Genomic DNA, 144,179 nt, shown 5'->3' with positions numbered 1-144,179 from the left:
AGGGGTGTGCCACCACACTTAGCGTTTTTCTATAGAGATAGGGTTTCAGGAAATTTTTTGCCTAGGCTGCCCTGGAACTATGATCCATCTCAGCCTTTCAAGTTCCTAGGATTACAAGCATGAAGCACCAGTGCCTGGATGAAAACAATTAATTTATATTAGACACTTTCTACAAATTTATAATCATTGTAAAAGATACAAATTTAATCTCAATATATTCAGTGTTTGATGAGTTACATTAAGAATGAATGCAGTTTTAATTTTTTAGGGAAAAACCCCCAAAACAAAAAACTAAGAAAGAAATGCTGTTTCAGATTAAATGATTATTACAATTCAAAGAATTATGCATCTAGATTTCATTCCCATTGATTTTAGGGATAACTCTTAATATTTTCTCAACTTCATTCTATGTTGTGGGGAGAAATATGACTAAGAGAGTGAGAGGAAGAAACATTGGAGAGTCCAAAAATTTCTAATGGAATACAAACTTGAAAGTTTATGTAAAGTACCAGAGTCATGCAAACTTTTAAAGATCTGATGTTCCCAAGTACAGAATTGAACAATATTTGTAAAAATCAATATATCAGGCATTGGGTAACTTCAAAAACTTACAATATCAGAAAAATTTAGAAGCCCACACCCATAGCTAAAAGGCCAATACATGAATATCATTTCAATAAATTCACTTGAATGTACTGTAAGAGTTAATGGTGTTACCTAAAACCCACTTTAAGTTCAGAACACCTTTGTACATAACCAGAATCTGATTCAATGTGAAAGGAGGCAGGTTCACAGCATTTCCTTAACATAAATGGTCACAGACACATATAGACACGCACACACATACACACACACATATTTTAGATGATGAACTGAGGTACATAAAGGAATTTCATCCTTAGATAAGTGGCAATTTTCATGGCAGAGCCCATGCTATAGTGGGACTTTTTATTAAAAGTATATTGGAGGTCTGGATTTGGGGGTCTTGCCAATATATTTTCATTTGCTGGCTTTTACATCGGTGCTTTATTGTTGTAATGACAGATATATTTATTCCTTTATATTATGCAATTTTTAAAACAATCTTTGAGCATAAGTTATTAAATTTAGTTATTGTCTCAGGAATTTTAATATCTTTGAAGAAAAATATTCTAATTTAACCAAAATTACAGAAAAATTAGCAAGTCATAATTAAAATAGAAAGTACCAACTTTTGGGCTGAGATATTTATGTAAAGGTACAAATCAAGGACATTAAGTCATAAAATTGGTATTTGTCTTGATCTTGTTGAACAAATTATAAAATGAGATTAGCATGTGCCTTTTCTTGATCAAGAACTGGTCTTTGTCACATTCTGTTTTGCATTGTGTGCCATTAGGTGCCATTCCTACAAATTTTAAACCGGAAAAGATTCCAAATGTAGTTTTGTCTTTTGAAAAGCAAACTACGCAACCTCATTAATGCTTAACTCTAAGGGAGAGTTTTAAAACACAGTTGGCAGGATTTGAAAAATGCCGGAGCTGCACTTTAAAACCATGGTTTTGAAACCACCATATAAATACATATAAACTTTATACTCATCATTTCCTGTTTACTAACTATACAGAAAGGGAGTGTTTAAAATCCCACTAATTCTCATATTGCAGTTTCAGATCCTACATTTCTCCAAGGGTAAACAGATATAATAAGGTAATTATTGTTTGGGTCTTCTGGCAGCAAAGTACATGCAATGGATGTTTAAAGTGATGTTTGAAAATGCATGATTTTGGTAAATGGATGGAATTGGAGAACATCATTCTCAGTGAGGTTAGCCTGGCTCAAAAAACCAAAAATCGTATGTTCTCCCTCATATGTGGACATTAGATCAAGGGCAAACACAACAAGGGGATTGGACTATGAGCACATGATAAAAGTGAGAGCACACAAGGAGGGGGTGAGGATAGGTAAGACACCTAAAAAACTAGCTAGCATTTGTTGCCCTTAACGCAGAGAAACTAAAGCAGATACCTTAAAGCAACTGAGGCCAATAGGAAAAGGGGAACAGGTACTAGAGAAAAGGTTAGATCAAAAAGAATTAACCTAGAAGGTAACACCCACGCACAGGAAATCAATGTGAGTCAATGCCCTGTATAGCTATCCTTATCTCAACCAGCAAAACCCCTTGTTCCTTCCTATTATTGCTTATACTCTCTCTACAACAAAATTAGAGATAAGGGCAAAATAGTTTCTGCTGGGTATTGAGGGGGGGGAGCGGGAGGGGGTGGAGTGGGTGGTAAGGGAGGGGGTGGGGGCAGGGGGGAGAAATGAACCAAGCCTTGTATGCACATATGAATAATAAAAGAAAAATGAAAAAAAAAAAGAAAATGCATGATTTTACCTGAGCCACAGTTTCATAAGGAAAGAGAAAATATCTGCAGCAAGATTTTTACAAGACTGAAGCAACCTTTCTTGCCCATGAAAATAGTTTCACCACTGAAAAGCTGAGTCATTGTTTTTCTAACCGTTCTTTCTCACTAAGCAAAAGAAAACTATATAATTTTTTTCCAGGAGCCAATACATGAGGCTTATTAATTAGTGTCCATGGGTGGCATTTGAGACTCTACCAGGTCAAACATACTACACGTGGGTAAGGTATGGAATTAACTCCAGGGAAAAGCCTCCTATGGGTTGCTGCATGTCAGCAACACCCCCAGCCCATTTTGGATTGCAGAATGAGGAATTTGAAGGACTATTAAACACTCTGTAAAATGCTCACAACAGATCAGCATAAAGCCACATAGTGCAGGTGTTTCTGTAATTGGAAAAATGCTCTGTGTTCAATGGCCCCTCAAATTCACCTACTTCTGGAGCACTCCTTTGGGTTTTACAAAGCAGTTTAGGAAACCTAAATACTGACTGAACTTTTCTACAAATTTAGACCTCTATATTTTGTGTAAAGTCAAGAGGAGGAGAAGTGGCTTTTGCTTAGAAAATGCCTCAACATTGAAGGAGTCTCCACTAGGGAAGAGCTGATAGTCCCCAAATTACTCATTTGCTTTAGTGCAAGCTTAGGATTCACAATAATAAAAAGTACAGAACAGAACACTCAGACATTAGTGCACATGATAGAAGATCCATTGCAAATCTTCCCAAGTTTCCTTTCTAGAGATTAGAGAACAAAATCTGAGAACATGCTTCTGATTTTGTCATGCAGATAATCAAGTATAAATGGTGGAAGAATTGGAAGTTAGTTTAGCTTAAAAATGTAAATGAAAATAATTTTTAAGTATATCACTCATATAACTAAAATAGATATTTCTGAGAAAATGGACAATTAGATCATTTACATTTAATGGAACGAAAACTAGACAAGGCCCCTTATGAACACCTTGAATTTTCTTTATAAGTTGTTAAATGTGATAAATATGGTGAGGAAAGATGGTGTGATATTTGATCTTGATAATGAAGCTCTCATCAGTTGTTTTTATAGAGAATTAATGTATGATCACAAACTCTCCAGTATTTTCTATTTCACTAGTCAATGTAGTCCAAATTGTTAAATTAAAATGCCTAAAATAGTATTCAAAACTAGTAACATCCATAGGAAGGGTCTGCCTTGATTTTTTTATCCTTTATACATCACTTCATGCATTGCTCATTTTAAAATTTTGTATGTGTAATTCAATATATTGTATAGCACCAATGATCATACTGCAGTTAATATTAAAATATATCAAACTTTACAGGATAATATAATTTAAAATAATAGGTTTTCTTAGAGTAGCAATTTTTAAAAATCATAATTGAGATAAGATTTTCTAAAAGAGAAATTAAAGGATCATAAGAGTTGTCTCACATTATACTTGCGACTCAGTATGCTTCATTTGGCACAGTGGTTGGATTCTTGCCTAGCTGTTTCTTATATTTTCTGGCAAATAATTCATAAGTTAAATAACTGAGGGAAGCTTGTTAATTGAAAGAATCTCATATTATCATGTGCTGCATAACACCATCAACAACATATAAGACAGTGATCCCATAAGTTATATCATCTAGCGATGTCAGTTGTAGCTACTTTAGTTTGTGTAACTACATGGTATTATGTTCGTGCAAAAATAAAATCACCTAGAAACTCATTTCTCAGAACTAATCCTTGCCTGTAAGAGATGCATGACCATATATGGATGATTTGTGTTGGTGAAAAACCTCAACAAAATGATAGGCAAGACTCTGGTCACTTAAGTAACATGATAATCACAATTGCACAAAGATCTATGTCATCCAAGGCAAGTATAGTATTCATTATTAACTTTCACAGGACCAAGTGTCGAATGTATTTATATTTTACAAACTCTTTTACCCTACTTTTAGTTGTTGATAATAAGATAAAGATTTTGAAAACTAAAAGCAATTATAAGCTGGACAGACATAAACACATAATTTAAGAAGCTGCTGGAAATAGTGAGGTTCAAGATACACAGAGGATTAGGGGCTTTAATAATAAAACTAATTCTATTGCTTATTATTTCAAAAACATTTGTCCTGTTATATGTACATGTACATATAAATACAGATAAAATATATGATAGGTACTGAAATGTATTACACATGGTTCTTTCAAAGAAAAAAGAAACAAACAAAAAAACCACTGGTTGAGACCAGCAATACTTAGTGTGTGTCCACAGGCTGTAACAGGGTAGAAGAGACATCAAGCAGCCCAATGAGTAGCAAAGGATTGTGCTGCTTATGAAGGGGTACAGTAGCTTTTTTGCAGACTCTCTCCTGTATTCAATGTGCCTATTTAGAAAAGCTGTTTTTCTCATTCATAAAAGGAAGCTATAACCAGACTTCAATGATAAAGCAAGGGAGGAGCATCCATAGTGTCTTGTACTCTTTTCACCTAAATATTACTGATGTAATATTGCCCCTATACAGTCCCAAATGCAGGGTTAGTCATCCATCTTCTGCTGGAATTTGCTGTGCAGAGCCACACGCTTCCTATTTTTTAGCATCAGCGAGGCCAGCAGGAATGGACCAGGACCTTGTCTCCCACGGATACAGGTATTATCCCAGGGATAATACCTCAGACATTGACTGTCTGTGTGAACCGCCTGTTTGCTATTGTCAGAGTTGTTTAGAGTTTTAACTAAATGCAAATTCTCCCCTCCCTAATCCCAGAAAATGAAAAATAATTCTTTTGACATTGTTTCTAGAATTTTAAAGTAAAAATAATGGTTCTATCCAAAATTCTTTTATTTCTGAACATGACAATAGATTCCTTTAACAAAGACTCAAGATCAAAACATCTTACCCTCTAAATTTAGATAGACTGTTGACTTCAAGATTTTTGCTCAATACCATCAGAAACTTTTCTATTTGACATGCTCTACAGTTGGTTGTATGGGAGTGTTTGGTGCACACCCGTGCATGCACACTCAGTGTTCAACAGAATCAGTGCCTGCCTAAAAGAATTGCATTCCTGGCTCTGTGGAAGGAGAAAGGTATAGAAAGCAGCATGAAACAGTAGCCCTCATTTTGTTATAATTACAGACTAATGTTAATTGTTCTCAGAACTGGATTTTATTCTCAAAATTAAAACAATTCTCTTTTGGATTTAATGAAATATTGACAGTTGAAGTCAATGTCACATGTAAGAGATGTCAGACTAATGAAAGGTGTACAGCCTGATTTAAAACCAAACCCTGAACCCTTTTAAAGAACATTAAACATATTTTAGATGAAAAAAAGAACAAATGATTCTCTCTTATGCATGAGAATCAGAGACAAACCTGCATGTTATAAGTTTCCTACTTTCTTTAATATGTCTCTCTTCCATTGTCGATATGAAACTTTGTTGAAATTTTATAGTAACATGAGTATTATAATCTTAAAACAATACACAGACACACAGAAGTGTCGCTATAAGATAACAGAACATATTAGGAAGACTAAAAATGTTGATGCATCCAAAAAATTCAGGGAAGTAGGAGCAGAATAAAAAATAAATGGAAAAATAGAGAAAACATATGCTAAGATGGTAAAGTTAATACAGTATCATCAATTTTTGCATTATTTAAAAAGAAGAAATAATGTAAAAATTGGTTAATGAGTTAACTTGTTGTTAAAAAATACTTGATCCAGCAATATGATACTTAAAGAAACACACTTTAACTATAGAGAAAGAAACAGACAAGTGGAATGTACACAGGAAAGAAAATGCACACCAAGAAATCATTAAACAAAGGAAAACTGGTATGGCTACATTACTATTTTTTTTTAAATGTATACTTCCAAGACAATCAGAATAACCAAAAGTAAAGATTAAAATATCATAATAAAAGTCTGCTTAACAGAAAGCCACGAACAATCTTAAATACGTTTAATAACACTGCTTTAGTGATGTGAGGAAAAAAGTTGCAGAAATATGGACAGGAATAGATAAGTAGATATTTTAATGCCTCTCAGTAACCGGTAGGAAAGCAGAAGAAAAGTAATAATATAGAAGATTTGAAAAACACCATCAATCAAACTGGCTTAATTGATATTTCTAGACAATACCACAACTTCAGCATACACATTTTTCAAGAGAACATGGAATGTTTATCAAGATAGAAAATATTTTATCAATAAATCAAATCTTAATATCCTTTAAGGGACCAAATCACTAAAAAGCACATGTTCTATTTCTCTTATACTACAGAAGTATTAAGGTAGGTATTGAAAATAATGAATAGTTTAAAAATGCCAAATATTAAACAATGAAATTCTGGATCTGGATAAATCAAAGAAGAAAACACAGAAGAAATTAAATATTTTATGTTATTTTCAAATGTATCTTAGAAGAGGGGTCTATAATGAATTATCTAAGCATATATCTTAAAAAGCTACAAAAGAGCAAATTAAACACAAAAGAGGTAGAAGAAGGGACCTAATAAAAATCAAAGTTGAAATCGACAATGGAGAAAATCAACAAAGACAAAGCTAATGCATTGAGAAGATTAATAAAATGGATTAACACTTAGCAAGATTGATCAAGCAATGAGCAACAAAATAATTTACCAATGTAAGGAATGAAAGAAGGGACATTTTATATATACATAAACACTTATTTATGTATATATAAATACTCATGTTTTTATGTATATATAAACACTTATGTTTATATGTATATCATATAAACACTAAAATATTTGTGCCAACAAGTTCAGCAAATTAGACAAAGTTAAAAAATTCCTTTGAGACACAAATTACTAAAACTGACACATCAAGATACAGAACAAAATATGTGTGCAGATTGAATTCAAAATTAAAAACAGGTATAAATGACTACATTGATAAATTCTATCAATTATTTCATGAAGAACTAACACCACACTGGTCATGGTGGTGCATGCTTGTAACCAGTAATCCCAACACTCCAAAGGAGTGTTTAAGGCCTTAAATACTGAGGCAGGAGGATTAAGGCCAGTCTGCACTGTGTATCAAGACCCTCTAAGAAAGAAAAGAAAAAAAAAGAAACAGAGGAAGGAAAGAAGGTAGAATAACAACTCTTTCAGAACATAGTAAAGGTAGAAAATAAATATAATTTAACTAATCCAGCCACCAACCAACTAATATCATAGCCTGAAAAAAGTACTAGAAGGAAAAAAATTTATAAATAAATATCTGTCCTGAATAGAGACTAGAAAATATTAAAAACATATAAGGAACTAGAGTCTAGCCATACATCAAAAGCAAAGGGCAAAATGAGTTTAGAATATTGGTAAGATTAGATAAACAGTAAAATAGCAATTGGTGTAAATCAGCTCATTAATAAGACAAATAATCAAACCATCCTATCAAATGTTGCTGAAAAATATTTTCTAAAAATTATTCAGACCATTAAAAATAAAAATGAAATTTCTTGATCTGATGAAAGTTATTTAAGAAAACCTTAAAATTATAGTGCTAAATTGATATATCTGAATACTTAAATGTTATGCTATTTCTTTTATGTAGATTAAACATAAGAATATGACCAGTCAAATGTTTAAATGTTTTGTGTGCTTTGGAATAGTTATAGTTGCCAGTTATGCAATATAGGTTTTTATATATCTATTGTTAGGATTATTAATTGTGTCACTTAAACCACCTATATCTTTATAATTGTTTTCAATAACAAATACAACATTTACCAAGAGATATTTTATATCTCCTTACTTTTTCTTATTATGCCAGCATTTCCTATATTTGTTTTAAGGCTGAGTTATTAAAGGCTTTGTTCTAGGTTATAAAAGTGGCCACATATTTTTGCCATTCCTGAATTCTCACCTTTACAATGTGGCGTTTCAGGTCCTCTTGTCTATTGAGAGTTGGAATCTTTTGCTCCATCTCTTGAATTTATCCATGTACTAGTTTTGACAAGTGGGGTATTAGGGAAAATAACAAAAACAGAAAGTTGAACATCACTGATGTATTGGTTCTCTCCTTTTTCACTACTCTTGGCAACTTTGTCAGTAGTGTTATGTGAAGAAGCCATTGGCTAATGAGAGACGGGTGACACAGTCACTCTGTCACCAGTCTAAGAATATAATCACAAAAATGGCCCCAGACCAAGCTTTCAACCCAGTGAAATGTGAGCTAAATAGGTAATTGTTACAAGCCAGTGTTTCTGGGTATTTTATTATGTAGCAGCATTTGCTGATATAGACATGAGTTAAAAAACAGTAATAACCCCTTCTTAAATGGAATATTTCTTAATTGCTTACTAATCCATCTTAATGATTCTCTCACTTAATATTAATATGGTTACCACTTCTTTATTGTGGTTGAAATAATTTTTATTTTCACTTCTTCTCATTTCTCTTAGTGCATTTCTTATGAATAAAATATAACTGAACACATTTCTTACCTCTGACCTTACAAAAGATGAATTTTATCCTGTAAGTTAAATATTAATTTCCAGTTGGGATAAGTCCCCCAAAAGCCTATGTGTAAGATGCTTGATAACCAGTTTGTGGTGCTAGTGGGTGGTGTGGAATCTTTAAGTGGTGTTGTGGGGAAAGGTCTTCCAGTCATTGGGGGCATGCTCTTGAAGGGTATGATAGATCCCCAGCCTCTTCTTCCACTCTTTTGTTAATGCCATAAAGGAGCAGTTTGTCTTCCACATGTTTCCTGCCATGATGTATTACTTCATCACAAGTTCAAAAGCAGCAGGGCAAATACTTCATAGACTGAAAGTTCCAAAAGTGTGAGCCAAAATAAGTCTTTTCTGCTTATAAGTAGATGATCTCAGGAGTCTCGTTACAGCAATGGAAAGCTGACTCTGTTCATTTATATTTATTGTGGTACTAACATATCGATTGTGCCTTTTCCTTGCTGCTAATCTTTTTGTTTTCTATCTATCATTTTTTTCTATTTTCCCCCTCTATATGTTTTCTAATTTTGTTTTCAAAATAAAAGTGATACAGAAATCATGACCTTGACACTAAACTGGACTTACAGAAGTCATATTCTCCTTACTACATGCAAACAGTAATATGATAAAAGAATGTTTTATTTGATTGTGTACTTTATGAACAAATGAAATTATTAATTATTGAATCTCAATTCCTAAGTACATGGTTTTTCCCTTGAATTTCATTTTTAGTTGTAACAACTTAAATTTTTGTTTTACTTTAAAATATGCTATAAATAGATATAACCCACACAAATAAAACATTATGGAGTCCTCAGTAATTTCTAAGAAAAATCATTGAGTCCTAACACCAAAAATTTGAGAATTTGTTAAATTAATCTAATCCAAAGTAAATGAAATTTAGACAATATTATTTTTATTCTGTCTATTTACCACCTTGCAGGGAAATCAGTACAACTTTCTCAAATTGTTTTCTGCCTCACTACTCCCTTTAGTTGTATCTAATTTGTTTTTTTATCTTTCCATTCAGTTTTAAGTGTCAATCATTTTCCACACGAAGGCAATTTAGATTTTGTGACTAATAGCATCCTTAGTGTTACATGTTTTAACAGTCCTTAATTCTTCATATATTTGCTTCCTTTCTTTTTTTTAACTGCTGATCCCATGTGTCCAAACTTAATTCTTAGGACCCTTGGGGCCCTCCATTGAGAATACTAGTTAATAAAGGGGTATTTCTCTACCTCCAGCAGGAACCAGGATTTGTTATTCACCTGGGGTCTCCTTAAGCTAATGTGTAGGGGTGAGATTTCCCTGGTGTTCAGGAAACATAAATTTAATCCCCAGACCATATGAGAAAAGGCTTAACAGTCCTCAGAGAAAAGAGTTAATAACATCATTTTCTACTTTTCAAGTGGATCTGCATACATAGACTTTTCTGGGTGGATTCCATTTATTCCCAGTAGGAAGCTCTTAGCCTGAAACTGTTACAGAGATTCTGACACCTTCATGTGTCCTGCATTGTGCAGAACTCTAAGACTGCTTTCCTTTCTTTCAGGTGTGTGGTCTGGAGATTGGACACAGAACTTCATACACATTAGGCTAGTGTGGTATCACTAAGCTACACCCCAAACCAAGCATATGCAGATTTAAATTCTCCTCTTTACCAGGCCCAAATTCTAGTGTTCTGTTCTTCCCAAAATTCACCATTTCTGCCAGAACCACTTACATCCAAGAAAGCCCCAATCTCATATTTATTAACCATTCTAGTATCAACTTACTCTTTGGGGGATAAAGAGGCCCAAATGGATCTCCATTGTTTTCTTGTAAAGTCAGAAAAGCCTTTGAAAGTTTATAGTTGTAACTTATTCAGCATCTATATGTTTTAATCCAGAAGGAGATTTCAGGATGTTTACACTATCATTTTGATATAACTATAAATCTAAACCCTACAGCATTTCTTATTTCCTAAAATAATTTCTTAAATATTATATAATAGCATACTTACAATGCTAAAAGTCGGCATATATCTAAGTCATGGACTATACACCTATATTTGCAACTTTGACATTTTAATCCAAAGGTCTGAGTTAACCAACATTGCATTATTTAAATAGTTATTTCAGCAATCTTGAAAGCTGCTAGGTTTAGGGCTACCAGAGAAGATGGGAAAAGCAATGTTTCAGGAATTTGGGCTCCAGGAAATATGGCTCACTGTGTACCTGCTTTGCAGAAAAGAATAAATTTATACAGCTGTGAACAATACCACTATAATTTTCAAAATGCCTTCATTTGCTAGAGTATTTCTAAGTCTTTATTTTGCTCTGAGTCATATGGCTCATCAGAACAAAACAAATATTCAAGTTCTCCCCTACTGTATTTTAAAATACATGATTTGCTGGAAATTATAGTGCTGACAGCCTGATAGGATTAGAATGCTGACACATGGATAATCCAACTGTTTCTTTTAGCTCATTCAGCTCATGTGGTTTGCTGTAAACACTGTAATATCACCTGCCTCTTTCTGCATGCCTATTAAAAAATACAAATAAATCCAGGTTAACTTTGACTTTAATGGTTATGGTGTTTGCATTTTGCACTATCTTAGCTCTGCTCTAATTCTATTCAGACTATGGCTTACTGAAAACTTTAACTTTCTTTAACTTTTTTTTCCCAGTGCACAACTAGGGAGTTTATCTGGTTTCAGCCAATGTGCATGATCCATCTACAGCATGCATTGATTTTATGATTTGTGATGAAGGAATAATGAGGCAATTTGAAGTCAGAGTATTCTCTTTAAATTACTATTAGCATAAGCAAACCCTGGAAGTTTGAGGTTTCCTTTATAAGGTTATGCTTCCAATGAAATTTGATGAGCTAAAAAATAGCACTTTTTATTAACACAAATAATAGAATAAACAAAATATGCAGAATAATGTGGGTCACTAAAATAAAAAGATTTGTTCCATCAGTTAAATATTTATGTTTCATATTTAATCTAGTACATAAATAGCTCAAAGATGTTTTCCAAATGAGGACATATGTCATTCTGTATGACTGTTTGATTAGAAGGGTGGCTCAAATCAATGTTGCAATTTTATGCTTGCATATGAGAGGAGAGTCCCTGAACACCAGAATAAATCACTGAAGATGCCATTTGTGCTCCCAGGAGCAAGAGAGTCTCTCCCCAGTCTCCCCAGGCTCTAAGCTAGATCTGCTACAGGGGTCTTTAGAGATCTTTAGCACCTTTTCTTGAGGACTCAACAAGGCATTTACATGTTTATGGTTGCAATTTATCCAGGATCTGGGTGTTTTTTGGCAGAAGAGTATTTCAAAATTAATGTTCCTTCATTCTGATGGAAACTAGTTTGAACCACATTATGTTTAGGTGTTTTTCCATAATAATTTCTTAAATGCAACTTAAGGGTACTCATACGTTGATGAAACCATGCATGTTATCTTTTCTGTTCACAAGACTTAGTACTTCATGCAATGTTGTATGGTAAAGCTCTAATCCCCACTGTATTTGCAAACAGGTCCTTTAAAGAGGTAATTAAGGTCAAAAGAGATCATGAGATGGGACCCTAATTCGATAGGAGTTGTGTCCTTCTAAAGAAGAGAAAGAGACAACCAGAAATCGGTATGCAGGTAGAGAGAATACCAAGTGAGGGCACAGTGAGTGGGCAGATATCTGAAAGCCAAGGAGAAAAGCCTAAGTAGAACCCAACCTTGTCAGAACCTTGATCTTAGACTTCGAGCCTCCAGAATTGTGAGATAAACTTCTTTTGTTTAAACCACACATTTGTTACATGTTACTAGCGCAGTCCTAGTCAACTAAAAAAAGGTGTTACTCCAGAATAGATAGTTACAGAGCACAATGATATTTTCCAGTCATCTATCCTAGTTTTTCTCGACCTGAGGGGTATGAATAACAAACAGGTTCAGATGATTTACCTCATTACTAAACGATAACATACAAAATGACTCCTAAAATATATTGTGCTCCAATATAAATTTATGATGAGGAAGGATGTCAGTGGAGTTACCGCTAACAATGATAGCAGTAATAATGATATATAATAAGTATTTAATAACAGTATAAATGTGTGATTTTGGGCCTAATATTGTAACTAGCATTTTTTATAGTATTTCTTCTATGCTAAATGCTGTACTCATTTCATGTTTCTGTCATTAAAAATAAAAACATTATCCCTATTTACTGATGAGCAAATTGAAGCTCAGAGAAACTAATTAACCTGCAAATGGTCACAAAGTTAATAAATACCCTCAAAATGCAGCACATTCTTGGAACCACCTTGAGAGTAGCTCACGGAGGAATATGCATCATCCATCAAGCATTTTAAGGCAGAATAAAAATTATACAAAGACATGAACTTGGACTCAACCTACCATTGGCAGATGAGCAAGCTATGTGCCAAGAAAGTTAAGAAATAAATTCAAAATTAGATTTCTAATAAGAATTAAAATCAAAACTATAACCTACACCAACTGAAAAATTATCAAAATCTCTTTCCCCCTTTCACTATGAAATGCCATATATTTAAAAGTGCCATTAAAATAAATATCATGTATGATACTGATGATTATAATGTCCAATCAAAACAAAAACTAGATATATTAACATTAATATTAATAATATACAAATTTGTGACTCACCTTATTTCCAATTCTGGTATAGTTACATTTCATACAAACATAATTAAGAACATTTTCATTACCACCTGCACTTCATTAAAGTAAACTTTGTCATTTGAGACATGATGTTGAGAAGATTTAGGATTCTAGAAACAAATTTAAAAATAAGCAAATTAAAACCTTCTCATCACACTTCGCAAAATATTGGGAGATACTGGTTATTAAATGAAGATTATTTTATCACAAGGAGGCAGGAGGGGAAAGAGAAAAAAGGAATGGAAGAGGGGGATATGAAACAACAGAGGGGGTCAGTATGATCAAATCATATTATATTCATGCATGGATATCATGATTAACCCCCATTTTATAAAAATATATTCTAATAAAATGTGAAAAAATTCAATTCTAAATTTTTATTTGGATATTTAAACCTCTTCAAATATCCTAAACACCAGAGAATTGTCTCATCTGTTCTTTAACCACATTATCTGATTCACATAAGGTTTAAGAGAGATAAATTATAGAAAATAAATACAGTTGGAATATTCAAGAACTGTCCTAAGGAAAACCTTACTGGAATTTTTAAATCTTATTTAGAAAGCCAAATTTGAAAAGAAAATAAAATATTTTGACAGAAACAGTCTTTACTCTTTTGATTGTGGAAAGTTTCCTAGATATATAATGGTTCCCAGACAAAAAAAGTTTTCTATATGAGTTAAGTCTTATTAGACAAATGTTGAGTCGGCATCTCCTACTCCTGGGGCCACTTCAACTGGGAATGCCATGTGGAATCTATCAAGCAGCTCTCTGAAGAACGTCAAGCAGAAGAATGTGAATTCATCTATTTTTATACACATCAAATGAAGTCAAATATTTGAAGTCTAGTAAGTCATAACTAAAAATCAAATTTAGTCATGTTATCTTTGTACAATATTCTTTGTATATGTATAAAATAGATAAAAGTATTACTATACTTGTCGATAAATATGAACTAATAGTTCCCAAAAAATCACTTGGAATATGGTTTCTAAAGATACATTTTTTTTCAAGTAGATATATTCAGTTTCTGAAAATGTATTATCAATTTACATAAATAGCTCATTAGCTAACCACTCACTAAAACATTACTATGACTAATGTGAAAAACAGCATTGTATAATATGGGTAGAACGTATTTAGAAATATAAATTGTATAGGCAAAATAGTTACACTTAAACTTTTTACACCATTTATTTTTTACTTCACTCACAAATATCTTTACTGTGTGCATGACAATGCTTACTTGAAGCAAAAATAGCATGCACTTTGACGCTATACTTTGTCTATTCAATTGTTTAAGTTATCACCAAACTCGACTGTAATATAATTTGATTGATATTGTTGCATTAGAAGAATCCAAAATTGTCAGACATCAAATGGCCCACTCATCTTACGCTAAAATTAGAGTGCAACAAATGACCAATTTGTACAAAATAATCACCCTAAGGACTTAAGAATTGACTTTACCTATCATCAATAACTGTGGAGTTACCTTTATCAAGAGTCAAACAGTAAATTTAATTATGCCAAATGTTATATCACTCCATGAAGTCAATGAGCTGCATATCAAAGTGAAGAGAGGCAGGCAGGTTTGACTAAACACTCTGATTTTAGTGTTTTAATAAGCAATGACTTAAGAGCATTAGAAACATTCAGTGCTACTGCTGAAGTCCTTTAATTATGGATTCTTTTCATTGCTTGTAAATCTGAAAATAATGAGCAACTGATTGGTTTTATGTGAAATGATTTTGTTTCTAAAGAAACCAAAGAAAACTTCTATAGACATGCTCTAGATTGCATTTATCCAAGGTACTAAATACTGTAAAAATCATGAGCACTGATTTCAGAAAAACCTTCCTTCTTAGAGATGAATCACATGTATAAGCACAATAGAAGTTCTTAATAAATGCAGGTCCATGGAGTAGAAAGAATACATAGCTGTGGGTATTAAACTTTTTCTTCTTTAAAGAAGCTAATATGTTTCCCATACAGGCATTGTGTAAAGAAATATATGTTAATGTACACTGTTCTGTGACCATTTGTCATTCATCAAAAATAGATTTTTTAAACAATTTCATAAGTCACTGATTTTTCAGTTAGTTTTGTAGAAAGAGCTTTTATCCGTGATAATAAATGATTTAGAGAACAAGTGCAGGATCTTTAAAAAGAATGTTTAAATATTAAGTAAATTTAGCTTTACATGAATCTCTATGCAGATAGACTAAAAGTCACTATTAAAGCATATCATAGAGAAACATGGAAGTGGAAAACAAGAAAGATTTATCTGAAGATGTTAACTTCTGTCTTGCATTTTCAAATAATTCCATTTATATCATGCTGGGAGTTCTAAATTGTGAGTTGATTCTTTTGAGAGGTAGAATTATGTTTGGAAATCAATTATAAGCTCAGATACAACTATGTTAGATGAAACTTTGTGTGATTCTGCCTTAATTAACTCTCTTTTATATTCACTTTTCCCCTGGGATGGAAGCATCATGTCATAAAATATCAGATCATTGGGAACCAACAGATAACAAGCTCCACCATTATCTCTTGTATCCCTAGTTTATCTCATTTAACTTTTCCACCAGTACTTTCCCAAGTGTTAGTTGTAATTTTTGTTATAGGATGATATACATTATGCTCCTCTCCATATACTTACTCACACATGATACTTGATTATAAGAATGTTGAGATCAAACACACCATTTGAATCCACTTTCTTTCATGGCTTAGCTACTTCTAATTTCCTACATTTTCTGTATTTATACTTTATTTGTGATCTTCAGTATTATATCCTCTAAATCAGTGTATTCCAAATTTATTTCATCAATAATTATAAATTTTTTTATATTTGGAGAAGGGCCTAAAATTGTTGTAAAAGCATTTAGTAACCAAGCAACTGTAGAAACACTATAGTACTTGAATGCTGTCTTCTCACTGACCAGAAAGGGATGCCTAGGGATTACGGAATGTTAAGGCCTTGTGGATCACATTGGCCTGGACTGACTGGAGCCTATTTGAAAAATTCTTTTTCAAACAATTAAAATAAATAACTTCAATTACATTGTCTAGTCTGAGTATATTATCTTTAGTCATGAGTATAATGAAATTTCCCATAATGTTTTAGAGACAATTGGGGAGAATCTCCCTTGTGGCATGCTAAGTCTCAGAAATCACGAGTTAATGCTGGATAAAGCAATCAAGCTGGCAAACACTGGCAACAGCTTTAATTTTCTAGTTAGAATTCTTTGTGTGTGGGCAGGTCAATCATTGCCACTTAAATCCTCACACCTGTGCATCTTCACAGTTTGGATCAATGACAAATTTAAAAACAAAGGAAAACAAGCTTTACTTCCAGAAAAACACAACCCTTGAAATGATGAGTGACAAATCCTACAAAGGCAAGTGCTGCTTGTGGTGTTCTTATTTTTTCATTTTTAAAAGAGAGATTTGTGTTTACCATAGGCAGGTGCACGTGTCTTCGCATACTGATGAGTTCTCAGGTGCAGTGTCATTGAACTTGAGAAAGCAAAGCTTGCAAAATGGAGGAAAGCAGTTAAGTAAGACTGTTGCAGATTGCAACCACCTGCTTTCACTTAGTTCAGTAAGTGCTGAGAGTGCACTGCCAACTTCTTAGGAAACAGATCCACCACCACTCTTACTCTCACAGAACAGCCATGAGTGAATTGTTTCTAATTTAAATTGTTTCCAAATTAACCCAAACTTCATTATCAATAGTTCTCATGAGAGCAAGTTGGAGTGATAATCTATTGTAAGATACTAGGATGGGGGCAGCATCAGTGGAATCACTCAGATAATTGCTAAAGTTACAAATTGTATTAATGACTCTTTTTAAGGAACATATACTGAAAAGAGCCAGGTGATACTTCACAGTTGTAGTCCCAGCTTCTCAGGAAGCATTTTTGGAACTATTTTTAAAACACAATTTATTTTTTCTGATTGAAAATGGTATTTCACTCCCTAGAAACCACACCCCCAAGTCTAAGATAGAAATACCAGTTAGAAATATCCTTTAGCAACATGTGTCTACATTAGGTGGTATGAAAGTATTTCTTATTAAATTCACCCTCCATAGCACACATTTAATCTTTCTGTGGTTTATCTGGAGCTTCTTTCCTTCCAAAACATTTTAATTATGAGAATCACCACTAGAATACCTAGAGGGCTTGTTAAAATGCAGATTGATGGGTTCAACCACTAGACTTTCTGATTCAATACAAACGGGCACTAGGAATTTTAGTTCTAATAAGTTCCCAAGTGAGGATGCTGCTCAAATCCTGAAAATGATACTTTTGGCTGATATTATATCTAATTGTGTGCATGCTCCTATTTGCATCATAATTTTTGTCATCTAGTTTTGTTTTCCATAATTCTCCTCCAATTATTTTGATAATTAGATTTGGTTGCATAGGCCAATACCAATAACTATATTTCTAATTTGAAAATACTATTTGTTGTTATTAATCCCTATAATTATTTTTCTAATTTGAAAGTACTATTTGTTGTTGTTAATCCCTAAAGTGTATGAACAGAACAATTATATCAACCACTGTCCAAATCAAGGATATTTTTAACTTTTAAAAATTTCTAGCAGATGCAGTGACTCACACCTATTCAGCAGGCATCATGTTTCAAGTCCAGCCTGGCCAAAAAGTTCTCAGGAGCCCATCTAAATCAACAAAAAGCTCATCATGGTGGCATGCATCTGTCATCCCACTTCATGGGACGCACAAATAGGAGGACCATGGTCCAAGCAGGAATAAATGAAAGACCCTCCCTATCTCAAAAGTGACCAAAGCAAAACATGGTCTGGAGACAAGACTCAGGTGATGAGGCTCTGACTTCAAACCTAGTACTGCCAAAAACACCAAATTCTGCCTTGGAAAAAATTAAACATATATAAATGAACAGAATATTATATGAAAACTCTTGTATCCATTAGCCAGCTTCAGTATTATGAAACCACAGATGCTTCTTGACTTAGAACCAGGTCACATCTGAATAAACTTATGATAATTGGAAATATCATTAAGGCAAAAATGCATTTGGTACACCTAATCTGCATAATTTAGCAACACAGTGTACCGTCGTTGGGTATAGGATGTTGACCTTTATGATTTGTGGCTAACTGAAAGCTGGGGCTCCCTGCCACTGTCCAGATACACTAAGTAGTATTCTACCTCATATTGCTAGCCTGGGATAATCAGAATTCAAAATTCAAAGTATGGTTTCCATTGACTGTGCATCACATTAGCACCATCCCAAAGTCAAAAAATCTTAAGTCAAACTATCAGAAATTGGGGACTTTCTGTGTAGCCATTCTTATTTCATCTACATAGCCTCTTCTTTCCCTACCCCCTGCACTATTTTAAAATATGTTCCTGAGAGGTTATAACTCCCCTGCAAACATCGCATGTGATTTATTTTTTGAAAGAACTGTTCTTGTTTCTTTGTCTTGTAGGATTTTCTCCTAATAGGTATTATTATTATTGTAGATATTATTCCAGTGATGTTATTGACTGTGTTCTTTGTTCCTTTTTTCCCTATAAATTGTTATTAAAATCTAGAGGCTTGATTAAATTTGGATTTAATATTTTCAAACGAATGGTGTTGTGAGGTTCTATCTGGGGGCAAATGTGTGAATGGCTCCTATGTGGTGTTACCAGCCATTGATAATTACTGCCTAAACTAGTATTGTATTAGGAATTGCAAAGTAATAACTTTCCTAACTCTGTCATTCTTCTGGTAATTAGTAAGAATGTGTCCATAAAGATAAATATCCCTTCGTCATCTGTGTGGCTATCTTGAAGAGTGATTTCTATAGGAAAGGCAGGATGTGAGTGCCTGATTATTGCAAACTGGAACATTTTTGAGATGCAAGGAAACAGTATTAAAAATTAGCCAAGCAAAAGTGTAAACTTGGTACATTCTGGTTAAGCTAGAACATATGGCCACGGTATGAATAATGCATTGTTAACTTGTATCAAAATTGCACTTTTAAAATTGTTCTTCCCACAGCACATATATGATTTGCACAATAAATATTCAATTGTAGCTATTACATGGACCCTGCCTTTATGAAGATTTCTGAGAGACACACAAAGACAGAAGTATGAGTTAATGATTATAATACTAATAAGAAAATTAGACTAACCCAGAATTTTAGGAACCACAAAACATATGGAAAGTAGAAAATTTCTGTGCCCACATTCTCTTGGTCAGAATTCTGTCATCTGTGCCATTCCCCTAACCAAGGGAGGCTGGAAAATAATCTGGCTACTTGTCCAGAAGTAAGTCATAATAGGATAAAAAACTAGGCAAAATATACAACAAAAATGAGATTTGAATATCTGGAGCTTATTATAACATATATATGCATATGTGCGTGTAAGTTTGTGATAATATTAATTTCAGTGCCTTTGGAGCAGAATTTAGGCATGCTATTTCTATTTCTTTCTTTTCTCTTTTTTATAATTTAGGTGATCCTGAGAACATGAATCTAAACCTTCACACATGCTAGAGCTACAACCACAGCCCCATGGTTTCTTTCTAAAGTTTAATTACATAGCCTCATTTTCAATAGGGTAGGACTACGATAGCAATTAGGAATATTATCTTCATAAAGTGACAGTTTCATATATGAATTCTAATTAAAAATTGTAGTAATTTGATAATTGAGAGACAAGCTGAAAATGAAGCAAAAACATTGTTGTTAACTTGAAATAACCCAATTTTCCATTTTAGTTTTTTGAAATGGACAATTTCTCTTTTTTTTATTGTTTTATTATTCATATGTGCATACAAGGCTTGGGTCATTTCTCCCCCCTGCCCCCACCCCTCCTTTACCACCCACTCCGCCCCCTCCCTCTCCCCCCCCTCAATACCCAGCAGAAACTATTTTGCCCATATCTCTAATTTTGTTGAAGAGAGAGAATAAGCAATAATAGGAAGGAACAAGTGTTTTTGCTGGTTGAGGTAAGGATAGCTATACAGGGCATTGACTCACATTGAGTGAGTGCGTGGGTGTTACCTTCTAAGTTAATTCTTTTTGATCTAACCTTTTCTCTAGTTCCTGGTCCCCTTTTCCTATTGGCCTCAGTTGCATTTAAGGTATCTGCTTTAGTTTCTCTGCATTAAGGGCAACAAATGCTAGCTAATTTTTAGGTGTCTTACCTATCCTCACCCCTCCCTTCTGTGCTCTCGCTTTTATCATGTGCTCAAAGTCCAATCCCCTTGTTGTGTTTGCCCTTGATCCAATGTCCACATCTGAGAGAGAACATATGATTTTTGGTCTTTTGGGCCAGGCTAACCTCACTGAGAATGATGTTCTCCAATTCCATCCATTTAGCAGCGAATGATAATATTTCGTTCTTCTTCATGGCTGCATAAAATTCCATTGTGTATAGATACCACATTTTCTTAATCCATTCATCAGTAGTGGGGCATCTTGGCTGTTTCCATAACTTGGCTATTGTGAATAGTGCCGCAATAAACATGGGTGTGCAGGTGCCTCTGGAGTAACCTGTGTCACAGTCTTTCGGGTATATTCCCAAGAGTGGTATTGCTGGATCAAATGGTAGATCAATGTTTAGCTTTTTAAGTAGCCTCCAAATTTTTTTCCAGAGTGGTTGTACTAATTTACATTCCCACCAACAGTGTAAGAGGGTTCCTTTTTCCCCGCATCCTCGCCAACACCTGTTGTTGGTGGTGTTGCTATTGATGGCTATTCTAACAGGGGTGAGGTGGAATCTTAGTGTGGTTTTAATTTGCATGAAATGGACAATTTCTTTTTTGTGTGTGTTTGTCTGGTTTTTGTTTTTTAATAGTGTAATTTTCTTTTATACATTTAAACATATGCTCACCAATTTCAAAATCTTATCTCTTTACTGAAAGTATTACACGATTGAACTTCAGTCAGAATTAGTATGTAATGTACTAACTAATGATGTATTTAACCACTTCATTATTCAATTTGATTCAATGCAGTAGAAGATGGGCATGTTCTATTTTCATTTTAGCTAAATCATTTGATAAATCACTTGTCTTATTTGAAGTTAGATCTATGTAGTGTAGTTATTATAAGTATTTTCTATGAACATGATTTCATCTTCTGTAAAGTTTTATCAAGAAATGGGTAGGTTTGATGCAAATCAATGTCAGAGAAAAAGATGTTGATTGCTGAGTACTTGAAGTCTCACTACCTAGGACTTATTGTGTCTCGTGATCATGAGAGTCTACCAGCTGCTACATTTCAGTTTTCAAAAACATGATTATGGCCTGGGGATCTTTCCCAGCTCAAAGTAAAATGATATTTGACTGTATGTGGGGACAGCAATAAATCATGCTAGATCAAAAGGTCTACAAGTCAATAACTAAAAAGGGATTGGAATATCATCTTTCATTTTAGACTAAACTCTCTCTGGAGTATATGTTGGGTAATACAAGTAGGCAACTTTGTCCATATACAAATTGCTTCATGTTTTACATCCAGACTTTGAAACCCCCGCTCAACATTATCCTTCAAGTCTAATTCATAAGCCTGACATTTATATATTTAAGAATCAAATTGCAGAACATTTTAAGTTATATGTATAATCTAAATTGTGAATTCACAATGATTGAGACTTGCAGTGAGCTCACACGTTTTTCACACTGGAGAAAATAAGTGTAAGCCTTTGCACTTGATTCATAGGACATAAAATATTACAGGTTTGACTTAAAGATGCAAACTGATTTCACTGGATATTCCTATTTTCACCCATTCATAAAGACTTTAATTTGTTAGGTGATATAATTCACAGTATTTTAAATGTTTCCTTAAAAAATGCCCACATGCAATTTGCTGCCTGTACTATTTCAGAAAATGGTTTTGTTTTGGCTATATTTCACTCACAAGGAAGAGATAAAAACCAATAACCATAATTTAATCAAGTAAAAATCATAATTTTTTCAGTTCCCCATGTCCCTCTGTTCTTGTAGACAGACATTGACTGGAAGGACTATAGAAAAATATTATCATTGTACTTTCAAAGGAGAAAAACATTATTCACATTGCTCAAAATTTGAAAACGCAGTCCAAATATTTCTAGATAAACTGATGACATGGACTGTTTTAAGTAATTCCATAAAATATTGATATTTTAAAATTATCAAATCTAATTATGCTTGAGGCTTTAAATAAACCAAGGGTCAAGTATCAGACTGTCTCTAGGGCAGAGGATATCAAGGGTAGAGGATAAAAAGTTATTTGCCTGCAGTATTTTTCTAATTTCAAATTATGGACATCTGAGTAATTTTTTCTAATCATTTAAGCAGATCATGCCTAATTTTATGGTTCTGAACCCAAAATATGTTAAGAAAAAAACCCTATCTGCCAGAGAGTTGGTAAGTGGACAAGAAAACTATATCCTGCAGGACTAATGTCCCTAAAAGATGTTAGCTAAACTTGAGTGTTGGTAAAGTGCACTAAAGAATAAAATAAGAATGGAAAGGTAATTTGGATCATTTCTCATGTTTGGGTTTTTCCAACATAGTCTGACATTTCTTAATGCAGTTATTTATTTTAAATTTTTTATGCATTTATAATACAGAGGCAGAATTTGGATAATGAATAGAATGGAATAGTCCATTCACCAAGGAAGTAATTGTGTGTTAAAACCAAATCAGGCATTTTTAGAGTACATTGCAACCATGGTTATTGGATCCCTTTGTTGCTGTATAGCTATCCTTATGTCAAGCTAGCAAAAATGTTATGTCTTTCTTATTATTGCTTATGTCTTCTCTTCAACAAAATTGGAGAAGAGGGTACAACAGGTTCTGCCTGGAAGTGACGGGGGTGGGAGGAAGAGGGAGGGGACAGGGGAGGGGATGGGTGACAAGGGGAAGAAGTGTCCCAAACTATGTATACACATATGAATAAATAAATACAAATTTTAAAAGTTCTATAATACCACTTACAGTTTCCTGAATTTGTCTTTAAGAAGAAAGAGCACTGAATTTTGGCTTTGCTCTTTATAAAATTTATTTCATGTCTCTGAAAAAAAAAAGAAGAAAGAGCAATTATAGATACTTAAGAAACAGGATGATATATGGTGAGAGCAGAAGATTAATCTGTCAGCTATATGAAAACTGTATTGGAATAGAAAAGACTAGAATCTGTGAGAGCTCTAATCTAGTTTTGCTCATAGTCTAGTGAAGGAATCATTGGCATCGGTCAAGGGAATGAAAAGAATGGAGTAAATGTGAGAAATATAATTAAGAAAGTCTTTTTATACTTTATTTTTATTATTGTCCTGGGCTACACTGTGACATTTACAAATGTTCTTACAATATATCATAGCTGAATTCACCCCCTCCATAATTCTCCTTTACGCCCTTTACCACATTCCTAGAATAGTTCCATCAGGTTTGATTTTTCTACTTACATACATGTGTACACAGTATTTCCAACATACTCACCCTCTGACCCACTTTCCTTGTATCCTCCCTTCTTCCACAGGTATCCTCCCCCAAGACAGAACCTGTTTTTCTTTCCTGTTCTCTGTTTTTGTAAAACAAAATGACATTTTTGTTTGTTTAAAATAGCTATACAGGGTGTTTCATTGTGACATTTCCATGTATATATGTATTATAAACCAAATTGGCTCATTCAATTTAGTGATTTCAATAGGTTTCAAAATTCTATACTCATTTTTATATATGAAGTACATCAACCATATTCACCTGCTTAACTTCCATCTTTTACCCTCCCTCTCTCATACAAAGAAGATTTAATAATTGAGTGGACTTTACATTTTCAGTTGATAATAATAGTTGAGTGGACTTTAAATGCTAATCTGTTGTTAGGAAAAGTATACTGTTGTAAACAGAACTTGTAAATAGTAAAAGATAAGACCACTATAGCTAAATGTGTGGACATTGACAAAAAATTACTTGGTACATATTTTGACTCATCAGTTTACTATTGAGAAATCTTGAGCAAGTTATAAAATCTTACTGAGACACTTTTTTTAAAAGCTTATAAAATGGAATGATAACAGTGCCTACTGTCAGGCTCTTGGGAAGATAATTCATGTAAAGTGCTTGGCACACATGTCTCATAAATAGGAACAGTTATTGCTGTTGTAGTAATTGTGTTTTGGAGATCAGTTGGACAATCCATTAATGGAGAAAGTTGTGTATGATTTAAGTATATTCATCCTACTTAATATTCTAGCAGGCTGCTGAAGATGTATGGTTTTAGTTTATTTAGTTCATAGCTTGAGATATAGAATTGAGAAGTATAATTAGTTAAACTAGGAGTGAAATTTTCTCATTGTGAGATTGAATTCAAACATTCAAGTCTTGGACAGAAGTCTAAAGGTGTATGTGCCAATGTAGCAGATTTCCTTCCTTAAAGGGGTCAAGATATTACCACATTTGGGTTTCCTAAGGAATTTTCTATAGAGCACTAGTTCCATCAGGTATTTAATTTGGAGAGTTTCCAAGAACTGATGTATTTTAGAAATATATTCAAAGCTTTGAAAAGTCCTGCAAAAATAATCTTGTTTACTTTATTTCAACTAGAATTTCCTCTTCTAGCCTATACTATCCTTTAGTTTTTTGAGTAATTTGTGTTCTAAGGGACAGAATCCTGTCAAACTCTTCTGTTCAGTGATAATGATTTTGTTTAGTGCTTTCCACAAACTTAAATGCTTTTGAAATTCCCAAATTTCACTGAATCAAGGATCACAGTTACTGTTGATCCCAGGATATATCTGTTGATCCCTATTGATGTGTTTCTATTTATTCTGGCCAGTTGACTTTTGACCTCAGACCTATCTATTCAGGCCTTCATGGCAAAGCTTCACTGTACGAAACATTCCTCCCGTATTTGTTTCATAGCTGTTGTGTATGTTGTGATACAGAATACAATGGAAAATACTGACCTAAGTGTGAAAAGTGTAAGATACTTATATATTTCAACAGTTTTATATCTCTGATCTAAAAATGAGAGGTGAAGAACACAGCATGAGCTTCTACAAACTGCATACTACTGATTCTACTTACCTTTGTTATAGTTCAAGAAAAGCTATAAAAATGGTCATTCTCTCTGAGAAATGATGACAGCATCCCTTTTCTTCTAAAAGTTTTCCCTTAGACCTTCAAGGGGTCACAATTAGGGCAGTGCAGCCATTGTACTTTAGTACTATGGTGGATGGATTTTCCTTGAATCTAAAGATAAAAACAATATACAGAGAAAATTTCAGAATGAAAGAGAATATCCTACTACCCACTCAGCTCTAATTCAGCTGATGCAGGGAGAAAATATACATGAGAAAGAATATGAAGACAATAGAGATAAGGGGATTTCATATTGCTCAAAACAAATAACCACCTCCAAAACTCTCTAGGTTGCATACTCTACAATTATCCAAAATCTACATTAGGCATATTGTTTCATAAAAAATATAATAAAGTTTTAAGGAGGCATAAAATTGTGCATTACTTTTGAAAGCAAAAAATAATCTGGTACTGCTCACAGTTACCACAACTGCAAGTGATAGTACAAGATAGTGATCAACAATCTTGTGTTTCTACTTACCAGTGAGATTTCAACACAACAAATACATAACATTCTAGATGAGAGAGGTGCATAACCCATAATAAGCAACAAATAAGCAGTAAATATTACCATGAAATTTGTACAAAAAGTTAGAATCATGTAGTTATACAGGGAGATTACTTTGAAAAGATGAAGCTTTGTCCTTATCCAACTTATTATGGAATGGTATCAAGACATTCAACCCTAAGATTTCAAAGAAAACAAAGCAGCTGATTACATCAGAAGTTGAGCTTAGGTGTTGTAAGATGTATTTTGATATCAGACATACAGATTTTTTTCCATTTCTCATTTTTTAATAAACTTTTTTATTAGGATATATTTGTTATATGGGGGGAATTCATAATGACAATTCCAGCTAGGCTTATATGGTACATCAGTTACATCATCTCCTCTTCTTTTCCCCTCAACCTCCTCCCCTCCACATTTAAAGCAATTGCAATAGGTTTCTTTGTTCCATTTCATATAGGTATATGAAGTCTATTAACCATATATTTAGATCAATAGACTGCTTCTTTACATTCAGAACATTTTCAAAGATTGACTACAAGTAATCATATGACTGGAGTTTGAGAAAATGAAAACTCTGACCTTATTTGGTAATCTGACACTCTTTGACACAATAAGGGCTTAAAGGCCTCAAGTAAATCAATTGGAATCATAGAGGAGAGAACCATTTTTTAAAAGATACACTAAGGTGTTTTCTGCCACCATTTATGTGAAACAGCACAAATGGATGACTTTTTAGCAAAAGTGTTATGATTAGATTTGTGAAAATTAATCTGGTGTGGTATAGGAGATAGATTAAAATGGGGGAAAGACAAGGTGTGCCAACCTAAATTAGAAATCCTGTATTGGCTTTATTTAAACAATTTAAAGTAATGAAAACTAACATTATTTATATAAAACTGAAATGTATTTAGAAAGTCCATGGATAAGCCCGTTAATTTGTTTTTAGAAAACATTTTATCAGATAGAAAATATTGGCTGAAAAGATTAAAAAAAAACTCAAATTACTTTTATACTGTAGTAAATCCTGAGTTCATAAAACAATAGGTCCAGAAGTAGGGTAGCTTGTGGCATTATTCTGCCACATTTTTCACTTGACTATAATTCTCTTGGCTCTGTCCTCTTCTATTGATCTCATATTTACAGTAAAAGTAAGCTTGTTGAAATAACTCCAGAATCACATCTAGACACAACAGATACATAAAGGGACCATGCCTTTTAGTATCCTCTTATAACTGAGAAAATTTTTACCTAGACATCTCTTCTGCTGTCTTCCTTAGATTTTCCCCCAAGTTTCATTGGCCAGAAGCCAATCAATGATATACATGTCCATTTCTACATAGGCCACTGACAAAACAATGTATATACATTATTGGTTTTGACTAAAAGGAGTGTTTCCATAAACTGAGGATAGGACAATAGTTATTTAAGTCTGAATAACAGGGGAAATGGGATTTTGGTTAACATAAAAGAAAGGAAGAAGATATATTGAGTAAAAAGCTAATAAATGTCTACTACCTACTGTTAAGAAAAGTCACCTAGTTTGTTATCAAAAGCATCTGTTCTTCACTGGGAAGAACCTTCCCCATTACTGGTTTTGATGGATCCCAGGACTCTACTCTTGATAGTAAAACACCATATTTCTCATCATATCTTCTCTTCTCAATATATGTCATTAATAATACTTAGAATACTTAGGAAACAACCTTTTGTCTCTCTCCATCCACACATATACACACTTTTCTGGTGGTACTGGGGTCTGAACTCAGAGCTGCATAGTTGCTTGGCAGCAACTCTATCATTTGAGCTACTTCTCCAGCCCTCTCTTCCCTTCTTAACATTTCTAAATTCCCTTCATTTTCTTAGGTAATTTTCTTCTAATGCAGCAATGCATCTAGGAAATGGAAAGATCTCCCTTTGGTCAAATGTAGCCATTTTAAAAACACAGAAAGATCGTAAATAAATGACCTAATGCTACATCTCAAACACCTAGAAAAACAAGAAAAAGCTAAACCCAAAACTAGCTGAAGGAAAGAAATAGTAAAAATAAGAGCCAAAATCAATGAAATAGAGACCCTATAAACCATACAAAGAATCAACAAAACGAAAGGCTATTTCTTCAAAAAAATAAAGAAGATTGACAAACCCCTAGCAAATCTGATTAAAACAAGGACAGAACAGCCCCAAAGTACTGCCAGAAATGAAAAAAGGGGAACGACAAACACAAAGGAAATCCAAGAAATCAACAGGGACTACTTTCAGAACCTATATTCAAATAAATTGGAAAATTCATAAGAAGTGGACACATATCTAGATACATATGACCATCCAAAACTGAACCAAGAGGATATTAATCACCTAAACAGATCTATAACAGGCAATGAAATTGAAGCACCAATAAAGAGTCTCCCAAAAAAGAAAATTCTGGGACCTGATGGATTCTCTTCTGAATACTACCAGACCTTTAAAGAAGAACTAATTCTAAAACTCCTTAAATGTTTTCATGAAATAGAAAGGTAAGGAACCCTGCCTACCTCATTTTACAAAGCCAGTATTACACTCATCTCAAAACCAGACAAGGGTACATCTGAAAAAGAGAACTACAGGCAAATCTCCTTAATGAACATAGATGCAAAAATACTCAATAAAATAATGGCAAACTGAATCTAACAACCAGAAAGATCATACACCACAACAAAGTTGGCTTCATCCCAGGGATGCAGGGGTGGGTCAACAGCACAAATCATTAGATGTAATACAGCATATTAACAGAAGCAAAGACAAAAACCACTTGATCATTGCAGTAGATGCAGGAAAAAGCCTTTGATAAAACTCAATACAATTTCATGATAAACACTCTGATGAAACTAATAATACATGTAATGTATCTCAACATTATAAAGGCTATATATGACAAGGCTATAACCACATCATACTAAATGGGGAAGAATTGAAACCATTTCCTCTAAACTCAGGAATGAGACAAAGGTGTCTACTCTCTCCACTCTTATTTAATATAGTCTTGGAATTCCAGCCAGCTCAATGAGACAGGAAGTAGAAATAAAAGAAATACAAATAAGTAAAGAAGAAGTCAAACTATCTCTATTTGCAGATAACGTGATCTTATACCTAAAAGACTTGAAAAACTCCACCAAAAAAAACCTCCTAGACACCATAAACAGCTTCAGCAAAGTAGCAGGATACAAAATCAACTTATAAAAATCAGTAGCCTTTCTATAAACCAACAATGAACACATTGAGAAAGAACATAGGAAAACAATTCCATTTTAGTAGTCTCAGAAAATCAAATACCAAGGAATAAACTTAACGTAAGATGTGAATGACCTCAATAAGGAAAGCTACAAACCACTGAAGAAAGAAATTGAAGAAGACTACAGAAGGTGGAAAGCTCTCCCATGGTCATGGATTGACAGAATCAACATAGTAAAAATGGTTACACTACCAAAAACAGTCTACATGTTCAATGCAATTCCCATCAAAATCCCAATGACATTCATCGCAGAGATTGAAAAACCAACCTTAAAGTTAATTTGGCAACACAAAAGACCACAAAATAGCCAAGGCAATACTGAGCAAAAGGAACAATGCTGGAAGTATCACACTGCCTGACTTCAAACTATACTACAGAGCCATAGCAATAAAAACAGCATGGTGCTGGCCCCAAAATAGATATGAAGACCACTGAAACAGAATAGATGACCTGGATATGAATCCACATGGCTAGATCCACCTAATTTTTGACAAAGTTGCCAAAAACATACAAAGGAGAAAAGATAGCCTCTTCAACAAATGTTGCAAGAAAAACTGGGTATCTGCCTGCAGAAAACTGAAACTAGATCCATGTTTTTCACCTGTACTAGTACCAACTCAAAGTGAATTAAAGATCTAAATATCAGAACTGAAACCTTGAAGCTAGTACAAGAAACAAAGGGGAATATGCTGGAAGCAATAGGCACAGACAAGGACTTCCTTAATAGAACTCAAGCTGCTCAGCAACAAGGAAAAAGGATTGACAAATGGGATTACATGAAATTTAAAAGCTTCTGCACAAGAAAAGAAATGGTCTCTAAATTGAAGAGGCCATCCACAGAATGGGAGAAAGTCTTTACTAGTTATAAATCAGACAAGGGACTGTTAACCAGAATATGCAGGGAGCTCAAAAACTAAGCTTCCTAAAAGTCACAGACCCAAAAAAGAATTGGGCAAATGAACTGAACAGAACTTTTTCAAAGGAAGAAGTCCAAATTGCTAAAAGTACATGAAAAAATTCTCACCATCCCTGGGCATAAAGGAAATGCAAATCAAAACCACACTAAGATTCCACTTCACTCCTGTTAGAATAGCCACCATCAAGAACATTACCAACAATAAATGTTGGCGAGGATGCAGGAAAAAAGGAACCCTCATACACTGTTGGTGAGAATATAAATAGTACAACCACCATGGAAAACAGTATGGAGGCTCTTTAAAAAACTAAAAATAGGTCTGCTACATGGTCCAGCAATACCACTCCTAGGGATATACCAAAAGGAATGTGAGGTTACAACAAAGGCACCTGGACACCCATATTTATTGCAGCACTATTCACATTAGCTGAGCTATGGAAACAGCCAAGATGCCTCACTATTGACAAGAGGATTAAGAAATGTGACATTTGTACACAATGGAATTTTACTAGGCCACAAAGAGGACTGAAATCTTGTTATTCACAGATAAATGGATGAAACAGGAGAATATCATCTTAAGTGAAGTTAGGCTCAGAAGGCCAAAAGCTGAATGTCCTCCCTCATATGCAGATTATTGACTTACAACAAATGCAGTGATATTATGGGACACAGGTCACACTAAGGGAAGGTCGCACATAGGAAGGATAGGTAAAGTAAGGAAACTAAAAACTTGAATGTGGTTGATAGCTCACTGTACAGAAATGAATATAGAAATCTTAAACTGGCCAGGGCCACCATGGGAAAGGTACTAGGGAGAAATGAAGAGGACTAGGAAAGATGAACCAACTGGGGTTGTAACACATATATCTATGGAAACTGCACAAGGAATCTCCCTGTGTAGCTATCTTTATCTCAAACTAGCAGAAACGCCATGCTTCTCTTATTATCTTTTATGTTTTTTTCTTCTACAAAATAGGAAAACAGGATAACAGAACAGATTCAGTCTCAGAGGTTGGGGAGAGCTACCACTGGTGGGAGAGGGAAGGTGGTAGGGAAAAGGGTAGGAGTATGAATACCTGTGAATAATATGTACATATGTATGTAAGCGGAAAAATGATACCTGTTGAAAGTGTTCCGGGAATAGGGGAAGAGAGATGAAAGAGAGCAGTAGAGGGGGTAAATTCAAGTATGATATATTTGATACATTGTAAGAACCTTTGTAAATGCTACAATGTACCCCCACCCAGCAGAACAATAAAAAAAGTATTAAAACAAAAAAAAAAAGAAAAAAAATAGAACTTAGTTGTGTCCAAGTGAGCTCTATCTGAAATTAAAGTCGATTAACCTCTAGTATTTTATGGGGTGTGTGCATGAGTGTGGTTCTGGGGTTTGAACAAATAGCTTCAACTTATTAGGTAGGCACTTGACCCATTCCAACCATTTTTGCTCATGTTATTTTGATATAGCATCTTGCTTTTTTCCCAGGCCATCCTGGACCACAATCATCTTATTTTATGCTGCCTGCCTTCACTGAGATGACAGTATGTACCATTACTCCCAGAATTTTCCCATTTAGATGTGGTCTCACAAAGCTTTTTGCTTGGGCTAGCCTCTAACCACAATCCTCCTGATCTCAGCCTCCCAAGTAGCTAGGATTACAGGCACAAGCCATCTGCACCTCAGTTTCTAGTGATTTTTAAACTTCCTAAATGGAGATTTGTTTTTCTTCCACTGCTTTCTTTGGAATAAATTGTAAACATGTCCCATTAGTGGACAGGAATAAATGATCATAAAATTACTAAGATTTTTTTAAATTGCAAGTAAATATTCAGAAACATTAAGAACACTGATAATCCAAATTAATATCTATAGGGTTATTTTCAGCAATTACAAAAGCTACATTCTTGTTGAATATGCATTAAAAGCATTGTGACACATAAGTGGTTTATTTGACATTTTACCTTTCACCATATAATTATTAAATGAAAAATTAAGATAGTTTGATCTATTAAAATGACAGAACAAAATCTGAATATGACTTTTGTAAGTAGTTCAATTCAGAATATAACAGTATTAAATTGAACAAAATGAACATCAATAACAAAATAAGATTCAGAAAATTACAAGAGAATATAGGAAAGAAAATTGGAGATTAAAAAGACAACAAAACAATGGAAAGAGGAACAGGAAAAGGAGGGAGGGGGAAAATAAATTTAGTTCAGTTAAATATCTGAATTCAATTTGGGAGTTGCCCTAGCATAGCAAGTTTGATAAATTAGGTTTCATTCAATTATTATTCACAAATTTGATTGGCAGAGAATATGAATATATTGTATGCTTAGAATAAATAAAAGACTAAAAGATAGAGTTTTGTATTAGTGCTAATAAAAACATAAGTTGCATCTGATAAAATTATTCATTCCACTCATATTTGTTTATATTCAATGGAAACTACAGACTAGAAGTGACTGACCCTGATATCACAGTGAAAATTTGAATGAGAGGACAGAAGAGAAGATACTCCTGTTAATTGTCAAATAAAATTATAGTGCAAGCAAATGGCTACAAAAAACAAAATTTCTGAGAAATCAAAATGCAAACCTACAACATAATCCCATTATTTATTATTCAATAAATTTAGTTTTTTTATTTTCCTTCTTAGTAATGAATTCTTCTGATAGATTCAATTGTCACTACTCATAGTAAATTGATGTACTATGGGATTTTTGCTAATTTCCAAGACACCTGAGAGGATCAAAGGACCGTTTATAAAGAAGAGTTCATGGAAAGGGCAAACTGTCATGCAAATCCAATATCCACACTTTATAGACCTGTCCGGATCATTGAAAAGGAAGTGTGCAAATTTGTTTCATTTCATCTAATTCTTTCAAAGTAATCCGTATTACAAATGTTGAACACAGATAATAATGTATGATTGATAATATAAATTTTCTGTCTCAATAGAGACCAAGTAAACAAAAAAATATGAAAACTTCCTAAAGAAGACTTTTTCCTTTGTCAGAAATATGATTATCCCTGAAGATGATGGTCTCTGTATTGATGGTCTTCCACAGTGTCATAGGGATGTCAGGAATATGCTTAGTAAAATATCCTGAGGGAAAATTGAAAATTTTGAGCCTGCTTCATTACATCAGAATAATTATCACTCTAAAAAGCAGTGCTACTCAGTTTTGAACACTTAGTGTTCTATTGTGAAAAAGTGTTTTATTTTTTCCTGAGACAGGATAGAAATAGGAAGCACACTAAATGCTGGCTCCCTCTCAGATAATCCCTACTCTGAAATCAAAGAGCATGACCTGGAAAATAAAAATACCTAAAATTCTCTTAATGGAGTAGAGGGCACTCACTGTCCATAGGAAGATTATCTGCATGTGCAAAAAAACAAGGAATAGAAGGGAAAACCCAAATAACACATGAACCTGAGCAATTTTCAATTAGTATGAGGTAAATCAGTAAATACTCTGTGATTTTAGGGTAAAACAAGACTTAGAATTTATTTCCTCATGGACAGAAACCATATTTTTTTATAAGAATTGTACTTTTTTCAAGCAGGCAAGATTTGCTTGAATAGCCACAGAGTCCTCATACTCACTCTCAAGCACAAAATAAATATATATCTGATAGAACATTTCACCTAGGTGAGGTAACCCAGGCACACTTAGCAGGCAATTCTATTTCCACACCATTCATCTTTCTCAGGGCAGTTTGGGGCACAAAGTATATGATGTGCAGTCAGTTAAAGGAGATTAGTGTGGTACTTGAGCAATTATTCAAATCCAAGTAAACCTGAAGCCTTAAAAGCCAAAATAACTCCATCTTTTCTGTTCTGCTTCATCATTCTATTTCAGGTAGAAGAAAGCAACCTTAATTTCACATAGAAAAATGTAAATTGATTTCAATTTTCAAATGAGCTAAGTCATGGCTTTTCTGTGTTATAATTAAATATTCTCTATGTCAGCATGATCATGATACTGATCATCTGTAGAAATTCTTCTCATAAGATTGCAAAATATTTTGCACATTCACAGTAACTATCTTAAGATGGACTGATAATACTTGATAGGACCAGAAAAGTAGGGACCATTCCCCTAAGACTTGGTGATTTCATACACTTAAATTAACTCAAATACATAGTTCAAAAGTCCTCCTCCAAAAGCATGGTAGAGCATATCCAAAGTGAACTCTTAAGTTCTGAAGTATTCACTTTAGTAATGGGCAGTGGAGAATTACTTGATATTTATGAATGTCTACCTCACATCCCTCAAGAGCCAGAAGCAAATGAGCAGAATTTCCTTTTTCAGTACTTTCAACTGTGTCTTTTTTACAATTTTCCAATATCCATTAAGTAGTGCTTTGAGCATTGTGGCCTGAAACATACAATATGGAAAGGAAACTAACAAAGTTGGAACAGGTTCTGTCTGTGAGAGGGCCAAAAGGTATATTATTAAGCTTTGTTAGATAGGGCAACAGAATTTTGTGCCCTGTATATGCAAGAGAAGCACTAAGTTACATGCTTGGCATCATTCACATGAGCAGTTATTGGTTCCACTTGTAAGTGATTGATAAACCCATTCTCCAATAATTTAATGTGGTAAATATGTCGTGGTTAGCATTTTGAAATTAGTCTTCCTGTATAAAGTAAATTACCATTAATTTATAAGTATTTCATAAAATATTCTTTCAAATAGCATTACTTTGTATTCAAAGTTGCATTTATTTAAACTTTTCTAATGGAGGACTTACATATTTATCTTATCATACAGTATAAATCTATGGAAAATTGTATAAACTCATTTTACTCTGAAATTATTATTTTGATATTATATTTTGTAAAACAGTAGCTCAGAAGTTGACATAATTAAAACTCAAGTGGCAGCAGGAACATCCTGACCAGAGGAGGCCAGAGCTAAATTCCAAACATACTCAATTGTAAGAAAAAGGCATAGAGTCCCTTAAATGAAGCAAGACAAGAGGGTGTATTTTAGCATTAGAAGTTATAGGACAGGATTTTTAAGATAGCTCAAAACTGAGAAATAAAAAAATAGTAATAATAATAACAAAGAAGAAGTTGAGAAATCAATTCATAGGGGCAAAATGATAAATAGCATACAAGTCAATGATGACATAATTGATTCTAGGATCCAAGATGTCTGTCTAGGCAGGATAGGTTAATATACAATCAGTAGGGATCAAGAATACAGAACAGTACCCCCACAATGATATCATGAGTATTACCAAGGATCTGTCCTCTAATGTTTGGAATCATCGATAGAAATCTAGTTATTCCTGAAACAGGGTAATTAGAGAAGTCTACATAGTGGGCTATAAGAATTATTGAAACCTGGAATAGAACAAAATAATCAAAAATGGGCATTAAGTGGGATTTTATCATTCTAAGTTTGGAAAAGGACAAGATTAAGTCACTTAAGTGCAAAAATAGAGTAACCACTTGGTAAGTCTCCCATAATTCCTCCTGCTAAATGGTGAGATACAGCTGGGGCAAAATCTTCAGGTTGTGTCATTGTCTCAGGACAGAATATTGATTATCTTCCACTACTAATACAGAGCAACTCAGTTGTGAAAAACCGGGGCAGGGGGTTATATGTGTGCAATACCTCCAAAATTAATTGTTTTCTTTGTCCTATGTACATGCTTGCAAAGATAATACCGACATTTCCCAGTCTCTTGGAATCCATATGCTAATATGGTTAGATGCAAGCTAAGTAGATACAAGAGAAAATGATTTGTAGGAAGTCTAACCTATCTCCAACATAAATCAAACTTCTCTGTCTTCTGATAGAAAAAGATAGAAACAATTCTGAGATAATCAGGCGAGTCCTTGTTTCTAAAAAATGATTATGTTACTTATATAACCAGGAAAAATAATAAAAATAGCAAATAATAAATGAATGTCAAGGGATCTTCTATTTTACTTTATCTAAAGTTTAGAGTTTAACACAAGGCTAGAGCATAGTTTCGGATCACACAGTTTCAATTGCAATTTTCTACCCAAAGCACAAATATCTGCATGTTTCACTAACACAAACTGTTATTAAATAGTTTATTTTATATTTAACTAATGTAAAGGATTATTAAAGAATCTCACTAATCCAAGTTAGAACAGAAAAAAACGTAAGCAGTCATAATAAATGATGAAATAATTTTAAGAAAAATGTTGAAAAACACTCAACTGTACTGACACCTTTTAGATACTATTGACTTCTAAAGCACTGGACTCAATGTGAAAATAAAGTTATCTCCACGTATCCATGGAAAGGTAGTTCTAGCACCTACTGTGGATACCAAAATCTGAAGATGCTCAAGTCCCTTATATAAGCGTTTGCACATTCTCCCTTATATTTTAAATTCTCTACATTACATGTAATACTGAATGCTATGTAAGTAGCTGCTATATTTTACTGTTTAGGAAATAATGACAAGAAAAAGGGCTATGCAAGTACAGTAAGATGAAATATTTTTAAAATATTATCAATCCATGGTTGATGGAATCTGCAGATGAGAGATGCACAGGTACAGGGGGGAGACTGTATATTCATTTCACTCAAAATTATTTCTTGGTTGTCGCTGTGAATTATATGCCCTTCTACTATTTTATCAGTCAGAAATGCATCAATTTTAGAAGAGGTCAATATCGTCACCTTCTAACAAGGGGAAGAAGAAAAAACAAGCACAGTAAATAAGTAAAGTATGATGTGGATTCTAATGTTACCAATACAATAGGTAATTTAGACAGAATCCTGGGACTGAAAGTATAGAGAATGCACACATTGAAAATAATTTAGGAGGTGTACCAGTTTAGGAATCATTGAAATGGCAAAATTTAAGCAAAAGTTGAAAGAATGGAAGACAGCCAGATGGATATCTGGAGCATCTGAGTGGGAGTACTGTCTTAGGAAAAGAAAGTGATTGTGCAAAAGTCTTAAAGTTGGAGCATGTGTGGTGGGTTGCAGGACATAGAGTCAGGTAGCAGGCTTAAATGGGGTAGACAAGGATTAGAGGAGTAGATAAGAATGTAGGCGCACTGGGGACAGGTCATGGAGGCCTGGAAAACCACCATAAGCAATGGCATTTACATTGCAAGAAATGGAAAGTTACTGCAAGTCTAGAGCAGAAAAATGGCATGATCAGATTCATACTCTAAAAGGACTTAACTTTTTTAAAGATTGAGTTTTTGTATTACCTATCTCAAGGAAAAAATTTTAAATTCTTCAGAAAGAATAATTTGCCAGTCAGTCATACTAAAAGAAGCAAAAAATTATACCTCAAAAGTGAGACAAAAGAGAGTATCAGATAAAAAGGTGAAAACAGAAAGAAAAAAACAAATACCTGGACCATTCAGTATATGGGCAAATAGTTTTCAATTTTTCAACATCTACCCAAACAGAACAATAAACATTTAGCCTTTTATTGTAGGATAAAATAACTTTATATGTTTATATGATCCCAAAGCAGTATTCTATTTTACAATATTAAATTAATAGAGAATTTTGATAAGTGACGTGATATAAAATTTTAATAGTTTATAGTTATCAGGTCATCTTTTTGAGGAAGATAAGAAATAAATGTGTGAAATATTAAAATTTTTTAAATTATTCATTTATTTACATGTGCATATGTACATACATTGTTTGGGTCATTTTTCCCCCCTGCCCCCCTCACCTCCACCTCATCCCCCCTCTCCCCTTGCTTCCAAGCAGAACCTGTGCTGCGCTGCTCTCCAGTTCCATTGAAGAATAGAAATAAGCAATAATAAGAAAGATGAAGCGTTTTTGCCAGTTAAGATAAGGATAGCTATACAGAGAGATTCCTAGCATTGCTTTCATGTACAAATGTGTTACAATCCAGGTTGATTCATCTCTAACTGTTCTTTATACTGGTTCCTGATCCTCTTCTCGTGTTGACCTCTGTCACTTTAAGGTTTCTGTATTAGTTCCTCTGGAGTGGGAACATCAAATGCTTTCATGTTTTGGGTTTTCTATCTAACCACGTATATGTTCTCCCCTTGTCATGTAACCCAAGTCCTAAAACATTGCTGTATTTGCCCTAGATCTAAAGACCACATATAAGGGAGAACATAGGATTTTTGGTCTCTGAGTCTGCCAACCTCCCTCAGAAATGAAAGTTTTTAGCATTTATTGGGTAACTTAGTTTTCTTAAAATTTTATTTTGCTTAAAAACTCTAATGGCAAAACATGAATGTGGGGGTTAAAATAGCATCTCTGTGTTGAGTAGTCTACTCCACATGAAGTTTGAACAGAAAGAATAAAAATGATATGAGTTAGATTATTTTATTTTCCTCATAAAATGATGAAGTGGAAAGTCTCTCACCATATTTAAAGTATGAGGAGAGAAAGGAGTAAAACAAAAAGTGGTACTGAATGTACAGGAAGACAGAATTGCATTTCACTTCATGCATCTCTTGTCATTTGAAGTACAAATTTGGTTGATATACAAAACATATCAATAATTCCATATGTGTTCAAACCTCAAGTTACCTTTTCATAAGTATCATATGTTCTTAAATACACTTAATACAAGCAATGTTAATGTCTCTTTTTAGCTTTGACTCAAAGTGCAGTAAACACCAACTCAGCACTCAGAGAAAGCGATTGCATTTTTGCATTCTTACTTGTTGTCTTTCCTTTAAATGCAGCTATTTCTTTGGAGGCTTAGCAACATACCAGACTCGAAATGGTTATGTTCAGTCATTTTAGTTATTGGAGTGTCTATTCCTTCATAATTCAAAAATAACTGAAAAGATTATTTTTTTAGAGATTTCAAAAAGAAACTCCTTGTCACTTAAGATAAAGTGCAGAAAATGTGAATTCTAAAGCCTAAAGGGTTATGAATGTTCAAAGCACCAAAAACACAAGATTATAAAGATAGCTTGAATCCACACATTTTTATCAGACTTGCCACTATAAATACTATACTTAACACCCCATTTTTTCCTGTTATTACTGTTATGTCCAGGCCTACACTGTTTAGACATATATTAAAAAGTCAATTTATAATTTTTTTCTGATAATAATTAGCGAAAAATAAGGGAAAATGACAACATAATCCAAGGGAGGGGCAGGTGGTGAAATAGTATACAAAGTAGACTATATTCATGAAATAATTTACTCTCATTTTATATGTAAATGTCTCTAAATAAATTCAAATGGCATAATGAAATTTCTTTGGGAGACTATTTTGATTGAACTTGAAGGATACTGTTTTTGATAGATGGTACTAAGACAGAAAAAAAAAACCTGTCAAGTATTAGCTATCTCATCTCCAATTAAACATTTTTTCCTATCCATATCAGTCATTATGTAATACTGACAGAAAGAGGGGCCCATCTCAGGGTCAGTAGGTTTCCCTCTAGACAGCTTCAATCTCCTAAAATTTTCAATGTGTGACCTCTTAATAAATACAGACCTTGTCTTGCATAATAGCATCAGCAGGATTTCTGCAATAATTTTGAAATAGTGATATTTGTGTTTTGAGTAATTTCAGTTTTTTTAGGACATATACATCATCAATTTTACACATGCCAGGGAAGAATAGAGTTCCACTGAAGTACATGCCCTTGTAAGGAAGTCTGCCATGTTCTCTCAGTCTGCTCTTCATTCCCCACTAAGATATGTAATTTCACGGTATATTGTGAAATGAACAACTACATGATAAAGACTGTGTTGATCTTATATATGGGCAAGGGAAATGGAAATTATACAAAGAAAGGAAAAAGACCAACTTGTGCTTAAAGGTCACACCATTAACTTATCATGCTATTTGCAACTCAGTTTAATTTAGATTGCTTACAACTCCTAGACCTCCTTAGGTCTAGTAAGTCTAGACCTAATCTGGCTAATATTCAAGGACAATGAACATGATTCTGGTGAATCATGAGTGGAACAGATTATCTACCACAAAGAAATTCTCAAATAACCATTTCCTCAACTAAACCATTGTCTCAACTCGTTTGTTAATTTTCTCACTCATCTACATATTCAAATGTTAACATATAGACTAGGCCAGAGACTGTCGGCAGCATTCTGAAGGGAACAGGATGAGCTAGATATGGCCACTTTGTTGAAGGAACTTGTATCCTCTGAGAGGTAAACAAAAGAAAAAGAGCTGATAATAAGTAAATGGTATTGAGAACAATATAAAATGTTATGATAGCACATATTAAAAGAGTGTATATAGATATACACATACATACACATATATGTATATTAATTCAGGGCCTTGCACTTGCTAAGCAGGTACTCTACCACTCTTAATTTAGAGAGCTTATGAAAACTTACCTGGCAAAATTCCCAATAAAAAACTCTCCTTGGAGTAGAAGACTATAGTTATATTAAGAACCTTAAAAAAAGTAGAAGATTTTGAAAGGATGAAAAGAAGACAACACTCTTTTTTTCTGGACACATTCCATCACTCTTGTATAATTTCAGTCCAGGATATTTTTGGTGTCTTTCTTCTCTTTGAAACTCCAACTCTTCTGTCAGGGAGTGAAAGTATTTTCAAGAAACAAAAAAGAATAAAGAATAAGCTTTTCAGTAATCTTTTCCACACCCTTCTTTTACACCCAGGACACCCAAAACTCAGAACAGTCAACAGCCTTGCTGGGGCCCTCAGCTACGCACTCTCCCAAACCAGATGGCCTCTGTTTCATTACAGCTGCTACATGCTCTGGTTCAGTCACTAAGGCTGTTAACAGTTGCCTCTGCTATCCAGGCATGCATGAACGTGTGCTAACTAATTCTCTTCTCTTTTTACTTACTGAGTGTCAACTTTCCTACTCCCATTTTACACAGAAAAAAGAAGCATCAAGAATCAAAGAACCAAGATTACTATTTCTGTCCTGGCTAAGGTAGGTCTGCATACAGAGCTCCTGTATACAGAAATATATCTCACTTCCATTCCATTATCCCCACTTAGTGAATAGCATATCCTAAATGAATGTGTCCTTGCAGTCTATTAATTTAAAAATAAGCTCTTGCTAATAAAATAATTAAAATATGAAAATAAAATATTGGGCTTGGAAAGTCTCTTAAAAATAATTTAGTTGAAAAAATTTCCTCAAATAGCAATGATGACAGACTCTACTTGTTTGGAGAGAAAGATAATCTCCATTCTATGTAATGAGGGTCCTATCATGTTTGTAGGGTTGGGTTCAGTGTTTTGAAGCCCTGAGCATTAAGGAAAAGCTAATTCTTTGCAATAATTTTTCTACTTTTTAAAAATAATTCTTGTATGTATCAAAAACAGAGTGCAAGAGCCAGGCACCAGTGACTCACGCCTGTAATCCTAGTTATTTGGGAGGCTGAGATCAGGAGGATCGTGGCTTGAGGCCAACCTAGGCAAATAGTTCTCAAGACCTGATCGCCAAAATAGGAAAGGCAAAATGTACTGGAGGTGTGGCTCAAACGATGTATCACTGCTTTGCAAGAGCAAGTCCTGATTTCAAACTCCAGTACCACCAAAAAAACCCAAACCAGGAGTCTTTAAGAACAATACACCTTTCCAAAATTGCATTATGGTAAAATGTAAAACACCATTTGTAAATTACAAAAAGATAACTTATTGTAAATAACTGTATACCGAAATATGATTATATATGAAACATCACTTCTCCTGTCCAGTGTTATTTTTTAATGACCCTGGATTTCCTTCATAAAGCATGCAAGGGAGAAAGTCCCTTATTGTATTAGTCTGTCATATGCATGTCTTGATTTGCTAGAGAAATTATTTATTATATTATCAGTACCTGAAAAATTTAAATTGTCTAATTTGAGTTTTCAGACAATAACCATCCTTCCCTTGGGACCAGAAATTGTTACTAGAATTTTCAATTTCTATGATAGAGGTTCACTACTGTGTTCAAGTCATAAAATATGCTAAAATACCTATAGAGTTTTGGAAACCTATTTACATATTTGATTGATTTACAACAAGTATATGGGCATTCTCAACAAGAGAAAAATCTTGTTGGTTTAATTCTCTTCTCAGAGTGTAATTATTAATGGAGAGTGGTTAATTATTTTAGAATTTGTTGAGGAGCATATTAGAAAAAATTTAAAATAAGACTTGGTCTAAACCAAGGAAACAAGTTTTACTAATGTCTTTAGTCCCAGACAGACAGATTCAAATTGTAGTTATAATGTTCATTTATTGATGTTTTGGGCATACCACTGAACTATTCTGTACCTCTGTAGTAGTAAGTATCTAATTTTTAAAACGTTATTTCAAGAATAAGAAATAATATTTGTGAGTGAAAGAAAGGGAGTTAACAAATGTAAGTATTAGGTGCTTGGGAGTGAGAAATACTACTCATTTAATCACTAAGCTATCTGAATGAGCCGTAGGGACTAAGAGACTGTGCTCATCTTATAAGTCATATCTGTTCTTATTAGCACTTATGGAAACAGATCCAGTTCATCTCTCTCATAATTTTCACTATTAAAATGTGTCTAGATATGTCACCTGACTCTGTAATCAATTAGGACTACTTATAATAAATCAAATTATTTCATAGCAAAACTAATTCAGCATTTATTATCTATTCAATGTCATGTGAGCATGGCTTCAGTTATGTAGAGCCTATATGGCTCTAACTTTCCATGTATAAACTTCTAAGAACAAACATAATAAAAAAAGATTTTAACATCAAACTAAAGTGATAATTCATTTACCTTCATTAATTGCATTGGTGAAAAAATATTATGTAATTAAGCTACAAAAATAAGTTAACTTATAAACTATGCTAGCAGCTTTAGTCCCTTTGTCATTTGCATTTTAGGCAACATTTTAAAGAAATTTTAATATTGTGTTATAATTTATCACCTGTCACTTGAAGAACTATTGTGTTTGGATTAGCATGGTGTTTGTTAGAGCTCTGTAGAAATGTTTTCTGCTTCAGAAAATGTTATAAATGTGCTTATAACTAGTGGTAAGAGAAGAAAATGAATTGGATTTACTTTCCTTACATTTTTACTCATAGTTACTCAGTTTCTCATTGTCCTTTCTGTATGTTTCTGTTTTCATCTGTCTTTTCTATTGCTTAACCATTCCATTAACTATAACGCACATGTCATATGTTCAGAAAATGTAGAATTTAAAAGTATCATGAGAGAATTTGAGTACCGAAACTGTTTGGCTAAGGTCATTCCACAGTGAGATCCAAAGCAATGCATATTAAGAGAAATCATTTAAACCTAAGAATAGGTTTATTAATAAATCAGGAGAAATCAAGTGTGCATGAAAAGACTGAATGTTATATAGTCTGTGTTCTCAGATACAAGGTTTATTACCTGTGTAATTGCTCTACCATGGAGGATATGCATTTGAGTAAATGTTGTAAATTATTACAAATCACATGCAGTGAAACCTCTTCACATTTCCACCCTTGACAGTTTCCCATATGAAGAAAGCCTCTGACTTCCATGATTTCTTACAAAGAAGTGATCCTCTAGGACCAAGCCTCCAATGGAGGACCATAATAATCCTCTCCAGTCATCTGTCAATATTGTATAAGCATCTGTGAGAGGCACATGAGCAATAAGGGTAAAATATGAGCAAGAGGACCTCAAGATGCAAGCAAGTGACAAAAAGGAAAGTAAACAGCACGATGCACTGCTGCTGCCTCTGATAAGGAAATCCACAGGGTGTTGACACATTTCATGCCAAAGACCTGGCTGGCGTGTGTGTGTGTGTATGTGTGTGTGTGTGTGTGTGTGTGTGTGTGTGTGTGTGTATGTGTTTTAACAAACTCTTACCTTTAGTAAAACATAACCCTGAACAGGTTACTTATTGTCTGAGCCTCTGCTGTCTCATCTGTAAAATATGCACACTAGCTATCTCAGGGAATGATTTTAAGGACAAAGTGAGATATATATAGGAGATATTTGATATTATCCCTGGAACAATAGAAGAACTCAATGAACAGGAGTTATTTATTATTCTTATATGCAAGCATAATAACATATTTTTTAAATCTTGACAATCAAGTAGATCACAGCCTAGTAAGTTTTGAAAATGTGCTGGCCTGCTAAAAAAAGGTAATCATACAAGAGGTTATGCTTGATAATCATAAATAAATACCAGGTAATCCATGTTAAAGTTGTTATTTTCATATAGCATTTTTCTCTAAACAGAGTAGAGCTAGCACAACATTCTTGTTCAAAGAGAAATAAAAAGAACATGCTATAACATATTTTTACTTTTGTGATGGTTATTAGACCCATTTCTTTTAACAACTATGTGTCCAATATAGAGATGTCTAAATAGAAATAAAAGCTTTCAAGAGCCATTATCAATGTAATATAAAAGTTAATACTTAATCAGAGATACAGAGGACCAAAATGGCTGAATAAAATATCAAAGATGTTGGTACATGCTTATGTTTTTTCTTTACAACTTTTAAAATACAAGCAGTTATTAAACTTTTCAACCTGGCTGCCAAAATTTTGTCGACAAAATGACTTGAAACCTGTTATCACTGTAACTTTTGTTCCTCACTTCACAGTGATAATAACAATGGCCACTGACAGGACAACTCTGACCTGGACTGACAGTTGATATGACCTGAATGCTTGTTCCGGGCTAATGGACATTGATTGAGCCCATGGGTGTCAGCTGAGTCAGAGGCAATTTTGAACTGATAAACAGGAAATGATCTACTTATTCAATAAACAAGTAAGACACTTGGGGATGGGATGATGGCAGAACATATTACTGACAGGTTATAGTAGAGTCTGAGACAGAAAGGGGGAGGCTGTGGGATTGTTACACTCATGAGCCTATTCTGACCCAAGAAAGTATTCAGAGAAAATAAATAGTATTCCAAAGAGATGCACATATCCTCAAATATTGCGGCATAAAATTCCACTCAAGTGATGGAGAATAATAGCATCAATATTTTAAATGAGGAATTTTCTCCTCAGTTATGACATATACTATATGGGGTGGAAAAATAAATATTATGACTAGACTACTGAAAACATGCATAGCATAAAACTTATACTTTCTTCCCTTTCTCATTTTCATAATATTGCTAAATATCTTGCTTACAAAAACATGAATATGATCCACTGCTTTTCATACCTGTTATATGACCTGCATTTGAATTTTTAAACATATCTGGAACACTACTGAAGTTTATTAATACTTTGGATGCTAAAAATTTTTGGCAAACTACCTTTCTTCCCGTCTTATTTGAGCTGATTGTTTCATCTATTTATATTTTTTTCCTGGTTGGGAGGATTGAAAACAGAATTGATAGAATGGTCTTAATGATAGCAATAGGATAGGAAAAAGCATAAAATTTTGAGAATGTGCAAAGGTAAACAAAAGCATGAATTTTAAGGAAAATGTTTAATGTAGTATCTTAAACAGTAATTATGTAATGAACAAGAGAGCTATAAAATCAGCAGAACTGAAGCTTTCTAAGCCATACTTTTTTTAAATGACATTTTAGCTTCTTTATTGCTTGAAAATATTATTCATTGTTTGGCAGTACTGGAGTTTGAACTCAGGGCATCACACTTCACAAGTAGGCATTCTATCATTGAAAATATTATTCTTAAGGTATTTGTATTGTTAGTATAAAAATAAGACAGTTGTTGCAAGTATTCAGAAAGAATGTAAACAATTATATCAACTTTAAAGATCTGTCAGTTCTGTAAAAATGAGTCACAGATTTCTATATGTTCTACTTAGGGATGTAGGAGGGATACAGTGACATGCCACAAAAGTTAAGGATACAAATTTGTAAGCCCTAAATATAAGCAAAATATGTGAGTGCTTATCAATGTGCTACTAATTAGTATTTTCGAGTCTCCATTAAAGTGTGCACTGTCAGAAAAAATGAGATCACATGCAATGATGCAAAGGTGATGAAATGCAAAAGTCTCTAGAAAGGTACTGACTCAACTGGAGCCTACACCGTAACTATGTACAATTTTATGTGTTTGAGTATTGGTTTAAAATTTTAAACAAATAAATAAAGCAGGAGTTAATTATAAACAACAACAAAGGAAACAAGAAAGTAGAATATAAAGACCTAGTGTCTATTATTGTGTCAAGCATAGTACATGTGGGAAGAGATTTTTACAGACTGGGAAGAAATATTGAATTCTATAATTCAATATTGAGAAAGGACATCAGGGCCCTGTGCAAACATAGTACCATCCAAAATGAGCATCTATATCTTTTAAAATATTTTAAATTTTCCTTTACACAACCATGCAGAGATCATGGGAAAAACTATGACAAGACAATAATCTTGATTACCCAGTATTGGTGCAATGACTTAAGCAAATACTACTGCTTATACAGACATCAGGTTTATCTCTAACAAGCTTTTAACTATAACACATAGTAGGTTCCTAAAGTGACTCATATTTGGTACTATAAAATTAAATATATTGAATTAAAGAATTAAGAATACTGAATTAAAGAATTAAGACAAGAGAAAATAATTTCAAAGTAGCATGCATGTATATATATATAGGTTATCTATTTTCTTTTTACAAAATCCTCCCAATTAGTGGAAAAGAAGAGCAATAATTCTGTGTGTTGTTAATTTAGGTAGTTTTTCTGCTGCTCTACCTTTAATTCACTCTTGTACTTGCAGTCATTTGACAACTTGAGGTAGAGGGTCCAGGGTGGCTTCACTCACCAGTCTGGCCATCTGTGTTGTCTATTGTTTGGGGCACTGTAGTGTCTTCCTATGGTGCACATTCAACTGTCACAGAAAATCAAATGGTCTGCCCTGTATTAAGGAGCTACAGAAATAGACCTAATCTCTTGATTGTAGGAACAGCAACATTCCATTGGATGGATTCAGAAATGCTGCCTTCACTGGAGGCATAATTAATTTCCAGGCCTTTCCCATGGCTTTCTGCTCTAGCACCTCTCATTGTGCCGGGCACCTCAGTTCAACACTTCACTGAGAATGTGCGTAAGATCAAAGGCAGGGAAGCAGAGGCAGGCAGCAGGAGTTACAGTAGTAACTGAAGAATTATTTTTGGTGGTGGTTGTTTAAATTTTTTTAAAAAAATTAAAGTTCATGGATCTGTATTGACTTTCACATAGAACAATATCAGCTAAGTGTGTCAAAGACCCGAAAGAAAATAAACCCTAAAATATATTCCATAAAAAAGGCATATAAGAAAATAAATGCTTACTTTAACTTTAAAATGAGATGGTTGCAATGAAATATATTTATATACAACATGGATTTCACAAATCAATGTTTTGTGAAAACCTTAAAGCACTAGAAATTATTCCTGCAAAAACATTTCCTAATTCTAAATCAAAACTTGTTTGTACTAGAAAAAAATCAAAATATGTTTGTCTGTGATATGATAAAGCAAAGCATCTTTTTCAACTCATTTTAAATAAGGAGCTATGATAAACTTTATTTAAATTGGAAGGAAAATACGAAACAAAGAGAAGCATTAGTAGAATTTCCAAAGAAAAAGAAATATGAGATATAAGAAAACTTCTCAACAGTAGCTAAAAGGAAAATTGATGACAGCTGAGGTTCCCAGGCCCCTGAACAACTTCTACTGCTCTGTCCTTAAATTTCAAACAAAGGAGATGTTGGGCCACTGGGAAATTTTTGCTCAAGAGCCTTCAATGGCTTCCTTTTGGCCAATAAATCAAAATCTTCCTTGTGGAAACACAAGAGTTTCTCCACAGCTCCCATTGGAAAAATCTATGCTGATCTGTCACAACTGCCAGAAGGAGGTCCCATCTCCCTTCTCCCATCTCACTCTGCATCCATCATGCTCACTTCCATTTCCACGTGCTAATGCTATTCTCCCTGGACTACACTATATCTCATTTTTTAATGGTTCTTATTTTACACATCTTTCAAGATCTGCTCACTTCTATCATCCTCTATTAAATTCTATCCATCTATCCCAGGCTATGTTGACCTTCCTGACCCCCATTTCCCTAGGCAATTTTTAGTCTGCAGTGTCCATTTGGTTTGAAAGAATACAATACTAATTATTAGAAAATCAGCAACAGCGGTTCAGTTGGGTGTGTTTAATGTGCCAATACACTGAGTGTGGTTGCACTTTGGCTTCCTAATTCCTTTCTTACTCTTAAATGGTCACCCTGTATTCTGTTCATCAATATTGGCCTCACTGAATATGGTTTTGAATTGAGGAAAAACCCAAGAAAACTGTCTTCCAAAACAAAATCAAAGGATTGTATCTTCTTCTCCTTCGTCCAGAAGCCCTTAGGAGAGGTTCTTTCAAGTGGTACATGAACCTCTAGAATGACTAGAAGGTATTTGTTCCAGTAGTTGTAGTAGTTGGATTATGTTCTCAGAATCCTTTGCAAGTCGTTTCAAGTATATAACTGCTGTTTTGCTTCCTTCTCCCTGCTTCTTATCTTTCTGGAACTTGTTGGCTTTTGGAATCGCTCTGCATAATTTTCCATTAATTCTGTGAGTTCCCTAAAACTTTTTAATAAATTTATTTTCTTCAATTAGCCTGAATGTCTTTCAATTATTTGTTGCCCAGTATCCTGGGCTGGCCAAGCACTATAAGCCTCTATATAACAAGTATAATCTCAGGCCATAGACACAGACCAGAGAAAAGCTACCTATCTGTTCTCTTGTAACTGTACTTACGTTTTTCAGACAGAAGAAAGCAATCTTTGTTAATTAAGGGCAAAGTATAAGTCATTATTTTTAATCCATTAAAAATTTCACAGGACTGCTTCTAGTTTCTAGAACTTATAAAATATGGGTCAGAGGAGGCCTGTCTCTCAGTAGTTCATTGGAATGTCTGCTTTCCTTCCAGATTCATAGCCACTGTTATGCACTGGATTGGTCCTCCCCAAATTCATATATTGAAGTCCTAACCCCCAGAACTTCAGAATCTGACAATACTTGAAGCTAAAGCCTTTAAAGAGACAATGAAATTAAAAATGAGGGTTTTAGTAGGCCTTCTTATAAGGACATCTAGTTGATGTCCTTAAAAGAAGATCAGACTAGGATGTACAGAGAAAGACACAAGTGATGCATATACGCACACACACACACATACACACACATACAGAAGAGAGAAAATAGATAAGACTGTGAGGACATGAAAAGCCCTGCAAGCCAGAGAAAGCTCTCAGATTCTGAAGCCAAATCTGACAACAGTTTGATCTTGGACTTCCAACATCCAGAATCAGGAGAAAATAATTATCTGTTATTTAAGCCATCCAGTCTGTTGTATTTGTTATGGCAGTCTTAGAAATTAATACAGCCATTGACCCATTTTAATTATTGCTTTGTTAACCTCATAGTATTCATAACCTGGTATATCTAAAACTGAATCTCCTTCCTATGACTCTTTAACCTTCTTGGGCAAATATAATTTCCTCTGAAACCTATGCTCTTAAATACTGCTTTAGGTTGTTTCCTGATAAATTATACTGTTATTTGCTTGGTTAATGCATGAACAGAAATTATATCTTCAATGTACAGCATATGAATTTATTGAATAAATATTTAGCTTTGAAATCATATTGATGATTGACATTTTCTAAATTTTGGACCCAACTTATTATTTGTGAAGACTCTTCACTTTGCTTCAGGACTTCTGTCTCCAGCAAACATATCACTTTATGAATTGATGGGATGATTATTAGATGTGGGGCTCACCATATAGTAATAACTATATTATCTAAAAAAATTCAAGTCTAATTCTTCTTTGCCAGTTTGATCTACACAAAATAAAATTTATATAAAAGAACTAAACATATAATAATTTTTATATAAAATATTATTAATTTTTATGGACATGCTTGAATCTTTTATATTACTAGGCTGAGATCAAATTTATATATTATATTAAATAAGTTACTATTTAAATATTTAATAATTGGTACAGAGCATAATTACTACTAATTTATGATTTACTGAAATTAATAATTTGCTACATTTGTGTTTTTTGTTGTTTTAGTTAGAAATGGGGAGTTTTCATGAAGTAAGAAAAAGTGAAAGCTGATTTTCAAGCTGAGAAATGATAAAAATATTACTGGACAGCCAACATCTGGTACCATTTAAGTCTGTTCTGGACAGGAAAAAAATAAAGATTATACCAGAGGGAGCAACCCTGTGCTTGCAAGGAAATGAAGGAGATGACATGGTAGGTTTTCTCAGTGATTAAAAACCTCTATTTTCACATAGCCACATTGCAAATAGAACATTTATCTTTGCTCAGGTTTTGCATTTCATTGTCTAGCTTACAAACTCTAGAGGCAAAAATGTTAGAATCCTATTTTCCCAAAGAATGATGTCAAGTAAAGGTATCTCAACCTTTCCAACTCTTTAGCAAGCTCCCCTCAAAGGCTACAATAGGGAGATCTGGTGATTTTTTTCCTTTTTTAGGAACATATGAAAGAAGTATGTCCTTTCAAGGTCAATGTATATGATTATCAGGAAATCTGGTCAAATTAAATCCACTGGTGTTAGAAGTACAGAGGGTGTAGGTAATATCTTCCATATAAGTCAGTGGTGAACTGAATGTTGCTCATTTGCCTTTCAGCATTATACCAAGGGCCAGAATTTAGTGCATTTGCAATGTAGTCACAGAACCAAGATATATGTACATAAATTTCACACCTGCCTGTTGAAAATAGTTACTTCTCTGGGTCACATAAGCTGAAGGCAAGCAGGATAAAGAACCAAGTTGCTCGGCCTTGCAATATAGAATTATCCAGTTGCTGCACAAAGTTTGATCTGGGATCATCTATATGAATTTTCACTCCATCCATTCTACTTAACTGCCCCTTTGTGCAATTATGATTCTGTTCTTGGTTCTATATGACTCTACTAAAATGCTATGAGTTATAAACTTTATAACATAGTTACAATATTGCTACTAAAATTTAAATGACTGCAGCAAAGCTGGAAGCCTACTGGCTGTAGACATAGTCTATCCATTGGGAAATGCTAGACTATGAGAGTCAAAATGTCAAACATATGTGACAAAAATGATTTTTATTTAGGAAACATATTTCTTATGATCAGTAGCACCCATAATTTAGGATCTGTATTTCTAGGTGACCTCAGATATCCTATGATTAGAATATAGCCTATGATTCAGGCAAGGAGATGCACATGTTAAGACATTGGATGTTTTAGAAATTTATATACATACTTAAGGCTAATAACTATATGCAAATATTAAATGTTTTGCTGGATAATTATGACCCAGACACTCAAAAGTTGTTTCTTCTGTAGGAGAATTAAGTTTTATCTTATAAGTGGTTATGTGTTTCTATATGACAGTCCCAAACAAAAAACAGCCCCTTTCCACTGTATGGACTGAGAACAACCATGTGGGAGTATGTGACTGACGTCTTTCTACCATGTTGGTTTGCTCACAATGAACACAGACCAAGACAAGTCATTTGACCCAGTCCAATATCCCTTCATCTCCCCAAGGAAAGCAATGTCTAAAGAAGCAGGCAAGCCTAGTCCCAACAGATATTCACTTCTCAAAAACAAATGGAAGCTGGTCTCTGGTGGCTCAGACCTATAATCTTAGCTATTCAGGAGGCAGAGATCAGAAGAATTACAGTTTGAAGCCAGCCTGGGCAAATAGTTCATGAAACCCTATCTTGAAAAAACTTATCACAAAAAAGGACTGGTGGAGTGGTTCAAGGTATAGGCCTGTGTTCAAACCTCAGTACCAATAAATAAATAAATAAATAACACCAAGAAAGAGATGGAAGGGCTAAATGAAACTTGCATAGCTTTTTCTAATATTTTAATCAGATCAGCTAGTCCATCTGTCCAGGGATAAAGTGAATAAAGGAACAAATATCATGAGTGGGGCAGAAACTGTTCTGCTTTAGGAGATACAATTAATTGATTTATATTGATTATTAATGTTATAATAATTGTGCAAGTCATTAATATAAACAAAGGTGAATACATTTTCCAATCACTGGGTTTAGGTCAGCCCCTTGCCCTCCTACAGGGCAACCACAGAGACTTCTGAGCGAGTCTTATATCAGAATGGAGCTGATCCATCTGACAAGAGCTGGTAGTTAAAAGACAAAGAGAGAGCACGTGAGAGTGGCAGAGAGAGCATGTCCTCCCCATCTTTAGATCACCAATCCAGAGAACAGCGACAGATACTCAATAAATGTTTATTCAACTAAATTAATATGTGGCACCACTCTAAAAGCAAATTTATAAGGATGCATAAATTGTGTGGCTCTCAAAGATAGCGGTTACAGATGTGATCTTGGGAGTGAGCCAACCTGTGTTCAGATGAGTCCATCATTTGCGGGTTGATGAGTTAGGTGGGTTACTGAGCCTCTTTTGTGTTCTCGTTTCCTCATAAACAAAACATGTCATAGTGTCTGTCCAGGGGAGTTGTTGTATAGAATATATATGAAGTAACACAGACATGACCTGATACCTGGAAGTAGTAGGAGCTAAAATATTTTATAAAATTATAAAATTACTTATGAGCTGCCTATACACTTAACTGAGACTGAATTTTCCTTAAGGAACCTTGCTCAATGGGGAAGTATAAGGAAATATGTAGATGGTAAGGGGATAGGATTTGGGGATACATTGATTTTTACAGAGCCCCCTCTCTTTAAAGCAATCAAATAGTCACTGAGAGTTGTAAATGTATATATATGTATTTGTATTTATATGTGTATATATGCATATATTTTACTGCACTAAATGTGGCCAGTGATTTTAGCTCCTTCACAGAAACCATGACTTATATTAATATGCAGACTAGGTTTATAAAAAAGCCAGAATGGAGATTCAACTAACATAGGCAACACAATATTCACACCATTTGTTGTGTCCAATATTTAAATTTTGGTATTTGGATTTGATGACTAGGGATCATAATCTATAACCCATGTTTCTATGATGAAGAAAATATTTTGCATAGGTAGAAGTTAGTCAGATTTTAAGGATTAGCAACAAGGTTAGAGAAAATAAGTTCTTAACTACAAAAAAAAATGAGTCGAGTAGATTAGGATAATAATCTAGAAAGTGTAGAAAGATTTCCACAGAATGCCCTTTGCATCTGCATCCCCATCTTGCAATAACTAAACACACACCTTATTGAGGGTGGTCTTCAGAATGATCTTTCCCTATTTGCACATTCTCTGTCTGAATCTCCATCAAGTCACTTCATGTCATAGCCCAGATATTAGTTTTTCTTTTCTCATATGTCCGCCAATGACTTCTTGGTGATCTCTTACTTTCACAACAAGGTATAGTAGAGATCCTTGTTTCATAATTAGTGGAAAATCTATTTTTCCTCCATTAATTCTAACAGTTTCTGTGAGGATTTTAGCTGAGACCTGTGATATAAACCACATTTTATTTTCTGATAAATCTTTCCTCATATTATGGTTTTCTGTCCTCACTAAATTATTGGTCTTTATTCTGTTCTATCTCAAATGACTACTGTGGTCATTTGTCCCAACGCACGAAATCTCAGAGTGCTTCATGTCTCCAAAGGCCCACAACCACAAAGATGGAATGCTCACAAGAAATTTTTCCAAAATTTTGATTAATAAGAGCAATTTCAGAATGTCAATCTACCACCCACAATTGAAATTAGAATATACCACTCAAAAGTGAAATTGGAATATGGCAGTACTAAAAGTTTATGGGATATTTACCTGCAAAAGATAAATTATTCTAGTCCTAACTCATCATTAGATTCTTAGATTATCACCATTTAGGGGAGAGTTTTATCTCCTCAGATCCTTTTCCCTTTTGCAGGATCCTTTTCCCTTTTGCAGATCCTTTTCCCTTTTTCCTTTTTCCTCATTTCCATTATTTTTATGTTAAACAATTTGCATTTAACTGTTTACTCTAAATGGATTCCAGTGTATTTGCATAGAGGAAAACAGAAAATGTTCCATTACATAAGCATCTATGCCCAACTTCCAGGCCTTTGTAGTACAATGCACTGGAAAAAAAGGACAATAATACTCTCTTATCTATGATTATCAATTTTTTAGACAGGACCCTCTATCCTACTGGTTTCTGAGCAGAGAAAAGAAACAGAAAAAATATATTTTTATTTGGGTAAAGTAAACCCTGGATATCTTAGCTTTTTGCTATTTTTATTTGTACGTATGACTTACCACCTTCACTTGACCATAAAATCCCTTAGGTCATCATTCAGATTTGATTAACAACTAAATAGACCAGAGTACCTAAACAAATAAGCCAAAGTAACTAAAAAGTAAAAATGTTGTTGTGTTCCTTTTGCCTTCAATAAATATATGCTTAGTGAATGTCAATGTCAATACATGGAAAATGGGAAACTTGTTCTGATATATATGTGCATTTACCCCTAGGTAAATTAAAATAATAAAAATGTTTTTTAAATAGAAAGGACATCAACAGGAATTACCTCAATACATATATATATATATACATATATATATATTTATAGAGAGAGGGAGAGAATATATAAATAAATAAATATATATATATATATATATATATATATATATATATATATACACACTAAGGTGAATATATTGCCAGGTTTTGCTCTTCTTTGAGTAAAATATTCTAATAGTTCTCATGAAGGAATTTCCAAACTGCAGACAAGCATATTTACTTGCCCTTTTGAACCATAACATGGAGAGGATAGTAGAGAACATCATAAATGAATTTTATACATTACTACATAATTACTATGTGTGTGGAGTTCTCTAATAGTATTATTATGTTACTAGTCCTTCTCATTACAGTGATAGTACATCAACTTAGCAGTAAAGACACTGAGGTAGAGAATAAGATGATCTCTATTCGTTGGTATACTGCTATTGAACCATGCTGAGAAATTATATGGTAGCCAAAGGAGAACAGCACTTTCTAATCATTGTAATTGACTCCCAGAGCATTCATTAAAAGGACTTTTTTTAATCTACCCTAAAGTTCATTTGGAAACACAAGAAATTGTGAACAGCCAAGGCAATACTCAGCCAAAAGAGCAATACCGGAGGTATCACAATATCCAACTTCATACTAAACTACAGAGCCATGTCAATAAAAACAGAATGGTACTGGCACAAAAACGGATATGAACACATGTAGAACAGAATAGAGAACCCAGATATAAATCCACACAGCTGTTCCCACCTTATTTTTGAAAAGGGCACCAAAAATATACAACGGAGAATAGACAGCCTCTTCAACAAATGCTGGGAAAAGTGGTTATCTGCCTGCAGAAAACTTAAACTAGACCCATGTCTATCACCCTGTACTAGTATCAACTTAAAGTGGATTAAGGACTTTAATATCAGACTGAAAACTTGAAGTTAGTACAGGAAAGAGCAGGGAATACCCTGGAAGTAATAGGTATAGGCAAGGATTTCCTCAGTAGAACTCCAACAGCCCAGCAACTAAGAGAAAGGATGGACAAATAGGACTACATGAAATTAAAAAGCTTCTGCACAACAAAAAAATGATCTCTAAATTGAAGAGACTACCCACAGAGTGGAAGAAAATATTTGCTGACTATACATCAGACAAAGGACTGATAACCAGAATATACAGGGAGTTCAAAAAACCAAACTTCCCCACAATCAATGAACCAATAAAGAAGTAGGCAACTGAAATAAAGAGAACTTTTTCAAAGGAAGAAGTCCAACTAGCAAAAAAATATGAAAAAATGCTCACCATCTTTGGCCATAAAGGAAATGTAAATCAAAAGCACACTAAGATTCTACCTCTCTCCTGTTAGAATAGCTATCATCAAGACCACCACCAACAACAGGGGAAAAGGATGGTGGGAATGTAAGCTAGTTCAACCACTTTGGAAAACAATATGGAGGCTTCTCAAAAAATTAAAAATAGATCTGCCATGTGATCCAGCAATACCACTCCTAGGGATCTACCCAAAAGAATGTGACTCAGGTTATTCCAGAGGCACCTGCACACCCATGTTTTTTGTAGCATTATTCACAATAGCTAAGCTATGGAAACAACAAAGATGCTCCACAACCAACAAATGGATTAAGAAAATGTGGTATTTATACACAATGGAATTTTATTCAGCACAAAGAAGAATGAAATTTTGTCATTTTCAAGTAAGTGGATGGAACTGGAGAACATCATCTTGGGAGAGATTAGCCTCAGAAGACCTACAATCATATGTTCTCCTTTATATACAGATTATAGATGTAAAACAAATGCAGTAATATTATTGAGCATGGATCACACACTGAGGGGTGCATGGGAGAAATAGGGAAAGGAAAGGAAACCTAAAACTTGAGTGTGGTTGATGTACTCACTGTAGAGGAGTGAGTATAGTAATCTTAAACTGGCAGAGGCCATTATGGGAAGGTGACCGGGAAGTAATGAAGAGGTCTGCTAGAGATGAAACAATTCGGGTTGTAAAACACATGTGCATGGAAGCAATGCCAGGAATCTCTCTGTATAGCTATCTTTTTCTCAATCTAGCAAAAATGTGATGCTTTTATTGTCTCTTATGTTTTCTCTTTAACAAAGTCTGAGAACAATAGGGCAGAACAGCAAAGGGGGTTGGGGTATGGAGGAGAGGGGGGTGGAGTGGGGGGAGAGATGGCCCAAACAATGTATACACATAAGAAAAAATGTAATAACAATAAAAAAAGAAAAAAAAGACTTTTTCTTCTACTTCATGTGACAAAAGGAACAGAATAAAATAATTTTCATTTCCTGCATTTTAAAGTTTCTCCCATGTAACATTTTATAACTGAATGCTGCTTTTTCATATTGTTAGTGATAAGAAAAAAAAGCCATTCACAGAAGCTTACTAGTTCTGAAACTTGAGAAAGAAATCTTTGGGTTATACTATTAAGACAAAATTGAAGGTAGAGAGTGAATGGTGGTCTGCAGACTTGTTCTGAGGGAACTCATGGAATGGTGTTGTCAAGCTGGGTCTGCAGGAAGACTCAGTCTAGTAGTGTCAATGACATTGGAAATTTAAATGATGCACTAGTCTGCTGATGCTACCATAGCAAAGTACCAAAGATGAGATGCCTTAAACAGAAATTTATGTTATCACAGTTCTGGGATGTAGAAGTCCCAATCAAGGTAATGGCATGTTTGATTTCTTCAGAGGCCTCTCTTCTTTACTTGCAGATTGGCCTCTTTCTCCCTGTGTCTCCACATTGTTTTTCTTCTGTCCATGCACAGGTAATAGTATCTAAACTTCTTCTAATAAAAACACCAGTCCTATTGTATTAAATTTAACCCTAAATAATTTATTATAATTTTATTAGCTCTTTAATGATCTCATCTCCAAATAAGGTTATGTTCTGAAGTACTGGGGGTTCATCATATGAATTTGGAGGGAACCCAGTAAACAGATAACAGATGTCATATAGTCAGTTTATGGGAATAGTGGAATTGTATCTTGATCTTTGCCTGTGTGATAAATTTCTAAATCGCACATGTCAGAAGACATTTATTCCAACAAGTCAAAAACTACTCAAAGTTTGGAACTCTATTTTTTTACCCTGGACAGTCCCTAATTCTTCATTGATTTGTAGGAACCCCAAGAGAAGTTTCCTGAAATTATTTGGTAAAACCAAATGTTTTTCTCTAGGAAAAAATGGAATAGTTCTTTAAGGTTATTGCATAATTTTACAAGTACTAAAAACTGGTCCACTTAATAGATCACTTTAAGCAGAGATATAATATTAAATCTGTACAATCTTGTAATTCTGACATCAGATGATAACTTTTTATGCTCTAGGTAGGAATTTGGGAAAAAAGTAAAAGTTGAATTTTCAACTAATATATATAAATTACATTCTAACACTTCATATATAATAGCATAAGAAATGCTATATAAGCTGAAACATTTTAAATTTTAATATGGCTCTAATAAAGACACTTTGTCTCTAAAGATATAATGCAACATGGGGTAACTTCACAAAATGAATTCTACACCCTTGCAAACTTAAAAAAAATTTACTCAAACAAAAATTAAAAATTAAAAATGTTTACAAATATATTTTGTGTAGCAAACAAAATTTTGTTCTATATTTTGAATAAAAGTTATTGTTATAAATTTCAAGCCTTTACAATTTCATTTAATTATAATTTAGCATAATTTAACTTTTAATTTTAAGCCATTTACTAAATCATATGAAGGTTTATCTGACTCTAAAATAACATAAATATTCAATTGTGCAGAGACTATCACCTACCTGAGTGAATTCACTTGATCAAAGTGAAGGTCTACTTCTGAAAGATAGTAGGATTTTTGTTTTGTAGATCTGGCCTTGAGTCATTTTTAAAAACCACTTAAAAAACAAAAGTTATCCCTGTAAAGTGGTATTCAGTTATTTATTTTAAAAAGATTAAAAAAGAAAAGAAATATTTATTATTAATACTGGTAAAACAATGAACTCCTAACATACTTATAACTTAATGTTAGGATTGTTTTTGAGTTGATCATTATGTTTATATCCAACATGTACTAGAACCCAAAACAAAACGAGTTACTATGTATACACTAAAACATAGTATGATACATCATTCTCAAAGAGGTTATAACATTGCCAAAGTCAATAAATTTTACACAATGGTAAATTTTGAAAATATGAATTAATGAAAATAGTACACAAGTAAGATAGTAATGTAAAAATTACGAAAGTGTCAGATGCGATAGGACATGCATGTTATCCCAGCACTTGGAAGGTGGAGGCAGGAAGATAGCAAATTTAAGGTCAGCCTGGGGTATATAGTAAGACCCTTTCTCAAAAATTACAATGTTCAAGAGAGGCAGAGAACTCGTTCTACTGTTAATGTCTTAAAAATCATATGAGAAAATTAAGTAAATATAATTTAAGAAAATGTTTAAAAAGTTAAATTCATTTTATGGGAATAAAAGTAGAGCTGAAGAGTGAATGAATAAACCACAGATGGATGAAACAATACAATGATAATCTTTAGGAAGTTAGTTACGGTCTGATGAATAAATCCAATTTTGTTGAATGGATTCTGTATGTCCTAGGGAATGAAGAAGAATAAATCTGTTTTTGGAAATGTGACCTGAGTTTTTAAATGTAGTCTTCAATGGCACAATATGGCAATGGGCAACATTTGCAAGTTTTTGAATAAGCTAGTACAATACAAAAATATACACTTAGGAGTTGTTTTGAAAGAGTGGATAGTTGAAATGATAGGGTTGTTTATGATGTCTAAACTAAGAAGGAAGGAGGCCTGTCCTTCTAGCACTTTAGATTTTTTATGCATTGTTATAGTGTCCTCTTTCTGTATCAAAAAAAGCCAAGGTCTAGATAATAATTTATATTACCACTCCAAACAGAGAAAGCAGAAACCTAAGAAAATCCTTTTTTAATTGTAATAAATGGAAAACAAGTCCAGAGCAGAGTAATGGAAAAGTGGGTGGACACTGGAAATCTCATGTAGTGTGCATTTGATTAATAGACATACATGGTCACATATTAGTGTATTTAATGCTTTCCACATTTAGTTAGTTCAGTTTCCATAGACATAAGAAATACCCACCCCATAAGTTTTACATTAAGTGTATTTTACTTGGAATTCCATTTCTATCTTTCAGCATTATAGCTTAATTTTCTAATTTTTAAACTGGCTTTAAAATAGCTTATACTCATTAAACTGATACCAACTCAAATTAAAAATTGGTCATGATTGTGATAAACAAACAAGATGATATAGACTAGATATGCAATTTATCAAGTGGACTATGTACATGTGTATAAAAGAGAAGAGTTCACTCATGAAATGAGGATTAGTTTGTACATATTTCTTTTAACATGGTTCTATTTAATTCTTTTTGTGTTTCTAGTAAAATGTCTGTACACTTTAGATAAAAAGCTAGAATTGATTAACTGACTAAGCCATGCCCCATTAGGTGAAGAAAATTGTCATGGGAATAAATATAGCAGTTATTTAAGTCTCACTAGCTGTGCTGTGTTTGCAAGTGTTTTAATGGCAGTGACATCTCCACTGCCAACCTAGCACTATGGTACATCTAGTAAATTTCCTTCACATCAGCACTGCTGGCTCATATGCCTCACCCTTAACATTTTTATTATGTCATATTTTCTCTAGAGATGGTTAATCTCAATGATGAGAGCACTTAGAGAAGAAAGCAAATGCTTTTTTATAGAACTATACTTCTTTATTAAACAGGAGTATTTAGTGAAATCTCAGCTTTTTTAATGCCTATTTGATTTTGCTAAACTGTCCTCTTCGTTTGAAAGGTATGATAAGGATTTATTTGATGGCAACAGATTGCTAAGTTAAAATCATTAATATCACAAACTGCCTGCTGAAATATTGACTTTTCCCTTTTCTCTATGTTTCTTTGTTTTGTATCTAAGGAGATTGTTCATAAGTACCCATATGGACTTTAAGCAAATGAAGATTGTGAAGTTTCTCCTTGTTGCTAAGATTTTAGTTTTTAAGTCCTGTCACAATGTCTTAAATTATTCAAAGTATTCTTATTTTATCCTTGGAATTGTCACTTAGTAAATATCTGATGCAGCTTTGGTGTAGCCTTACAGAAAGTGGCATAGTCTTTAATTAGCTTTGAAAATAAAAAGAAACTCAAAATATTTTCACATTCACCACTTACATCTGAGAAAATAAAATAATTATTTTAGTCTTATAAATATTTTAACTGTGAAATAAAATGTACAGCTGTAGCATTGAACTCAGAATTTTAGACAAAATATACTGTGTCAATTCTGTATTATGATAGTGTTACATCTGAGATCCTTGCTTGGTTTTGTTCACTTGGGTTCTTTTCATCACTATACTTCTACCTAATATTTTATTCCTTACTGCTAAAGGTTAAAACAGAAAATGAAATATTAGGACTGCTCAAAGATTTACTTTACATGCAAAAAATAACTATATTAAGTGTATAGTTTAATGAATTTTGACAAAATATATATTTACATAACCCCTTACAAAACCTCAAAATGTATTCTCATGTCCATAGAGAACTATCTTCTCCCTGTCATTATCATTTTTGTCTATTCTAGAATTTCATTGACATGGAATCCTATAATATAACTTTTTGTGTCTTGCTGCCTTCATCAGAAAAATGTTTTGGGGGATTCATCTCTGTGCTTATAAATAACATGTATATATCAGTTGTCCTTTCTCTTCATTGAATGATAGTATTCCATTGTCTGAATGAAGTTTTTTTTAAAAATATGTTCAGCTATTAATAGACTTTTGAGTTATATACAGTACTGAAATATTATGATTAAAGCTTTGTTAACCCCTGGATACATATTCTTTGTGTATGTGTTTGGGTAAATATGTAGAAGGAAGGTCAAACAGTAGTTGCATGTATAATTTTATACATAACTGCCAGTTTTCCTAGCTGGTTGTACAACCCACCAACAGTATATGGGACTTCTACTCTCTCCCCATCCTTGCCAACCTGCTGGCATGTATTGCCATACTTAGTTTCATCTCAAAGAAAAATGAGCTTTTGCAAACCTATGTGCAATATCTCATTTCTTGAACTATTCTCTGGTCATCTTCTTCATTTTTTTGAAAGTTATAAACTATATAATCACCAGCCTTAGCTTTTTCTAACAACCTCCTTTAGGTATTTTAGGAGATTTCTTCTCCATGATTCAACAAGCCAACATTTTTAAGTTTGCACACCAATTTGCCATTAAACACAATACAAGTTAAGTTTAAAATATCCAATAAAATGTTATAAGACAGTCTCATCATGCTGGCCTTAGCTTCTTGCACTAACAAATGTATTTATGTCCTTGCCTAAAGCATTCTACACAAGAGAAGGACAAAATTTGAATTTTGTAATGATCTCATAGACCAAAAGTAATTAATATAAATTTATTTCAGTTGTAGACAAATGCAGTAGATTCATGCTCAAATAATGTTTTAATAGTAATACATAAATTTAACAACATCTCTGAGTCTCAATTTTTCTATACCTTAAGTGGGGATAAGAATAGTAATAGCCATCACACAACATTCCCAAAGATTAAATGAGCTGACAGTTTAAGAATTCTGCAGCACTTATTGTTGGTGGGAATGCAATTTGACCTATCATTATGGAAAACAGTATTGGGATTCCTTAAAATACTAAAAACAGAACCACATATGATCCATAAATTCTACTAATATACATGCATAATAGTGGTATATTAGATATATATCTCCAAAGGAAATAAAACCAGCATGTCGGATTGCTGTTCAATCAAAAGACTCCATCAACTGTTGAATGGATAAAGAAAATGTATTACATGTGCCCAATAGAATACTATTCAGCCATTAAAATGAAATCTTGTCACTTTTCACAGCATGAATGGAAATGGAGATCACTTTGTTAAGTGATATAAGCCAGGGACAGAACAAACATGTTCCACATGACTTACTCATATGTGGAATCTAAAATATTTGATCTCATAGAAGCTGAGAGTAAAATGGTGGTTACAAAAGACTGAGTAGAGTAGGGTTGGGGATATGCAAAGGTTGAGTAGTTGATATTAAGTTACATGCAAATAGGAACAAGAAGTTCTTTTGTGTTATTGCACAGTGGGGCGATTATGTACTTTTCATTTAAAAAGCTAGAAGGAAGGACTTTGAAAGTATTCATCATAAAGAAATAATAAATGAGGAGATAGGTATGTTTAACCTGATGCAAGCATTATGAAATATATACACTACATGTATATTGAAACATATATTCCATTACTATGTATAGTTTTATGTTTTATGTATTAATTAAAACTTTAAAATGTCAGAAGAATTTATCAGCACTTCTAGCTCCTTAGGAATTGCTCAACGCATTTAAAATGAATAAAGACAGGTAACACAAACCATATATGATGATCAGCATTATCAAACATGTCATCACACAGAAAAAGTCAAAATATTGGATCTTGTAAGCCATATTTTTCAAAATATGTACTGTTTAATAAACTGCACATTTTCAGAGTTTTTGCTTTTGTCCTTTGTTTATTTCTTCCACCAAAAGATTTGTTGCATTGAACTTGCTGTATCTAGTTCCATGAATCTATAATAAGACAGAACCCAGCAAAGAAAAAATGTAATTTTTTCCCAAATAAACTGGTACTTTGATTCATGTTTAAATTCTGGTGATATCTTTAAAAAATGACAAAAAGAACAACTGAATTTGTCTTTCCTATGTACTTCAAAAATTACAGTAACTTCCGCTAAGGGGATTCTGTCTAAGGTATGTCACATTCTATTTTCATTATTACTTGGTGGTTCTAGGGCTTGAAATCAGAGCCTTGTGCTTGCTAGGCAGTTGCTCTACCACTTGATCCACACCCCCAGTCTTTAATTCAGCTTAAAAACTAAAGTGTATGTCAATCAGGCTGTTCATGCCCAGTCTCAGTAGAAGAGTACATGATTTTTAGAGACTAGATTTCCATAAATCTCTGTTTCCCATTCATTTTAAAGAGTTTGTCTGTAAAGTAAACTTGGTTGACTTTAGTGTTAAATTAGTCTGCTTTAGAACTTTTAACAAGCACAAATGAAGAAAACCTGTGTCATCCATCTTTGAATATGCTATTGCTTTACATGTGGTTTGTTTGATTTTTTTTAAACATTTGCCACTTCAATTTCTACAGCTTCCCATACTACAAATTTGAAAATATTTAATGAACATTTGTGTTAGAGAACCATGAAATTAAGTGCTATTAATGTCTGTCCAATGCATACTTCAGAGTATTGTAATTTTTCTAAAGTGCAGATAATTACATGATGGTTTGATCAAGTTATTAATTCACTAGAAATGAATGCAATGTAAAAAGCCTAAGTTTTTGAAAACACTTTTCACAGGAATCAAAGGGGACAGTACGCAATTTTGAGATTTTTTTAAATTCCTATTACTGATGTCTTTTTTGTATCCTTGTTTCTTACATGGTATTCCTCATTAACTGGATTTGAGTTGAAGAAAACAAGTTTTCTCCCATTTACATTGACAAATTCAATGAATTGAGAAAGGTGGTGAACTGGAAAAAACATGAAAATTGACTATGTAAGGATGTTTAATAAAAATAGAGTATTTATAATGTAAATGTGTATTTCAACTCCTAAAATATGTGTATTGTGTGTTTTGTCTACACAGAAATTTTCTTCTCTACCTGTTTTTGGTGTCAGGAAAAATACTTAACACTGGAGTCAGACTTTTAAATCCAAGTTTATGTAAGTCTAAAAGATAAAGGGGAAGAAGTTCATTAGTGGTCATAATTATCAACAAATTACCAAGATTTTAAAGGTTAAAGACACATGACTAGGCAGAGCCAGGATGTGAACTTATTCCAGATCCAGTGTTCTTAATCTTTATGCTGCACTAAAAAATACAAAACAGAAGCAGCAATAACAACATTCACTGAGCATCTTCATTTAGATGTTGCACCTGCTTCTGAAACACCTCATTATTCACCTCTTTCATCAAATAAGATCTATCAGCTGTTACAAACTTCACTAGTATTAACCTTCACAGTTTCTGACTCACCTTTCACATACGTTTGTCAAACATGCTGAGTTTTGTTTTAAACTATTTACCATTTCTTTTCATCTTTCAGTGGTTTTATTTTTTAAAATAGCTAGTGTTTACCCAGTCTGCATATTTATAATACCTGTATCTCCCCCAAATCTTCATTGTTTAGAACACATAAAAATCTACCTATAACAAATGCTATTACCTTTCTGCCGGAGGTAGTCTTCGTAAAATTAAGAAAATTTTAAATTAATTAAGAGACTGGATAATTATTATATTACTAGGAAATCTCTTGGGTTTCTCCCCAATCTAGAAATTATATCATGTTCATTTTATTATCTTATTTGCCAATAACTTTTAAGATAAAAGATTTGTCTACCTATTTTATAACTGAAAACAAAGGTATAAGATCTTTAGTAACTTGATCACAGCTGCTACCTTACAAGAGTTCAAAAGGAAAACAACTCTTTCTTCATACAGGAGTTTGTTTCAATAATTTCTATGGCAATGGGCTACCTGAATTTTCCTTTGGACTGTGGATAAAGTGTTATATTCACAATCACTAATGTACACACCACTAAAAATGTTTAATATGATAAATAAACTCACAGAATTGAGACTGAAAATTATTTTACATCTAGTAAGTATTTTAGTTTTATAATATTTGATAAGCACAGAATTTCTTATCCATTTGGCTTGTTAATGAATAAAAAAAAAAATGGAATGCATTTTCCACTGATGAAAAGCCAACTTTAATGATGTCTACCTTTTTGTTCAAAAAGATTGCTAATGTCTAGATTTCTAATATTGTATTGATTAAGATCAGGATAGTCCTATACATAACAGAAAAATTAAAAACAGTAGTGGTCTAAATACATAAGGCTGTTCTTTCATGTAGAAGAAATCAGGTTTACAGCTCAAAGTTCATACTTATATTCACCCTCTATCCTTAGTATGTAAGTCTCATCAGCAAGATTGTCTCATGGCCCAATATACCTGAAAAAAACTTAGCCAACAATTTGTTTTCCAGCTAACAACAACAGACAAACTGAAATTTATGCTACATGTGTAATTTGGCTAGTTAGGCTACATGAAGCCTTAATTTTTGGTTATGAAATATAAGTCTATGAATAATGCTACAAATAGTGAGGCACAACATAAATATATTTCTAAGAAAGTGAATCCCAAGTAAATCTTCTTTTTTTATTCATTTTTTCACATGTGTATACATTGTTTGAGTCATTTCTCCCCCTTTCCCCCCACCCCACTCTATTCCCTCCCTTCCCACCCCCGCCCCCGCTTCCAGGCAGAACCTGTTGTGCCCTTATCTCTAATTTTGTTGAAAAGAAGATAAGTATAATAAGAAAGACAAAGCATTTTTTCCAATTGAGTTAAGGATAACTATACAGAGAGATTCCTAGTACTGCTTCCATGTACAACCCAAGTTGATTCATCTGTAACTGATCTTTACACTGGTTCCTGATACCCTTCTCATGTTGACCTCTACGCTTTAAGATTTCTGTATTAGTTCCTCTGGAGTGGGGACATCAAACACTTTCATGTTTTGGGTTTCTTACCTATCCCATTACCTCCCTTGTGTGCTCTCCCCTTGTCATGTCCCTCAAGTCCAACCACATTGCTGTATTTGCCCTAGATCTAAAGTCCACATATAAGGGAAAACATATGATTTTTGGTCCATTTACTTGCGAATAATAAGATTTCATTCTTGGATTAAGAAATGTGGTATCTATACACAATGGAATTTTATGCAGCCATGAAGAAGAACGAAATGTTATCATTCGCTGCTAAATGGATGGAATTGGAGAACATCATTCTGGGTGAGGTTAGCCTGGCCCAAAAGACCAAAAATCATATGTTCTCCCTCATATGTGGACATTAGATGAAGGGCAAACACAACAATGGGATTGGACTTTGAGCACATGATAAAAGTGAGAGCACACAAGGGAGGGGTGAGGATAGGTAAGACACCTAAAAAATTAGCTAGCATTTGTTGCTCTTAACCCAGAGAAACTAAAGCAGATACCTTAAAAGCAACTGAGGCCAATAGGAAAAGGGGACCAGGAACTAGAGAAAAGGTTAGATCAAAAAGAATTAACCTAGAAGGTAACACCCATGCACAGGAAATCAATGTGAGTCAATGCCCTGTATAGCTATCCTTATCTCAACCAGCAAAAACCCTTGTTCCTTCTTATTATGGCTTATACTCTCTCTACAACAAAATTAGAAATAGGGCAAAATAGTTTCTGCTGGGTATTGAGGGGGTGGGGGGGAGAGGGAGGGGGCAGAGTGGGAGGTAAGGGAGGGGGTGGGGGCAGGGGGGAGAAATGACCCAAGCCTTGTATGCACATATGAATAATAAAAGAAAAAAAAGATTTCATTCTTCTTCATGACTTAGTAAAATTCCATTGTGTATAAATCCATTCAGTAGTGAAGCATCTTGATTGTTTCCATAACTTGGCTATTGTGAATAGCACTGCAATAAACATTGGTTTGCAGGTGCCTTTGGGGTAACCTGTGTTGAATTCCTTTGGGTGTATCCCCAAAAGTGGGATTGGTGGATCATATGGCAGATCTGTTTAGACTTTTAAGAAGCTTCCAAATTTTTTTCCAGAGTGGGTGCACTAGCTTGCAATCCTACCAGCCATGTAGGAGAGTTCTTTTTTCCCCACATCCTCACCAAAACATGTTGTTGGTGGTGTATTTGATGATGACTATTCTAACAGGGGTAAGGTGGAACCTTAGTGTGGTTTTGATTTGCATTTCCTTTATGGCTAGAGATGGTGAGCGTTAATTCATGTGCTTTGGCCATTTGAATTTCTTCTTTTGAGAAAGTTCTGTTTAGTTCAGTTGCCAATTTCTTTATGGTTCATTAATTTTGGGAGAGTTTAGTTTCTTAAGTTTCCTGTATATTCTGATTTTCAGTCCTTTGTCTGATGTATAGCTAGCAAATATTTTCTCCCACCCTGTGGACGGTCTCTTCAGTTTAGAGACCATTTCTTTTGTTGTGCAGAAGCTTTTGAATTTTATGAAGTCCCATTTGTCCATTCTTTCTCTTAGTTGCTAGGCTGCTGGGGTTCTATTGAGGAAGTCCTTGACTATACCTATTAGTTCCAGAGTGTTTCCTGCTCTTTCCTGTACAAACTTCAGATTTTTGGGTCTGATATTAAGGTCCTTGATGCATTTTGAGCTGATACTTGCACAAGGTGATAAATATGGATCTAGTTTCAGTTTCTGGCAGAGAGATAACCTCTTTTCCCAGCAACATTTGTCAAACAGGCTGTCTTTTCTCCATCTTTAATTGTTAGTACCTTTGGCAAAAATAAGGTGAGAATAGTTGTGTGGATTGATATCCGAATCCTCTATTCTGTTCCACTGGTCTTCATGTCTGTTTTTGTGCCAGTACCATGCTGTTTTTATTGCTATTGCTTTGTAATATAGTTTGAAGTCTGGTATTGTGATACCGCCAGCATTGTTCTTTTTGCTGAGTATTGCCTTGGCTATTTGTGATCCCTTGTGTTTCCAAATGAACTTTAGGGTAGATTTTTCAATCTCTGTGATGAAAGTCATTGGGATTTTGATGGGAATTGTATTAGACATGTAGATTGCTTTTGGTAGTATAGCCATTTTTACTATGTTAATTTTACCAATCCATGAACACGGGAGATCTCTCTACTTTCTATAGTCTTCCTCAATTTCTTTCTTTGGGGATTTTTACTTGTACTTGTAGAGGTCATTCACATCCTTTGTTAAGTTTACTCCTAGGAATTTGATTTTTTTTTGAGACTGTTGAAAATGGAATTGTTTCCATATACTCCTTCTCAGTTTGTTTGTTGTTGGTGTATACAAAAGCTAATGATTTTTGTAAGTTAATTTTGTATCCTGCCATCTTGCTATACCTGTTTATGATGTTTAGGAGTTTTTGGGTAGAGTTTTTTTGGTCTTTAAGGTACAGGATCATATTGTCTGCAAATATGGATATTTTGAGAGTTTCTTTATCTATTTGTATTCCTTTTATTTCTTCTCCTTGCCCAATTGCTCTGGCTATTAAATCCAGTATTATGTTGAATAGAAATGGGGATAGTGGGCATCCTTGTCTCATTCCTGAGGCTTTTTCTGCATCTATTGAGATGATCAGGTGGTTTTTTTCTTTGCTTCTATTAATGTGCTGTATTACATTTATAGATTTGTGTATGTTGAACCACCCCTGTATCCCTGGGATGAAGCCAACTTGGTCATGGTGAATGATCTTCCTGATATGTTGTTGGATTCAGATTACCATTATTTTAATGAGGATTTTTCATCAATGTTCATTAGGAAGTTACCTATAGTTCTCCTTTTTGGAGGTGTCTTTGTCTGGTTTTGGGATGAGAGTACTATTGGCTTCATAAAATTAGTTAGACAGTGCTCCTTACCTTTTTATTTTGTGGAACAGTTTAAGGAGGGTTGGTATTAGTTCTTCTTTAAACGTCTGATAGAATTCAGCAGTGAATCCATCCGGTCCTGGACTTTTCATTTTTGGTAGACTCTTTATTGCTGATTCAATTTCATTTTGTGTTATAGATCTATTCAGGTGATTAATATCCTCTTGGTTCAGTTTTGGATTGTTGTAAGTATCTAGAAATCTGACTTTTCGTCTAGACTTTCAAATTTATTAGAATATAGGTTCTCAAAGTAGTCTCTGGTGATTTCCTGGATTTCCATGGTGTTTGTTGTTATTTCCCCTTTTGCATTTCTGATTTTGTTGACTTCAGTTTTTTTCTCTCCTCATTTTAGTCAGGTTTTCTAGTGGTCTGTCAATCTTATTTATTTTTTCAAAGAACCAGCTTTTTGTTTCATTGATTCTTTATATGTTTTTTGTTTGCTTGTTTGTTTCTACTTCATTGATCAGCTCTTATTTTTATTATTTCTCTCCTTCTGCTTGTTTTGGGATTTGCTTGTTCTTGTTTTTCTAATATATGCACTCATGACTATAAACTTTCTTCTTAGGACTGCCTTTGCTGTGTCCCATAGGTTCCATTATGTCATGTTTTCATTTTCATTAACTTCCAGGAAACTTTTATTTTCCTCTTTTATTTCATCAATGACCCTTTGATCATTGAGCAATGTGTTGTTCAACTTCCAATTGTTTGCGTGTTTTTTACTGTTGTTTTTGTTGTTGATTTCTAGTTTTAATGCATTATGATCAGTTAGAATGCATGAGATTATTTCTATTTTCTTATGTTTATTGTGGCTTGCTTTGTGCTCTAAGATAGTATCAGTTTTGGAGAAGGATCCATGAGCTGCTGAGCAGATTGTATATTGTGAAGAAATTGGACGAAATATTCTGTAGACATCAACTAGATCCATTTGATCTATGGTGTGATTTAGTGATATAGGGGTATTAGTCTCACACTGCCACTGTGTTGGAGTCTATATATGTTTTCAGGTCCTTCAGAGTATGTTTGATGAAATTGGATACATTGATGTTGGGTGCATATAGGTTGATAATTGCTATTTCCTTTTGGTGTATTTCCCCTTTTATTAGTATGGAGTGTCCTTCTTTATCTCATTTGATCAATGTAAGTTTGAAGTCTATTTTGTCTGGGAAAATATTGCTACCCCTGGCTGTTTTTGGGGGCCATTGGTTTGGTAAGTCTTTTTCAAGCCTCTCACCCTCAGCCAGTGCTTGTTTCTGTCGATGAGATGGGTCTTCTGTAGGCAGCAGATTGTTGGATCTTCCTTTTTAATCCAGTTTCCCAAATGGTACCTTTTGATGGAGGAATTAAGTTCATTAACATTCAGTGTTAGCATTGATAGGTATGTGGTGATCCCTGTCATTTGTTGTCTTTGTTGTTTTAAGGTTTGTTTGTGTGCAGCTAATCAATGCTACTCTCTACTTTCTTGCCTTTTCTTCTCCTGTGGTTTGGTACTGCCTTCCCTTTCATGGTTTTGTTTGCTTTCACTTTCTGTGTGCAGAATTCCTTGAAGACTCTTTTGTAGTGGTGGCTTGGTGGTCATATACTGTTTTAGTTTCTGCTTATTGTGGAAGTTTTATTGCTCCATCTATTTTGAATGATAGTTTTGCTGGGTAGAGTATCTTAGGGTTGAAGTTATTTTCATTCAGTGCCTGGAAAACTTCACTCCATGCTCTTCTTGCTTTTAAGGTTTCCATTGAGAAATCTGCTGTGATTTTGATGGGTTTACTTTTGTATGTTATTTGTTTATATCTATTACAGCTTTCAATATTATTTCTTTATTCTCTGTGTTTGTTGCTTTAATGATAATATGTCATTGGTTAGTTTTATTTTGGTCAAGTCTGTTTGTTGTCCTAGGCTCCCTGTACCTGAATGGGCATAGTTTTCTCTAAATGTGGGAAATTTTCTGTTAATATTTTGTTGAATATATTACTAATTCCTTTTGTTGCACATCTTCTTCAATACCCCTGATTCTCAGGTTTGGTCTTTTGATGGAGTCAATGAGTTCTTGAATATTCCTTTCACAGGTCTTGATTTGTCTGACTAATAGTTCTTCAATTTTTCCTTTAATTACCATTTCATCTTCAAGTTCTGATATTCTGCCTTCTGCTTGTTCTAGTTTGCTAGAGTGGCCTTCCATTTTGTTTTGTATTTCTGTTTCATTCTTTTTTCTGAGGTTTTCCATATAATAGGTCACTTCCTCTTTAATATTGTCAATTTTTGCCATTAATTCATTTTTTCTCTCTATTGATGATGCTCTTTGTTTCACTTTGGTGTTTATGTAGGGCTCCTATGATTTCATTTATTTATTTTTGTGTTTTCCCATATTCTTTATTTTTGTTGTCTTGGAATTTCTTGAGTGCCTCCTGTATGTTTTGTTTGACCATGTCTAGTAACATCTCTATGAAATTCTCATTGATTACTTGCAGGATTTCTTCCTTCAGTTTGTTCTTGTGGGCTTCATTGGGTTCCATGGTATAGTTTATCTTTGTTTTGGTGGATTTTGGCTCTGGGTATCCATTTTCTTCATTTCCCTCTGAATCCTGAACTAATTCATTTTGGGGGGGAGAATGGTTTCCACCCCTTTTTCATCTTCCCATCATTCCACTTGGTACTGTTTCTGTCCCTGGTCTATGTGTAATTTAGCTTTAGCTAATTTACACTATTAATACTAACAAAACCAAGAAAGGAGAAAGAAGAACAAGAAAAAGAAAGAGAAAAAAATGGAGACCCAAGGAAATCAAGAGGGTAGACAATCAAACAGTGAAGAAGACAAACAAAGAAATGAAAAAAAAAAAAAAAGAAAAAAGACAAAAAAAAGTCCCCAGTTCAAGAGTATTAGAATTTCAGTCTTAGTAGTTCTGGTGTTACTCCATTAGCATCCAGTCCTGTTTGTATGCATCTCCTAGGCAGGTATGGAGCTGGCATCTGGTGGTGCTGGAGCCCTCCTGTGGCAGGTGGCAGACAGTGTGCTGGCAGGCCAGCAGGCAGCCTCCTAGCAGGCCAGTGGGCAGAGGCCCAGTGGGCCAGTTTGGCTGAGGCACAGCAGCCCAGTGGGCAAGTGGCTAAGGTGGGGGTGTGGCCACCCACCTGTTCTTTCAGTGTATCATGATGTGGAGAAGCAATCCATTGGCTAGGGGTTCAGAGTACCAAAGTTTAGCTCTCCCTGGTGCTTTACCTCAGCCAACTGTGTCTCCAGCATCTAAGCAAGGTCCCCGTTTCCCAGAGCTCACGTAGTCTACATCTGTGTCCAGTCACCATTTTGGATCCCTCCCCAAGTAAATCTTTGAAAGGCTGTGTGCCTCACTAGGGTTCATTTGCAAAATTAAGAAATAAAATCTGTGTTTGAGATCATAGAAGATGCAAAATGGTTCATAAATTATAATTTTATTTGTGCATACATGAGTTTTAAAAGAAACCTCTGATACTATTATTATTTTGTCCAGGATGTCTTAAAATGAATGGGCATCAATACAACTTTCCTGAAGTAATATCTATAGAAATTTAGCAGAGCCAAGGACTAAAATGTTAGTCATATGTTAGGCTCATTTCTGTTACCTATTCAGCCATGATCCAGTATTATCTCATTTCTTGTAGTTGTTTTTATTGTATCTCTTTTTACTTTTCAATTTTTGCATCTAGAGTTTCTCAGCAAGAATGGTTTTTCTCGTATTTAAAATATAAATGGTTCTAGTGAAATTACATGCATATTAGATAAATAAATTGTAGGATAACAAAGTTAGTTGTGGGCTGTTGCTTAATTAGTATTTTTTGAGCTAATGCCAGATTAAATATGAACATTGACTTGTGTAGATGATCAAATGATTGTGTCATGAAAACCAAGGTTTTCATTTTAAAAGCTACCCTATGGTACCATGGCTCTGTAAACATCAGCCTAAGATATTTGGCAATTCTTAAATTATTTAGTCCTTGGAAAACAAGAAGAGTTCAACACTGAGGTGCAGTCCTTGGCTGTCCATCAGTGGAATGAACAATTCCTTTGTTCATTTCATTCTATTCAAACATAGCCTGCTACCTTCATGCATGACTTATATTAAGCATGTTTCAGTTCTAAACATAAATTAAAACTCAAATGCCTTAGCATCTTGATTCAAATAAAGTATAAGAAATTGAGTTTTAACATCATCTCAAGTGAAATTAGCCAGGTTCAGAAGGCCAAAAGCCATGTTTTCTCTCCTATGTGGAATATAGACATAGTACAAATACAGCAATAATATGAAAAACAGGTGACACTAAGGGAAGGTCACATATGAGAGAGGGAGAAGGGATTGGACTTTGAGCACATGATAAAAGCAAGAGCACACAAGGGAGGGGTGAGGATAGGTAAGACACCTAAAAAATTAGCTAGTATTTGTTGCCCTTAATGCAGAGAAACTAAAGCAGATACCTTAAAAGCAACTGAGGCCAATAGGAAATGGGGACCAGGAACTAGAGAAAAGGTTAGATCAAAAAGAATTAACCTAGAAGGTAACACACACACACAGGAAATTAATGTGAATCAAATCCCTGTATAGCTATCCTTAGCTCAACTAGCAAAAACACTTGTTCTTTCCTATTATTGCTTATACTCTCTCTTCAACAAAATTAGAGATAAGGGCAAAATAGTTTCTGCTGGGTACTGAGGGGGTGGGGGGGAGAGGGAGGGGGTGGAGTGGGTGGTAAGGGAGGGGGTGGGGGCATGGGGGAGAAATGACCCAAGCCTTGTATGCACATATGAATAATAAAACAATAAAAAAAGAATATGTAAATTTGGTTAATATTCTCTCTATATAAGAATAAATATAGAATTTTTAAACCTGTTGAAATCACCATAAGAAGAGGACTAAGGTAGATAGAAGAAAAACAGGGAAGATGAACCAATTCAGGTTATAATACATATATACATAGAAATGTCACAAGGAAACTCCATGGAAACTCTTAAACAAACATAGATATCATTTTTTTTTCTTTTATAAATTCAGAGAACAGGAGAGCAGAACAGGTCCTGCCTGGGGGAGTTGGCATTGGTGGGGGTGGGGAGAGATGGGGAAATGGTGTGGAGGGTGAATATAGTACAAATATTGTGTGTGCATGTGTATGTAAATGAAAAAATAATATCTGTTGAAACTATTCTAGGAATGTGGGGGGGTTCAAGGAGAATGGTGGAGGGGTAAATTCAAGTATGATATATTTGATACATTGTCAGAACTTTCATAAATACCAAAATTTATATCTTCATTGCCTGACACCAAACACATAACAATTACTCAATAAATTTTTAAATATTTTTATTAGCATATATTAATTATACAAAATAATGAACTTTGTTATGATAATTTTCAGAATAAATGTAATTTATTTATTCTGATCATATTCCACCCACACTATTTGCTCCTATACCCTCCCTCCCCACTGCTGGTGTTCTTCCTTTACCAAATTAGTCTCCCTCCTACTTTCATGTCCTTTTATTAAAATATAGACACTCCATATGAGAGAATACATATGATATTTGTCTTTCTGAGACTGGCTTATTTCTTTTAACATGATTATCTTCAGTTCCATCTATTTTCCCACAAAAGGTATTATTCTGTTCTTCTCTATGGCTGAATAAAACTCCACTGTGTGTACATACCACATTTTCTTTATGTAGTCATCCATAGAGGGACAGGCTGATTCCATAACTTGGCTATTGTGAATAGTGTATGATAAATGTGGGTGTGCAAGTTTCTCTGTTCTCTGTTATATTTGCCTCAGAAAGCTGATAAGTAAAGAAGTTGAACATTTTTTTCATGTATTTATTGGCTACTTGAATATTTTCTGTCGTAAACTATCTGCTCAGTTCATTTGCCCATTTTTGCATGGGATTATTTGTTCTTTTGGTGTTCCATTTGTGTGTTCTTTATATATTCTAGACATTAATCCACTGTCAGATGAATAGCCAGCAAAGATTTTCACCCATTCTGTAGGCTGTTTTTTTCATTCTGTTGTTTCCTTTGTTGAGTAGAACCTTTTTAGCGATGCAATTCCATTGTCAATTCTTGCTATTATTTGCTGAGCTATTGAAGTCCTATTCAGAAAGGCATTGCCTATGCCTGGATCTTGAAATACTTTCCAAATAATTTCCTCTAGTAATTTCAGTTTCAGGACTTAAATTAAGGCCCTTGATTCATTTTGAATTCATTTTTGAAAAGGGTGATTTGTAGGGATCTAGTTTCAGTCCTCTATGTATAAATATTCAGTTTTCCCCAGCAATATTTGTTGAGGAGGCTGTGCTTTCACAAATGCATGTTTTTTAGCACCTTTGTTGAGAGTCAGATGCCTGTGTCTTCAATTCTATTCAATTGATCAACATGTCCTTTTTTTTTGCAAGTACCATGCTGTTTTTATTACTGTGGCTCTGTGTACAATTTGAAATCAAGTATTGTGAGTCTGTTGTAGTTCTAGAAGGGGTGTCTCTGAGTGCATTGAACAATTGGGAAAGGAAAGAACACTGAGTTTTGTGCTGGAGAGGGAGAACCAAGGGAACAAGTCTTGGTGCTTTTTAAGCCCCAACCAGCTGTAAAGCACCCAGTGGAAAAGGAGAGGCAGGGGAAACATACAGGTCTGCCAGATCTGGGCTCAGAGTTCTCAGTTTAACATTCCAGCCAACAAGGAGGCAGCTCCCCAGGCCAAGCAATACACAAGGCAGTGGGTCAGGATCTTGGGATCAGCATTCTTAGTCTCCACAGTAATCCTTAAGTTAGGACCGCTTCTAACCAGAAAGGGTAGGATCTTTGGCAACAACACTCTCCACCTTAAACTTCTAAGCTGGTCCTTGTCCAAACCTCCCCGCCTCCACAACCACTGTCATGGCCATAGACATCTCCTACCCAGGCACTGGATAGGGTGTCCCCAGGCTCCCTGACTTGTGATTATTCCTCCTTTTCAGGTCCACAAAGTAGTTCAGTCTCAAATAATAGACCCTTCTCTAGATGGTCTGGCTCTAGCATTCTGAGATATGGGGAATGACAATGGATTTTCTTGGCTTTCTTCTCCAATGAGTTACTGTCACACCAAATCCCCCATACTGAGTTTAAAGCCTGCAAGAACCATGGGATATCCTAGCAGTAAAGTTACCTGTCTGTTGTCACCAGGGATGTCTGACTTATCTTCTGGCTGTGGCCTTGGTGTCTTCTACAACGCAACATAGTGTTGGAATTCTGGACTATTGCTTACTTTTCTCTACATAGCTTTTCTGTTTCTCTGTGCTTTCCAGCTATTCTATCACTATCCTCTTTTTCCTTCCTCAGAATGTAGTCTCCTTTGCTACCCTGACTACTCTTTTATGGAATTGCATAGAGGAAACTTTTAATCCATCATCTTACCCTGGAACTCCAAAAAGAATTTTTAAAAGCAAATGAATGCCATGTATATGGGAATTTGAAGTTGCACTAATAACTCCTCAAAGCCGTACTGCAATCTCTGTGCTTTGAGGTCCTTAGATTGGTTTAGGGAAAAATAAAATATCTTAATGCACATAGTTTTATTTTTGTCTCAATAAACCATTTCAATTTGCTAATTTAATTACAATACACAGCCTGAGAAACTATTTCATTTTTTATCATTAAATAATGTGATTATTTCACAATGAAATAAAATTCATGCAAGAATCTCTATCATATTAAAAGTACATATAATTGCTATGCTGCTAAAGAAGATTCTGGGTAAATTATAAGGATCTCCAACCAGTCCTCATAGATCACATTATTTTGTAAAAGTCACATTTTTTTATTTTAAAATTTTTATAGGCATAACTCTTTAGCTTCTATCATTAGAAATAAAAATAAAAAAATTCCTTTTGTTGATGTGTAATTCATCTCCACTGTATTCCAATGTACACATTAAGTATTATTAAGAGTATAATTCAATAAATAAGATCCTCCAATCTCCAGTTGCCTTATTCAAAGTTCAATCCGGAATTGCTTCTCCTAAAATGTATCTCACACTGAGGGCCCACAAGAGTATTCCATATAGTCACCCTATTTCTTTTTAGAAATGAATTCTTTTTGGGCATTAGGAAGGAGGAAATTTTTGTGGTGTAGTGTTGAGTGCATGACTATATTCCTACATCAAATTCAACTTAGTGCACACTGCAATTGATTTTATTAGTGGTAAAACATACACCAATGAAACTGATTTTTTTTAAATAAAAAAGAAACTTTGGGCTCAGATGATATAAACATTTTTCCAATCAGAAACCCCATAAAAGTGCTAACAGCTAGGAGTTCTTAGCTGGGAGATTTTTAAAGAAGGCTGGAAAAAGAGGCATCTGCAGAGCCCTGTGCTTTGTGGGTTGGATAATCAGCTTCATGTTGTACACTGTCCAACTTCATTAAGTGTGGATGGTGCCAGCTACATTCTGGACAACATAATACATTAATAAGCAAGCAGCAGTGGACTCTAGTTTTCTAACAAAAGAGAGTACAGAAACAGCAGGAAATTCTACACAAAATCCAGTTCTAATATTCTTTTGAGGAATTGGGCTTATCCTTTATCCTCTGAAATGACAAACATCAGCAGGAGCTTTGTATCTGCTGTCCTTCAGATGGAACCCATGTCTTTTATTTTATTTTTTGCAGTATTGGTGTTTCAACTCAGGGCCTACATCTTGAGCCACCTCACCAACACCTTTGTGTGATGGTGTTTTTCAAGATAGTCTCTCATAAAGTATTTGCCTGGGCTGGCTTCGAACCATGATCCTCCTGATTTCTGCCCTTGATTAGTTAGGAATACAGATGTGAGCCACCAGCACCCAGTTAGACCCATGTTTTCAGCTGGTGTCTGCACTGACCTCATCACCCAAGGTGTGGCAAGCTTGCTGTCTATGGACACTGGGATACACATGTCCTACAGAGACAACCAGACTCTATGTCCTCAAATTCTATGTTGTCTCTAAGTCTACCTGCATACTATTTCAACTTTCTGAAGTACTCTCTCCTCTTCCTCTGTTGAAAATCCCTTGTTTTTTAGAATCAAACTCAAATATCTCTTCATTTTACAGTCAGATTTACAGCACCATTTTGTGTAGTATTTAACATGGTTACAAGGTCACTTTGTGTTCTACTTGATATTGTTTGCATTCTGATGCTTTTTTTTTTAATTTTAAGAAATCCTTTCTGGAGCAAGCTTTTTTTCTTACCTTGTTATTACAGAACCTAACTGGGCCTAACTGAGGGCAACTGGAGATGCCGAAAAGACACAGGATAGACAGACAGACAGAAAGTGGGATCAGGTGTGTTGGGCGCTCTGGTGGAGATGCACAACCCTCATTGCTTCTTTTCTCTATCTTCTCTCTTCATTTACTCTGCTTCTTTTCTCTATCTTTATTCTTTAAGGTCCTACTCTTTTGCAGTTCTTTAAAGCCTTGCTTCTAAAGTCTTTCCTTAAAACCTTGCTTTTAAAGTCTTCTTTTCTGTTCTTTAAAGTCTCTTTCCTTATACTCTCTCTGTCCCATGTTTTCTCTTAGCTTTTCTTTAGCTTACCTTTTCTAAAGCCTATGTTAAAGTTCTCAGTGCAGACTTTCTACCAACCACTCTAGCAATTCCCCTTTAGAAATTTCCTTTTAGCAATTCTTTTTCCCTTCAACAATTCTTTTTCCCTTCCAAAATCCACCCATACTAAAAAGCCAAAAGCCCAAAAGCCAAAAGCAAAAGCCTCAGGAAAAAGCCCCAGAGCAAAAGCAAAAGCCTCATGTCCTCCTTCAGCAAGTCTTTCATACCCAGTGGTAAACAAGATGGAGTAGTGATTCTCAGGGAAGGGCATGACATTGTAACAGGAGAAGCCTGTGTTCCTGCTTCTCTGAACGTAAACCACTTAGGAGAAGCAGCTGTTCTGGACGTTCTTCTTCTGTGGCTGGGCTGTGCCAATCTCGATCTACATATTAAGAAAAGCTGTTGAGCTGCATCTCACCTTGCTTATGTCCAGTTCTCATAGGCTTCTCATAATCTGCTTTCCATACCTTTCTCCCTTTTTGTACATGCAAGTAATCAATTTTCATCTAAATGGAATGATTGAAGACAAGTGCATGTACTTTTGAGACAAGTTTTTCTATTCCCTTTACTAATAATTTTAATAAAGTCAATGTACGTATTGTCCATTTCAGAAAGATGTCTAATCATTAAAGTCTACTGTCCTCCAAATAAGAACAAATTCACAAGTATACTTTGGCATTTTCTTTGACTACACAGTAAGTGTGCTTATCACCTATTTTTTGAGCAAAAAAAGAAAACAAAGTTTTCTTTCTTGATTGCTTTGTTATCTGTAAGATGGAGGATCATTCATTTTGTTCAATAAAGAAAGAAGGTGACTGTGATAAACTCCCCCTAACTTGTATTTATCATTGTAAAAAATGCTGTGACTGACTAAACTTCTGAGAGCATAGCACCACTGTAAAGGATGAGCATTCAAAGTGCTAGAAATTTAATTCCAGATATACAAGCAATAATTCTCAAACTGTCCAGGTTCTACTAATAAAAAATGACACATTTGAGAAGAAAACATTCATTTCCTTCCTGGAGCATTTCCAAATTGTCTGAGCAGTTGAAATTTTCCATTACATACAAATGGCCAGTAATGCTTTTCAATGGTTGTTAGTGGTACCTAGTCCCTTAAACTAGAAAATATCTTTCACAATGTTGTCGTCACAAAATGTACACACTGTATAAAATGAATAGGGAAAAAATATAGGAACATGTGATGTAGCAACTTTATAATTCTGAACAACCCACATGTGTGAAGATCTGAGGAAAAATTCTATGGCAAGCTATGCACAATCTGTAAATTTTCCTAGGATCAAGTTTCCCATTAATTACCACCTAATAAATAAAGAAGATGTGCTGTAGTATCTAGCTGTATCTACAGCATCCTTTCTGATAAAATAATTTACCAAGTGTACTCTAAGTCACTCAATAGAATGTTTCTTTTAATACACATTATAGTACTTTTTCTCATGTGCTAATGTACATGAAAAATTATATATTCATTTTCATAACAGTTTTTAAATTAAATTTCTATTTTTTCTATTATATCTTTGTTTTTGTTGGACAAGTTAGGCAGGTTTTCTGGCAGTAAGATATGGTTAAATATAGGAGGACTCTTTGAATGTCGTTCTTGGACAGGAAGAAGTCACTGATAGCAGGGCCTGCAGTGACTCATTAACTTAACTCATATATCTCTTTTTGTATACCTTCCTCATGTACCAGAAACTGATCTCAGCATTGGGATTTATTATAATAGAGATTTCTATGTGAAAGCAATGGTACAATGGCACAAGTCTAGCAGGAGCACATTTGCTAAATCTGGGTGATGCTAGAATTCCTTATTTCAGCAATGTTTGATATCCAGAATTTTTGCTTCTGGAGCCTGCCTGCCCTCTGTGCTAAGGCAATATCCAGGTAAGAATAAGGAAGGTTCCTACTATAATTTCTGGACAAGACAGCCTTCTAAATAAAGATTTTTTCAAATGGTCCTGAGCAATTTATATATTTATAAAGGTTGTCCAATGTGCATGAGCACCAAGCCGAGGGGAGAGTGGGACTGAATTCACTACCTATTCTACATACCAAGTGGTATAGCCTGGTACAAGACTGCATCCCGCCAGAGCAAAAGTCACTTTTAACAAATTGCATAATACAATTTGTTAAATTGGCATGCTTACCAAGTTTTTTCTGCTTTGCACAATTCCATCTAGGTTACTAATATTGGCCTCTTTAGTATGGACTCAGCCTGCTAAAGGTCCTTAAGAACTGAAGACTCAGTATTCAAATAGAACCACTGACTCAAGGAGGTAAGAAAGTGAGCTCCTACTTGGAGAATAATATAGAATTCTAGAAGCATTCACTGGGATCTGCAGGTTCAAGTGAGGTTTAAAATATGTCTGTTAAAGATCTATAAAGACAGCCATACTAGCAGTAGGACACTACAATGCCTTAAGAAAGGAAAAAGCAACTTAATATGAGCAATTCCATCACTATTAAACTGATTAAGTGCTTACTGCTGTGACTCAGAATTAGTTTTGGTTCTGGGGCAAGGTTGTGCCTATGCATGGAAAGATTACTGATCTAGCTGTGGCATCTTTAGGAGGGATGAGAGCCTAAAAAGGGTCTGGGAAGTCCCTAACTCTTTCCAGGTTTACCTCAGACTTATTCCAACAACTATGATGCAACTGAGATCCAATGCATACTTCATTTTTGCTATAGGTTCTGCAACTCAGAGCTCTAGCAACTCTGTATGAAAAGGGATAAAGGAAAAAGCATAAGAATGGGGTCAGATCCAATTATCACTATATACTTTTGCAAAGCTATACACCAAATAATAAGTCCATGTCTTAGCCTTACAAGCCACCTACAAAAATCTCCATTCATTTTTAAGTATACAAGCCAATATTTACTTTCTTACATAAAACAGAAGTAATATGAGATTTTATACCAAGTATTTTTTCATACTTGTATGTTATGGCGTCAAAGATCATAGCCATCCAACTGCCAGTTTGCTTTACTTCATTTTATAACTAGTAACTCAATCCTATCCTTGACATAATGCAAGGAAGGAAGAGAGTAGATGATTAGAGAGAGAGAGAGAGAGAGAGATCTATGCACCTCACCAGTCCTAGGGAAACAGATTCAAGCATTCATGCCTGGTAAGTGAGGATGTGGATGCTGGTATTTAAGGGGCAGTACCATTCATTTATTTTGTTTAACTCAGCAAAGATATTTAAACCCCCAGTATACACTAAGCATAATCCCTGTATTTTCTAAAATTATCAAATTTAACCTAACAAAATCCAACAGTTTCCACACATGACATTTTTTTAGCATAGAAAGCTTTTCAGTTGGTTCCTTCCTCACACAGCAGGCAATCCACTGGCAGAATGCAATTTTCTACAAGCTACAATTACCATCCTGTAAAGTGCAATAAAGATTGAAATATATGTATATAATCACCAGCATATCCTCCATGTGGGCATTGTCTGTATGGCTTAAATACTCTGCTTGAGGAACAGGCAAATAATGAATGCTATGTTGAAGTAGATCAAGCTGGAATAAGTGTTCTACAGGTTAGAAATTCTACTATTGTTATTCCAAGGTGGAAATTCTAAAGCAGCCTCACAGCTTCCCACTACTATATACCTAGCACAGCTGTAAAGGGTTCTTTATAGATGAAAATGGTTGCTGAGTAGAGTCTCTGGCTGGGGAAGAATTGCAGTTTGATTTTCAGACAAGCAATAATAATATCAAGATGTCCCCACTGAGCATAAGCTAGTGAAGTGAGCGTGTTATGGCTGCTAGGGGCCTCTTTTTAGAAGACAGATTTTCTCAGTGAGAAATTATCTTTAGAGACCTCACAAAGGTCTGAGAACATGCCAGGGTCAGCACCTAACTTCTGGGCTGGATATTTACTAGAAAGAACCCAAGACTTTGTGCTTAGGCATGAAATCTTCAGTACAGGCAATCATTTAAGAATTGATGCTTGACTTTGAGGCAGAGCCTACCTCCTTGCATTAAAGTGATGTCATTTACCCATCCACAACTTTGAACTCTCCTGGGAACACACCTTGATGTTCCATTTGCCAAGTGTGGCCTATGCCTCACTTCTATCCTTGATCATATGAAAGTTTAAATTTTTCTTGAGATTCAACTTGATTAATAACCTCAAACTCAGAGTACAACAAGAGATGTGCAAATAATCTTTGATTATTATTTAACATTAAAAGAATTATATGGAATTTGTCATCCATGTGTCCTAAAATCTAGAATTTTCATTACTGTTATTATTACTGTTATTACATGCGGATCAAATATTACTATAAGCTTTACCCTGTACATCCACTCTTTAAATATTACTTGCAGTGACAAACTTCATGTGACTGACACTTTAGGATAGTATATTTTCTTTTCTTCAAAGTGACTTATGTAATATAAACTCTATCACATTTGTTATGTATGAAACAACATACTATTAAGAAATATGTGTTGCAGTGTAAAGAGCATCAGGTTGGAAATCAAGAAGTCAAGTTTCAGACCTGGCTTTGGGCTTTTTTTTTCTTTTTTTTCTTGCTGTGCTGGGTGGGGGTACATTGTGGCATTTACAAAAGTTCTGACAATATATCAAATATATCGTATTTGAATTCACACCCTCCATCATTCTCCTTCATCCTTCCTCTCCCATTCTACCTCCCCCATTTCTGGAATAGTTTCAAAAGGTATCATTTTTCCATTTACATACATGTGTACACAGTATTTGCACCATATTCACCCTCCACACCCTTTCTCCACCTCCTCCCACCCCTACTGGTACCAACCCCATAAGGCAGGACTTGTTCTGTCTTCCTGTCCTCCAATTTTGTAAAAGAAAAAAAAAGATATTTGTGTTTGTTTAAGATAGCTACACAGGGAGTTTCCTTGTGACATTTTCATGTATATATATACATGAAAATATATATACATACATATACATATATATATGTATATATATTAACCTGAATTGTTTCATCTCCTCTATTTTTCCTCTTTTGACCTTCATCCCATTCTTATGGTGGTTTCAACAGGTTTAAAAATTCTATATCCATTCTTGTACAGAGAGTACATCAACCATATTCACCTTCTTAACTTCCTTCTTTTACCTTTCCCCTCTCTTATGTGGCCTCCTCTTAGCATGAACTGCTTTTCATAGTATTGCTATATTTGTATTAGGTCTGTATTTCGAATGTGAGAGAAAATGTGGCTTTTGGCTTTCTGAACCTGGCTAACTTTACTTAAGATGATGTTCTTCAGTTCCATCCATTTACCTGCAAATAACAAAACTTCATTCTTCTTTGTGGCTGAATAAAATTCCATCCTGTATAAGTACCACATTTTCTTAATCCATTCATCAGTAGTGGATAATCTTGGCTGCTTTCATAGCTTAGCTGCTATGAATAATGCTACAATTAAACATGGGTGTGCAGGTGCCTTTACTGTAGCTTGACTTACATTCCTTCTGGTATATTTCCAGGAGTGATATTGCTGGATCACATGGTAGTTCTACTTTTAGTTTTTGAGGAGCCTCCATACTGTTTTCCATAGTGGTTGTACTAATTTACATTCACACCAACAGTGCTGCACCAGAAATTGTCTCCCAAACAGATATCAAACATTCCAGACACTGCCCCTCAGTAATAAATAAATTTTATATAAACACAGTATTAATAAAAAATTGGAAATTTAATCTGTTCCTCTTCACTTTATTTTATGACCCATTCAAAAGTTCAGACAAAAGGTTTGGCAAAAACTACTATAGACGGTAGTTTAAATTTGCAGAATGCTACAGGAGGCTGAGAAGTCCCTCTGGTGAACAGCATTTTTCATCATCTGAGTTAGTGATGAGGCCATTAGCAAAAGACTCCAGAAAACTACTGTCAAAAATGCATTCTTATAAGCTGGATGGCCACTATTATAGAATCCCCAATTGTATATGTCATCTATGTTCCCTTTTATTGCTAATCAATCATATTCTTTCTCTTTGAATGTAGAAAAAGACTACAGATTTTTTTCCAATACTGCACTCTAGGCAACAGCTTCTGGTTTATTACTTTGACAGGAAGAATAAAACCTGTTTGCCATTTGATCCTTGGCCCTTTTTTGCATTTGTTTTGAGTGATTTTTAAGTTGAACAGTAGTGGATAGATGAGGAACTATTAAATGGGATAAGAAGGAGGCAAAGCAAAGAGTAAGTAGAACAGACTAAAGGGCCATATTGAAGTGGTAAGAATTCTAGGAGTAATGTTTCAACTGTGCTACAAGACAGAAAATAATATTGCTCTATGCTGCTCCATTCTGTATTCTGAGATTTGTGCTCCCCCAAACTGTAATCACACACCATTATTTGTATGTAAAATCTTAGTTTGACAAATAAACCAACAATGCTGTTTATGCAGCTCCACAAGGATGCCACATATTTCTTCTTATCTCTTCCATCTCAAGTCTCCTTTCCTTTTTGATTTCCCTCTAATTGTAACCCTTCTACCCATCTGTAAGTTTTTATTCAGGTCACACCATTATAGGAAACAACCTTCCCTATCCCATGGGTACTCTTTCTTCATCTTGAGTTATATTTAAAGCATGACTTAAAAAAATAAGCAAAGTGGGACTTTTATATGTAAACATTGATATGAATGTCATATTTCACAATTATAAGCCTTTATTCCCTATTAATTACCTTAAAAATGTTCTTTAACTTCATATTAACCAATTATATTTACATAAAATTCTAAAGAGGGTTGATTCCAGGGATATATAATTTGATGAGTTTCTTATAAATGTTGTCTGATAATGTTTTTATGACTTGAGTTTATTTTGACTCCAACCTTAGAGACAGATTCCATATCAATTTTATGTAAAATTTCTAGATGATAAAATGCAAAAATCTTAAATCCACAACTCAGTGAATACTGACAATCTATGCAATCAAATAAGTAATGCCCTAAGCAAGATACAAATCATTTCCATTTCTCCAGAAATTTTTTATATCCCCTTCCATCTCCTCCATAAATGTTGCTCTGATTTCTGTCATTATGGATTAGTTTTGCCTTTTTTGAACTTGAAATGAAAAGTGAAAATGCAACAAAGAAATTTTTATCTATCATAATTTGCTTAGTGTTTTTGACATTTACTCATGCTGTACATCTCATTGATTTTTTCTTTTTTATTGCTGAATATTCATCTATACATTCTTCTATCAATGGACATTTATTTTGTTTCCATTATTGGTTACTATAAATAAAGACTATGACATCTTTGTGCAACATTTTTTGTTTGTTTGTTTTTTTGTGTATGAACACATGCTTTCATTTCTCTTGGGTAAATAAATGATAATAAAATAGTAAAATAAATGAACAGTAGTAAAATTGTGTCATAATCTATAACTTTATAAGAAATTGCCATATATAATTTATAAGAAGTTGCCAAATATTTTTCTAAAGTCTACCGTTTTACACTATATTAGCAACACAGGAGAATTGTGGTGTTATACATTTATGTTAAAATTTTGTGCTTTCCATCTTCTGGCTTTTATCCACTCTGGTTGTATTATCATCTATTGAGGATGAGTTTGCATAGTGAGTATTGCATGGACATGTCCTTCACTATGTCAAAACCCAATATTCAGAACTTAATACATTGTAAAATATTAATGAGAGACACACACATGACAGCAAACACATAAATGAGCTCTTATAATCAAAGGTAAAAATATTTTCACATTTCTAGAATTCAGAGTTAGAGAGTCTTTGCTATTATTTTCATATCTCTCTGAGCAGAATGCTCCTTATACTAATATGTAAAGCTCCTTGGAACTCACTGACAAATTTTATACAGGGACAAAGTGATCCAATTCACAACTCACATCTGAGATTTTGGAGATCCTGTACTCTCTTATACTGAACTTATTGTTATCTCCTTCATCACCTTCAAAATAAATAACTGCTCTAAGTTACAGAAAAAAAGTGTAGGAAATTATTTTTGCTCCCTTTAAGATTAGAATTAACTTCACTTAAGTCATAAACATTATTTATGATTAATTACTTAAAAGTTTATCCCTACAACTCTCATATTGGACAGTAATTTTTGGCAGTACTGGAGTTTGAATTTACATCTCACACTTGCTAGATAGATGCTCTATCACTTGTGCCATGCCCCAGGTCCTTTTGTTTTTAGTTATTTTTAAAAGAAGTTCTTGCATTTATTGCCTAGGCTTACCTCAGGCCACAATCCTGCTATTTAAACCTACTGGATACATAGGATGAGTGCCACTATGCCCACTTAGTGGGTGAGATGGGGCCTCACTAGCCTTATTCTGGGGCTGGCCTCAAAATGCTGTCTACCTGATCCCTACCTCCCAAGTAGCTGGACTGCAGGCATGGGCCATCACATCCAGCCAAGAAGTTGATTTTCAATCCAAACCTTCTGTGCTGAACGTTGTTGTTAGGCTCACAAAAGTGAAAGAATTTGTACTTCCAACAAGGAATAATTTACATAAAACAAAGCAAAATAAAAATACTCAAAAATGTGAGAAACTTCAAAGTGCTATTAATTTTCATCCAAATGTCAGAAAATTCACAAGTATCACTTTTATTACCTTTGAATTATAAGAATCAAATAATGTGTTTTTAGAGAAAAGAGGGGAATATTTCCTATCTCAACCATAGTTTGAACTTAATATTCTAAAATTTTTAAGTACTGACTTTCTTCTTCGTATTTCTACTTTTCATTATACATTTAGCCATAAACTACACATTGTCCTTGAGAAAGTAAAATCTTTAAGAAACTATGGGAGAGTAAATGATTGCTTGACACCAAACACAAATACAAACTGTGTATTCCAAAGTTTGAATCTTCTGAGTTAAAAAAATCACTGTGATTTAGTCAATGGCATCTTTTGAAGAAAGCTAAACACTTCAGAAATTTCTCTGAAAGACAGTGCAACTTTATATAGTTACCCAGTAGGAAAAGAACCGCATTTAATAATCACATAGAAGACACAGATACAGAAAAAAGGGGAGATGGAATTGAATCTGATCAGCTCCCAGGTGTGACAAAAGTGTCTCGAAACTATCAACTCAAGGCAAGTGCAGTGTGATTGCAATACTAAACGTTGATGCTGAAGAACACAGACAGGCAATGCTGAGACTGAAGAGAAGGTAATTTACACTCTATACAGAGATAAAGCTCATAGAGCTCTAGAAATACTGAGAAATTTCATCACAAGCCAAAGGAGAAACCAGAAAAAAAAAGAAAAAGAAGCCGAGAAATGGATAGTCTGCTTTCAAGGACAAAAGTTATCAAGAAATAACAAGAAAATATAAAACACTCAATGTAATTTTTTGATGATTTGTTGTTGTTTTACAAAATACTCAAGTGAAGAAAATGCCTTTCCTAAACAAGCATATGAGGCTATTAAAATTTCTTATATTAGAAACCTCTTAAATGACATTTTGGTTAAGCAATAGAACTGGAATTCCCATTATACTGTAATCTGAATTTGATTTCTTTAATGGATCTAAAGTTTTGAAGCCATTAGTTATAATACAGCAGAAATTCACTTCCTATTGTTGCTTTTCAGACCTGACCAGCACTTGCGGAAAACATGTTTTTGAAAGATGATTTTCTCCAAACTCAAGTATGAATTTAAGGATTCTAAAGCAGATCAGGTAAACATTACCAACACCTGTTTTCTTTCCTCATCATAGTTGATTTTTCTTCTGTGCATTTTAATTCGGCCTCCATGAACAAGCTACATTCAGGAATGCAGAGCTAAATACAGAGGACTCTACAGTTAGGCAGCATGTTTTATACCCCAGGAATCCCAGACACCATGCTTCACTAGCACTACTCTTGTCAGAAAGATTAAACCTCCTACGAAAGCTTGTTCTCACAGTTAGCCAAATCTGTCTTTGCTCCACAGATATGTCCAAATGAGTGATTAGATGACAATTTACAAACCCCACACTGGAACTTTGGACATTCTTGTGAAGAACAATTACCTGGACCTCTAATGGCAATCACAACATAGCTACCAAAGATAAGGACAAATGCATCAAAACACAAAATACAGACATTCCTCCTCTTGCCTGCATAAGTTCTCTTTACGAAATGAGCACATACATACAGCTATTCACACACACATTCCTTCAGATATGTGTCCCCAATATAATATGACTTATTGGTTAGCCTACCCAAGTATCTATCTTTCAGTTCATTTGAACTTCTTCCAAAAAAGGAAATATTCACAATTTTCAGAAATTCTGAATAAAATTCTTATAAATTTGAAATCTAAATATTCACCAAGGAGAAGTACAGTAGGATATTTGAGGTTTAATGGGGCAGAACAAAGCGTTGGGTTAGAAGAGACAAATTATCCTCGTTCCTCTTATTACTTTTAGGGACAAGACACGACCCACAGCTCATCTTGTCTCTGCTTTAGATTTACTGTCGTCCAATTTTGTGTTTTCTTGCTTTGTCTCTGGCATTCACACAACCTGTTGTGTGTGTGTTTGAATTTAAATTCGAATATCTCCATCTGCTATGGAATCATGAATTTCAGAATTGTTCCATGTAGTAAACCCAAACACTGCCTTATCTGATATACACCACTGGATTTAATAAGTCTGTATCTCCCCAAATGCCTGCACACTCATTAGTATTCAAATTATTGAAAATAATTTGAAAAATGGCCCCAATGTATGAACATATGAATAAATGAATAAAGAAAAAAACCCAATTTTCTTCTTTGTTTAGGGGACACCATGACAATTACAAAACAAAGAATTTTAACTAAAGAAAAAAAAACCTTTCTGTAATGAATCTACAGATAATCCTTATGGAGACAGGCAGTAGCTGCAGGAAAATTGACTTTGGTAATTTAAAAAAGCTAATTTTAAATATATAGCTAAGTCACTCCACCCAAAATTAGAACACCTGAAATTTAAATAATTACCTTAATGGAGATTATCAGTAAATGCCAAAGTGAAATGAATAACACACTTTTAGAGAAAATAACCTATCAGAAATTACATACTAGAAGCACATTTTTTTTTCTTGATTGCTTCATACACAGGCATCACTTTGAGACTTTTAAAAATTCACATTGATCTCCACTTTTTAAGATACATGCACAGAAAGTATTTGGAGAAGTATTTCCTGTGATCATGCAAAAACATGCTATTTACATACACCAAGTCACCATGTTCTCTCCTTTCAAGAATTAGTTATTAATAGGTCATAAGATATATTATACTAATGTTTTGCATTGAAAGCTACCCTCAAGGCTATTTTCATCTAACTTATTCTGTAGCCAAACAGTAGAGATACAAATGATAGGCATCACTAAAAATACACATATCCCCAAATTGGAGTTAATACATGTACTTAACAAATCATCCAAAATGCAATGACTAAAAATAATGACAACTCCTACTTTCCTCACAAGTCTCCAATGACTCAGTGCAACTGTCTGACTATTCCACTTGGCATCAGGTCAAACAGCTCAAAGTCTGAGACTGCAATCATTTGAAAGCTCACTAACACACTTGATCCTTGGTATGGCAAGGAACATACCTGTTGCTGGTGGTGAAAACATTTACTTACGACCCTCCAACGTGGTCAGATTTCTTTTCTTTTTTCAACATATGTTAATTGTACAGAATGAGGGATTTCATCGAGATGTATCCATACTGCGTAGTATATATTCTGATCATACTCATCATTCTTTCTTATTCCTCCTTCCTCAATCTTTCCTTCATTTTTTAACTTTCAAAAAATTTAAATGGGTTTTATTATGAACTTTTAGCACATGCAAAAAATATACTTTGATCATACTCTTCCCCCATCACTCTCTCTTTTCCTTCTCCCAATTTCTGCTTGTTCTCATATCCCAAAATAGTCCCCATTTTATGTTCATGTCCTTTTTTTTAGATGTAAATTCTGCATATGAGAGAAAATATGTGACATTGGTTTTTCTGATTCAGGCTTATTTCACTTAGCATTATGATCTCCAATTCCAGTCATTTTCATACAAAGGACATAATTTTACTCTTCTTTATGATTGGATAACATTCCATAGTGCATATATATCATATTTTTAACCATTCATCATTAATTGGCACCTAGGCTGATTCCATAAGTTTGCTATTGTAAATAGCACTGTAGCAAACATAGGCAAGTATCTCTATTGTATACTGATTTATATTCTTTCAGGTATGTGCCCAAGCAGTATCTTACGGTAGCTCTACTTTTAGTTTTAAGAGAAAACTCCATACTGAATTTCCTAATGGCTGCAACAATATATGAGAGTTCCTTTTCCCTCCACCTCATTTGTTGTTTGTATTCTTAGTGATACCATCTTGAATGTGGTGAGGTGGAATCTCACTTAATTTTGATCTGCATTTCCTTTATGGCTAATGATGTTGAATATTTTATGTGTTCATAGGCCCTTTGTCATTGTTTTCTTTTAAGTCCAAGAACATACCAACTGCAACTAGAGAAAATTTGACTTTCTCCTTTCCTGTTTTTATCCCTTTTATTTCTTCCTCTTGTTTTACCATTTTGAATAATTAAGCAATATATTGAATAAGAGTGTAGAGAGTGGACAACCTTTTCTTGTTCTTGACCTTAGAAGAAATACTTGCAGTGTTTTCCCACTTAATACAATGGTGACTACAGTTTTGTAATATATAGACTTCATTGTGTTGAAGTATTTCCATTCTATTCCTAGTTTTGTTGGGGTTTTCATCACGAAGGAATGTTGAATTTTGTTTAAGGATTTTTCTGTAGCTATTGAGATGATCATGTGATTTTGTCTCTTATTCTGTTTATGTGCTGTACTACATTTATTTATTGGCATATGTTGAATGATGATTGCATCCTTGGAATAAAACGAACTTGATTACTGCAAATCATCTTTTTAATGTGTTGTTGAATTTGATTTGCAAGTATTTTATTGAGAAAATTTACATCTATGTTCATCAAGGAATATGCTCCATATTCTTTTTTATGAAGTGTCCTTATTCAGTTTTGACGTCATAGAATGAGTTTCATAGAGTCACTTCTTTTTCAGTTTCACAGAATAATTTGAGAGCGTTGGCATTAGTTTTTCCCTAAAGGTCGAGAAGAATTCAGCAGTGAATCCATCTCATCCTGAGCTCTTCTTCATTGGGACACTATTACTGCTTCAGTCTCTGCTCATTATAGGTATGCTTATGTTGTTTTTATTCTTTTATTTGATTTTGGCAGGTTGCATCTGTATAAAAAGTATCCATTTTATCTAAATTTTCCAATTTATTGTGATATAAATTTTCAAAATATTCCCTGATGATCCCGTGAATTTCATTGTTATCTGCTGTGATATTCTCTTTTTCACCTCTACTTTTATAAATTTGTGTCAACTCTCTTGCTTTTGTTTAGTTTGGCTAAGGATTTGTCAGTCTTATTCATCTTTTCAAAGAACCAACTCTTTGCTTAGTTTATTCTCTGTATTCTTTTGCTCTACATTTCATTAATTTCTGACCTAATCTTTATTATTTTTTCTATATGCAAATTTTGCATTTGGGTTGTTCTTTTTTTTCTAAGAGCTGTAGGGGCATCATTACATCATTGAGATCTTTGATTTTTTAACATAGGAATTTATAACTATACACTTCCCTCTTAGAACTGCCTTTGCTGCATACCACAGATTCTGTTATGCTGTATTTTCATTTCCATTTAATTCTAGAAAGTTTTTTCTTTTTCTCCCTGATTTCTTCAGTGACCTGAACATCTTTCAAACATGTATTGTCCAATTTCCATTTGTTTGTCATTTCTATAGCTTCACCTGTTATTGATGTCTAATTTAACCCATCACAGTCTGACAAAATACACCAAACTATTTTAATTGTCTTATATTTGTTAAGAGTTGATTTGTGTTCTAAAATGTGATCTGTTTTGAAGAAAGTTCCTTGAGATCTTGAGAAAAATATGTGTTCCACATCTGTTGGAAGAAATATTCATACATGTCTGGTAAGTCCATTTAGTCTATGCTGCAATTTAACACTGAAGTTTCTTTGATGATTTTCTGTTTGGATGATCCATCTATCGATGAATGTGGGTCATTAAAGTCAACCTATACTACTGTTTCTAGACTTATCTGTCTCTTTATATCCAACAATGTTTGTTTTATGTACACCAGTTCTGGGACAGTCATTTCTCAAGTTGGAGACTAGCCTGTGCTACATAGATATACCCTGTCACAAAAAAGAAAAGAGTTGAACTTACTTCCAGAGCTATCAAATGAGTTGGATGGGCACTACCAACAAGGAGACTTTTAGTAATCTTCAAATTCTGCCAGTACTGTGAAAGAAAAGTCAAACTAAGAGTGAGAGAGTAAAAAGGATTATGAAATGGCAACCTAGCATCCTTTTTTAATTTTTCAAATACATATCTATACTATTTACTTTTAAGGGAGCGCTGGCTCCCAGAAAGGTTTATAATACCTCCAGGGTTCCATAATTATCAAGGATACATGATTAACCAATAAGATTAATCCAACTCCCAGACCATAGTGATGGACTCAACAATAAATTACAGCCAATGTTGATCATTACTGATACTTTTATCCAAACTTTGTGAAATATAAGATCATTTTTCTTTGTAGCCTTCAAGCAAGGGGATCATAAGCCTATATCTAATAGAGGTCTTCTTTCTTTTGAAATAACAGCACACAAGAAAAAAGACAGAAATTGGAGCCATTTGAGCTTCTAGAAATAGCTAGAATTTTCAGCTATTGAAATCCTTTCAGTAATGTGAACAAATTCATCCCCTTTTTTTGTTTGACTGTTCGTTAATTGAGGCCAGTTAGGATTTTGTCACTCACAATCAGGTATCCTGAATAAATATAATGTGGGTGTTAGGAGAAGTATGTGATGAGTGGGTATTTTCAGAATGTAATTAAATTAATTACATACTATAAATAGCAACATAGTAAAAAAGCAGAGGGAAATCCAGCCATCTCACTAAGATTAACTGCGAATGAAATGAACTCAATCCAAAGACAGAATGTCAGATGTGATTTTTAAAAAATCATCTTTATACAGTTATGAGCATTTATATTTATTATGACCAATTATTTTAAGTGAATGAAATATAGTCTAGACTTGTCATTAGATCTTGACTGACTGCTGATGAGAATTCAAATACTTAGATCTGTGACAATCAATTCTCAGTAAAGAATCAATAGTCAAGTCTTTCAATCATCATGCACTCACTGATGTTACACCTTTTACCTTCATTTCCTTTGAAATTTCTTCATTACTATGTTTTCAAGAATTTTTTGATATCCATAATGGCTGAGTGAAGCACATCTAAGTCTTCTCCCCAAGTGCCAAAAACAAACAAGTGAAAAATCAAGTGAACAAAAAACACCTGACAAAATCATTCTACGAGTGTTCCATATTTATTGGCACTCCAAATGCTCATATTGTCGTTACTAGTTGCCAAATATTAGGAAAAATTCATTTGTTCAGCTAATGGAGGGATGAAAAATATGGATATTCATGCAATAGAATACTGTGTTAGGCAGAGTTACATTGCTGTAACAAATACTGGAGATAATCAACTTATAGAAAGAAAATGTTTATTTTGGCTCACAGTTTTAGAGGTTTCAATACAAGATTGGTTTACCCTGTAGTTTGGGTCTGTGGCTCCCCACTTTGGAAGGAGCTCATGGCAAAACAAAAACTACTGAACTCATCACCAGTCAGGGAGCAAACAACAGAGAGAGAGAAGGGTCTGGAGCCCCACTGTTTCCTTTAAGCACATGCTCAAATGAGCTACAACTTCTCACCAGGCCCCATTTCCTAAAGGTTCTTTACTTCCCAATAGTGCCATGCTGGAGCACAAGCCATTACCACATGGATTTTTTTGGGTACACTTATACAAGCCACAGCAAATATTATTTTGAAAATAAAAGGAATGAAGTATTGATACACATTATAATTATAGATAGATGGATCAATGTAAAAGAGCATCATGCTAAATGAGAAAGTAGATGCAAATGGCCATATATTATACAAATCATTCACATGAAAAGTCCAGAAGAAGCTGATCTATGGAGTCAAAAAGTTGCCTACTAGTTACCTGAAGTTGTAGGTGGCAATAGGGATGGTCACATGGCCAGATAAATCTTTTGGGAGTGATGAAATGTTCTAAAATTGGATTTTGGTGATGGTTGCAGAACTCTTTAAATTTACTAAAAATAATTGATGCAAGTAAATCATGAATTTTCTATTATGCATATAATGCCTCAAAGAAGTGCTTTCAAAATATTCCTGTAAATAATTTTATCGCAATAACTTAAGCTTAAATGTACTTCAAGTTCTAAGAAATAAATTAAAAGACATAAATGATACTGTATTTGTTCATGGAAAGTAAACTAATGGAAAGTATTGAGGAAAACATGCTATATCTATGAGATGTACAATTTACTTTGTGTTTAGTATATAAATTAATTTGAAATACACTCACCATAGCAAAACTGTTTGAGTAACCATAATGATATAATTAAAATAGTAACCAATTTTCCCTCATTTATTAGAAGAAAACATGTTTCTTAATATTTTACTAAAAATAGGGCATTCCAAATATTTAAATCTATTGCAGCTTATACTTAGTTCCCTTCGGATTTTTAATTTATTCTGAGTATTTTTTTAATAGGCTTATATTTTGTATAGCATATAATTGAAGTATAAATTGTAAACTGAACTTTGAACAGCCAGAATTACTATAATCACTACATATCCTCTTTTATATTTTAATTTATAGCTTACAACTACTAACACTGCTTCATTTATTTATTCAATTAAAAATTGACTGATCACTTTCTTTACATCAGAAAAATTGTAGTCCCTGAAAATACATAAAGAATAAAATAAACAAAATTTATGAATTTGTGAAGCTTATATCCTAGTAGAGAGAGACTTATTTCATGTTCTTTTCATACATTATCAGTTAGTTCCAGTGCAGCCTCAGCTACATAGTGAGATTGTGTCTCAAATAAAAGGAAATAAAAGAATGAATGAAAGAAATAACTTTGTAGTATGTATAGTAAATTTTAATTATTATGTACATATTTTGCTCAATGTTAACATATGGAAAGTGCCTCTATTTTCATTCTTTTAAGTTACATTTTATTCCAGGAATAATTACTGTAAATAATCAGGTTGCTAAATATTATGTTACAGTTCATTGACCCTCTTAATTGGTTTTGACAGTTTCTCAAAACTTTGTGAACATTTGGATAGGTAATAATATTCTTAGCTAAGATATCTTTATATATTTAGTTTGTGTCATACATTCTATGTTGGATCTCCTACATAGATTATCTATGTTAGTAAATAGAAATAGTACCCTGTGTTGTTTTATATTATCACTTGGATGATGATGTATTTAAACTTTTCAAAATGAATTTGCTCTTTGACATCTCTGTTCATATTCTTTGCTTGTTACTCACTAGTGACTGATATGCTTTTCTATTGCATTTGTGAGATGCTCCTTGGGAAGGGGATATGAAATTTGAATGGATGTTACATATTTTAAAGATAACAATTGACTTCCACATTTGTGCCAGTTTGATTTTTAATTTTATCATTTAGGAGATAACCAAAAGTTCTTTATAATTACCTTGAACATGTGGAAGGGAAATAGAACATTATTGTTAAGATGTGAATTCTATACAGGACAGTAATCCAAACCCTCTACTCCTTCTACTGGAGTACAATTAAGCAGAAAGTCAGGGAGAAGGGGTATTGTGTATTATTGAATACTTTTTCTGCATCTCTTGGGATAACCATATGGATTTTGTCTTTAATGCTATTAATGTATTATGTTTAAGGAGATGGAAATACTAATTACCCTCACTTGATCACTATAATTATATACATATATCAAGTTATCATAAAAATGTACACATATTAGGTGATAATTTAAAAGTTGCATTTAAAAAATCAAAGAGAAAGTAGGCTATTCCTCCAATCTCTGGCACATACCGTTCTTGACACCTCATTTCACATGGTAGGATTTTGCCCTAGAACTTGATGAAAATAGACTTTAATTCAAAATCAGGTTTGAAGCTTGATTATTTTACAGAAAGGTACTATATAATTAGTGAGTTAAAACTTAGTTTTTATGTATGAATCATATAACTCGTAGGTCCCCATGGAAGAGGATACTTACTACTCAATATTGAAAAACAATGCACATGAATTTTATAAATGATATGCACAATAAAAACACCAGATTCCAAAGACTACATCTGTATACATCTACAAGGAATTTTCACAAAGACAAATGATGGAGCTAAGGAACTAACCAATGATTATCAGGAACTCAGGATGGGGAAAGAGAGAGTTTGAACACATAAGTGCAAGGGGTAAATTTGGAGGGTGATTTTTTTATGTTTTGAAATGTTTACATGACTATATACATTTTTAAGATGCACAGAACTATACACTAAAAAGATGAATCTTACCATAGGCAAACCATACCTCGATTAACAATGGAAAAATAAAATAAATGAGGCATTGTAAGATAATTATAAAGATTAGAAAAATGATTGGTTAGGTAAGGGAAAAAGTAATCATCCCTGACATTCAGAAGCTAGTTTGGCACTTTAAGCCATTTTCCATTTATTTTTTAAAAAGTTACAGAAAAATAAAAATAACCTCAGAAAAGATTACTCTGAGACCATGATTCAAAGAGACAAAGCAAGGATACTTCAAAACTTTGTGTAAGAACAAGATCAATGTGCTACCCACAAAATACCACAAAATACCTCTAGCAGATCATAAAAGTGACAACTGGCTTTTTATCAAGAAGAGGTTTAGGTCTACTCTATTTTTCCCTCCCTATAAATAGAGTTATAAATAATAATTTCTGACAATATTAGAAAACCCCTCCCTCCCTACTGGGCCCTCTTCTAAATCACCAATGAAAAGCCCAAGTCCTATAATAGATTTTTCTAATATCCTTTTACCAACACCCACCACGGCTCTCCCAGTGTGTTTATTCTCCCTTACTGTAACAAGTAATAACTCCACTTGTGCAGCTGCAGGTATTTCCTTGTTACCTTTGGATGGAGCGAACTCACACTAGAAATGAAGTAGAATTTGGGGATATATAGCAGATTCAAACAGAATATATTTAAGAGATTCATTTTTATTATTTTAACTAAAATTGCTCTTATTTTATTTTATTGAGCCCCGTATCATTGTAAATTTTTTTAAAGGGATGAAAAATCTTTTATTTTCTGCTAATTAGAAGAATCGATTATGCATTTACTTTTGGTATTAGAAGTTATATTCAGATCTTAAAGTTTAAGTAGGAAGGTTATACGTTCAGATTCTTTATAGTATCAGTTGTAACTACATAAAATGTTTTCATCGGTTTGGTTATGTGATGGGATAGAAAAATTTCCCAGGAAAATAATTTAAAATGAAATGAGTCTTTATTGGGCAGATTTTAGGTTTTACACTTCTCATTTTGGACTTTATTATATTAAAACTGTATTTCTAAATAATTGTATATGGTACTTCCTTTGTGCCCTGAAGTGAAAAGTTCCTATAGAAACAGATAATGTTTGAAAAATGAAGCTAAGATGGATTTTGACACAATAAATATTCAATATATAATCTTTCCTTTCTCCCACATGTCTTCAAGTTAAAAGCATTTAAGGATAATCCTTACAGCTAGACTGTAGTATCCAAAGAGCACCTGAACAAAAGTTATCATTGCTAGTCATAAAGAATTAAATAAAGCATTCCAGAGAACTGATCCTGTGATTTAAGTTGAAGAAATTATAAAATAACTGTTCATAACACAAGTATGATTTATTACAAAGATCTAACCCCTTTATCATTTCCAAACTCTTTATCCTGTGACCTTTTGAAAGTCTATCATGCATCCAATTTAGCACCCGTAATTATAATCATCTGTTTATCAGCACCCTCAACGGTCTTGCCTTTCTCTTACCTAGGAGTATCTAACTGGCAAAAACTTTGCTCTGGCTAAGTTCTATTATCTTCTTTGGTAACCCCAAGTCAAATAAATTTGGCTAGAGAAAAAACACAGAAACCTGTGGTGGTCTCACTGTAATTTCACAGTCACAAACTTTAGGTGAACCCTTAATGCTTCATGCTTATCATAGCTTATTATCTAAGCCTATTTCTTATCCCTCTTACTAGGACATTCAATTCTTTGTTCTTGAAATTTCAAATATCTACTCCCTTATTTTCAACCTAACCTGGTAACTTTTCTTGTTATGTTATTGAAAAGACAAAAATAACCCATAGAGTATTTCATATTTTCCTAAGACCATCTCTTCCATCTCTCTTTCAACTTTCTCCTCTCGCTCTTTTAATTGTATTCAGATCCTATTACAATGCATAACCTCCCATGTTCTTAGCTGAGGTAATTTCTTCCATTTAAGTATTGATATAATGCCAGTAGATATAATCTATCTTAGATTATCTTTAACCTTTCTTTTCAGAGATGATTTCCCAACTCTGTCTAGATGGAGAAGTTGGGAAAATGGGAAGTTTGTCGTTGCTATTGCTCTTTGAAAAAGGAAGAGTTAAAGTTGAATTTTTTTTTAAATCAACCAAGAAATGGGAACATTTTTAGATTAATGTTAATTCCACATTACTGGTTGAATATCAGGATTCTAGGAAAATGGGATCATCTCTTGTTAAATGATTCTTGTAAAAGCAATAAATGAAGGATGGTGAGGTGACAGGCATGAGTGAAGCAACTACACTAAGCTTCTCGTGGCTGAAAGAAATATAGCATGGCATGCGAAATGATTTGTGCATCACAGAAATGAAGAGAATTAATGACAGGAAAGGCTGTCTGTGTAGGAGTCTGTTAACTATAACCAAGACACCCCTGTAGAAAGCATTGTTTATCACATGTTAGAGATAAAATAGAAAGAAAAAATTCAGAAGAAGTCATCAAGGAACAGTGGGATGTCTGCAAAGTAGATGGGACCAGAGGCTAGAGAGGACTATTTATAGTTCAGCAAGAACCAAGCAGAGTTATTGATAATAAACAGAAACAGGACATCATCTGATGATGCAGTTTTTCTAAACGAGCCTCCATTTCATAAATAATACCCTTAGAACTTGGAGTAGTGGGGGAACATGGAAGTGATTAAGCTTATACTTGTTGAATGAGATGATGTTATCAAATACTATTATTTGTATCCTTATTTTCCTTATCTTACTATACTTGGCCTTTTTGCCTAGCCAGTCTGAAGAATTATTTGGTGAGATTTTTTATTACATAGCTCTCAAAAAACCAAATGAACTTTGAGGTTTTTTTCTGATTTTGTTTTTGCTTTCCAAGTTTAGAACATTAGACAAGAAGCAACAATGAAATCAGTTTAGGCTGTATATAACACGGAATTATAAAATGCATAAGAGACAGATTTTATCACTTGTCTTTCTACTCTTGAATCTAAAGAAGGGTAACCCAGAACAGATTAAAGGTAATAGAATAGGAATAGTTGTGATCTCAGAGGAAATGAGCAGAGCTGCCCTATTGGAGTCTAGACAAAAAATATGAGCTAGAGTCTTCAGCAAGTAGCTGTGCCGTATGTGTCTTGTGTCTGGACACTTCATGGAAACAAGCCAACTTGTGAAAACCAAGACAGTATCTTTAGCATTCTCCACTTCTGAGAAAGCACCACAATTTATCATGGTGGAGAAACCTATTAATTTTTTGTCTAGTGTCTCTATTTTGTGGTCTTCTTTCTAGCAGTAATATACATCCAGCACTTCTATCCTCCATTTTAACTGCTCTGGATAGACTTCCCTATTTTTGTGGCTAATCTTAAGTAGCACATTAAGAAAGGAAATATCTTTTATAAGAGCTGAGTGGAGAATCATTGTAAGAAAAAAATTCTAGTACTGACATTTGAGTATTACATCTAACTTGACTGAGAAAAGTTAAAATTGGTGAAGACTGCATTTTCTATCAGTAGGTAGAAAAGGATACTCAAAATAGACATCGTATTTAGTTCTCTAAGAAAAATATGTAGATCTATAAGACCATAAAACCTCAAGATTTTGAAGCCTGTCAATATTAAGATTACCAGATTCTAATCTAGTTTATTTATTATATTTTTCATATTTATCCTCATGTTATATTGTAATATTCTAGAAGACAGAGATTATGTGTTCCCAGTTTCTCTACCACAAGAAATTGATGTAGCATAGGATATAAAACAATCAAGTGTCATGAGGGTGAATATAGTAAGTGTATTTTGTATTTACATATGAAAATGGAAGAATGAAATCTGTTTAAATTATTCTAAAGAAGGGCAGGAAGGAGAAGGAGGAAGAAAGATGGAGGGGGTAAATCTAAGATATATTGTAAACACATATGTAAATATCACAAGGTATCTCCCCATACAATTACTTGCTAATAAAAAAGAAAAAAATATTGTTTTTATTGTTTTTCTTAGAAACATGGATAGTAATTGGAGAATCATTAGTGCAGTGTACAAAAGAGTTCAGAATCCTTCAAAGGAATCAACTTGGATAAGAGTTGATAATTATAAAGGAGCTTGTTAGTCCATAAAACTGAAGAAATAAATTAGACCAGGAAAGTAAGAGAGCTAATGAAGACATATCACTACTTAGTAAGTAGCTATGTAGGTGAAACACACTATTTAACACTTCAACCTAAAAATGGGATTAAACAGCAAGAGTAAAGAACATTTGAAAACAGCTCAAGGCCCGCTGTATTTGGGGGTGAAAAAGAAACCCCAAATATTTAGCAACTGGCTAAACTAATCTCTTAACCTCTCACGGTTTTTAAGTACACTTGTCCCAAGGTTCCATGACCCCCTCAAGTGCCAGAGTCTGTTGAATTTCTTAGACAAAATGGTACAGTATTTGCATAAAAGAATCACATATCCTCCTGCATACATTAAATCATCTCCAGATTATGTATAACATCAAATACAATGTAAATGCTGTGTAAATAGTTGTTATGCTGTCTTGTTTAGGAAATAATTATGTGAAAAAATTTCTGTACATGCTCAATAGAGGCAAAATTATTATTTCCTGCTACTGAGAATTGAATTTAGGGCCTGGCACATGCTAATCAGAAACTCTACCGCTGAAGTATACCTGCAACCCTATTTTTTAAAAAATATTTTCTATCTGCTCTCAGTTGAAACCATACATGTGGAACCCACAGAAGCAGAATTTGTATACATAGAGGGACATCCATATTCTATTAAATTGACCATGTAGGGGAGGAAAAGAATAGTTTCTTCTACCCTCCTAAATCCTCCAAATATAATTTTCCTTTATTTTCCTGTTGTCCAGCTGGTGTCCTGAAATTAGATTAACAAAAAACAAATTGACAAGAGAAAAAGTGTACACATTTTATTATCATGTATATCCCCCAACTCATGGATAAAATTTAGTTATTAATAACTCTTGGGTGTGACTCAAGTTTGGGGCTAATATACCTAAATTAGTAGGAGAAAGGAAAGAGAAAATGAGAACTTATGGAAAAAATGACTTTGAAAAGATAAAAAGTCTCTTAGGAGAATAGATGAAGGATATGATAGTTTGAGAAAATGCCTGTCTGGGTGAGGTTAATGACTTCTCCCAAGGAGAGGAAATGAGAGCTGCTCCCAGGGAGAGGATGACTGACCACTGAATTATTTTCAGAGGTTCTGATTTTAGACAGTTCAAGTATTTCATGAACTCAACTGTCTTCAGCTTAAAATAATTCTTGTGCTGAAGTGACTATCTGGGGATGGCACATCTTGAAACCCTGCAACTGCTTGTCTTTCATTATTTTACTTGGTAAATGTTTTCTCAGATATTAATGCTGTTCTTTTATCTATCCTTCTCTCAGCTGTGCACATGACATGTGATTCCAACAGTCATTCATTCCTTTCTTTCCCTATGACTTATTATCCCCCAAATATGTACTTAACAGAAAAGTTTAAAAATAAGTAAATCATAAGCCTTTTCCTATCAGTTCAGATACATGTCTACATTATTAAAAATTAGTAATGCCAATTCCTTTTAGGAAGTAATCAGATGTAGTTTAGACTTAGGGATATCTGTAAGTCACAAAACATTAAAGAAATGTAATGAGAAATTATTTTGAAAAATCACATTAAGCAAAATGATGTTCACATATATTAAACTTGACCTTGAAATTAGCCAAATCCTACAAACCCTTAGTAAAGTTAACACAGATTGATCTGCTATGAACTTCTGTGACTCAGGCTCCTGGGACCTATTTTATTCCAGATAGTGTTTGTTAAATTATACACGACAGCACAGAAAGCTATGAGAATCTTAAGTTTTGTCCTAAGAACTAATCAGTGTTTGACTTTGGCATTTCCTTGGTCCCTTTCTATTTCTCACCGCAGTCCCTCATCCCATAATGAATAAGATACTATCTAATCAGAGCTACTGAACAGGACAACAGCGACAACTGTTTTTTCCAGCCAGGCACTGCAGTGCTTGTTAAACTTTAATGAACTCATGAAACTTTTATCAAGTTCTCTTATTTTTGATGAGTATGAGAAATCAACACCACCACAAAAATTTTAAAAACCAAATAAAGGCAAACGAAACAACAGAAATGTCCACAAAGACAAAAAAAACTCACATTTTTAAAAATTGCTGTGGTAGGAAAATTGAAAATCTTTATCTTTCTTATGAATGAAATCTAATGGACATACACACACACACACACACACACACACACACCTGTAAAAAAAATGGTTCCCACACTGTTGTGTTTACTGTCTGGCCTTAAAAATAAGAAACATCAATTTTACCCATTTTCTTTGTTTTAAGAGGCAAATAATGTGAGAGATATGTAATAATTGTTTTTAGGACTCTGAGGGATCTCCATAATTATACTAAAAAATAAGTGCAGAGTTTTCTGCTGGCTGTGGTAGTGCATACCTGTAATCCAGCTACTCAGGAAGCCTAGGTAAGAGGATGGTGGTCTGAGTCCAACCTGGATAAAAAAAGTGCTTTGTCTCTATCCAAAAAGAATAAACTAAAGCAAGAAAAACTAAGAGTGTGGCTCAAGGGGTAGAATGCATACTTAGCAAACACAGGGCCCTGAGTTTAAATCCCAGTGCTACCAAAAAGAAAAAAAAAAAAACAAGTTCAACACAGAATCTTTACCCTGTTTTTTCTTCTGTTTAATCTTCTAAAGAAGCCACTGCACATCATCTTGAAGGGAACATTTCAATCTTTTCCTTCATATTAACTAAGCTAATTTACCTCTTCTGTCATCTAAATCTGTATATTTCTATTTCATATTCAATTCATCCTTCTTTAATTTCCTCACTTTCATTCATAAGTAGTTTTTGCATGATTAAATTCACCCCTTCACCCAGGGGGCAGAATTTAAAATAGATCTATTATAAACAAGAGATAGCTTAAAAGGTGATCACATTCTTTCTGAGAACAATAGAAATATTGCCTACTTAACTTCTGTCTGTCAATCACATAGAGTGTGATCGATATACTATATCTGGAAAAAGAGCAAATTTACAGCACAAACAAGCCTAAAAGGTGAGCACAGTTCAACACAATCCAACTGATTTCCCATTTTGTTTATATATGTAAGTCAGATATCACTAAAAGAGAAATATTAAAATAAGATATGATTGTAACATGAACCTGGAGATGAGTGAAAATGGCAGGACACCAACTATGGCCCTTAATAGGATATTAAAACCTGGACATCCTGAGCAAAATTTTATCTGACTCCAGATAGCAAATCCATCAAGGAGTCTCAAGCCTACAACTTCCCAAAATATAGTTACAATGATGCTTTAACTTTACAGTCTATCAATCTCTGTTTCCTTTTATGATCAAGGGAACACATCTGATAATCCTAAAGTATATCATGCTAAAGTGAGATTTCCATACTAAAAAAAGGTAAAATAAATGAGTCATCAGATAGAAAGAAGGAAATTAAGTTTAGCTATCCTATTTTAATTAGTCTACTTGGAGTTATAATTTGAAGACTAACCAAAGATCATTAAGTAAATATACATATTTACTTTTCAATATTGCTATTAAAATTATCTTAACACCATAAGGCTATGGTTTCATTATCCAATAAGAGAAATGAGTCTATTTCTTCTGATAGTTCATATTTGTACTCTATCAGTAGATATTGATTGCAGGACCACAAGAACCTGAAAAACACAACATTATATTTATCTGCAACAGGAATCATAATACGTCTGTCATGCAGTTTAATATTTCAGTTCTAAGTGATCTTAAACATTTCAGTGTGCTTGTAAGCTGCAGCAGCAAGGCATTGTTGAAAATTTAATTGGAAATTTCAACTTATTAACATATTGTTACAGTGACTCAAGAGAACTTGTTAAGTACAAATGACATTATGATTTCTACTCTTCACTATTCCAACACCCTGCATAATTATTTTTAGGAAAATATAAAAGCTAATATAGTAGTGTAGCTACAAATATTATATATATGAAAGGCCATTTTCCCACTGGAGTTACTTTGGTATTGGAAAGCAGAAACTGTGAAAAAATCACAAGGACAAGATTAATTTATAAGAATCCTTTAATTAATATCTTAGGTAGCTAAAATCTAGGCATACAGATATATACATAACTATGTCAGGGTCAGTTGAAGCAGTACATTTGTTTGACCAACTACATCCAGCTACTCAGACAGAAATTGGAAAGATCACAGTTTGAGACCAGCCCAGGCAAAAAGTCAATGAGAGCTCAATTGAACCAATAAGCAAGGCAAGCATGGTGGTATGTGCAAGCCTCTGGAAGGCATATGTAGAAGAATCATGGTCTGAGGTCAACCCTGGGCAAAAGCAGAGCCTCTGAAAAATATTAACACAAAAGTGGCTGAAGGTATGGCTCAAGTGGTAGAGCACCTGCCTAGCAAGCACAAGGCCCTAAGTTCAACCCCCCACTAAGGCCAAAATAAATAAATAACTTTGCCAAATAATTTTCATAGTAAGGAAGAAAAATCTTTGGTGTATTCTCAACATTTTTCTTTATGATGATAGAAGTGGGAAATGAAATCCAAATTTCTTACTTTCAAAGGAATCTTTTAAATAGTTCTGACTCCATATTCCATACATGTCCTGATTATATCAGTTCTCTCTGACTTCTTTGCCTTGTTGTATCACCACTTTCTTTTCTTAGATGGTCTTCATCAGGAGAGATTTCTGGGTTATCAGATCTGGCACAGAGCTGCAAACAATGGGAGCAGCATGCACACCTAAATTACACTAATGTTAAAAGCATTGGGAAGTTTTTCTTTCTAGGGGTATTACTCTAAAAATTGTCTTCTATCATAAGCTGAGTATAGTTTATATTTTCTCTGAGACTGTTAGAGCTATATTTCTCATGTATAATGCAACATCATTCTAATACTTCAGCACAATTACAATAACATAAATGAAAATTCAGAGTAATTTTGAAGGGTTGAGATGAAGAAAAGAATAACCCATTAGAGATTAAACTATGAGCATGGAAGTAAATTTATATTAAGAAACTAACTATAGAAAGTGGAGACATCTCCCATGCTCATGGATTGGTAGAATCAACATAGTAAAAATGTCTATACTCCCAAAAGCAATCTGCATGTTTGATGCAATTCCCATCAAAATCCCAATGATATTCATCACAGAGATTAAAAATTCTACCCTAAAATTCATTTGGGAACACAAGAGAATGTGAGTAGCCAAGGCAATACTCAGCAAAAAGAGCAATGCTGGAGGTAGCACAATACCCGACTTCAAACTATATTACAAAGCCATAGCAATAAAAACAGCATGGTACTGGCACAAAAACAGTCATGAAGACCAGTTGAACAGAATAGAGGACCCAGATATGAAACCACACAGCTATGCCAGCCTTATTTTTGACAAAGGCACCATTAAATATACAATGGAGAAAAGACAGCCTCTTCAACAAATGTTGCTGGGAAAAATGGTTATCCGTCTGCAAAAAACTGAAGCTAGATCCATGTTTATCACCCTATAGTAATATCAACTCAAAAAGATATCAGTCCTGAAACTCTGAAGTTAATACAGGAAAGAGCAGGGAATACTCTGGAAGTAATAGAAATAGTCAAGGACTTCCTCAGCAGAACCCCAGCAGCTCAGCAACTAAGAGAAAGGATGGACAAGTAGGACTTCATAAAACTAAAAAGCTTCTGCACAACAAAAGAAATGGTCTCTAAACTGAAGAGATCACCCACAGAGTAAGAGAAAATATTTGTCAGCTACACATCAGACAAAGGACTGATAATCAGAAGATACAGAGAGCTCAAAAAACTTGGGCTGGTGGAGTGGCCCAAGTGGTAGAGCTCCTGACTAGCAAGTGAGAGGCCCGAGTTCAAACCCAGTACTGCCAAAAACAAGACAAAAACTAAACTTCCCCCAAATCAATGAACCAATAAAGAAATGGGTGACTGAACTAAACAGAACTTTCTCAAAAGAAGAAATTCAAATACCCAAAAAACACATGAAAAAATACTCACCATCTCTAGCCATAAAAGAAATGCAAATTAAAAGCACACTAAGATTCTACCTCACCCCTGTTAGAATAGCCATCATTAGCAAAACCACTAACAACAGGTGTTGATGAGGATGCGAGAATAAAGGAACACTTTTACACTGCTGGTGGGAATGCAAACTAGTACAACCACTCTGGAAAAAAAATTTGAGGCTTCTTAAACATCTAAACATAGATCTATCATATGATCCAGCAATACCACTCCTGGGGATATACCCAAAAGAATGTGACTCGGGTTACTCCAGAGGCACCTGCACACCCATGTTTATTGCAGCACTATTTACAATAGCCAAGTTATGGAAACAGCCAAGATGCCCCACTACTGATGAATGGATTAAGAAAATGTGGTATTTATACACAATGGAATTTTATGGAGCCATGAAGAAGAATGAAATGACGGAACTGGAGAACATCATTCTGAGTGAGGTTAGCCTGGCCCAAAAGACCAAAAATCATATGTTCTCCCTCATATGTGGACATTAGATCAAGGGCAGACACAACAAGGGGATTGGACTTTGATCACATGATAAAGTGAGAGCACACAAGGGAGATATGAGGATAGGTAAGACACCTAAAAAACTAGATAGCATTTGTTGCCCTCAGTGCAGAGAAACTAATCCAGAAACTTTAAAGTGACAGAGGCCAATAGGAGAAGGTGACCAGGAACTAGAGGAAAGGTTAGTTTGAGAAGAATTAACTTAGAAGGTAACACACATGTACAGGAAATCAATGAGAGTCAACTCCCTGTGTAGCTATCCTTATCTCAACTAGCAAAAATCCTTGGTCCTTCCTATTATTGCTTATACTCTCTCTTCAACAAAATTAGAGATAAGGGCAAAATAGTTTCTGCCTGGTAGCGAGGGGGTAGGGGAGGAGAAGGAGGGGGTTAGGGGGTAAGGGAGGGGGTGGGGCTAAGAGGCGAGAAATGACCCAGACATTGAATGCACATATGAATAAAAGGAAAAAAAAAGAAACAGCAAGAAGGCTCCTAATGCTAGGCAAGAACAAGTGTGAAAGAAAATGGTCGTTTAATGTACATGAAATTAAAAACTTGTTGTGGTATCTTCTGGAGAAAAAAAAGAAACTATTACAGGAATGGGGAGAGGGGGGACAAAAGAGAGCGGTAGAGGGGCTGACTTCAATATACTTGAAACATTATAAGAACTTTTGTAAATGCCACCATGTACACGCAGCACAGCAATAAAAAAATCAAAAAAACGAAAGTGACTGGTATGAAATTCTGCTATTGAATACAGCGATAGTTATATCTGAAAGTGAAAAATAAATAGTACTGAGCTCAGATCTTGAGGCAAATGCAAATCCACTAGAATTATCCACTAATTGTGTTCAAAGCCTATTAATTACTTTATTAAATGCACTAGCCCTTTCTTTTGCCTTACACTACAAAATGATATTAAGATGTCAATAAAATTGACACAAATTATGTTAACTATATATTTTATACTTATGATTTTTATACTTGCTAAAACATAAAGCATTTTTTCCTGAAAAATAGCTTAATTCAAATTTTCAAAATTTCATGTATTAAACTGTATAGAATTATATGTTCTAATAATGGACCAACATTTTTTACAATGTTCCTCAACACCTCATCTGTGTTTCAATAGTATACTTCCACAGTAGCATATTAATTATGTCAATTTTTGTCATATAAACAAGCGTACTCCAATAAAGGAATAATTTGTTTGATCAACTACATCCTTTTAACATCTTACATCTTCTTATCACCTTGTATTTTTTCAATCCTATAAATTTAAGCTACATTAACATAACTAAATGGCATATAGTTAGAAAGGAACATTTGAAAAAATTATGCATAATAAAAGAAATTCTAACCTTACAAAAGAGGAGAGAAACTCCAGTCAGGCATATTGAAAAGTAAAGAATAGCAAATCAGTGATCCTGGCTTAAAAGAAAAACAGCTCCCTGAGAGCTCCTAGGACAGGACACAAGCTCACCTCAGCTACCCAGAGCTCTGTGGCTCTGGCATTAGCCCCTGTGTTCCTACTCCTCTGCATTCTTCTGAACAATGTCTTCTTTCTAACAATGTCTTCTTTCCACACCATGATTGTTATTCTCATGAAGCTTTGACTGGCTTTGGTGCCAGCTCTAGGTTAGTTTTACACTTATTGCCATCTCATACCTGTCTCTAAAATCATTTTTCTCAAATTTTTCAGAACAACATTGAATTTCTGGATATGGATTGGGGTTTAAAATGATAATAAAACTAACACTATTGAAGAGTTACTATATGACATGTGTCTGATTTACATATATAATTTAGGTAATTCACCAATAACTCTTTGTGACAGATACTTTTGTTGTCTAAATTTTACAAAGGAGTGTTAAAAAAGCAAAGTTGTTTTCTCAAAAGCAAACTACTAGTGAATTAAATGGTGCAACAAAGGTTCAAATTCAATTTTTATTTCAAAGTAAGCCATTTCTAGCCTCTGACTTTAAGTAACAGAGAAATGAAAATAACCTTTGTAGTTTGGCAAAGTAATTCTAATGATGCCTGTTTTCTCCACATTACTACAGTGAAATAGTCTATGGATACTCAGAGTATAAAGGCCAGGAATGCAATCATGACATTTTTGAAATTTTCATATTTTTATGTAAAGGTTTATGTAAATGCATTGAGGACATTGGACCACTCTATTTTGGCAGTGATACTTCCCCCTGAAGGAAGCATTTTGTCAGAAGATAAATTAGGAGGCATATTGGTTAAAAATAAACACAGAAAAATATATGTAACAGTCTACATTTTTTTTCTTTTTTGTCTTTGTGTATATGTGTGTGTGTTGCAGTTTTTATATGAGTAAGGATCTCAAGACAGTGAGATAATCAGAGGTACTGCAAATGAGCAGAACCAGGATTGGTACATTAAAACTCATACAGGACTAGAGTTTATGAGAAAATAAATGTATAATTGTGGTCCTTGTCCTTGGACTAATCTCAGGTTCAAAACACTCAGACAAAAAATTATTAATCAGTTAAGTGGTTGTCTGAGGGAAAATGGGATTGCTTAGAGGGGAGACAAAAATGTTCAAAAGACCCAAACTCTGACTTCACTTTCTTTTCAAAAGTAAGTGCAGACTGTTTATACTGAGGTTCATTCAAAAAGCAGGGAAGTTCAACATTAGTAAATATGTCTTTAAGTTGATATGCTAGTAGATCTTGTGTGATTCTTTCCATGAAGATTGGTTGCATCTCACACACATGAGGGGACATGAAGGACAAAAATAATTACAAAAGCAAAAGTCCCCTTGAAAATGTTGCATTTGTTTCTGGATTGTATGACTGACTGCCTCACTTAAGAAAATTTTCTGTGTTTTTTACTTAGTAAAACCTATTACTCAATTTAATCTTATAACGAGTGTAGGTGATTTTTCCTACCAATTCATAACTTACTTACTTACGACTCTGTCTTGAAAGGTGACAACAGATGGATCAAGCATCAGAAAGAAAGCTCTATTTAGTAGTAGTATCATCAATGGTATTTCTAAAAAGCTACAATAAAAATAATGATGATCGAAAAACAATGTAATTAATGAAACCAGGGTAAGAGTTAGTTGTGGCTGTGAACAGAAAGACTGTTGTGTCAGTCATGTGTTCATAGGACAAAAGTGTTTCCAGACAAAGCCCTCCAGAGTCATATACCTTCATATTAATATTTTTCATAACATATTAGACCATGGATAGCATGCAACATTTAGGCCCAGTTTTCTAATCATGAATAGCACCTATCGCATACCAACAAAATAAAACTATATAAATTAATCCAGTTTTAAATTAAATTACCAATAATTCCTATTTATAAATAATGATTAGAATCCATATTATGCTAATTGGTTATTTTATATCCAACCATTTGGAGATAGAGTCTAAGAAATGGTTTTAAGAATGATGAATAAAGTCATAAACAAAGCAAATGAATCAATATAGTCTTAGTGTCTCCTACTCCCTACTTTCAGAAGCCTTACAAAAAAGAACAACAAGTAAGTCATTTAGAACATGCTGGGTATTTAAAATCCCATATTCCTATTGATCACATTTAATAAAGTATATTCACATTTCAAAAGTGGGGAAACCAAGCAGAGGAAAATGTTACTGGCAGCAGCCAGTGACACCATACTGTGGGAAATTTTCCAAAACGATGGCTCAGATATTTTGATGATTATGTTAACTGTAGTATCTGAAGATTTTTTTTAAAGTTAGAAATTAGCAACAAATTAAAACATGTAGGCCTCTTTAAATATTAAACAGAGTTTGACATCTATGAAATTATGACATCTATAAAAACATTAGAAATTTGAAAACTTACTAGATATTATATCAGTGGTCATTTATATTTTTGAGTGTGAAAGTGTTATTGCAGTTTGCAAAGATATTAAAATATTTATCAAAACGATAGCATTTCTGGGATTTACATCAAATAGTACAGTAGACAGTGAAAGAAATATAATTATGAGTTTAAGTTGGGTAATGTGGTACATGAAGTTTCATTATGTTATATTCTGTCTCCTGACATATACTTAAAAGCTTACTATAATAAAAACTTTTAAAACTGCTTGAAAACATGCTTCCAATAGGAGATCATTGGTAGTAACTAGACTTTTTATCACTCTGTCTACTGATCTGCCTATATTAAAGACAAAAACTTTCAGTTAGGTATTTAACATGCAAGACTGAACACGTAAATAAGTGCATGTTTCTATATGCATGTACATATTTGTATGTGTTCATATGAAATATATCCCACCCATAGTATATGAGTTGTCAACTCCTCCAGAAATATCCCTCTGTGCTCTCACAGACACCTCTCTCAGAGAAAAACTGCTAACAACATTTCATGGATATGATAGTAGATGGAAGAATTATCACTGCCATGCTAGGAAGTGTGTCCCAAACATTTTGTAAAGGATTCACAAATCCTTTACAAGTAGGCTTTTGAACACCCTGCGCCTAGTTCCACTCAGTTATCTAGCACAGAATACTGAGTATGAAATCAATTCTGCATCCAAAGAAATTCACATGCAGAAAATCTTCAGTTATCTTTATAATGCCTCATAATAAAGACATCTGTTTTTAAAAATGTTTTCCAGTGTATGTATTGGAACAGATTATAAGTCTTTGTTGTTGAAAAAGGAGAAATTATTAAGAAAGTGATTGTCCTATGGTGAAGTGTATAGTTAATGTGGTCTCTAAAAATTACTTTTAATGGAATAAAATTCTCACAAGCTTCTACAGTGGCTGAACTATATAACACAAGAATAAAAAATAAAATAAGCTGATTTCTCTGCATATATATTTTCATCTCTTTTATGTGTACCTTAAAATTGCCATAAGCATGCATTATTGCCTTAAAAACCAATTAAATATTTTATATAAACTGATTAATAAGACAGATCTGAGACTAGAAGGTGAAAGATAATGGAAAAATTATGACAGGTATGTAGGGAGGCCACTTGGGAGCAGTGTCTTATGAAAATATTTAAATAATCTAGGAATAAATTGTCTTCCTTATATCAGAAATATTAGGTAGGATGATCTTAAGGAAATATTTCTGCAAACTGAAAGAACTGATTTGTAAAATTATCCACAAATACCATATATTAGAATTTTGAGTAAGAAATATTTATATATACTTCCCCCTCTATCTGAATTCCCAGGGAACCATTACTACACAATCAACAGCAATGAAAAGCAAAGGGAAGGACCATCCCTACCTTAGCTAACACCAATCCTAGATATAAGGAGGAAGTAATATTAATATAAAAATAACCTTGAAATATTAAAAGAATGTAGTTCTTTTCACACAGAGAAGACATTGTTTTTAATTATAAGGGATTTATTAAACAAAGGAGAAAATATATTAATAGAAAACCTCACTGCACTCGCTAAATAAAACATAGACCGTGGAGGATAGAAAAAAAACATATTCTAATAGCCAGGTAGATAACAGGCCTAGAGCAAAGACCCAGACATTATAAGTTCACCTTCTCCTTACCCATAAATCAAAACATTGAAAATTATTTTTTGAATTCCACATCCTTCCACAGAGCTGACAAAAGATACAAGAAAACAAAACACTGAAGGAAAACACAAAACAAGCAAGCAAAAAACACTAAATTAAATGAAGAAAACAATTATAGGAAGAGAGCAACAACAAATTTGAAATGCTAACCTTATAATGAAATCAAATGGATGCTTCATTCATAAAATAAGAACAAAAACATATAATGAGACATAATCAGAAAAGTTTTCAAAAGTTGGAATTGCCTAGAGTAATATTCAATATAAGATAGAGTTCAGGAATTTTCTCAGAAAATTACAACAAAAATATGTAGATGAAAAAAAATTTAGATCTCAGTGAGTTCAAAAGTGGTTTGGGCAGAAGAAATTTATTTCTGAATCATTTCATAGCGGGGCAGGTGACTTACCTTAGAGCTTCTTGCTATGTGACCAGTAGATGCTTCATGTTTCAACCACCTCTGTGGTTTGCCCTGAATACCCAGTGGGAATGCAGGCTGCACCTCCACCCAGGCTCCTCCCAGCTCCTTCCACCTGTCTCCTCTGCTCCTCTTCACAGTTAACACTCTCCGTTCAATCCACCTAATGGCAGAGCAACGTCGGTGGGACATAATCCTATCCTCCAATTTAGAGGAAGGTAGAATAGTGCAGACATTCCAAATCAGTCAAAGTTCTTTTCCACTCCAACACAAAGTGAGCTGAGGATGGTTTCACCCAAAGTCAGTTTTCTGGCTGTGCATACATCAGGTATTCAATAAATGCTGCCTGAAACCAAAGTTAAAACTCTGAGCACTGTTGCTGTCCATAGAATAAAGATGGAGTAGTGTTTTTTTACAATGAATAAGGGATGCTCAGTAACTACCTGTCCTCACTAATTATAGCTAGATGAGTGATGTATGTTGAATATTCATTCCACAAACACAATACCTGTGACATCCCCACAATTCTTCATAGCACTCTCATTAAAAGCCCGTTTGATTGATATTCCTAATTGAAAGAGGGGAAAGATTCCTATTTTATTGTTTATCCTTGTCTATACATATTTTGCTTCAAGCTGAATGTGTCAGTTACATTCTCATATTATTCACTGCCTACTGACTGGGTCTTCTCAATAGCTGTAAACATTGGCCTTGGGTTTGTTAATTGCACTATAAATTTGGCAGGATGTCTAATGGAAAAGGAGCAGTCATTTGCTGATTCAATTCAGTTTTCAGGCGCCAGGCTTTTTTCTCCAACTCTGAAAGTACTCTGCTTGTCAGCAGTGTACTTAATTAAAAGGTTCAGTAGTTAAAGATTGCTACAAGTATTTCCAAACTAAATTGTCATTTTAAAAGACAGAGAGACAAATTCAGATGGATAATAAATACATGATACATGGACTGATCTAGACATAGAAAAAGAAATGCTGACAACTTTGTTCTCTAAAAGAAGAGACAGAACTAAATTTAAGGATGATGAAATTCCCTGAACAAGTTAAGTTGTAATAGTGGGGTGGATTATGATAGGCAATGGTAAGTACTTCATGAGAGAAAAAAATCAATGTAAACATTATTTTTGCAAACTAAAGTCAGGACTATTGTTTTCATTTGTCAAGATTTAGACTACAAAGGAGAAACATTTAAACGAATGATTTAAATCAAGCTAATCTTTTTGAGATTATCTATTTATATAAAGCATTAAACTTAATCAATGCTTCAAAATAGATTACTTTTTCTTTTCCATCTTGGTTATCTTAACTCTCACCACAGCCTTCCTGATGCTTCCTCTTATTAGACTCCTTCATAACTGAAGTTAATGTGGATTTCTCCTACCACCACAAAGCCTCTTAATTTGTGATAACTCTTACCCATTCCCCAAATTCTAAAAATGGGAAGGAAATATATGATAAAAATATAATCTTATTTATTTTAAAGACAAACTCATACCAAAATATTCATTTTCCACTTTAGGAAAATAATCCAAGGTATTTGTTATAATCTAGTTCCAACATCATTGTATTATTTCTCAGGGGATTTTTTTGTATTTTTTAATAATTATGATTGACAAAGCAACTAAAAGGAAAATGGTTATTTGTAGTTATAGGTGCTTGATTTTTCTCTTTTCTTAGTTTTTTTAACCAGTGAGGTACAGAATAACAGGGGAAAATTAAGCTTTTAACCTTCGTAAAGGAAAATAATAAGTGCACTGCAGCTTATCCCAGCTGTCCCTAGATATTGGACCCTCCCTAAAGAAATGTTCTTTCCTAAATTCAGGTGTCTCTCTCCTGTAGAACCTAATCTGCTGCACTACTTTCTAATTAATCCTTCCAGTGGTTTTATGGTGCCCTATTGTATAGATGAAAGCACTGATTTTGGAAACTTGGAATTACTTTTTCTCAGAGACTCACATATGTATAAGAATTAGAGTTTGAATGAGTCCCATGTGGGAGGGGGCAGTAACAGTCCCCATCCCTGGTTGAGACAATTAGAGGAGGTTAGCCTTTTACACTTACCACTTTAGAAATGACTGCTATAACTCATAGGTCGTTCTGCTAATTTGAAGAAAGATAAACTATAACAGTACTTTGAAGTAACTTAAAACAATGGTTCCCATTACAACTGATAATGAATCACCCACTCAGGATAATATTTTTGCTTATTTTAAAGGAAAATGTCCGGACACTGTCCTATTTAGAAAATTAGGATAACTAATTACGAACTCTATAAATGAATCCTAGACAACTTAATTTTCGTTAACCTCCCTACTAAATTTCTCAGGACACTAAATTTTGCCATGTGTTTTATAGCCTGGTCTTGACTTATTTCATAATTTTAAGTGGGATTACCTAAGATGAGAGATAAGTAGTTTAATTATTATTAATTGTGGAAATGGTAAAGAAAATGAAAAATTTCATTTGCGTAGTGGTCCTTGATTTGGATTTCTATGACATTGCAAGTTAGACACTTATTAAATGTTAAATATGACCAAGATTCTGACTCTTCATTTTATTATTCTCAGCATTTCCATGTATAAATATTTGTTATAATAGTGAAGCATGGAGGAAATATTATGATAATCAAATCTCTTCTGCAATCACAAGTCAATGAAAATGATCAGGCTCTTGGCATTTAGTTCTCCTTACTTATTATTGAGGATGCCCAGGCATGAGTAGGGAACCTCTGTCTATATTGTTCTTAGAGCCATTTAAAACAATTCATAATACAGTGTTCTCAATGGTCTCAGGGCAAAGAGAAAAGACACAACCTGAAAACTGAAAACCTGGTTAATAGGAAATTACAAATATACAGTGGAACAATTAACTTATTAAAAGCAAAAAAAATGTAAGCACTAAGCTAGAATTGAGACTGAAATTTCAAGTTTATACTCAACTGTATCTTAACAACCACTAACATCTTACCAAAGCTTTGTTGCAAAGGTGGACATAAAATATCTCTTATATCCCTCATCCCTCAATCACCTGTTTCCCTTCTTTTCACTGCTTCATCTGTTTTTCTACCTCACATGTTCCATAACTGATGCAAAACATTATTTAATTAAAAAAGACTATATGTAGCCCAAATGCTTAACTGCTCTATTCAAAAAAGAAAACATAAACTAGTAAATCCACTAAACACTGTATCTGTTGTCCTGGTATTTTAAGTATCTATAAATCAGTCACAATTTAACTAAAATAGTCTCCTCAATCAAGTTTAAATATTTCAAATGCATAGGCTGCTCTTGAGAAAGAATGGAAGATACATTATTCACTGTGAGTTTAGGTTCATAGATTAAATGTCTCATAATTAGATTATGAAAAATCTCTTAAAAGTAGTGAAATTGAAGCTGGGATTCTGGCATAAATGCAATGAAAACACTAAGTTTCAATATGGCTTGTGCTTCATATTCTAACATTTGTTTTTGAAATAATGATTCCTGCTTCATGTCCACAATGTCCATGAAAGAAAAAAGTATGATACAATACTCATTTTCAATCACAACAATGTTGAAAAAACACTTAGTTTTCATAAAAATGTTTTTTATGTGTTGGGATAATACATGCCAGAATACTCAATGGTTTACCTCAAAGAAATTCCTGGCATGTTTCACTCCTCACTGTGTTCATGAATGCCATCAACTATGACTGTCTCCACACACAGGATTGACATTAAAAAGGGTAATCTGTTGGGCAAAATTGGAACACTTAAGGGGTTATTATTCTTTTTAGCAAACTAAACTCAAGGAAGTCTATATGTTCCACAGAGTTTTTTGAACACACAAACATAAGTATTTGGAGGTCCTAAAATTCAAAAGAAAAATGCAGTCATTACTAATGATGATGCCCAATACATGAAGTTTTCTCGGAGCAGAGTGAGAAGCAGAGAAGAGAGAGATGATGTATCTCAGATCAGTCAATACAATACCCAGTTTTAGAAAGAATGCAAACAATGCAAATAAAATATACATATCTTCTTCCCATGGTCTGGGAGAGGAACAAATTTCATTAGCTCCTCTTGGAGCACAATAAATGAGTGAAAATGAAAGTGAGGTCAGTGACATACCAAATGCAGACCACTGATGTTAACTGGATTCCTCTAAATTGGGCAGGTGATTTCCAATCTTACTCACATCTAGAATTCATGCATGCATGCTATTAAACATCATTAATATTAAGCTGGAGTAAACGCTTATTTTCTTTTGAACTCAAGATCTCCTGCTTACTAGGCAAGCCCCTTGCCCTTTCTGCTTTAGGTATTTTCCAAATAAGGTCTCCAGTTTTTTGCCTGGGCCAGCCTATTTACACTTCCGAGTAGATGAGATGACCAGATGCTTAACCATCACACCCAGCTTTTATTGGTTGCCTGGGCTGGCCTTGAATGTGATCCTCTTGATCTCTGCCTTCCAAGTAGGTAGCATTACAGGCAAGAGCCACCACTACCAGGCCTCCTTGTATTTCTAAGACAATTTAAAAGATATCACTCCAGTGGACTCTGCATGGTCCTTCATGCCTGTAATCCCACTAACATCAGTCAGAAATGGGAGTGGCTTGAGACCAAACTGCACAAAAAAATCTAGTGAGATCAATCTGCAATCCCAGCTATGTGGGGCAAATATAGGAGGATCAGGGTCCAAGGCTTGTCTCAGGTAAAACATCTAAAAAATAACCAAAATCAAAAATGGCTAGAGTCATGGTTCAAGTGGTAGAGTCACTATAATAAATATCATTATCATGTGAATAAATTTCATTTCTATCTACATGACTTGGCTTGACTTTCAAATGATAGGAATTAATCTGTGTATTCTTTTGTTCTCAGTGTCTGTAAAGGTATTTTGCATGTGCTGGATGCTTAACAGAAATCAAATGATTGTATGGATGAATGCAAGAAATCAGTGATACTGACTAGACTGTTAGCTTCTTTGATTCTATTTCCTCAACTAGAAACAGGGAAGAAAAATTCCAACATCACAAAATAGTACAGAAGATCAAATAGATTTAAACTATAAAATATACTTAGGAAACTAAAAACTTATAGATTTTATATATATATGTATATATATATATAACTCATAGATTTTATATATATATATCCTAAAATGGTTAAATATATATATAAAACTCATAGATTATATGTATGTATATATATATACATATATACATATATATACATACATATATATACTAAAATGGTTAGTCAGTACCAGCCCACACCGATCTCAATATACATCTTGTCTTTAGCATACAAAATCAAAACATTGACTCTCCAATGCTGTCCAGGAGTGAACTCAATTTAAAAAGTAGATAGATAATGAATCAATTTGCCCTACACACTAGATTACACTGCAAGACCAGTTTGAGGATTTGAATTATCTACAAACAACAAGATCACCACATTTGGCCTGTTCCAACAGTCAAATTAATCTATGACCATTGTGCTACAACTTCTCTGCTTCAATTATTGTAATGACTGTGCAAAATACACACAGTCGGCCACTCTTCTTAACTGGAAGAAAGCTAGCTCTTAAAAAATAGCAACAACATCCAACCTAAATAGTTTGTTTCATTATTCCAAATATATTCAACCTAAGTCTGCCAAACCATTTATGAGTCAATATTATGCCTCTCATATTGTATTCACTTTAAATTATCATAGTGATTTTTTTTCTGCAGTAGATTCTTTGTGTTTCAATGTGCTTCTTCTTACAAATCACCTTCAGGAATCCATCTTTACTGTAACAGGCTATTGGGCTCTTTGTCTCTGGAATGATATATTAATCACTCCCAGTGTCTGCTCTACTACAAACACTAAGATTACCTTTGGCCTAAATTATAACATAGGCATATCAATTCTATTTTAGACCTGAACATATTATGTTCTGCAGTTAATACCTGTATTTCTCAGTTACTATATACCATAGTATTCTGGTTGTGATCTAATTACATCCTAGCATCAGTCACTTTGAAATAAAATATCCTTATATAAGATCTCTGCATACTCTGCTGGCCTTCTTTAAAATCTGTCCACCCCTCCACAGACCTCTTTGAATTGCAATCATGTTTATTATGTTATCTGACTTCCATTTAATAGATTCTAGAAATTAACCTCAATTTGAGCTGTGACTAGACATCCCCAAATTTATATGTCCTTCCAAGGAAAGCTTGTTCCATTTTAGCCATTCCTCATGATACATATCCACATTGCCAACACTAGAGGTTGATCTTTAAATTCAAACATTCGAGGTTACTGTAAAAATTAAGGTAGCTTTTAAATTATTGCAAGTTTGTAAAGAGCTGGTATTTATTATGTTGCTTTTCCTTCTAATTTTTCTGGATTCTTAGTGTCTGCTTAGCATTCTGATATTATAAATCTGGCCTGCTTATATATCTCAGAATTCCCCAAGTTCCTATCATTACATTTTACAAAACTATATATTGAATTGGAAATTTCTTGCTAGGACTATGGAACTATAAACATGTTTATGATGCAATATTTTCCCTTGTATGGTGAGAACTCATTAAGTCATTAACAGAACCATGATGCAGTCTTATCTTGTTAGTCCAAATGGCTTCTGAGTTCCTCTAGCATTCTACCCATACTCCACTTGCTGCTTCTAATGCTTTTATCCCATACAGTCATTTTATCACTTCACCTTGCTCAAATGCCACATTGTCAATAAGACACTTTCTGACCAAGTCCTAGAAGTACACATGTAGTCTCCTATCCCAGCATTCCCTGTCATTCCCCTCTCCTGTATTTTTCTCAATTGTTTTGGTCATCTTCCAATATATTATAAACCAATATGCCTGCATTTTATTAATTCTTTGTTTTCTGTGTCCTCCTTCCAGAATGCAATGTCTTGAAAGCAGAGTTTTTTTGCTATTTTAATTTCTTCCTATACTTCTAGGTACTACAACAGACTGGCTGGTACTAAGAGGTACTCTGCAAATACTTTTTAGATAAGTGAATGAATAAAGTCTCAGAAGCATAAGAAATTATGAAGAAGCCACCATTTCCTGTTAAGGAGATCAAGAAATTTTCAGGAAGGCATCACATTTAAGGTGATTTTTTTTTTTGTGGTACTGAGGTTTGAACTTAGGGTCTCACACTTGCTAGGATGGCACTCCAGCACTGGAGCCACTCTGCCAGCCCTTTCTTGTGTTGCGTATTTTCAAGACAGGGTCTTGCAAACTATTTGCACTGGCTGGCTTCAAACCACCATCCTCCTGATCTCTGCCTCCTAAGTAGCTAGAATTGCAGACATGAGACACCAACACTGGGCTTAAAATGATCATTTTTATTAGGATATATTAATTATACAAAGGAATTTCACTGTGATGTTTCCATATATACATATAATGTACTTTAGTAAAATTCACCCATTCTATCACTCTTTTTTATCCCTCCTGCCTCTCATTTTTAACAATTAAAATTAATGGGTTTCATAATTCTACTTTCATACATGCATTTGAAGTACTTCAATCATATTCACCCTCCATTTATATACTCCTTTTATTCTTCACCTTCTCACTGGTTTACACTCCTCCATAGTCCCAATGTACACACACTTTATACTTATGTCTTCTTTTTTCTTAGGTCTAGATTTCACCACATATGAAAGAGAGCATGTGATGGTTATCTTTCTCAGGCTGGATTATTTCACTTAATGTGATGATCTCTATCTCCATCCATTTTCCTGTGAGTGACACAATTTCATTTTTCTTTATGTATGCATAATACTCCTTTCTGTATATATGCCACATTTTATTTATCCATTCATAGGATGATGGACACCTAGATTGATTCCACATTTTGGTATTCTGAACAGTGCATCTATAAATATGGTTGTGTTGCTATCTCTATTCTATGAAGACTTTCATTGCTTTGAATATATGCCAGGACTTAGAATCATATTATAGTTCTATTTGTAGTGTTTTGGGAATACTCTATACAGATATCCATAGTGGCTGCCCTAATTTCCCACTAAAGGTATAGAATTCCTCCCCACCACCACATCCTCACCAGCATTTGTTGTTGTTTGTTTTCTTGATGACTGACATTCTGACTGGGTTGCGATGGAATCTCACTGAGGTTTGATTTGCATTTCCTTTATAGCTTAGGGTGTTGAACAGTTCTTCATGTGTTTATTGTACATTTGTACTTCTTTTGAGAACTATTTGTTTAATTCATTTGCTATTTTTAAGCAGCCCAGCAGAGATTTATTTAGCATAGGATGACAAAGCAGTGTGCAAGGAAAGAGAGGAATAGGGAAGCAGCACCTTCTGGTGAGCTGTCAGAAAGTGGGGACAGAAGGCTCCTTGTTTGTTTTTTAGGTGTTTAATTTTTGGAGCTCTTTATATATTCTAGATTTATCCTTTGAAAAGCTGCCAAAGATTTTCTCCCATTATGATTCATAATGTCTCTTCATTCTGGAAGTTGTTGTCTTTACTATGCAAGAGCTTTTTAATTTGATACAATCACATTTATCAATTCTTGCTCTCATTTTCTGAGCAATAACAGTCCTATTAGAAAGGCATTACCTATGCCTTTATCTTGAAGAGTTTTCCTTACATTTTTCCTCCAGTTGTTTCAAAGTTTCAGATCTTACATTTAGATATTTGATCCATTTTGACTTCATTTTTATACAGGCTAAGAGATTAAGGATCTAGTTTTTGTCTTCTACTTGTAGATACAGAGTTTTCCCAACATCATTTTTTGAAGATACTGTTTTTTTTATTCAACATATTTTTGGTACCTTTATTGAAAGTCAGATTGAGTATAGTTGTATGGGCTTACTTCTGGATCTTCTACACCATTGTTCTCTGTGGGGTATTAAAGTCACCCACTATTATTGTTAATTTTATTGGTTTTTTAGTGCTTGGGTCTTCCTTCCTCCACACTTTCTTATCACCCTTCTAGTGAGATTTATTACTTCCTGTATTTTCATGGCTGCATTTATCTACCTCTTCTGTGTGTAGTATTCCTTGAAGTATGCTCTGCAGAATTGGTTTAGTGCTCATGAATTGCTTTAGTTTTTGTTAGTGTGAAAGATTTCTATATAAACTTCAATTATAAAGGGTAGCTTTTCTGAGTACAGTAACATAGGTTGGAAGTTTTCTTTCAGGGCTTGAAATACCTCATTCCATGCCCTCCTTACTTTTAAACTTTATGTTGATAAATCCACTGTTATTCTGATGGGTTTGCCTTTATAGATGACTTTCTACTTCTGTCTTGATGTTTTCAGTATTCTTTGCTTGTTCTGTAAAACATTGTTGTCAAATGTTTTAACTATAGTATGATGGGGAGGTTCTTTACTAGTCATGACTCTTTGGAGTCCTAAAAGCCTCTTGTACCCAGACAACCAATTCTTTCTCAAGATTTGGAAAGTTTTCTGCTATTATTTAATTGAATATGTTTTCTGTGCCTATATTTTGCACCTCTTCTCCTTATCCTGTGCCTGTGATTCTTAAGCTTGATCTCTTTAATGGTGTTCTGTACATTCTTTAGTTTTTTTCTTTTTTCTTTCATCTGCAAGCCCTAATAGTACAATCCAGGCCCATTTGATCCAGGCTACTGTAGAGACTCAACTGAATTTTTATTTGACTTACTGAACGTTTCATTTCCATAATTGCAATTTGATTTTTTTAAGATTGATTTCTGTATATTTATTGAATTCTTCTTTCATGATATGTATTTTATTCTTTATTTCATTCAGCTCTTTATTTGAAATTTAAAATTCATTCAAGCATTTATTCATGTCCCTATGTCCCTTTTAATTTAATTGACTTTTCTTATAATCACATTTTTAAAATTCTATGTCTGAGATTTCATTTACTTTTATATCATTCCTGGTTTTTATTCTGAGTTTGGCAGAGCCATTTTGCCTTTTTTCATATTTCTTGTGTTTCTGGTTTTGGATTTATGCATCTGAGGCCAAGTCATTGATGGGAAGCCTTAATCACCTGTTATTGTTCAGTTGTAATAATCTCATTGTTCAGGGAGTATATTGAAGTGGCTGAGTTAATGTACTATTTCTCACCATTGGACTGGTGACAATGGCTCCATAGCCAAGCATTTTCCTACATGCTCAGAGCACTGGGCCTGACCCCAGCACAGTTCATATTGAGGAAAACTAACTAGTCTCTTAAATAATTTTGTTCACTTCTGGGCTGATTTCACTACTGAGCTTCCCTTTTTTGTGTACTGGGAATGTATGCAGGCTAGATGGGTTTCCATTTGCTCTACAAGCCTATGAGTTTGTGTTCTTAGGGCAGCAAGCATCCAAGCCTAGAGGTGACCCCTGAATGCTTCCCTCTGAGAACAGGGGGAAATAGTCTCATTGCATATAAATCATAATTATTATTATTAAACTTTTTATTCTATTTTTTTTTCATTTTTCTTTTATTATTCATATGTGCTTACAAGGCTTGGTTCATTTCTTCCCCCCTCCCCCCACAAACTTTTTAAATACAAGTATCTATACACTGATTCCTCCTTCTCTTCTGTCTTGTACCACAGGAGTTTTCTCAGAAAAATATAAATAAATTGGTTTTCTCCAGATTATTTTCCCTCATTATTTGAAGATAGTAAAGAGTGATATATTAGGAAAACAAAAGAACATCTTGGGGCATGAGGAGGGCAGTTGGGTGAGAGTCCAAACACATAGAGGCTGTTGGGGCTTGGGGTTTTATCCAGTAGTGTGAGTTATTGAATGGCATGAAACTCTGTGCCCTTTCCTTTTGGCCCTTCCCAGTGGTTTGGCTACTGAGCAGTGTGAGAAGGCATGGCCTGTGCATTCGATCCTCTTTGCCCTTCCCAGTTTAACCATGACATGGGAAGGCTCCATAAGGAATTAGAGCCCTTTAATTGTTGACCTTAGAGTGTGGGGTTTCTGGGGATTTTAAAATAGAGTCTTGTAGCCCAAAACTCCCTGCTCATGCCTGTCTATATGCTTATAATAACATTCCCTTCTCAAGAGCTCAGGACCCTGAAATCATTCAGAGGTACGGATGGCTGCTGCCTCTTGACAGGGTGCAGTTAGGGCACTCAATGTCCAGAGTCTTGATCTCTTTCAGGTCATTGGAAAATTGATTAGACTTGGGCACAGACAGCTCTAAGAATATGGCTTTTCTATCATGGGGCCATTAGAACTATAATTGACAAAAATGAAGTGGTCATCATATCCAAGAGTGAAAAGCTGCTGATGGGTAGATGTTGGTTTTGTCTGAGTATGAGAATACTTTGAACCTGGAGGTGAGAAATTTAACATGGGTGTTAAAAATTTGAGGTCTAAATGATACTAGAGGCAGGGGCAAGAGTTGTGATCAAAAGTATAGTCCAGGTGATCATTATCTCAGGATTGGTCAAGGAAGGCTTTTAAAGATAAGAAAGTTATCAGTGTCTATGGAGTGGAATATATTTGTCCCTTCTCACATGAAGTTTATCTGTCAGTCCTGTTGTTCTGGAAATCCAAGGTGATGTGAGAATACAATGACTCAGAACAAAGGACACAGAGCAATTATAGGTCCACATGAATTGCCAATACATTTTTAGCATAAGCAGTTTTAAATGTTTATGAATCTTGAGGAAATTAGGGTGTTGGCCAATCTAGCTTTGTTTCTAGGATGTGGATAAACTAGGACATAAGGACAAATTTATAATGGCTAAGATATGCAAGTAAAAAGAGCCCATCATTTAAGCTTAAAGATAAAGGCATCATAATAAAGCGGAATACACGAGGTATCAAAGTAGAAGATACAAGTTTCCTCTGCCAGAGGTGCATGGAAGGGTATGAACCTGAGATAACCATCCACATGATCCCTTTTTTTCATAACCTAGTGGCTTTAATTACTTATGGAAGGGTTGATGTAAGTAACTCCATTTTTTTTGCTAGTGTTTTTGAAACAAAAATCTCATTTTATAGTTTAAGCTGGCCTGGACCTCACTAGTTAGCTGAGGCTAGTCTCAAGAAATCTGATCACATAGCATCTCAAGTCAAGTTGGAAAGGGATCATATCCCATGAAATCTGCAAAGCACTGACACATGGTACAGGAACTAGGTTTTAATAAGTGTTGGAAACCCATCACCATCACCATTCCAAAAACTAGAAAAGTATGGCATTTGGTTGCCACCAAGTGTACGTAAGGAAAGAAGCATGACATGACTTGAAAGAAAGTTGAAAGGGAGATCAGAAGCAAATCCTCTGACCAACAGAGTGGTAAGAACATGGCTAAACACTTTAGTAGACCTGAGTAATGACACCAAAATGTTGCCAGTGGTTGGAGTGTTCTAGATGTTCCTTGATCCTTGCATTCAACATGTGTTATTAAAATACTGTCCCAGCTGCAACAAAAGAACCACAAGAATAGTAAGATAGTAAAGAGTGATTTATTAGGAAAGCAAAAATGCACCTCAAGTTGTGAGGTGGGCACTTGAGTGAGTCAACTATCTAACCAGGGACAAGCACCCCTGGAGTATTTCTTAATGAACAATGTAAAACCATATTCAAACTTTTGTTTCTAAACCACAGCAAATATCAGTGCTGCTTTCACTACAATTGTTTTCCCCAATGGAGGAAGAAACTATTATCTATAAATTACAGATAATAAACAGGGCATTTTCATTAAAAAATCAGTACCTTCAGTTCTAATGGTGAGTGTATCTGTGCACATTCAATAATGAAGAAATAAAAATCAGGGTCTAGAGACAGAAAAAGTAACCTCAGGATCCAAAATGTGTAAGTTATTCTTGCTTGTGATTAATTAAGTCAGATTTGGCAATATAGTAAATAAGTAAATTGAAATTGTTTCTAGGCTTTAAAAAAGAAACTTTGAAAACTTTATTGCTTTGTTGAAAATCTCTAAATCATGTCTGATATGATGCATGTATTAGACATCTCCATAGGAGGAGCCTCCACTTTAGGCTCTAAAATGGATTTTCAAAGACAAATATTCAGACTAACTTTCTGAGAATCTAGGAATCCACTTTAATGATGAAAGGACATATCACTTCACTAGATCATAAAATACTTGCATTTACATATCAACTCTATACCTGACAACAAATGTACATTGAACTTTTGGGAAAAATTATAGTAAATATTTTGGAAAAAGTCTACTTTTCAAAAAGTAGACTTTGTTTTAAAAAGATTGTATTAATAAAACAAATGTGAGTGCTGATGTTTAGTCACAAATAAAACTCAAAGAAGTTTCTATACCCAAGACATTTATGAAGCAATTCCATTGACTTTTTTCTTTTTTCCTTAGGATATATTCGTTACACCGGGGGGATTCATAGTGACAATTCCAATTAGCCTTATACTGTACATTCATTACTTTTTGCAACTTTTCCCCAAAGGACTGATCCTGAATAGAGTAACAATTAGCAACAATTAATGTGAAACAAAATTCTGTATGGAATAAATTCAAACTAGCCACATCACTACTTACTTTTACTCTCCAAGTGGATGGCACTTATTAGCTATTCTTATTAGTTATTAACAGAAGTTAGAAACCGAGATATAAAAAGTGCTCTCTTTCTCAAATCTTATTAGTTCCTCTATCATAAACTATGTGCAAGCAAACCCTGATTTTAACATCTGAAATAACAAATTACAAACTCTTAAAACCACTATTAGGATTGTTGACAGATCCATTTTGCTCAAATTTACTTGGACCTTATTTACTTTCAATCTGAGTATTAAAGTGACTGGTTGAAGTGCATTCTATGTAAGACAGATCCCAATCACAGCCCTTGCTCAGAGTATGTTCTCCTAAAGTAAACTTCCAAGAATGAAGACAACTCCGAGGAAGAATATCAAATCTTCACAGTCTTTCAAGACTCATGAGCACAAGCACTTAATGTATGGTATTGTTAATGCTAATTTTAAATACTTCTACATGAAGTTTCTTCTGAATCAGATCCATTCAATTCTTCGTATTTTCCTGAAGTACAATAGAAGGTATTAAACAATGATAAGTGGTAAATCTCTGACCCTTAGGGACTTCTTTCTTAGCACTTCACATTTATTCTATCCATGTTGAAGCTGATGGTTTTGGTTTACACATGCACAGTCAATAACAAATGCCATCTCAGCATTTGTAAGTCTTTTTTGGTTTTTGCAGTACTGGAATTTGGACTCAGGGCATACACATTAAGCCACTTCTCCAGCCCTTTTTTTGTGATGAGTTTTTTTGAGATAGGGTCTCAGGAACTATTTGCCCAGACTGGCTACAAACCTTGATCCTCCTGATCTCTGCTTCTTGAATTGCTAGGATTATAGGCATGAGCCATCGGTGCCCGGCTGTAAGAAGTCAAAATTTTAATGCATATCATTATTTTATAACTGTTAAAACATGGAAAAGCATCCATTATAGAATTGACAGAATCCAGTAGAGTTGTTATGCAGATTCAAATTAATTAAACCATTTAAAAATCTTAGCAGAGTGGCTCATACAGTGTAAGCATGCACTAAACATGATGAGTTACAGTTATTCCTACCTAATTTAGCCATGTTAACGAACTCCAATTGGTTTATTAATTTATGGAAATGCTACTACTCCACAATTCTTTTATATTTTTGAGTCTGTCACTCCGAAGAAAGTTCTTTAGAAAGTTAAATACTAAACAAACTTTTCTAATTAATGGCTTCTATTGAAGGCATGAAACCAGTGGTTCTAGGAATAAAGAACCATATAAAGCATCAGCACCAGTTTTATGATACAAACTATGCAAGGTATCTATGGAATAATTATGGTGTGAATTTTATAAAAGAATTGTCCCTATTTTCTTTAAGATAGTATACTTACCAATCCTAAGAAAAACAAAACATTTTCACCCACACTAATGCTTAGCCATTTATGATCTCCTGCAACAGAGATATGGGAAACCACAGCTCAATGGTTCAGTTACTTTGGGGGTTTTTTGTATCTGTTTTTTTTTTTTTTTGCATACTAAGAAAAGATGGTATTCTTCTATCAGAAGTATTCTATAGCACAAAATCAGAAAGAAGTACAGATAACATTACACTTTAAGCTGGTGGCTGAAGTATTTTTTTCTTATTTACAGCAGCATTTTAAACATCATAAGCTTTTACTTTCATGAAGCCAGATGACCCTACATGAAATAGGCTCCTGAGGTTTGATTTCATTTCATAAATTCATTTCTCATCTGCAATCCAGTGCCTTTAAATTCACTTCACTGCAATGGTGAAGAGTCACTGCCATCTATAGACGTATATCAGATTAGAGAAACAGCTCAATATCTAAGAAAATGGCTGTTTCCAAATTTAAATTAGAAATATTTTGTTAAAACAGTGCCTTAGTAAAGAGAAAAAGCAGCTTTTAACAGAACAGTCTTTCAGAGGCACACCTTTTATCTGTTGCTTTACTGACTGACTAAGTCATTTATCCAAGAACGCATCACTGTTACCTGTGAGATAAATGAGGTATGCTTATATATATGGGATACATTGAAGTTTCAAAATACTAATTTTCCACACAGTTGGAAGCAAGTAGAAAAAATATATATAGTTTCCCAGTTTGTTTTCTAAGAGCAGCTTGCTAAAATTTAAAAACAACTCTGATTGTACAATAAATGAGACTTTTTTCTCCCCTTCCATAAGCAATAAGAAAGGGAAAAGGTTTTGCTAAAAGAAAGTAGCATACATAAACAAAGAATCTAGTACTAAATCTCTATTGAAGTATTTGCTTATTTATCAAAAAGAAATTGTTCTCATGTATTTCCCACAGATGCATGCTTTCATCAAATCAGCCAGATGTCCAAACAGTGAAATACCATCTTGTGCAAAACCTTGTTCTTATGGTATCTCTGACATTCTTATGCCAGAAAGTGGCTCTAGCCAGATTTCTCTTTCTTATACTCTCCAGTTATTTACAGATAAAAGAGATTCAGTTTCATGTGAAGTTGAGTATAGGTACCTGGAATTTATTGTCACCAATTCACACTTTGTTAATGCCAACATTCTTTGGTCTTAATTGAGTGTTCAATTGCACTTTCCTGCTTTTGAAACCTTTTGATCTAGGAAGAAGGTTGACTTAGAACCAAAATAAAATGGATTTCACAAGAACTGAGTGGATTTAAGTGCTGAGATGTTCATTACTGCTAAGAACAATAGTAAGTTTTTTCAAGAGTTGTTGCCTATGCCTTCATCATAGTGAAGATTTCTGTAATTCTGCTTTAAGCAGATCAGACTTAGTCTTAGGATGCACACCCTATCCACAATACATGCTATGCCCTTTCCTTTCTCAGTATCACTCACAAACTTGTCTCAATCCCAGACTTCCTAAGTTATAAATGACATGTAAAAGCAGAGCAATAAGAGTAGCTTCAATATCCTTTATGAGTGAATTAAATTTCTAACAAAACATTGTATTTGTTATCAGGCTTATACCAAAAATAAATTATGGTTCTACAAACATAGGAAAGAAAGGTTTTTGTTTGTTTCTTTGTTTTCTGTCTGGTGATTCTGGGGATCAAACCCAGGGCCTGCATGCTGGGCAAACATGATACCCCTGAATTAGATATCAAGTCAACAATATTTTTATAAGACAAATCAAAGATGATCAAGGTCAGTAGTGGGCATCTGACTCCATGTTGACCTTGAGCCCCAGGGTAAGGCTAGGAATAGTATAGTTACAATCAGTAAAGTCCTGAAAGAGAAAAAAAAAAGTCTGGAAGGAAAAATAACCTTAAGATTGCTCTCATAGTCATGAGTTTCTTAACTGCATTAAGACATCGATGTTTTCAGTGTATATGTGTTTCTGGAATCTCCCAATTCTGAAATACTCTATCATATTATTTAAAAATGTTAGTCAAGCTCCTCTCTCCTCTACCCCCTGTAGGACAGAAGACATAGGAATTTCTAGATTAAAAGGGGTGAAACATTCTTTAAAGTCTTCCATATTTCCTCCTTGGATCAAAATTTATTCATTAATTGCTAAAGATTCTTTAGACAGAGCATTTAAACATACCAATTTGTAAATAAGGTACTGTATTGACAACAATAAAAAAATTACTTGAACAGCTATGTGTAGATATTTTATAAAAATTACTACTCCATTTAATGATAAATGATAATTTAGACTCTGTGATTTAATCAAGATCTCATCTAAAAATCAGGGAATTGAGCACAAGTTTATTATTAGCACAAGCTATATTACAGTTTGCTTATAAGTAGTGGGGAAGAGTTGGGCTACCACAACTTTAAAACCACAAAACTTATGGGTTTAATCATCATCCAGCCTTTGTTCTGCCATTATCTAGAACTTCTTTGTACAATCTACAATTAGACTTGAACTGGGGTACAGAAAATTAAGATGTGTCATAAAAAATAACTTATCTACTAGAGAGCATAAAAAGCATATTTCTCAAAATTAGGCCTAAAATACTTTTCAAGGCTTCCATTCCTAAAAAATAAATCAAAAGCATCACAGGCAAGAATTATGTTAGGGATACTAGGAGTTCGAATCAGTGTTCAGTGTATACTATGCAAATTAAAATATCTAGAAGGTGTGATAACATTCTAAAATATTTAAAATAAAAGATTAGTATATATCTTTCTCATATAAACATTATTAAGCAAGTAATATTGTCTCTTATTTAATCAGTAAACCAAAATGATTTGAAATAACAATACCATAAAGCTTTATTGGACTACTGTTAAATTCATTTTTCTAAAGCACTAAAACAGGCATCTTCTGCTTTCTGGTCATGTATAATAAATAATCAAATTTAGAAATATGCCTGTTCCCTATTTGGGTGACCCTATACCTGAATAAAGTATCATAGCAAGAAAACCTGACATAGGCAAAACAGATTCCAATCTACACAAACACAGAAAAGGGAATTGGAATTCCCATTTCTGAGAACTTGTAGTCCATAACATTGGCTTCAAATTTGTAGGCAGGGAGAGAAACTAAGTTGAGTAGGATATTTTTTCTTTACCAAAGAATTTTATAACCTTTGAAGCACTAGTATATTTAAATTGATTTTAACATATTAGAAAGCCAAAAGAAAGCTAAAACTTTCTGAAAATATAATCATGTGAGTAATTTCCATAATAATGAAAGTATGATGATATATAGCAAATTATTAAGTTTTGACATGAAAACCACCTTATTGTAGGTAATTTAGTTCAGTCCTTCTGGCCACAAAACTATCTTGTGCATATGTGCAATAATAGCACAGAAAAAAAGCAACGGCCAGTTTTGGAAATGAAAACATATTTGTGACAACCCAAATATCTAGCCTGAACTATAAAATGTAATAATGAAAACAGTAAGCTTCCATAGCCTTCTCAGTATAGCATAAAGCCAAAATCTGTAGTGGAATACAACACATGTTAATTGAATTAATAAATAGGTAGCAGTATACAGATAGAATAATGCATGCTGTAACTTCTAAAGGCGTGGCATGAAATGACAAACATGAGCTAATTTTTATAGAATATCAAAGTGAAATCTGCAAAGGAGCAGTTAAGGTTTGAATTATATTTTCTCATCAATTTGATCAGCCACATTTCTAAGCAACATGTAATTCAAGCCCTGTCATGTCTCAAAATTAATAACCCAGGTTCTTAATTCTTACCAAGGTTGACAAATTATTGTTTCTTATAGCTCCAGTCACACTTGATCATAAGTAGCATCTCTACACATAACTTCTCTCTTTCCATCAAATTGATCCTACGTTTATTTGTCTATCACAAAATCCCAAAGGGCTATGATGTGCAATGAATCAAATGCTCTCCATTAATGAGTAAAATGGTTCATGTGTGAAAAGTGATTTTCTAGCTTTCAAATGTCTTTATACACATAAAGAGCTACTGTAGCTAAGTTATTTTACTTCCAGGATATATGTGTTACAGTTTTTTAAGCAGCACTAGTTTGTTTTCAAGTCACTGAGCAGAAATGCATTTAAATATCACTTATCATACACACACATCAGCACCATCATACACTTACTTCATTTTTCTTAATTTTCTTAACTTGAGGATCTTTTGAGAGGATTAAATCACACTTTAATTGAATTCATAAACATTCAAGGAAGAGAGTCTCTGAATATCCTATAGATTCTGATAAGTATTCTACATGACATAAGTTAAATCTTTTTTATTATTTAAAATGTGAAATTAAGAAAGAAATGGAACTCTCGCAAGGCATAGCAGTAAAAACACAAAATCTCAAGGTCACAAGTGACTGATTGTATAATTTTGGATTAGTCAGCTTGATCATTACAAAATGGGCATAATAGTCCTAATTTCATTCTAAAAGTTAAATAAGATTATTTCTTATTTAACTTAGTGCCTATCTGATGTTAGGTGCTCAGTAAACGTCATTTTATTATTTCCTTTCCCCAATTTACACATCCCCTGAAAAGTATCAATTGAAAAGTGAAGAAAGAAAAGATCCTTAAAACCCCTTTTGTTTTTAAATGTACTAAATGATTTAAGGCCAACGAATGATTAGCTTATATGCCCAAAGGAAAGAAACAAATGATGGTGGATTTCATATTTGATAAGGATAAATTTGATATGCATCCTTATACTCTATTCCAGGTAAAATTTTTAAACTATGACTGCCCAAAATGATTAGCACTAGCACTAGCCCTAGTCCAATCTGTTACTTCTTTCCTGGTACAAATAGCTCAGCATAGACAGAAGTAGGTTGAAATGTTAAATTTCACTTGCCTGACTGGAAACAGTTATTTTATCATGGTAAAAGTCAAACTCAATCTGCTGGAAGTTCAATGGTACAGATTAGGCAGATAGACAGTCATTCTGCTCTGTTGGATCCTTGAAGTGCACATACCTGTGGAATCAGATTCCTCTAGTCTTATCAGATAATACTCCCTATAAGAAAAACAAAGCTTTATGGAACTTGATTATAACTGGGAAACCAGAACATTTCCAGAATAAGTATTTACAATCCACAGCTTGCCAGAGATAATCTGCTTTTAGGCTTTACTTCTTTTGACTTGATGTCCTAGCAATAGTGAATTCAGTAACTCCATAGATGGCCTTGGAAAGCTGAAGATTAAACATCATCACAATATTATCATTCATAAGTATTCATTTTTTAAATCTATTAGAAAATTGATAACTTGTGTCCATATAAGATTAAACTTTCTATTAGCATAGTTTGAGTAAGTAGAAAAATTTTATTCACCTTTCAGATAACAGTAGTCTCTAATTAAACTAGTATAGTAAAAGTACTACTAAAAATAGAAAAACGAAAAAAGCACTTCTTTAAAACTAAGAAAGACGTCATGGCAAGAAAATCACTTGTTTAAATTTTGTTGAATAATCATTATCACTCAATTTTTGTGCTTATATTCCTACACTAGAATTATTTTTAAATTATTTTCAGACATTAGATCTTATCAATGAAATAAAGCATCTCCATGCATATTTAAGCAAAATCTAAAGTTTCTTCTTGAAAGAGCTCAATCTCTGAGAAGGAAATCCAAGTTCTATCTTCCATCATTGGAATTAACTATGCTCTCCTAAAGTATTATGTTTGGCTTTATGATGAAGCAAAGTTATGTTCAAAGAGATTTTAGTACAGATACATATAAAAAGTTTATGTGTTGTTTGATAACATCAAGGGCTACAAAACCTGTATGTAATAGCAGGCTAAGAATGTAATTCAGTGGTTCAGCCCACTAGTGTAATGCACTGAATTTAATCTCCAGCACTGCAAAAAAAAAAAACCCTGCTAAAACTGTACATATATTTAAATACATAGCATATGTAATATATGGGTGTACATATGCCTAATTTCTTTCAACAGATTTGAAAGTAATTGAAAACCAGATGTTAAAGACTATACATGCAATTGTAAAACTGCCTTTTGGACTCCTTATAAATTCCTCTAAATGCCAAATTTTCCACCTTGATTGAAATGCTTTCAAGATTTGTGCAAGTAATTGGATCTCAACTTTAAATTTCTGAGCTAAAATCACATTGATAGTCCATAATCCCAATGCAATTCTGTGGCTGCTAACATTATGAAGGGTGATAATGTAACCTTACCCGCTCCGATCTTCCTAACACAGCACAAAGCTGGAGACTTGTGAAAAGTTGAGACTTGAGAGTATCTTCCCCTTATAGGCCTCAATTTACTTCAGGTCCAAGATCAGATTGTGCTTGATCCAACTGGACAAACTCTCAGTGTGCAATGAATATAATTTTAATTGTTAAGGGCTTTTCTAAGACACAAAGAAGGTACCAGTGGAGGTCCAAGGGCATGAGAGGGTGAATATGGTACAAATACTGCATACACATGTATGTAAAATGGAAAAATGAGACCTGTTGAAACTATTCCTGGAATGGAGGGAGGGAGAGATAAAGGAGAATGGGGGAGGAGGTGAATTCAATTGTAATATATTCAATATATTGTAAAAACTTTTGTAAATGCCACCCAGCACAACAATATAAAAAAGGCCAAGAAGAAAATTATTGGGATTTTTAAGGCAGGATTTAAAGGTATTTCATGGGTATTCATAAGGAATGAAATTGGAATAATGACAACTTCAGGGCCATATTCTTGCATCAGTGTCTCAACACTGCCTCGGAGCAAAGTGAATTCATTTCAATACAGATTTAAGTCCCTTCTAACAAAATCCCTGATAGCATATTCATCATTTCAGGTTTTACGTTGTCTTGAAAGTTTATTGTAAGATTATTCTTTATTTTCATTGTAGAAATTTATCAAGTACAGTGTCATAATTCAATCTGTTCATTCAATAGATAATGATCAAAGCAGGGTATTTAAATTTTTCCTCTATTAAAAAATTTAAAATGTTTATTTTTAAATTTTTATGCTTCAGTCATAATAATTGCATTTATTTATGTGACAGAGTATGATATTTCAATACACGTATCCAGCATTTGGGGGCAGGGCTCAAGTGATAGAGCAACTGCCTAACATAAGTCGTCCCTGAATTCAAACCCCAGCACTGCCAAAAAATAAAACAAAACAACAAATCCACAAAACAAAAAAATATGCATCCGATATGCACCACCTGGGTAATTCACACTTGCATCTTCTTACCTTGTCTTTGTGGGTGAAGACTTTAAGCTCCTTTCTTCTACAAATTTATAGAATATCTCAATAGGGAGCTACGGTCACACCATAACGCTATAGAACACTTAAAACTTACTACTCCTATCTAAATGCATTTAGGTACCTATTATCCAACTATTATCCAACATCCTTCTAGCCTCCCTTCTCCCTACATATCCTTGTTTTGTAATCTCTATCATATATTCGATTGACTGGATGTTATGTATGATTTGGATCACTGAACTTAGACAGTGCCCTAGCTACTCCTTCTACAGGCCAGTGAGCAGGGGATAGACAGTTCTAATTTGGGTGTTCAAATAACAAGGAGAAATCTGGACTGATGCCCTATGATATGAAGAACTCCAGATGCTGTTTCTAATCACCTAATCACCCCAGGCCAATGTTACAATATGAATTTTTACAAAAATCTCAGCTATTGTTCTAGTTGAAAGTCAATACATTTTACACATTTTCTAAACAACAAGAGCTACCAATATGCTGCATAATGAAAATATTAAATATAAAGAATATTAAATTTATTATCTTTGTTGTCTGCAGTACACACACACAAACATAAAGATACATGTTTCATAATTCAAGAACAAGAAAGAACCATTAACAATGCAGTAAAAGGGTCAATATTCTCCGATTTCATCCTTGAAATCCATGTGAGACATTTAACAATGTCCTCAGGATCTCCTTCTTCAAGCTGCATCAGTATGCTTCTCAGTAGCAATAAAGCACTGACAATTAAGCTGAGTATACAGTTTTAAAGGTTGTGATCAATCAGTGTATTAGGAAAACTTTAAAACTATATATCCAATAGACGCTCAGATGTGTGTACTACAAAGCTGAAAGATTTCCCTTATTCTATTCTCTCCCTATTCTATTCAATAACAAATTAACTTTTTAAATACAGAGGCATGAATTTGTAACTTATATTTCTCAACATTACAGTCCAAACTCTATCTACCCTAGAAGACCATTTTTGTGACTCCAAAACTTAACTCCACACAGCATAATCCATCTATTTTCTGCAGTTTTGCTTCTGATGGGTTCAGTTACAGGTGTTCAACAAATAGTAAATGTAAAATTCCAGAAATAAATAATTTACAAATTTTAAATGACTTTTATTACAGTATGTTGTTATAATTGTCCTATTTATTATTATTATTATAAATCTCTCACTGTTCCTAATTTAAATTAACTTTATCCTCAGTATGAATATTAATAAAAATAATATATTTAAGATTTAGTACTATTTGTGGTTTCAGGCCTTCACCAGGGGTCCTGAATATATCTGTCATGGGTAAGGATTACCCTCCAGGTTATACTGAACTTCCTAAAGTTTTATAAAAAGGTAGAGATTGATATCCTTATTTTACAATAATTAAAGTTAAAGAATCTAAATTATTCACCCTGATGGAATACCCATACATAGTGTCAGAGCTTTAAATTCTATCTTTTGTTTCTAATTCTAGAGCTTTTTCTTCTACAACTTTCTTCATCTCAGCTCAAGATATTAAGCCAATAGTCTTTTGACTGTATATATGAAAATTTTTAACTCTGAAAAATGTTAAGGGGAATACATGTATTTACTGGAAGTCCTGCAGCAAATTGTGCTTTGGGCATAATCAGATCTTGGGGCTCAAACAATTTCATTGAGGGTGCTGTCTTCCATTTCCCACCCATTTGAGGGGTATTATTTGTGTTTTGGCATTATATTTAAGTAGCTCTTCCACATTTGGAAGAAATGTTGATATCTGATATCCTTAAGGCTCTTAAACTAAACACCATGGCCAGAAAGGAGGTGGACTTTTAAAAACAAATCTGAGCTATGTGCCCACTTCAGAGTTTTAGAAATCAATGGCATGCAGTTTCCCTTACTTGAACCATATGAATTAGGTTTCTTTTGGAGGGAAAATGTGTTTTGTATGCTGTTGTAAGAAATGGAGACCCTGTAAGTACATTGTGGCTTCCCACCCATACCACGCTTACCCCCAACACACACACACACCCCTCTCCCAATCTATCTGAATTCTATAATTTTACATCTGGTTCTTCCTATCTTCTCAATACTTAACATTTTTAAATTTAAAACTCACTTTAAATATGCTCCTATTGCTTAGCTTAATATGTAGATATTTTCTAACCATTTCCATGAAGTAATAATAAATAACATATATTGAGCAATTACTATGTACCATTCACGCACAAATACTTTCTTTACGTTACTTGTACCTTTTAATATGAAAACAACTGAAAATTTTAGTTACTATTCTTATCCTCATTTTATAATTTGAGAAACTGTGTTTTAGAAATTAATTTTTTTTTCTAAGGCCAACCAGCCAGTGAGTAGCAGAGCCAGGATTCCAACTCTAGTAGTCAGTCTTTAGAATCCTCAGTTAACATCATCCAACACATTCAGTAGCAGCCCCTCAGGAAGGTCTGAAATATGGCAAGTGACATTTGTGTGTGTGTGTGTGTGCGTGTGCACACATATGTGTCAGTATGTGAGTGCATGCATATGTGCTTGTACTAGTCACAGCAGTAAATAAGAAATAAAGCCACCAGGTGTTCATATGCAGTTCCTTATCTGCATGGTTTGAAATAACTCTGAATGAAGAAAATATCTGACAAGTCAATATTTCAAAGTGCTAAACTTTTCCATAAACACCTGGAGCTGGAGTTGGCAGCAGAAAAATAGACCAGGAAGAATTATGAGATGTTAGCCCCTTTCCAAAGATAACACACCCTAAAATACAGAGAAGTTCAAATTGAAATAAGTCAGCCTGATGACAGGTTTTTCTTTTAAAACTGTGGGATATTTTGAGGATTATTTTCTTTGTATATGAGTCAAATGTAAAATATCATGTAAAACTATTTCAAAAACCTTTCTGCAAATCATGATAAATTAGCAAGCCAGAAACTAACAAGGGAACAAATAGCATTTATCATATGTGGAACATATACAAGAATAATTAGAACTAATTATGAGAGAGAGGATATTCTATATTATGGGCTTTGATGTACTTATTTAGAAATTTAGACAACATATATCTGTCATGTTAAACCATAACCAAAATAGTTTAATATTTTCAGCATGAATTTTTACTGAATCTGATTAGCTTATTTTGTTCCTATATAAAATATTGGAATTGCTTGTTGTTGCAGCAGTTTATAAAGATGTATTTGCATGCACAGCTTCTCATTAAATATCTGTCAGAAAGGGAAAATGCAAAAGTCTGAAGGTTGGAGTGGGAAAATGAACCAGTCGGGTCTTGTGTAGTAATTTGGCAGCAAGTCTTGAGTTGTTATTCGGCCAGTGAGCAGTTATATGCCAGGCAATCAACAATTTCTGGAAATGTATTATCTTGTCATTAAGAAAATTCCAATTACCACACTTGGCAATCTTTTATTTGCTGCTTCAAGTTCCTGCTACCAACACAAGTCCCCTTAGGAAATTATGAATGAGAGGCATTATTATCTTCTTCAGTGGCATCCACTATATATATTATTTCCTGTACTAACAAAATTTAGATTAATAATTTTGTAATTCTATAGCACTTTCCTTAGCTTGCATGTAAAATGTAGGTGCCCTGGTGATTTTTACCTTGGCACACATTCTGAATGTGTTTATGTTTATAGTATACAGTCCAGCTTTCTTATTCTTGTTACCATTCATAATCATTGTATTGCTCCCAAAGTTGTTTTCTTTTTTTGTCTTTTAAGTCATCTAGATATTCTAAGATATTTCTGCACCACATTGGCATGATCCAGGTAAAGAGCATCCTACACATTATTTCTGTTTCTGGCATGTATCCTAGAAAGTAATAGTATTGTTTCTTTTTTTATATATTTGAGTTCATTTCACCCAATACCCTCATTACCAGCAAGTGTTTATGAGCATAAATTACATTCAAAGAACTACACAATACTAAGCCTTGGCAGAGCTTTGGTACTAACATGCATTTTCCAGGTACAGAAAATAGTGTCCTTCAGCTGTGTTGCCACCATTCTCAAGGTACCACCTTAACCCTCCCCAAATCTCTTCCTTCTCTGAAGAGTTCTGAGTTGGGATATAGGTTCTCTGAAAAACCATCTCCTCTGCCTTTGTGTTGCTCTTCCTGGACATTTCTAAAATGTTATGGGACTTTCAATCAATATAACCAATTTTACTGACAGTTGTAGTTTTTATTGTGGTTTGGTTACATGACTTTTTCAAACATCATGAGTATTGTCTTTATCTCTCAAGCTCACACAATAGCTAATATCATTATTCTGGCTCCCCATCCATGCATAGACATTAGAGTTGAGGGGAGCCATAAAGAACCTTACCACATTGGTACCACACTAGTATTACCAAGACAAGTAGATATATCCTGATTTAGTTACCCCTCAGATCTTTCTGTCCCTGAAACCCTCTCTGGAGATTATGATGTAGCACTTATCCACTGTCTCCAGACTTCATAAATAGTTTCCATCTCAATGTACTCCAATACATTTTATCATTGTGCCTCCCATGAGGTTTATAAAACTAGCATCAAAATAGAATCTCTAACATCTTATCCTGAGAGAGAAAAACGTCAACAATACATTAGAAAATTCTTACAACATGGTAATAATTAAAAATATAGCTCCTTCCTCCAAATTGAGTGGAGATTAAGAGAAAGGAATGATACAGAGAAAGAAAAGACAATTTTTCATATGACTGATGTTTTATAACAAGACTAAGTCCTCCAATTCAATATTGAGCACAAAAGGAAGATTACAGGACCCCTAACTCCTTGGTAACTTTAAATATTCCTCATTATATCTACTGAATTACTGCAAAAGGAAATACACCAATAACCAGAACATTTGCAGGATTTGGAAGCTTCGAATCACTTGTGTTTTCTGAGAGTAAAGGTGAAACAAAGGTGTTTCAGTGGACATTAATACATCAATAAATGGATGAAATATTATAATTCAATCACTTTTATGTATGACCACTTTTTTACTACTTTATTACATTGATCTGTCATCTATTGACTATGTTTTTCATTACTTCCATGCCTATGATACAGTTTATAAATTTTAAAATTGTTTTTATATCTAATTGTCTGGCCTAAACACAGGGAGTATACCTCCTTGTTTGCCTGGAAAAGTGCTTGTTTTCTACATCAAGTACATAAATTATATGGTCAATTGATTCAGAGGTGCTGGTGAAGTGGGATAACTGGAATGGGAAGAGAGATAGGCAAGGTTATATTTGAATCTGAATAATACTAGTTTCCTGGGGTTACTCATTTATTCTACGGAAAATTGGAACAGATATATAAAGTATGCTTAATTATTATCTGCCTGAAACATGGCAGAATGCAATCATGCATCAATTAAGTTTGTTTCCCATTAGACAAAGATTTCCACAAAGGTTGTTATTCCTCCCCTCTTGTGGTTTGTGCATACACCAGAAAGTCTGAGCAGAATCCTCAAATTGTCCCACACAGTGGCAGTGGCACTAAATAGAAGAAAGTATCTAATATAAACAGGTGTTACAAAGCTAAAAGTGTGTGTGTGTGTGTGTGCGTGTGCGTGTGCGTGTGTGTGTGTGTGTGTGTGTTCGCTACAACAAAGCAGTGGCAAAACTATAGGTAAACTATAGGTAAAGCGTAAGTAAGGCAGGAAATAGTGCATGTCCAAACAATTCACCTCTTGCTTTACTTGAGTATGCTAGTGACCTACATTAATTACAATCTCTTAGTGAATATTCAAAAAAAGATAGTCCCAAACTTTACAAATAATTCAAATTTAGAGGCTTGTAAAAAGATACAGTATCTGAAACCTCAGTTGTCCTCAAAATCATAACTGATATTCACTATCTTCCTTCTTTAGTACCCATTCTAATATTCCTTCACACTCAGGCCAGCACTGCAGTGGCTGTAGGCTGTTAACATGGTTGGACAACACTGACCTTCATCTCCAAAGTAGCAAAGCTCTGATTTGCTTTTTCATTGCTGGACTAATTACACTTCAATTGCTAATGTATAGTTATTACTGGAAGTAAAGTTCCAAGAAACAGCCCAAGATATCCCCTGATTTCAAACCTACCCTTCCTACTCTATTTGTTTAGTAGTAACACTTGCTTTTCATGGTATTAAGAGTTTAATTAGTGCCTCCAATATGATAACTCATTTCTTCTGCTATTGGTCCATTGAAATAGGAAGTACACAATGACATTAGATTTGGTATCAGCAAAATACTTATTCTGATGTCCCATGCAAGGTTCGCTCACCTAAGAACAAACACCTTTATACCAACAGCACCTATGTTTCTTGGAAGGAACACACAAATTCCATAAGTTGACTGTTGGAAAGACAGTCAAATTTAATGGCATGGCTTTTTTTCCCCAGACCAAAGTATTTTCTGAATGGGAACACTTTTCTAGATAGTAGATATTGATTCATTGCATACATCTCATTTTTAAGGCAATACCCCAGAAGGTGTTGTCTGTGAAGTATCACCATGGATGGGCATGCAACAGGCTGTGTTGGCCATGTTTAATTAGACCAGCTGTTCAGGGTGATGAGGCAAACGGAAAGACAAATTGACTCTTTGGTTATGTCATACATGCTTATTTATACAGTGGGATCCTTCTTTAAGGTAATGTAACATAAGATTTCATATCAAGAAGTCTTCCAAGTAAGCCCCCAGAGTGGCTGGTGGCAGAGGCACCACAGACATTGAGAGCAAACCTGATCCAGAGTGTCACTTCACTACTGGTTTGGATGAACTGTCACCCCTTAGAGGGTGGAAGGGCCATGAGGCAATCATTTGCATACCTCATCTCCATCCTTGCCACTACATTGTCTGTTCATGGCCCAATTCACCAGACTGGATTGGTGATAGAGTGAGTCTGGTTTCCACACAATAAACAAATCATTCTGTGGAGTAGATGCTTTGGGATAGGAAATATAATGACACTAAAAGGTTCCATGACTTCTGTTCTGTTCAGCAAATCCATTCACATGTCAATGCCTTAGACCACCTAAGCTCAATCTTCATAGATTGCTCCTTTCTGACTAACTCATAAACCACTCTCCAGTGATAAATCTCCTTACCTCAGGTCATTCCTCCTACTGCTTGAGGCTCTTTACTAGGACAATTTTTACCATCATTTACCTTTTGGTCTGCTCTTTCGGGAGCTTTAGCACATAGCTGTCCATTTTTGGCTAGCATCAGCCTGGTGGACCCATTTATAAATTAAGCTCAAGTTTCTTCTCTATTAACTAGTCATAAGATTCCATAATAAGGATATCCCCTTAGTGAAATGGTTCACTAGAAAAAATATGCTCAAGGAAATTTGAGGATCATAGACTCTGTTATTTGGGGATAAAAATAAATGCTCTCTTCTAAAGTGTTTTTAACTGCGATCTATGTCAAGCTTTGTCATAGATTATATAAAGAGAAATTAGCAGGCAAAAATCCTTGAATGGACTTCAATAAAGAAGGAAAGTATGAAGACTAATTTGACATCAATTACAGTAACTTGAATAGTCACTGCATGTTAGATAAAGTAATAGTGTTAAATTCTATAATGTGATTAAATTAATGTGGTTATGTTGAATGTTATACTTCTTCTTTGGAGATATATGCTAAATTATTTAAAGGTAAAGCTTTATGATCTCTGCAATTTTAAAAAGACTCAGCAAAAGAAAGTTTGTGTGTATGAGAAAAAGAGAGAGAGAGAGAAAATGAAAGCTCAAATGTGAAAATATTATTAATTGGTAAATCTTCATGGTAATAATCCTTCCAACTTTTCATTTAATTTTTTTCAAAATAGGAAATAAAGAAAAATAAAAGTGTCAGGGGAAATTAGGTGGGGAAAGATTGGTCAATGGGACAATATTAGATGGGATGAATGAGTTCTAGCATTCTGTTGCACAGTAGGGTGACTATAGCTAAAAACATTACATTGTACATTTCAAAATGGGTA

This window comes from Castor canadensis, chromosome 14, assembly GCF_047511655.1.
Source record: "Castor canadensis chromosome 14, mCasCan1.hap1v2, whole genome shotgun sequence".
Taxonomy (NCBI): domain Eukaryota; kingdom Metazoa; phylum Chordata; class Mammalia; order Rodentia; family Castoridae; genus Castor; species Castor canadensis.
Note: the sequence above shows the minus strand (reverse complement) of the source record.